This window comes from Magallana gigas, chromosome 5 (assembly GCF_963853765.1).
Source record: "Magallana gigas chromosome 5, xbMagGiga1.1, whole genome shotgun sequence".
In the NCBI taxonomy this organism is placed as follows: domain Eukaryota; kingdom Metazoa; phylum Mollusca; class Bivalvia; order Ostreida; family Ostreidae; genus Magallana; species Magallana gigas.
The window spans coordinates 56,327,586-56,471,764 of NC_088857.1; the positions used below are offsets into that span (position 1 = coordinate 56,327,586).

A 144,179-nucleotide genomic window follows, 5' to 3' on the forward strand; every position below is an offset into this window, starting at 1 on the left:
AAATTTATATTATATGTAGTAAATAAATATCACATAAGATGTTAGCAAAAATTAGATCAGTAGTCTGAGAGAGAGAGAGAGAGAGAGAGAGAGAGAGAGAGCGAGAGAGAGAGAGAGAGAGAGAGAGAGAGAGAGAGAGAGAGAGAGAGAGAGAGAGAGAGAGAGAGAGAGAGAGAGCGTGTGTGTGAAGGTAGAAAAAAAACGAGAACCGAATTTTATCTTGCCAGTGTCCTTCAGATTCCCTATACCTGCAAGTTTTAAGGAGATAATATTCAATATAGTTTATGTTATTTACTGATCAATGTTTATTCAAATATCTAAACATGATAAAAATGTTTTAGATTTGTAAGCTTGTTTCAAATAAAAACGTTCCTTGGCTAATAATATAATGGTAATGTGAAGAACAAAGGAAAGGCTAAAGCAAAACTGAAGTTGTCTGTAGTTGGTTACAAATCTATAGAACGTTAGTCCAACATCTGTAAACAAATCCCCTTGGTGTGCCTATTGGTCACTCTCTAATCGTCTCAAATATCTGCATGATAAAAAAAAATTCCTCCGAAACTGCTTCTGAACAATTTTAAAGTTGCATCTCGTCATTCCGGGAAAGAACATCACGTACGGTTTACTTTCTGGACCTGTTTAAATATTTAGCGAACTTGATAGACTTTTTAGACTTTCATAGGATTAATGTCATAATCCGAAGCTTCAATTTCCTTTAGAAACTTTGATATGCGTACACGACCTGTGTTTGTCCCCTGACTGTCATTTACAAAGAACGTGTGATTCCAGAAATGAACTTTGGAACTTTGGAGATGGCGGTAATTGTCTAATTATTGTCGGCGACTTCCAAGAAATGATCAGTGTTATTGGTTCCCGATATCCTCTCATCCATCAGGAGAGGGAAACACGGACAAGACAAAGAAGGTGTCAGGACCATCAACGGAGAGTAGGAATTAACACACTAGTAGCGGAATCAGAGGGGGAACTTCACTCGCATACTAACTAGTACTTTATATGAAAGGGTGTTTGTCTTAAAGATAAAATAATATATTTCAAGAAAAAAGAATTTTCTGTTTACTCGAAACACCTGTTGATGCTGTTTGAGAAAAAATTGTTAAAAACGTTTATTTTATTCCCAAACTTTCCGTCTGTCTGTTCAAGACAGATAAAAGTGGAACTGTCTGGGATTAGCGGGTTTTAATAATCGGATTAATCGGTGCACGCCGGATTATTTTCCTAGCATTTTAGGGAGCCGCTGACGTTTGGGAGGGAGGAACAGGGCAGCGAGAGCGAGCAGTTACCCGCACAATCGCTCGCTGATTGTTGTTCTATTTCCCTGTTGTAGCTGAGTAGGCAAAGCTCTCTGTATAAGTCTGTCCGGCGGAAAAAAATCTGTCAAAATATAACAGTCGATTCACTCGGGGGTCCGTCATTATGTAGTGGTTCTGGAGTCCGAGGAGTCAGCATTACATCGTGCGCAAAGGAACGGAAAAACAGCAAGATGGAACTGTACTTAGTTCTTTTCCTGGGATTGATCTCAAGGTAAGATTCACAAGGTTTTAATTTATTTTATTTCTTCGTAGAGTTTTGATCGGATATCTTAATTTCAGCAATCATTCCAAGAACTGCCCCGTCTTGAAGCGATCTAAAATTACTCCTTTATTTCAAAAGTCATAAAAATGTTTTAAAACTTGTACAAATGCGTTATGAAGGGTTTTAGTACATGTATATTTTGGGAATAGGATCATGCCTTTCTGATAATTTTTACATGCATGTACAAGTGCAAAAACACCTGCACTAGGCTTATTTCACCGGCGAAACAGAAAAACGCAACATGTTTCCATGTCTAGAAGCTACGGTTGCTGAGGGGAGGTTGTTTGAAGTTGAGAATGCATATATACTAATGGGTCTATGGATATTTTAGGACGACCCTGCGCTAATGTCTTACTCTTTCTATTAATTGCTGCATTCTGTCTCTCATTAAACTCTGCAGGAGCCGAGGAGTTAGAAATATAACACTAATCGCTCATCAAGCACCATTCTAGTGTAACGATGAGTTTCTGACAAGTACCGAGCAATGCTTTCGAGTATATATTTTATTTATTGTTCTACACTATTTGATACATATGTAGCACATAATTTAGTAAGTACTATACTTCTTGGTATTGCGTTCTTAAATTCGCATCGCTCGGTGTGAAGCACTACGTAAGAACTCTGCCTATTTCTATTTGATGCTATCTACAGTTTGGCTCACAAATATCACAGGTTGGAATAGAACGAGCTGGGACAATCAAGACATGCAATAAAACTGTAAATAGCTATCAGACATGGAATCTACGACGTTCCGGCGGTATGGGTGGGGGATGTTCGGGACCGGCGAACCGCAGACCCCCTGTCTCGCGTGCAGAAAAGATTGGCACTCGTTGTTAACACTGAGATCTGGCGGCTCGTGCCAAAATCATCACCCGATGCGGGGGAGGCCAGGTTACGCCATTACCTTCACTAGAGATTAAATGGGGCGTCAGAGAAATTTTATTGTCTTAACAAAGTGTTAATCTTTAACATCATTTCGATGTGTTAATCATTAATATTTTCTAAATAGTCATTGATCTAGTGTTAGTCATTAACATAGTGTTAACATTTTAAATGTTAATAATATTAGCATTGTGATAATTATTGTGTTAACAATGTGTGTGTAAACATCTGTTAAGGTACTTGAGATATCTTGACCTTTCATCCCTTTGACCTCGTATGCTTTAGAACTGTGTAGGACATTGTGTATTTTTTAATTAAGCTACATGTAGGTTGCAGCAAATTATTTCAAACATTAGAACGAGACTCATATCTGTGGCTGTCGGGAATGCTAGGATCTTGACATGACTTAATTTCGGTATATAAGCCGGCATGTGGATATCATGTATAATACGTAGGTTGACACGTGTTGTGTTACGTCCTCAATCCACACGCCCCCCCCCCCCCCCCCCCCCCCCCCCCGTGGACGATGCTCCCTGTACCAGTACAACTCAACATACGGGTCCCTGTTGATTCTGCAGTTACATGTAAGGCGTTGTCAGAAACAAAACGTTAACTGGAATATTTTTTTTAAATAAAATTTCCAATAGCTTTTTCTAAACTTTTAGTTTGAATGGGAGACTTTATTTCATTTTTCATATCAATATTTAAAATTGCAATAAAGTAACGATATACTACCCAAACTTAGATCCTGGAATGCCTAAATCTCATTTAGTGATAGTAGTTCTGAGTTTGTAGGATCAACGTTAAAGCAAGATAGTAAAAATGATCAAATCTAACCCGGACATCGGATCAAACATCACGTATCACGTGACAATTCCTGCAAAAACTCTAGCCTATGGAAGCTTGGACAATATTGGACTTCGTGATATTGTTAATTACCGATCTGGTCGATTTCCTAAATCACTGTGCTTTTATATAATTGAGTGGGGATTGTTTGTGTAGATTTTGGACAATGATCTCCTTGTACAGATCGTGACCCTAATAAAAGTCAATTCCATTAGATCTCCTAATATTTCCTTCCAAAACATTTGTTCTGGAGTGCTATACAAACTAACTTTTTCAACAAACAAATGTCTCTCAGAGAGAGAGAGAGAGAGAGAGAGAGAGAGAGAGAGAGAGAGAGAGCCAATTATAAATATTTTTTTTCAATATTTCTGTCATTATTTCATTTAAAACCAAACAATTTTTTCTCTTCCTCAAATCAATCGACAGCGATAACGCTACCCCCCCCCCCCCCAAAAAAAAATCCCTTAACCATAGAAAACCTAGTCAGTGTTAATCTCTAGTCAGTAACAAACAAATGGTGATCTTCTGCTAGACATTTATAAAAACATACAAATAATTTGTTCTCAGGACGAGGTGAGTCAATAATCGACTTAATCTTCAAAACATTATCCCTTTATCTAAATGTAACACAATTATGACTATTTTACGACGATTGGAATTTTTATTAGAGTTGATGGGTCCGACTGCGTGGAAGACCATGCTGCCAGCAACATTGAGCGTACCGTTAACATCTCAGCACTCAGTAACGGGGGTCTCACATTGTGAAATAAAGTGTCATCATCTCACCGAAACAGCCAATTATACGGAGATAGTGAGATATAGCGCCATCTCACTGAGGCCGGCGGTTATAGCGCCCATGTGCTTCATAGCGAGCCCTATACCGTGGTCTCATGAGCTGGCCTCTGATAACAACAGGCAATAAAAGCACGAGTTTATCTGAAACAAGTTTTAAAGCGAGAGATTTGAGTTTTAACACCAAAGTTCAAAGGCAGCCAACACCTTCAATAAAGTAAAAAAGCTGATATGTACGCTAGCAGAGTTATATTATCAGAATTCAAGTTAATATCCTGTTATTTTAACATGTATGTAACATCATGTATGCGGGTTCTCTTAAATTCTTGAACACCGCCTTGTTCTCACTATTTACAACTTAAGCGAACCCTGAAAAATCCTTGAAACGTTTACATGTACCACTTGTAACTTGTTAGGATTTCTCGCCTTGTGTGTGGAGGTGCTTGGTGTCAACCCGCTACTTTATCCGAATTTGAAACCTTTAGAGTCGCACCATTAAACAAGTCGGGACCTCTCTCGGTTGAAGTGTTTGTGTCTCGGATTTTTTGTGAGGGCTAGTGGCCGTGTAACCCAAACAACTTCCCGAGACGGAGACACCAGATGTGGCTATCATTGCCCGCTTTGTTTACTCAGTTTATCGTACCCCGTCTCCTCACCGTTGCCTCAGCTGACCCCAATTCACACAAAGCTGCTGGTGGTTGGCGTGTGGCATCTCTGTCATTTCTCAGTTTGGAGCTGATCGTAATCATTGTACGGATGTTTGCTATTTTATGCATAAAAAACACTCGACAGAATATTCAGAACATTTTTTTTATTAATAAAAAATAAGTCTTTATGTACATCAAATATTTTTTTCTGATCAAGCGAAAGATCAATTGCAATTTGATTTGACAAAAAAATTGAATTTGATAACGGTATTTATTTACACACTGTGTTAATGTAAACATACATGTGTACATATGTATATGGTTAATTAAGGGGATAAATGAAAGCATGTGTCATGCTTCAGTTAAACATGAAGTAAAGAATAGATATGGTAAGCAAAGGGATTTGATATTGATTTGAAGTTAACGTACATAGGCTTAGAATGAAGGGCTCAACATTTCTGTTTAAACACAAGAAAGGACAGACGGGAATGCTCTTGAGATTCATGTTAAACTACGTTATGAGATAGTTTTACTAAGGAGTACAAACTCGAAATGAATGTATCTCAGGATGAATTGAAGACTCTTGATTATGTTAATGCTGTCAGTTCACTTTAACAAATTAGAGAAGCACTGTGGCTCACTCTCCTTAAACACGTACTACAAATGACATAGATACGGGGATTGAATCGGCCGTTCTGTTCATTGTAGCGCCATCCCTTTACGTTAGCCTCATTCCTATTTCAAAACCTATATCAAGCAGTAAGTGGTTTACCTGTGAATGCAGCCGTCAGAAGAGCACGACCAGGCAATCATTTTCATTATGTGGTTTTATTTGTTTTGTCATTAGCTCACCACACTATCTCTCCAATCGCGTTTTTTATTCTCGGAAAGAAATAGGTTTTTTGGCGGAGGGCCGTAAAATTAACTAAACTTGCAGGGCATGTTTTGATAGATAAAACAATTGCTTATTACATGTAAATCAAAATATCGTGAGGTCTTTGCCGGTAAAACGTTTGAACTCCTTCTGATCTTTACGATTTGGTACATGATGTAAAAAGCGAAGCATTATCTTGGAACTTAATCAGTCAATGTCTAAGTAAACACCTAACAGCCTAAACCGGACGCCTGCGGAATAATCTCCCGGTATATCAACTACTTCATTGCTCGTATCGATCAACTTTTAATCATAATTTTCCCTTCGAGTTTTTATTGAATTATAATTTTCACGGATTCTTATCGGACTGAAAGATTGCTGGAATTTTTATCCTAATAATAAATGAATATTTTTTTAAACTTCTGCTATTGAAAGCAATTTGAGTTGTCGAACTAAAATAAAATCGCTGCAAAATAACAATTCGTTATTTACTTTTTATTATAAAAAGAACGCTAAACCAAGATCAACATGTAAAAATATGACTTTTCTTAATTACATATTTAAAGGCACACGCGCTTTTGTAAACTAAAGCAAACGCGCTTCTGTAAACTAAAAAAACATGTAAATCAATTTTTGTTAAAATTTAGAATAAATACTAGACACGTGTACATATACACTTATTCATCTCATTCTCATGCGCATTGTTTTTCAAAATGTCATGTTTCAATAAAAAACTCAGGAAAAAACAGGTTTTACTGGAAAATGACCGGGAACTTTGACATGGCATTATTTAGAGTCTAAACTTACGTTTTATATTAAAAAAATAATTATGTCTCCGCAAAATGCTTTAGTCAAGATACACAACATTTATATTGTACTTTTAGAATAACAGATTTAGTATTTTTGTTATAATTTGTGGTAATTCATGTTGAAAGTTAACAAAAACGTTCCGAATCCGATGTATCCATTTTTATAAGATTGAAGGTTGGGGATTCTAGCAGTAATTAGAGGCAATAACTGTAATTAGCATGTCTACTTGTTGTTTGAAATTCTAAGAAGATGACGAAGGAAAGTTGCTTCACTTCAATTTAATACCAAGTACATCCAAGAGTGAAACTTGAACTGTGTAAGTAATAGAAATATTTCGGATCATTGAAATAATTCTCGGTAATTACTTAATGAGGCAAATGTTTTAGGAATAAACAAAAGTGAAATAGTTCTAACTAGGATACACCTTTTACTGCCTTTTAATGAAAGAGTAATCATTTCTCACATTACTTACAAACAAAAGGCCTTTGATAAGTATATCACAAAAAAGACAGAGCAATGAATCAATGTGTACGGTCTAAATGAATCTTGCACAGTTCCGCTTCGATATCGGAGTTTTTACCCAAACTAAACCAAACTTTGTATGTTGTAAATGCAGCATTTTACGGCATATCTGTTAAAAGACACGACATTGCCCTAGGCCTGTATGAGCAATATGGATAAACAATGATGCATTCATGACTTCCTTACCACCGCTGTTGTTTATTGGGTAATGATCCAATGTAAATCGGGTCTATTTTGATTTAAACATAAGCTAATGTCTCTGGTTCTGTGAACTGCCATGTATTTACTGTGTATGTATTGTATCATGTCTGCAGCCAATTCAGAGGATCCGAACAATCTTACCATACATTAAATACATGTAAGACAAATTTGTGGTTCATTTTTCTTGGGGTGTATTCTGGATTCGTGAATAAAAATTATTGCCAATTTTGATTAAAAATTGTCGGGAAATTAGTTTAAAATCGTTATCAATGCAAAAAATACATTTTTAATCAAAAGTAAAGTATTCTTATCTTATTTTTAATTCGCACAATATTTAGGGTAATTTTAAGACTAATTTTAAACGGCCTTAAATAATATATATTGCATTTAACTATTACAGCAAAAGTAACACTTTATATGGCATGTTAAAAAACAAACAGAAAATCTACTTAAGTGTATTCGTGATTAATTAGTGTGATTACTTATTGAAAACGTTTATAGAATGAAAAAAAAATAAAATGAGCGTTGAAAGAAAAAATGTTAAAGTTTCATTGATTCAGATGGGGAAAATTGCATAATCCCGGGGATTTTCTGTTAATATGAGTATCAATGAACATGCACTTGTAAATGTCTAGCAAACAGACGATCCTGTATTGTGATCTTTAGGTTAAAGCGTAGGCCCGAGCTGTATAGATTAATAAAACATCACTTCCCAACATGCTCAGGTCTTGTTATACATGACGTATATAGGATGCGCAGTGCGAGTATTTGCAACAACAACAACAACAACCAAAACAACAACAATAACTATCATAACAACAATAACCAGTATCCGTACCATAGACGACAAGTGAAACAACAACATCATCACCTGCATATGGTGTTTTTGTCACTCAGTTAATTTGATACACAAGGGCATGCTCTTCGTATGAACAGTTTCTATGGCGAGGCAATCTACTGACAAACAAGTTGATAAAACAGGACTATAAACAGTTTCGTTTTAAGTCATCTTTTCGTAAGTTCTATGGTCGATACAACGACTTTGTCAGCAAATACAATCTTCCACTGGGTCGCATGCTGACTGACGTTTTTCATACTAATTGTTAGACCATAATTAATCACCTAATTGTCTACGGACTTTTCCGTTTTTCCCCGATTAAGACAAAGAGCACACGGCGGGTGTGACCGGTAGGCAGAGGATGCTCACTCCTCCTAGGCACCTGATTATACCTCTATCTTTTTAGAGGTCCGTGTTGTTCTGCTTTGAATTTGTATTTCGTTTTATGGATTTTTGAGATGGTTGACACTTTGTTATTGTCATTTTTCATAAAAAAGATCAAATATAATTCGCATTATCGTGTTCGAAAATTCAAACCAACCAATAGGAATTAAAGATATTTTTAAACTATAGGTTCTCAGGCACGGCAGGACAACAGAAAAGCTACATCGCTGAATCCGCCAATGTGTTCACAACAGCCTTCCTGAAGTACAACATGCACTTTCGGCCCTACAACGAGTCGTCCAATCCGCTCCTCATCAACGTCCGGTTGGACGTGGTGAAGATTCTGGACGTGAACATCGAGGATTCCCGAATGACATCAATTGTGGACATTCGGAAGGTTAGTGTAGAACCAACCAAAGGGAGACCAACCATTTTTCTCCTTCTTTTTGATAAAATAAAGTAGTAAATAAAAAGTGTATATGTGATCACTGACATAAGAGTTAACATCTGCAAAGGATAGTGATAAATTTATATTTTTTTTGATGTTTTCAGCAATGGGTGGACGGTCGGTTATACTGGTACTCTGACCTCATCAAATACGTCACAGTAAACAGTAGCGAGGTGTGGACACCGGACGTCTACTTCCTCAACATGTAAGTCAACATATTCTATCACAAAGCGGCTTACCGATACAGTATCTTAATCCATTAAACGTCTATTGAATGTTGTTCCGAACCCGGTAAAGCTGATTCATTAGAATTAGAATCTCGGTGGCAAATATAGTACTAGATTTATAATAAAAACATGATATTGTTTAATAATGTACGGACAGGATAGGGATGATATATACGTGGTTTGGTAAATAAAAAATCCTGGTCGGTGCAAACAGAGCCGGGGTATGACTGACAGGATACCACTCCACAGTGTTACCCAATGCTCTGTAATTTCATCCATATGTTACTGATTTTTAAATTCAAAATTCCAATTGATTAGACTAGTGTATCTTTACCATTGTTTAAAAACATTGATGCATTGATATTGTATCTTTTCATTCAGGGAATCTCAGCCGGAAACTCTCATTAACCCGCGGTTCCTGACAATTGAGTCCACCGGAAGGGTTGACTGGTTCCAGCGGATCAAGCTCCTCACCCCCTGTAGCTCGGAGCCCGACAATCCCGGGAATCTGACTTGTCCGGTCACGTTCGGCTCCATGCAGTTCCCCAGTAGTGAACTTGACCTTAACAATATAGAATGTGACTATAACAGTGAAAACAACAAACGGTTTAACGTCACTTCCGTTTATAAAGAGGAAGTGATGGAAGACTTACCCGGCGCGCCTTTTGATATTAGAACGATAAAAAGAGGAAGTTGTGTGGTCAATTTGTTTATTGACATGGAAGCAAGGAAAAAAGAGCAGGAAGCGTCTTACAAATATTCAGCTCAAAGGAGTTCTATGAATTCATCGTCGGTTAATGTTATAGCAAGCGTTTTCGTGACCGTGATGCTTTCTCTTACAAGCATGTTAAGAATTTAGCGTTCCATAAACTTGCCTAGATACATGTATATAAATACTTCATTCAGAACACGGCATGTGAAATAAATAGTTAACTTTGAATAAATATTTTGAAGTTTTCATGGGGACACACTTTAGTACTCACGTTATAGTTGCCTTTCTAGTTTGCGCCGATTATTACTACTGTTTTGACTATAGAACCTATAAATGATTTATGTAATTGATATCGTCCAGTTATAAGCATTTCTTTGTCTCCCAAAATACATGTTCCACTGAAATACCACTTAAAAAAGATTTTTAATTAGATTACTACTTACGGAAAACATCTGTTCTTCCAATGCGTGGAAAAATGGAGTCCAGTCTTTGATGTCTGTTTAAGAAATAATTTTGTCTGCCTTTTGAAACGCTTGCAATTGAAATGATTGAAATCAGCAGATAGTCATTTCGGGGAGGGTCACTCTAACATTAAAAGAATGACTAGATTGGTCATTCTGATATTGCTGATGCTGAAACAAGGCTCTCAGCAATATCTAGGGCACCAAATATCAAACAGATGCTGTTTGACCCTTTACTTTATACCTAAGTGCTAGTACTATTATACCAACAGGCAAACAGTTATAATAAAAGCATTGGTAGAAAGTGTTTATCAACTGTTTTGTTAAATTAAATTAATCTTGAGCAGCTGCCTATTTAACTGTCATCTCTTTTTTAAAAATAATAAAGTACTAATAAATAAAGTGTTGCTTGTTGTCACTTTTAATTTCATACAGAGAGAGAGAGAGAGAGAGAGAGAGAGAGAGAGAGAGAGAGAGAGAGAGAGAGAGAGAGAGATAAAATGCATACATTTAAATATTCAATTATTTTCACAAAAAAAATTGTATGCTTAGATCTATGTATGGTGTAGATAATATTATGACAGTTTACGTGGACTATGATTGATTTAGGAGGAGGAGTAAAATGGTTGTGCTTTGTTTCCTATCTGATTACTTTACTATTAATACTAATTAAACACATGTGTTTGGGGTTTATTTCTTTTTGCAACGCTTGTGATGCTATTAAAAGCAAACATACTAGTATACCTTCCATTAAAAATATGCAGATTCCATGCAATAAGACAAGACTTAATCTGTTTATTATTTTTTTAATTACTAGTAATACCTGATGACACGAATATATACATGTAACATTTAATTAACCTGGCATTTTTCATTAAAGCATTTTGAAGTGTACATTGATTCCAAAGGCACAGGTCGAACTATTATTTAAAACTGTGACCATGTTACATTAAATGTACTATTATCTGCCCATGTTGATTTAAATGGTCATTGGAAATCATGGGTGGCTTTGAATATAAATTGAAAATTAAGTTTCCGATAGCCCGTTCCATTGCAGCGCTATAAAAACAGTGTAGATCAACAATGTATATTGGAAGAGAATGTTAATGACTAAATCATTTAATTGTTATTTAGTGAATATTCTGCATGCTTATTCAGAAAAACCGTGTGTGATTGGGAGTTTAAACCGACGGATTAATCCCGAATCCATTACACAGAGGACTGCTTTTGTGTACATGTATTAAAATTGATCAAGATTTTTAAGCAGATTGTGTCCCAATGTTTTGGATTACTCGGGGGAACATAATCACCAGTGTATCTCGGTGTCGTTTTCGTTGTGTTTTCAGTCTAATCTTTTGGTGGAATAACTGTTTCTTACTGAGGAAATCGAGATCACCAACACTGAGTTTCTGACGGTGTCATTGTCTGTGAAATACAAACAGCCACACTTCTCCAGCAGTCCAGTGGGTGATACTCCGTGATAGAGGCTGGTATAGTGTAGTTTATAAGAGATACTGGACTTGTCAGAGTCACCATGACCGCTCCTTCCGCCCCTATCGGCTGGTCGTCCACCAGAATGAATCTACACTTCAAGCCCGTGACGCCCAAGAAGAGGGAGACCGGAATGTACTACAACCTCCACAAAAACGTCAAAAAGTCCTTCCTCCCCAAAGAGGTCCAGAACATGGAGACCCAGAGCGTGGACCTGGCCAGACGGATTCTCCACCGACAGCGCCAAAAGTCGCTCCGGATCTCCCACGACAAGTACCGCCAGATCGCCTCCCAGGGGTCGTCCAGATTCACCGTCTTGAGTGACGAGACGGGGTTGGGGTCTTCCAATTACGAGGACCTGTCCAGAAGCCTGTATCTTCCTCCCGTCGGGCGCCCCAAACCGAACACACCCATGACCCCTGGGTCACGCTATACCGCCGATGACGTTCGAAGCATTGTCGATAGGCTGTCGACGTACGATCCGTCCAAGGTTCCGGAGTCTCGGGGACAGTTCGTCAAACTCCCCGCGCCCATCGTCTACAAGAAGAAGTACAGCGAGGACGAGGTACAGTCTATCGTGGACAGGTTGTCGGACTATGATCCGTTGAAAGGTCCAGCTGAATCCCGGGGAATCCCCACCATCGTCCGCCGAGTGCCGCGACAGAGCATGGTCCCGCCTCAAAAATGTACGTCTGACGAGGTTGAGGATATCGTGGAGAGACTGTGTAGGGTTCATTTCGATGCACCCCTCAAAGAACCGCGCTATGTCCCCACACCCTATCCCCTGAGTGCCCGATCGTAAACTGTAAAAAGAAGGAAAAAATATTTCGCGGGAAAACTCACAGCTACGGAAAAGATTTGACGGGAAGGGTATTGATGACCATGAACGTCTTGATGTGTTTTGTGGTCTGTGATTCAAATTCGTGACGTCATGGAATTGTATGTAATGCTTGTTTTCGGATTTAGTGATTCCGGTTTTGAATTTCGCAAATCTACAAGATTGGAAAACACAATGGATCATCTGGTTTTGTGCAGGGTCAATAGAGTTCTACGAATAAGCTGTGAATTTTCTCCTTTCGATGACGATGTGTTCTGTGGATTTCCGAGCGGAAGCTCCTCGGTTGTGCCGTTAGTTGACTCTTTATGTTTCTTCATTTTGTGTACAAGCACCGATCTAGTCTTCAACAACGATTGTGGAAAGTGCTGCCTTGGCTATCCACCATTCCAAGAAGCAGATAGAGAAAAGCTCTGTCATACAGCGCCTTATCAACTTAGCTAGCCATGATATTACTGTTAAAAATTACTTTATGACATTTCGCCACCACCGGCATTCTTTCAATATGATTGTATAAAATACGTGTGTATTAAATATTCAGTTTTCTTGTGGTCGTTGCATAGAGTGGAGTGGCCACCTAAGTTTACTTAATTTAAAGCTATATGTATACCCGTTGATTTATCATTGTACTGGGCTTTTTTTCACTTCGTGATATTTACATATTCATCATATTTTGCATATAGAGTGTGTGAAAAGCTACTGCAGTAACACTGCAACACACACACAGGGTACTGAAAAGTTAAAATGACGAGTTTTATTATGACGTCACAAACGTTAAACGCTGTATGACATCTTTTTAGAACCGTTTTAACAAGAGCTTGGACTTTCGGTAGGATGTTTTTATCTAGTTGGCTCATCAAAACAAGCTGTCAAACATTGACCTCCTTTCTTCTTATTCGCTAAGAGAACGTCATTAATATTCTTAAAATTCGGGCATCGAACAGTTCTTTCTCTCAAAGAATGGACAGTTTTTCCGATTTTCTCCTTTACATAGACTGTCAAAACCTTGCTCTGCTGTGTGAAACTGACGCTGTTTCAGCGAAATATACATCCCTGGATGAAGTCGGACGAGTGTTATTGCGTTCGATGTATGCATATCTATTAGCCAATGGCTGGGAAGTTAACTATTAGTAGACCCCGCCTTCATCAAATCAGAGTTTATTAGTCCAAGCTCTCGTTAAAACGGACCTAAACCTTTACAATCCATATAACATTTTATATAATTGGATTGCCATGCACCTAGTAGAACCTCTGTCAGTTATTGTCCAGTATATATCATGCTGTTTACTCTGTCAATCGGGGGTGGGTGGAGTTATAAAACTATATGATGATATAAATTACTAGTAATATGCCTTGCCAGATTTTAATTTCGGGGCCATTTGTTCAATGGTATTTTGATATGAACGGCGTACACTGGGCCCATGCAAAAGCGTTGGCGTCTTTTAATATTATTATACATGTAGTACAGAAACATACCTATATACCTACAAAAAAAACTTCTCGACCATAAGCGTCTCGGTACTGAGTAATTTGATCCAGAACATTTAAACAGCCATTTTATGACTAAATTCATTAAATTCATATCTAAAAACGTTTATTCATGGATTTTTAAAAGTGCAAAGCTTACACCCAATCCCTTCATACTTCTGAAGTGCACAACACTTAGGTGGGGAATGAACAGAAACATAAGGCCACTTTCCACTAAACCCTCGTCCCTGAGTGTGATAGAGAGAGCCCTCGTCCCTGAGTGTGATAGAGAGAGCCCTCGTCCCTGAGTGTGATAGAGAGAACCCTCGTCCCTGAGTGTGATAGAGAGAGCCCTCGTCCCTGAGTGTGATAGAGAGAGCCCTCGTCCCTGAGTGTGATAGAGAGAGCAAGCTGTTTCCATAGTTATCAATAGTTTATTGTCTCTCATGGGAAATGTATCATAAAAATAAAGAAAAAAATATGGACACTACTGGTATATAAAAATATCAGACAACTGATTAACATTATACAAATAAATCAATTATATGGATGAAGGAGAGAGGCTTCCTGTGAATTGATCACACAATACATATATATTGTCAAACTTATCAACAGAACTTAATCTACTGATCTCTTCATTTAATTTGTCCATCATTCCACAGGGACCAAGTCCTTTTTAACTTTAATTTCAATGTTACATTGATATTAATGCTAAAACAGGCTTGGTCCCTGTGCATCATTTGTACAATAACAATTGTCAAAATCACTCAGAATGGATGCAAAGATCTTTAAACAGAAAATCTGTCGATATTATCCAGTTTATTAAAAATTATGACATATCCTCTATAAAAAAACAATTAAAAATGTAGACCAACCAATGAAAGAATGCAGATAATCCAATGACCGATCATACAGCAAGATGAATCAATGATAGAGGATTGGAATGTGAGGTAAAAAACTATATAGGTCTATACAAAGAGAAGTCATTGCATACAAAATATATATACAGATATCATATACAGGATTTGAGTCAATATAAAAGTCGCATGGCTATAAAACTGGTTCCTTACAAACAATGGGATAAACTGGTTCCTTACAAACAATGGCACTGTTTTATACATGTGATATTTATGTATTTACAATGAATGGTGAAGTCATAAAAAAAACATACATACATGCTATCAATCATTCAGGCTTTAGCTGTGGCTCAGGCACCTTAATAATTTTTGCTTTCTGCTTTTTTTTTCATAATTTTCTGATGTAAATCTCTAAAAGAATTCTTTTAAATTTATGCTAATAAAAATTTTACATGAAGGATAACTGATCCTCCAAACATTTCAGAAAAATGATAAATAGGTATACCACTCACACAAAACTGTTTATAAATTCTCTCTTGCATAGTTAAGATAACATACAATGTCTGTTTTGTCTGTGTGTCTCTCAGTATCTCCGGTCAGGATAATCCTGTTTTAACTTCCGCTTGAAATCTCGGGATGCCAGGACGAGAGTTACGGCGGAGAAGAGCGTGAAGAATGCGGATATGATGAAGAATCCATAGGCCCAAGACAGATAATTCTGGTCGGGGCGCGGAACCCACTGACGATCCTCCTTCTTAATTCCAAAGATAATCGCTTGGATAAGGATTAGGACCACTGAAAGAGACAAAGGGAGATTATCGTAACTCTTGGTTAAGAACTAAGATCAGCAAACAAGAGAATGAGAGATATTAAATAACCTTTAAAAAGGGTTTTTACATGGACTTGGTAAATAAGTTCTGATAAAATATGATTTGGTATTTAAATTGAGTGAGTACACAATTCCAGTACATACTCAGATATTCATATGCCCCCCAAAACCAAATAGGATTTTAATTTTTCAAAATCTAGACCTGTCAGACTTCTGCTAATAGTTAATGCTTTACTATGTCCTAGGTTAGAGTTTCCACCACTTTTTAAATCAATTTTCCTAAACGATGCACTTGTCTACAGGTTAAAAAAAGTTGAAGTCAATGTAAGGAATAATGTCCAATATTTCCTCTGTGACAAGTCATCCATAAAAATTCACATGAACAAAATCATTTTTATCAAATGGGAATTTTAAATGAAAAATCTTATCATCATCTTTTTATCTTTAAAAAAGTTCTCAAAACACCCCATCCAGTTTTTCAACATTATGACCCTGCAAGTGCATTTTCCTGTCAATTGCAATGCCCATAGACTAATTAATTGTAGCTCTGTCATTTAACCTGATATGATAGAAGGGGGAGGTAAATGGAGTTCTGGGAATCTATTTTTTATTTCAGGGAATGAATGTAGTTCTGACCCAAATGTATATATTCAAGTTAAATTTTAATCTTTCTTTTAGCCATGAAGGTGCATGAGGGCTTTTGGTGGTTGCTTATAACCGCTGTCTTTGGTGCTAAGCAGATGTGAGTCATTGACTCCCCCAGAATGTAGGTTAACTCCAAATTTCATCAAGTTGCACTAAACAAGTGCCTTGTCTTGGGGTACGTACAACACACAACAATGAGTGATCCAGGCAGGGCTTGAACTAGTGACCTTTGGGTTACTAGCCTATGACCACTGAGACATGTGCTCCATGCAAATGTATTTACATGTCTATATTGAAATATAAAAAAAAGTTAAAAAAAACAGAACCTTGGACTGCGTTCGTTTATGGAGAATTACCCATGTTGGGAGCTTACCTATAAAGAAGTACACAAAGCTGCCACCCATCAGTATGACCTCGTGGAGATATTCCGGGAAATAGTTCAGAACAAGAAGGATGAGGATTATCGTGGTGATGAACTGGAACAGGATACAGGTGCTGGCGATCACCTGACACACGATGAACCACGCTGAAAAGGAGAAAATAAAATAAACACACGATGAACCATGCTGAAAAGGAGAAAATAAAATAAACACCTGATGAACCATGCTGAATTGGTCAAAAATGAAATAATATATAAACACACGATGAACCACGCTGAAAAGGAGAAAATAAAATAAACACACGATGAACCACGCTGAAATGGAGAAAATAAAATATTAGATAAACATTAGATGAACCATGCTGAAACAGAGAAAGGCCTAAGAAAAAAAATTGTTTGTCTCCACTTTCCCGACTGACCCTAGCTTTTACCCCCCCGACTCAAAACTTTTTAAAAGGATTTTTGATGGAAAAACGTTTATTTATGCGATTGGGAAAAAAATTACTCAAAATTTTGGTCACAAAAACGTTTGAAGCAGTTACTCTTCTCACAACAGTGTTACTCAAACGATTTGTTTCAAACTGGCTGTATGTTTCCACGTGTTGTAGATTTTAATAATGCTCTCATCGTTGGCACAGGAAGTATCTGCTATATAATATCATTTTTGTGTTTTCTTAAGACCAGCTTAATAGTAAGGAATGATATTAAAAGTATTTCTCATTTTATAACATTCAGCAGTGTCGGTATCTAACTGGCATGTATGGATACTGCAATATTAAAGGGGAAAAAAAATATTTGAAAAAATAAAAAAAAATTCCTACCGACCGACCCTACTTTTTTTCAGCATGAAAGCGGAAACAAACAGGGTTTGACACTAAGGCACGTCCGACCGATGTTGTCTAGTAAACGATAGGTCCGGTCGGGTTAAATGTCTGTGTACTAGCCCGACTGGTCGTGTGAAAAAAAAAAGTGTGCACATACTTTTTCTCTAATATTCATATCAATAGAAGTAAAAGCACTTTTTCCTAACAGGCTTAAATTCTACAAACCGTAATTTAAGTACAACCCAAGGACTAACCTATAGGATGAAGTGGGGGGAATACTCTCTTTTTGATCGGTAACTTCGCTGGAATTTCCTATGAACGAAAAGCCCAAGTCGCCCTGTACACGGAGTTCATATAATCGTGTAATTTAACCCCAAGGGCAATAAAATGATAATTTTTTAATTCTAAAGACGTCTTCACAAACTCAGTTTATGTTTCTTGTGATTAATTAATCTAGTCTGTCTTATCTTTAGGGGTTTTTATACGGGTGATGCAACCACAAGCTGTACAAAACGATGTTTATTACTTTAAGGCCAGTGTTGATATAACAGTGAATTTGTTGGTAACTTGCAATTAGCTAATAACACTGCCAAATATATGCTAAAATAATCATAAACCCTTTGTTATAATATCTTTTTACAAAATCTAAATCCTCAACATAATGGTTGGGTTGGACTTCCATGTTTCTCTGTTAAGGAGAAGTAAAGTCTCCCTAAAGTTTTGTTGGTCCCTGGTCAACTATTGAATACTTGTATCATTATTAGTACAGTTTGAATAAAATTAAATCTTAAATACTGTTTGAATGATTCATTATTGGTAAAGATAAACCAATACAATTAAACAGAAATAGGTTTTTAATATTTTATGTTTGTCATTTTTAACTTTTAGTTTATTTTTGTCAAAATTGGTCAGGGTTAGTAGTAAAAGAGTCAGGGCTAGTGAAAAATTGTTGAGGTAGCCCGACTGGTCTAGTTATTAAAAAACTTAATGTCAAACCCTGACAAACCATTTTTTTTGTTAGGCCAAAAAAAAAAGATATAAACACACGATGAACCATGCTGAAAAGGAGAAAAAATAATAGATAAACACATGAATCAATTTATATTACACACGATAAACCTTGTTGTAAAGAAGCAGAGAGAATATGATAAAATGAAAAATAATATAAATCAGGATAATACAAGCTGTAAGGGTCTAAGGGAACAACAAGAATCAAATATTGAACAGCTACAAAATTATACAACACAAGATTACCACATTGAAAAAATGCAGAAAAGATCAAATTGCTACAGAAAATCAAATATAATGTTTAGCAATTGTGAGCAAAATAATTGTACAAAAAGCTTCATTGTGAATGTCTGTGTGTATTAACCATACAGATTGCCGAGTATGGCTTAATCATGTTAATTAACCTTTATACAGGAGTGAACAATAGTGTAGTGTAAACGCATTGTATTATTGTATGTGTATTGTTATGCATGACCTCTGACCCTGGTCCACCCCAACCTTACCTGGTCCAACCTACTGGAGCTCCAGTTCTGATTCCGCTGTCTACCACACTACACCTGTTTACCTTGTTTTCCTTATATGTTGTGTCAATTGTCTGTTGTCTCCCACATATTGTCAGGTAAGACACCAGATATTTGTACTATATGTTTTGTAGTTTCTCGGTTACACAACAATTGTGTGCACTTCAATTATTGGTAGAATTCTACGGGGTCGGTTTTACATTTAGATTCTTATTTTATGATTGCATGTGAACGTTTTAAAAAACTGAGCACTTAAACAGGTTGTACGTTATAAATGTCAAAATTCATGCATTAGTTACCTTCAGTACCATAATCTGAGGAAATTCGAGTAAAATACCGGAAGACAAATCATTTTTAAAACATTGAGAGCGTTTAGCTTGCAATTCTCGTGGATATATCACTTGATTAGCATTGGTTAGCATAAAATAAGTATAAAATCTTACGTGGCGAGAGCCATTCCCAAATCACACGATACTGATCGGAGAAGATGTACCAACAACCCTTGTAGCGTTTTCCATTGTAGTCCTTCCAAAACGTGTAATCATTGAAACAGAATTCCCAAAGTCCCGCCTTCACGAAGCGACTGTCTGCTTTAGTGAATGACTCCACCCAGTAAGGACTGGCGAAAGATACCACCATAAAGGTGAAAGCTACTATCGAAAAACCCAAGGCGATCACAGACTTCGCCATCTTGTTTTCAAATCGCCTCCATTAGATCACCTACCTGGAATGTCAACACCTTTGGACGAGTCCAAATTTGAATCGTTGGGGTGAACAACATTACAGGTGTGCTATTGTATAAAAAAATAAAAATTGTAAGTAATGAAAAAAATCGACACATGTCCCTGTATACATTTTTCCGGAAGATCGTGTACATATAAAATGTGTTTTCATTAAACAAATGTATGTAAATTCAATCATAATTATACATACTGCGCTGCGCTTTTCAGGGAGGCAACTCTAGTGCCTAAAGAATATGATTAGAGGGTTGATCCACAGGCACACGACGTTATATATTTTTTTAAAATAAAAATAAATACCCATAACTAATAATACACACGTTATATTTTTTCTCATAATAAAAATAAATACCCCATAACTTGTAAAATATAGTGTATTTATTTTTCATTATGAGAAATATATATAATGCAGGTGTTTGTGGGTTATTCATCTTAAATTACCTGTTTTGAAATTGAAAAAAAAAAAATACTTGATATAAAAAATAGCGAATAAAGAAAAATATACATGCAAGTTAGATGAGAGCATTATGAAAGGCACATAATTTCAGAATTGAATGTGGTACATTTAAATATGACAATTTATTTAGTAGAACTTGCGACATGAATTGTGTGGAAGATGAGATTTATTCAGATTTATCCATGATTACAAAATCAATGTTGTTATATTGACAATTTTTCTCAAATGTTTTAAAATGAAAACTAACTAAAACTGTAGCTTAATAACAATTTTTTTCAATGGTTTTTAATTTCTTCTATAATATTGGTCATTTTTTATTCGCTATATTCTCGAAGACCCAATCAGCAAGAATTTTAGTTTTGTCAACAGTGGGACTTATTAGTACTGTAATATAATTACAATAGTAATAGAAGAGCAGGAAAGAACTAAAGCAGGCTCGAACTCGGGACCCTCTACCGACTGAGCAAAAGGAGTGCTACAGTACATGTAGGAGCGCGGCAGAACTGAGCCTATTATATACACACTACTCTAATTTTATAGTATAACAGTACAAACTACAACCTTACAAAATATAAAATAAATGTTTATAAATGACATAAGTTTTGTCAAATTTAGTTTTGATATATTTTCTCATCAATAATATAAATGGCACGAGGACAATTTATAATATTTAGGAAATGATATACTTAAAAAATATATTTTCACTGGTACAGACATCGTCTCCAGACACGGGTTTTGAGTCCATTCTATATCTACATTTTATTTGTGGAAATAGAATGGACACCAAACCCGTGGCTTCGGACGATGTGGCACAGAATGAAGACGACTTCCGTTTTATTTTGGTCTACATTTCTACATATATCTGTGATGGAGGTGATATATTTAGAGGTAGGAACAATTACAGGGAAACAATTGTCCCCACAGGAAAATCTTGACAAACAAGGAAAGAAACAAAACAAAATTCTATTTCATTTATCATTCACCGGTTATAGCAGCCTAGACGTTTATTATCCGACCACGGAATGGCTTTGTCTACTCTGAACAGATCTTCTCGAGTGTAAGTACACGAAAAATTCAATTTTATCAAATCACTAGATAGTGGCAGATCCAAAATTGTTGATGGGAGCCATTGGGAGGAGGCCGGGGGTCAGGGGCCGCTTTGAGGCCTCAAATGGGTCCAAAGCAAAGTTTCCAGGATTTCGTGTTTTTTTAAAACACAGTTTAAAGCTATTTTAGCTTTACTTGACATAAGATCATTTAATAAGAGCAAAAACTGAATTTCTTTGGTTCTACTAGGCTCTGCTATGATTACAAAAGCATTATGAGCTGCAATTTTGATGTCGGGATATTGACACAAAAATTGGTTTATAAACTTTTGTCAGTCGTATTTTAGTGGGCAAGCTATTTGGAGTCCCGGTTGAAGCAAAATTACATTAATTATTGTCATCCTCTTCAAAATTTGGTTTATTATATTGAAATCTTTCTTAAAGCTGCGTGGTTCGAATTTTTGGTTATTAATCTATACAATTATTTTCTATACAAACCAATTATCTGAAAGAGTTATAGACTTCCACCTATTTACACAGGCACGTAGCTACGGGGGACGGAGGGGGGGGGGGTCTTAAATTTACATAAAAAATTGAATTATCATGGAGTTGCCCCCCCCCCCCCGCCACTTTTATAGGACCATGTTAGAAAATGAATTGGAAATAAGGAAATAAACAGTGAAAATGAAGTTTAAGGTATTAGGATTTTCAGGATTTTGTTAAGAAATATTGAAATATTCAACAGGTGCTTGGAGACAGGACAACCCCCCTCCCCCAATTTTTACCCTCCACTATCCCCAGAGTTATTTTTTCATCATATATCTTTTAAATTATATGTTGATGTATGCTACACTAAATAAATTCAAAATTAAAGGTATATGTGGCGATTTGGAGTAAATCTGATATCTTATTCCCTTAATATATAACGAATGTCTAAGTCGTAATACAATCATACCCGCCTCGTCGTCGGAGGTGAATCTTATAAGAGGCGAAATGCCGCAGTACTATTGTATGTATAGTTTGTTTTGTACAGAAATAGTGTATAACAATTTCTCATTGAAATATGCATGGTTTAATTGACCAGGAAAACTACTGCAATGCTTATTCTGGTACACATACTTAACAAAACTATCGTTCAAAAGCGTACAAAAATTTGATATAAAATCGGATCAAACAACTTAAAAAAATTAATTGATGAAAAATACAGCTAACTTTTAAAGAAGATTTTTTGTACGGGTACAATTTTTTTTTATATTTATATCAAAATAAGTTCACATATTTAATGACTCGTAATGTTGTGCTTACAAAGAGAAAAAACGCAAAATGGCAGCGTTCTTCCAAAATACCAGGGTATACATCATTTGTATTTATCAAAATTATTTTTATCAGTGAGACAGGAATACAGCGTATGTCGGAGTCCGTGTTTGTGGGACTGTGTAAGAAACTGGGGACCTCACAACAGGTGGCTATCAGGAGGGAGACATGGGACATCAGGGAGATGCTGGATAGACGAGTGACACCTAATGATGGACTCATTGAGATGTTGAGTGGAAGTAAAAGGGAAGGTTTCAGACTGAAGGGATCAGATGTGGACCTAATGTACTGGCCAAACAACCACCGAGTGATCATGGACATGTCTCAGTCTGAGTATTACAACACAGCACAAAAAGCCTTGATTCTCTCTGACAGTTCTGAGAGTCCACCAGGATTCACTCTTCTTCTGACACCAATAGGATACAGTAGTAAATTAGTCCAATCAGCAAGTGTCAAAATGAATGACAGACTCTATATCTCTAGTTCTATACACAGAGAATTACTTTGTTCTGCAGTATTTTCTAATTCTACTGTACATGGACCCTGTGGTAGTGGTGCAATTGGAGTACAAGAATATGACACTGCTTACTGTTATGTTTATGACTTTTGGCCTCCATCTGCCTCTTTATGGATAGACAGATGTCACTCGTGGCCTGGCCCAGAAGTTGTCAATGACATTGTCAGAAGTGGGTGTCACTTTGTAGCAATAGGACACCCATTAGGACTCCATGAATATGAAGAATGGAGAATCTCTTTTTCTCAAGCAGAATATAAACTTGTGTACTCAATGAACCACAGTCAGTTTTTGACTTATGGATTGTTGAAACTGTTTTTAAAAGAAGTTATCAATCAACAAACAGAAGAAACTGATAAACTGTTGTGTTCCTATCACATGAAGACAACAGTTTTTTGGGCGATACAACAAAACACACTACTTCACTGGTGTCCACAAAATCTCCTGGCCGGTTTCTGGGTCTGCTTTAAACTCCTCCTTAAATGGGTGTATAAGGGGATCTGTCCCAACTTTTTCATCCCCCAAAACAACATGTTTCTGACAAAGGTCTATGGCTCAGCACAAAACAGATTGTTCCTACAGTTACATGAATTGTACAAGAAAGGTCTGGCCTGTCTGTTACAGAGTTCCTCTATCAGGTCCTACATCATTGATGTCCTGTACCATCCCAGACTTTTTATTTGTGTAGATGAAAAACTAATCTGGCCTGAAATTATCACTGATGTTGCACTTTATTTGGCGATCAAACAAAGCATACGTGATGAGGACTTAACATGTCTCCATCATTGTATGAAATGCCTTATCACAGTACAACATTTAATAGCTTCACCCCTGACAGAGTGTCAAATCATCAAACTACAGACACACACAGCTGACATTTTTAAGAACATTGCATTTATTCTAAAAAACATGCAAATTAATTCAAGTGACAACAAACATACGTATATCGCTGACCAAATGTCCCTCCACATGCTAAAACTAGCAGCCAAGTTTGGGTTTCTTTCAGACATGTTGTACATTGCCATGTATTATTACAAGACATTAAGATACAGGGAAGCTTTATCTGTTATAGAGATGACAAAATTCAAGTTAGCACAGCCATATCTGATGTATTGGAATCATGTAGACATAGAGAGGTATACTGAGGCTGTAGGGGGACAGTCCTGGTCTACAAAGTTGAGACTGGCTTTTGCGGTTGATATAGAACTTTACACTGATATCTATTATATCAGTGAACTAATACCAGAACAACAATCTGCTCGACAGAACAGGGGTGGTGCATTATATATCCCAGTGTTTGTAATGTTACACTTTCTAGAGTTCTTATGTTACAGACACATTGACACATCATTATCACAAGCAGCTCTAGATGAGCTACAGGTCCTGGTCCACCATCATCAGGGACTGTTTATAAGTAATTCACGTAGAGACAACTCCTGGGAGATCCTGGGGATCTGTCAACAGATCACAGGGGACCTCCAGGCTGCTCTTTACTCATACCAACAGTCACTTATCACACAGGATCCATGCAACAAAATAAAAACAGCTACACAGAAAAAAATACGGGACATAATGGGGATAACCGCACAGTAAATAGATACATACAGTTTGATGTTTTTGTTTTGCACAAACACTATTGCGACCATCCATTGGGAATATATTGTAACACATATTACAATATGTATTGTAATACATATTACAATACCCGGTATATTCCCAATGGATGGAAGTTTTTGAAAAGTTTTACAAGATTAGAGTGATTAATTGATTAATTGCTAGGATGAACCGTATTGTCACATGTATTCCTGCTTAGTAGGAATACATCAGAGTTTAGTATGTTAAACAAATTTTTCAACAGTTTCCTTTCAAAAATCTCCCATTTTTACGTTTAATTTGGTACCATAGCCATGGATGAGATCTTCCGGATTTCTGGTTCAAAGAAATTTTAAAATTGGTAAGACTGACCTTTATGAGACAAAACATTGTATAAAGAATGTTGCAGAACAGAACACTATCGATTGTGAGAAATATATTTTTGCTTATTTTCAATAGATTTTTTATGTTTTTTTCAATGTGACAAGATATTGTTGAACTTTTTATTAGTATATATATTGAGCTAATTGCTTTTCTGATCATCTGTTGTCCGTCGTCCATCAGTCTGTGAACATTTTTGACTTCTTTTTCCAGAACTGCTGGGCCATATTTAACCGAACTTGGTACATTAAACACATCCTTATGGGAAGAAAATTACAAATTGTCAAAATAAAGGACCAATTCAAGCTCTTTTCAAAGGGGAGATAATCAGGAAACAGTAAAAATAGGGTGTATGTCTTAAAAAACTCTTCTTCTCAAAAACCACTTCACCAAACAGCCAAAATTAACAGAAAAAACGTACATGTACATATAGTGAAGATTCTAAATTGTGAAAGGGGCTCAAAGTTTAAAATAGAAATATATAGGAAAAATGTTTAAAGATCTTCTTAAGACCTACAGTGTTTCAAAATCTTTTTATCAAGAAATGCATTGCTACGTTTAGTGTTTTTTAATTACTTTGTAAGCATTTTACAATTTTTAGCCACGGTTTGCTGAAAGCATACTAGTATTCCTAGCCATGCAATTTTGCCAGTGTTTATATAAATACATGTAGCACAACTGCAAAATTAAACAAAATACCAAACAACGACAAATAAGAAACTTCCGCTATACCAAAAGTTACAAAAAGACCTTGATTTGTCAAATCTATTGGGAATTTTTGTGAATGAATTTAGCAGTTTTTATTTTTGTTTCTTTTTTAATTACGTTTTAAAAAAAACCAAGACTATGCATTTTGGGCACATATACAATGTGCATGAATTTTCATGAGGCTTGGTATTCGGCTGGACATTAAAGAAATGGGGAACTGATTTTATAATGCTTGTTTCAAAATGCAATGTTCTATCGACAATTTTCTTCTATTTTTAGCCGGGCTCTGCTGAAAGCAGAGTCCTGGCTGTAGGCAGGCAAATCGCCAATGTTAATATAAATAGCACAACTTCAAAAGTAAACAAAAAATGAAACAGCGTCAAAGTAAAAGCTTCCGCTATACCAAATAGTTACACAAAGAGCCACGTTTTGTCAAAAGTGTTGGCATTTTAATTGTTTCTTTTATTTTAATTTCGAGAGAATTGTCTATCTTTTTTAGTTTTCTTATTAATAACTTGTTTTAAAAACAAGACTATGCATTTTGGATACATACAATGCGCATGAATTTTTATGAACTACTTTGTTGCACGTTGAAGTAATGGAGTTTGAATAAATAATGCTTGTTGCAAAATTCAAGGCAGCAACTGTTACTGTTGAACTTTTTTCTAATAGACAGATAGCCTCTTACTTGAGAGAGAGAGAGAGAGAGAGAGAGAGAGAGAGAGAGAGAGAGAGAGAGAGATATTTTCAGTCTTTACCACACACTATGCATCAGACACACCAAAAGAGCCCGGCTTTCAGTACTTCAGTACTTTGATTGTTATTAGCTGCTGACGCGAGAGAGAGAGAGAGAGAGAGAGAGAGAGAGAGAGAGAGAGAGAGAGAGAGAGATTCTCAGTCTTTACTACACAATGAAAAAATGACAAAAACAAACCGTCAACCATTTCAAAAATATGCGTAGTGACACATCAAAAGAGTACTTTGCTAATATCATTAAACACTGTGCCGGATAATTATGACAGTGCCAAGGTGGCATTTTTACACCCGTCTAAGCTGCACATATCAAAAAAATTTAAATAAGTATGCCATATGATAGACCATCGCTTAAAGAGTTTACAACCACCTTTGTTCTCATTGTATGTCACCTAACAGGTGAGATATTTACCTTTCAAAGCTACATTCCTACAGGAAAATAGTTTTTCCCATAGGAAAAACAGTAGGCCTACTCTTCTAGGAAATTTGATTTCTTATCTGTATACAAGAACTTCCTTGTATTCCTTGGAATTTCAATTCCGATAGGATTTGATAAGCGAAAACGACCTGTCTGAGTCAAATTCCTACAGGAAATAGCTTTCTCCTATAGGAATTATAATTCCTATAGGATTTTTAGAAATCCTGTAGGATTGTCAATATTTCCTGTAGGAGAATCGTTTCTCCAATGGTAGTTATCATTTTCCTATGAGATATTAATTTTTGAATATCTTACCTGTCAGGTGAAACACACTAAAAACAATCAAAGTACTGAAAGTACTGAAAAGCGCTAACCTAGCTTGGTTCTATAGGAAATTTACTTTGTGCAAGCTTAGTTAGAAATGAGACTTATCGACATTTATTGAAAGTATCTAATGCCAGAAGGGTCGAAATGGCGTTTAAGTTATACTCATCCAAACTGTATCCTTATTTAATTTAATTGGTTAAGAAAATTTGGTCGAAATTACGTTTCTTTTAAATATACATGTATATTATGATTTATCATATACACTAAAGTTAATTCAAATCAAAGCTGAACACGACTTCTAAATGGACACCTGCCAGAATCATGTTATATAAAAGCCTTTGATTTTGTTACTCTTTATTTCACATCTGTACATGTACCTTGTGTTAAATACGTTTGTTTGACAAATGTCTGCACTTGTATTGTCGTTATACGCGTGCATTTTCTTAATAAAGGTATTGCATTGACCATTATAATTGATGTTCTGAATCTTCTTCTGCATATGTACTGCATTTATCTGGTAAGTTGTTGCGTCTAAGTAACAAATGTAAGCGATGTAAAATATACGTCCACACAGATGAGATCTACTATGCAAACTTAAAGTGTTTAGTTCCTTATATATGTGCTTTGAGGAAAGCGGCAAACACCAAGAACTATATGTGGCTATTTACAAGTCGTTTTGATTTTTCTACATTCCAGCTTCTGTTTATGCACTCACAAGATTATTTTTTTTAAAAGCTAAGAAACTCAGCCACTGGAATATACATTTTAGGTGACAAGAGACTACACACTCTACATGTATAATTAAAATACAAGATATTTTGAATAATTAATATGCAGATGTACTGTGAGTGACATATATTTTTAAAACTTAATAAATCAGCCCGAAGGCTGACTATAATCACTGCGTAGCAGCCCCTGCAGTGATGTACGTAAGCCCTGCACATTAGATTCACAATAGCCCGTGCAGTTATGTGCGTAAACCCATGAAACTGGTTCCCCAACCAGTTTCAATGATGTATATTTCTGCTAATAGGGGCAGTTATTCGATGCACCGGAAGTAGAAGTCTAACGCCAATAAATCGCTGAGCTATGCTTAGCGCTTTAAAAAGTGCTTATATACTCTCTAGACAATGGCCTATCATTTGGTATATATATATATGGACTTTTCCAAAACTGTATCTTAAGCGGGTGCAAAAATGCCACCTTGGCACTGGCATGATTATCCGGCACATTGTTATTAATGCCTTGAGGCTTAGGAATATACGGTTGGTCAAGTTAATGTATCTTAGATCTTAGGATATGATGTCCAATAAAGTAGACTTCTTTTTAAAAATTTTTTTTTTTTTAAAAATGTATTGTCAAATCGTGGAATGTGTGGGAACAACATTTTTCAAGAGTTTCATACAGAAACGGTGCACTATCTTAAATATCAGTCTGAGAACTTTTTTCATCTCATGTGAATGTGAAATATAATTATGATGTATCTTTTATAATAATAATACTTCTGTTTATGACAGTTTATGCATATGTTGGGCCTTTGCCAATTATTGTAATTGTGTTTGTGCCAATAAAATATTTGTATATTTGTATCTGTACCCGTATATTCAATTACACATTTTGAAATAGATCACACTATTATTCAGGAGAGCGATGTTGCCCAAGGGCGTCTTGTTAAAGAAAACTGAATAGATCATGTTTTAAATGTTTATATTTACTTTTGCAAGTCCAATCCACACTGTGCAAAAGTAATTCCCCTTTGCAGGGTCAACCAAAAGGTCCAAAGGGAAAAAACAACTTTTCCCTTCTTTATTCAACCAAATATTTGGGCGTCCTGTGAAGAATTTTCTTAGGGCTTTAATTTATTTTTACAATGTATGGATTGCCTTAATTTGGGGCAATCAAAATTCACAGTGGAAACGGATTTTTAATGTCAAATGACGAAGTTACAACCCTCTAAACTACAAAGGCTACTGTGCGTTTTCACCTTAAGATGGCTGCCAGGGGCCATAACTTTTGTAAAGAGTGGATCGTTCTATAAAATAGCGAAAACGTTCAATTCTGTATAAACTTTTTCGTGACTTCACAATGATCATAGCACGCGCTTATCGCTTGGATTATGTAAACATAAAATCTTGGTAATTTTAACAATTCTGAACAATTAAATTTGCCTTTTTCAAATGTAAATATAAGTAATAAACAGCAATGCTAAAAATTTCACCGGGATATGAAATTGTTTGGTCACGTGATCAAATCTTGTGAAGCATACAGTAGAATGATCCCAGAATTACAGTACTATTTCCAAAACTTCAAATAATTAACCAAAAATGCATATAAAATATTCATACACTTATTTAAATGTTTTACTTTTATACAAATAACCGAAGTACAAAAATGTATTTTATATATTCATGTATACACAACAATGTACAGAAAAGATAAAACTTCTACATAAAAAAGTTGTCAAACTGCATAGTACTATGTTCATGAGAAGTTTTCAGAATACCATTATACCAGTATCTCCCATGTTGAATTTCATCAAAGCATACATTATTTTTTGTGCTAAAAATGGACATCCTGTTCGAATGATTATTAAAGAGAATTTTAATTAGTTTTTTTAAATAAAGCCAGACATTCCAAAATTCAGAAAACTAATGTAGAAATAAGGAAATGTTTAAAATTTTCAATTTTGTATGCAGAGTGAAGTAGGCGTTGTGAATGACTAATGTAATTGTGTTACATAATACACATGTATATACAAACCAGATGATTGGATAGCAATGAATGATCTGTTTACGATGAAACAATGAGATATGATATCATGCAGTGGAATGTATTGTGGAAACTGAGAAAACATCTCTCTAAAAAATACATTGGTATACTGTCCAATAACAGCTAAAGATTTCTCCATCTAAAAGTGATCAGTATAATGTCAGTAATGGCATGCGCTCTCATCAGTAGATGGGTGGGGCTGGTTTGATCATGTGACCAGCATATCTGGGCTTCTCTTCGCTCTTTTTCTGATCGTACCGGACTTGTGCAGCAGAGAAAGCCGCACAGAATCCTCCAAACAGAACCATAAATCCAGACATGACCATCAGACCGAAGGAGAAGGAGAGGTAGTTCTTGTCCGGATTCTGGATCCACTGCCGGTTCACGACGGACATGGTGCCGAAGATCAGGATACAGATCCCGGTCACTACGCCTGTCAACAGAGAAACAAACACTCAAGAAATGATGTGAAGTACCGGTAAGTGATAAATTATTATTATTACTATATGGCCTAGATTAAAATTTTTTGCTTTCAAGAAAAATAGCAGTGAAAAACTGCAAGTAGCACCCCTGGCTGATTTTAAAATCTTGCTTTAATTTTTCAGACAATTGTGAATTACATGAAATTATAATAAATATTTGGTGCTATTTGATACAAAAATAGCAGAATTAGGTATTTGCGTAAAACACAGACTCTAAAGTATGTTTCTAAATGCATGAATATTTGGAAAAATGCATTTAGATTAAGTATTTTACTTCCATCACAGCAGTCTATTAACCAAGAACCTATCTTTATCTTTTATTAGCGTTGACTTCCTTGGAACTTACCGCACACAATGGCCGCCACCCCTACAGACATGAGCGCCCCGAAGCTGTTCCGACCGTGACAGATATTGAGGATGAACAGAATGATCAGAGCGAGGATGACCAGCTCTGCTAACATGGTCAAGGTCATCATCACTTGTATGGACAGGAACCAGGCTAGAAACAAGACAGAGAACCAATCAAATGTAGCAACTCATCATTGGTCAACTAAACCATACTGATACATTCTAGCTGTTAACCAACTTTTATTTTACAATTGACCAGAGATAAACTGGTCCACATGTATCGTCTCATTTTTGCAACCAAAATGTAAAATATCTGAGAATTATATTTATATACCAAGACATCTGAGGTTTGGTTAAAGGCAAGAAGTATTTGTGATGATGAACCTGGAAAAAACATCTTGCACACAAATATAAGGTGATTTACAGTATATAAAATTTCTTTATAGCTGTATGATTGTAAAAAAAATTAGGTGTTCCTGTTTCCAATACATTTTGCTTAATATTTCTATATCCATAAAAGACATGCCTACAAATAAATAATCTTTAATTGGTATATACTGTAGATTCCTTTTTAAAACGTGAAGAATTAATATCTGCCTTAAATTGCCAGACACAACCCTTGCAGATTTTAAAATCTAGGTTTCTTATCTAGACAGTTTTGAACTATATGAAGTTATAACAAAATCAAAGTACTGAAGAACTGACGGGAGTTGATTTTTTTCGATGTTTATTCATTTTAAAATCAATGATATGTTAATTTGCATGACAAGTACATGTAGTTTCTAATTTGAATTACGCACATTTTTATAATATGAATTTCTGGACCTTTTCGACAAGAATGTCGAGAAACCCCCCATACGAATCATGTTAAATAATATTTGAAGATAAAATTAATTCAATCAAACTATGTATCAGTAATAGAAATATTTCCCGAAAATTGTATGGATCCAAGCAATATTGAACTCTAGTTTTGTTCAACCAAACGCTCGGCTGACACCGTAAATCTCCGACAACGAGTGTCGAGTTGAAAGAGACTTTATTCATGAACTCTGGCGTAGGAATACATGATATGACTACAAAAAATATTTAAATTGTTCGTACTATTTAAAATCCGACTATTTTCAAGGTATTTATAAATAAGTTTCCTTGAAAAACAATGCTTTAGCATACATTACATCGATTTTATCAATTATTTTCAAGAACTAGGTCTTGCCAGCAGCAATGATTTGTGCTAAGGTCCAAACACTGTTTCACTTTCGGTTTGTCTGAGTAACTGCATAGGAGAGTTGATTAAAATCAACTCCCAAAAATTGGTGCTCTCAATTTGATATTCTCAATATTTAATAAAGCACAAAGGAATCGTAGCATTAAGTACTCGCATAAGATAAGGAGTTATGCATTTTAAACAAAATGAAACTACCCCTTAAATGATAAAGTTGAGAAAAATTGTTTAAAGATGTCACAATTTTGCTCAATTCACATTAGTATCAGAAAATGTTTTTTCTTTTCAATTTCTAATTTTTTGTTAAAAAGAAGCAATATGTCAACATGGTCAAATAGGAAATCTCAAACTTAAAGAGAGGAATTTATTTTTGGATATACATCGATTTCAACCGATTCTCAAGAAACTTTCGTATATCCATAATACATATAAGTATAAAATGGATTTTGCTGTACAGGTATATGGGACAGTATAAGTGAAATCTGTGAGTCGATCTACATTGTACGTACATGGGTTGATCCAGTGGAAGATTGGTCGGTACTCGTAGGAATAAATCCACCAACAGCCATCGTATATCTTCCCGTTGTAATCATTGAAGTATGTCCAGTGGTTAAAGCATGCCTCCCATAACCCCAACTGTTAAAAATAAAATCAAAATATCAAACTAAGTTTTTCTTTATCAGGTTGGGACCAATCTCCCAAATGGGATATAATAGCCAGTTTGGGATATAATAGCCCAAATGGGATATAAATTTAAAGTGCAAAAAACAATTTTTTTTTTCATTTTAAAATTTTTGATATAAATCCGCATTAATGTGAATCAAATGCAACAACTTTTGGTTAAGAAGTTTTGCTATATGTCTATAGATTGTAAGATTGATCCCCAAGAAGTTGTTGATATACTGAGGGATCAATCTCCGAAATAGTACAGCTACAGAAAAAGTTGTTTACCAAAAGTTGTTGTATTTCATCTATTCTAATGCGGATTCATATCAAAAATTTCAAAATCAAAAACTTTTATATTTTGCACTTTAAATTTATATCCCATTTGGGCTATTATATCCCAAACGGGCTATTATATCCCATTTGGGAGATTGGTCCCAACCTGTTCAGTTAATTAAAAAATATGAGAATTTGGCTCTCCTTATGATCTATTGATCAGCATTTACAGATACCGAGTACAGTTACTCATTACATGAATTACGAAAATATTTGAATTATCAAATCCATGCACGTACATAAACAAAACTGATTTTCATTTCCTGTTTACCTGAGTACACATGTATCTTCACTTACCTTAACAAATCCATTCGTCATTTTGTAGCGATCATCTGCTTCCAGCCAGTTCGGTGTCGCGAAAGAAATAATAAAAAATAAAAAGCCCACCGAAATGAAGCCTAGAGCCGAGAGGAGCAGATACCTAGACCTGTTCCAGGTCGCCATTTTGCCGTTTAGCTACACCGGAAGTTGACAGGTGAAAATTGAAATGGAAGAGTCAACTTTTGTCATGGGGGGGGGGGTCAAGGTAAAATTCAATGTGAGAGAGAGAGAGAGAGAGATGGAGAGAGAGAAAGAGAGAGACAGACGGAATTAAAAGTCGTGAATTTCCAATTCCATCAGTAATTTATATATATCGTTGAGTTGTTCCTGTTTGTACATCGGATAACGTTCAAAGACTCTAAATATTATATTCACATGTCTGTGATAACATTACGTAACTTCATAAAACGTGAGTGATACAAAATAGGCGTGTCTTATAGCATAACCGAAAAACGGTAGGCCTATTGACTGCGGCGCATTGTAATACCTAGCATGTGCTACTTAAAAAATAGTGATTTTAAAATAATGTGTTTTAAAGTGTACAAATTGGAAATAATATAAATATAAGTAATAAGAAATCATTCTTTGAATATTATGAGGTGATGATTTCAGTCGGAGCGTGGTCAAATCTATCATACAGCCCTTCGGGATTTATTGGATTTGACCACGCCCCGGCCGAAATTATCACCTCATAATACTCATGCAAAGATTGATTCCTTATTCCTTACATACATGTAATACAGTATAGACTGCACATACAAGTACATGTGTTGGAGAAACATTTTGAAATATGCAATGAATAGAATAATTTCTATGTAAGCTCTAGACTGTCGATCATATCACGCCAATTTGGCACAAAAATCATTTTGAAAATATACTGTACATGTATGAAGGTCTGACATGTATACTAGTATGTATCTAATGTAATGGTGTATTTAAATGCATTATACGTACCAAAGCTGCGTTGTGAAACTAATTTCGCAGTTTATATAATTCAAATTAAATAGGATTATATGAACTTCAATTTCTTTTTCAAATCAAATGATTATGTCTATAAAATTGTGAAATAATTTTAAAATGTATATATAAACAGCAGATTAAGTAAAAGTTTCAGCTTTTTTATTGACTCTTGTCAGAGACATAAATATGTTGTTTATGTCTTTGCTCTCGTATAATAAGAAATACTAAAATTGAAAATAACACACACAAACATTCTTCAGAGAAATAGTTTTTATCTTTACTCTGAGACAATCATAAAAACATATATAATATGCATGAATTTTTTAACAAGGAAAACATCACATATCAATAATAAAACTGTTGGAGGTAAAACACAACTTGAAAAAAAATAAGAGGATGACATTTCTGATCATGAGACAAATTAAGTAATAAATATTAGCCCCGCCGTCACCAACCTTTTAAAATGACTCGACTCGATACTCGCTGAAAAGAAAAGTGGTATAAATTTGAGGTTAATGAAAGCGGGGCCAAAGCCTTCAATAGTAATTAAAGGGGCATGGTCACGATTTTGGTCAAAAATTAATTTTTCGATTTTGATGTTTACAGTGCTTCAGTAAGTCATTTTAATAAGACAACCAAAATTTGAGTGTCATTTGATGAGACATAAGTGAGTTACAGAGCTTACAATTAAACAAAGCGTTTGTTTACATTTCGAATGTTGAGGTGAAAATTCCAGTTTAAGACCTAACATAAATGTGTTAATCGTTCGGAACCGTTTATTTATGCTTTAAATGAATAATAAGATAGACCAACCAGCTTTAAAAAGATTGTTTACTGGTATATTGAACCTATGTAAACAAAAACAGGGCACGAGCCTTGTTTACATGACGAAGACGAAGAGCCCTATATATTGCTTAAAACTCAACGACTGGCACCCAAATTTCATTTAATCATTAGAAATGCATTCCTAAAGCATTGCAAATAATAAAAACAGAAAAATAAAATTTGGTCAAAATCGTGACCATGCCCCTTTAACAATTTTAAAGCACAAAAAAATATCATAGAAAATGTTAATAGAGCCGTTTGAACAAACACGTGGACTTTGGTCAGTTATTTAACGTAACAAACTCCGATTTCATGAAGGCGGGGTTTACTGCTGTCCAGTCAATGGCTAATAGATAGGAATACATTGAACGCAATGGCAATCGTCCGACTTCACCCAGAGATGCATATTTAATTGAAACAGCGTCATTTTAACTCAACAGAGCAAATCTTGGCGCAACACTTTTCCGATTTTGACAGCCTATGAATATTAATAAGCTTCTCTTAGCGAATTAGAAGAAAGATCGAAGCTATTTGACAGCTTGTTTTTTGGTGTGCACACTATGATAGTAAATGTACATATAGTAACATCCCATAGAAAGTCAAAGCTATTGATAATTTAATAAAATGGTTCTATTGCAGAAAAAAACGACAACGCGGCCGTTTTTTAATGACATCCCTCTACGAATATCTCGATCAATAGCCAATATTTTTAGCATTGTACTGGTCAGTAGGAACCGTCCAGTACACTTTTTGTTTTCTCCTTTCTGAGGAGCAATCAATCAATCCAGTCTTTTGTACATTTATTTTCGGTGTTATTGATTTTTCATTACACCATCTGTTTTATATAACTCATATTTTTTTCATTTTCTTTCATATTTACTACATTCTAACGCAATACGTTTATGCGTTATTTAACTACCTTTGTATATTGTTATTTACCTTTTGTTTTGTCATTGTGCACATACATTTTTTATGCTATTACTTTCACCCCTACGTTTTGTTTATCTCTTTTGTTGAACAATATTTTGTCAATTGTCATATTGAGGTATCGTCATTTTCATTTGAATACCTTCATTCAGCTGTAAGTTTACTACTAGTGGTGTATCTTCCGGTTTTTGGTCTTATTCATTACCCATATACGACACATTATACAGATTGCAGCCATCATTTCCCCCCTATTGTTATCAAACAGTTAATCATTGACAATGGGTAATTCATTAGAACAATACCGTGCTGCAATCGGTAACTTCTATTTTTCATGCAGATGTGTATGCAGAAGTGTTCTGGTCAATTTTTTTGGTTTCTCATTTTTTTCTAAGATCTTTATGTTTCGAAGTATTGGTCTTTTTGCATTAGCTATGAAACACTTAAGCCGTCACATTGTCGTTTATAATTTCTATCTACAATTTTTCATGTTTCTTTTACTTCTCTGCGGTGATATTGAAGTCAACCCGGGACCTATTATGACCAATGTCCTTGACATTTTACATTTGAACATTCGCAGTATTAGAAACAAAGTCGCGAATCTTAGTTAATACTATAGTGCATGATTTTGATATACTTTGTTTTACCGAAACACATCTAGATCGTAATGTTACTAACGAAAGCTTAATGTTAGATGGATTTAACACTATTTATCGCAAGGACAGAAATTGTTTTGGGGGAGGGATAATGATATATTTATCAGATTTATTACGAGCAATAAGGCGTCCTGAATTCGAAACAACATGTAATGAAAGCATATGGATAGAAATTGAAAGCCATACCTGTAGTTATTTTCTATGTTGCGTGTATCGACCCCCAAATTCCGACGGAAATTTTTGGACCAGTCTTTCTTGGAGCATTGAAAAGGTCGGGGAAATCACAGACAATATCATTATAATAGGCGATCTAAATGTTGATTTGTTAAGTATTCCACAAACTCATGTAATTCACGATATTATGTCCAACGGAAACTTTGTTAACAATATCAATGAACCCACTCGTGTCACAAACACTTCGAGCACACTCATTGACCTAGTTTTGTCAACACCGGCTGTAAAGGTACACGAGTCCGGCGTACTTAACATAGACTCGTCCGTTAGACCACAAGGCCATTTATATTTCCTTCTCCATCGACATTGAACTGAATCGTGCATACGAGCGTAATATTTGGGTATATAAAGATGCAGATTTTGAAAAATTAAACTCTCTAATTTCCAACTGCGATTGGGATATTACAATTAACAGCGCTCCAAATATTGATGCGGCAGTTGCACAGTTTACTTCAACATTTATGGCATATGTTCGTGAATGTGTACCCGAAAAAACTATAACCATACGCCCCCGCGATAAACCGTGGTACGACTCGATGCTTCGTAAAACTATGAGAATTAGGGACCGCTTACGAAACAAAGCTTTAAGAACCAATAATGATGCCGACTGGACAAAATTCCGACACGTTCGCAATAAAGTAAATAATATGAAAAAACACGCTATAACTAATTATTATGATAATATTGAATCTGCATTGCATGATAGTAGTAGGAATGGTAAAATATATTGGAAGTTGATGAAAGATTTATTCAAAGTTAAAGCAACAACTGAAATACCCCCATTGCAATTCTTTGAAAATGGACAACCTACATTAGCCTTTTCAGATGTTGAAAAAACAGAAACTTTGAACAAATATTTTTCATCAATTTCAAATATTGAATCTGCGAATCGTTCATTACCAAATTTATACTATATGTGTAATAATTTTTTTTCAGATATTTACATAGAGGTTCAAGAAGTTTTTGACATTATATCAATCTTGCCCGTTAATAAGGCTATTGGCCCTGATAATATTAGTCATAGAATGTTGAAATATACAAAATTTTCCATTTCAAAACCTTTATGTATGCTTTTTAACAAATCACTTGTTGAAAATTCATTTCCAAATTATTGGAAAATAGCTCATGTTCTACCGCTCTTTAAGAAAGATGATCCATCTGTTGCAAGTAACTACAGACCGGTATCCCTGCTAAGCTGTGTCAGCAAAATTATGGAAAGGATAATTTTTAAGCACGTTTATAATTTCTTTCACGAAAATAATTTATTCTATAAATACCAGGCAGGTTTTTTGCCTGGCCATTCCACGGTATTCCAACTATTAGAAACATATCATAGCATTGTCAAAAGTATAGAAGATGGGAAAATGTGTTGTATGATTTTTTGTGATTTGTCTAAAGCTTTTGACAGGGTGTGGCACGAAGCCCTAATTTTTAAACTTCAAACTTATGGTATAAGTGGGCATCTTTTACAATGGTTTAAAAGTTACTTAAGTGATAGAACACAAAGGGTAATGTACAAAAACAAGTTATCATCAACGTTATGTATCAATGCTGGTGTTCCACAAGGGTCAGTATTAGGACCACTTTTATTTCTTATTTACATTAATGATGTAGCAACGAATATGTTATCATTTTGTAGACTTTATGCTGATGATAATTCATTACAGCATTGTGATTTATATACTAAAAACATTGAAATTGTATTGAACCATGATCTGAAAATTCTCAGCGATTGGTCTGACAAGTGGTTATTGAAATTTAATCCGTCTAAAACAAAAGCTGTTTTTTTCACTAAGAAACATGTAGAAGAATTTCCTAAGTTATTTTTTCAAGGGTGTCAACTGGACTATGTTTCAACCCACAGACATCTTGGTTTACTTTTTTCTAATGATTTAAGTTGGTCTCAATATATTAATAATATAGTAAACAGTGCATACAAAAAGTTAGGACTTTTGAAAAAACTTAAGTTTACTCTAGGTAGAACTAATTTATCAAAAATGTATATCACGTTTATTAGACCAGTTCTTGAATATGCGCCTGTAGTATGGGACGGTTGCAATATGTTTGACATGGAGAGATTAGAAAAAGTTCAATTAAGTGCTGCAAGGATTGTTACTGGTTTACCCATTTTAGCATCTACAGATTCTCTCTACACAGAAACTGGCTGGGAATCTCTGGTCAGTCGACGAAATAAGGCTAAATTAATAACCATGTTTAAAATTCATACAAATCAAGTACCTGAGTACTTGAGCAATATTATTCCTCCCGTAACAAAAAATGTCTCAAAATATCACACAAGAAATAGCGAAAATTATAGTGTTCCAATCAGCAGATTAGAACTTTACAAAAAATCTTTTGTACCTGACACCATTCGGAAATGGAATTCTCTCAAATTAGAAGTTAGGGAAGCAACGTCTCTCAACATATTCAAGAAAAACATTACTGAAAGTATTCCTCAACCTCCAAAATATTTTTCATTTGGTAAACGCACTATTAATATTTTACATACCAAGTTGAGACACAACTGTATTTTGAATTATGATCTGTATAGAAGAAACATTATTGAATCACCCAATTGTATTTGTGGTCAAAAGGAGGATATTTATCACTTTTTCTTTGTATGCAAGAATTATGTAAATGCAAGAAACAATCTTTTTGAATTACTTTTTAATAGGCTTGATGAAACAATTTTAATTAACTCACATTTGCTTCTTTGGGGTAGTGACAATTTGTCTTACAATACAAACTGCTTTATTTTTTCAGCAGTTCAAAAGTTCATTAATGAGTCTGGAAGATTTAATAATTAAATTCCTTTTTGCTTTTGCTTTCTATACTGTACATTAACGTTATCTACTATATATTTGCAATTACTTTGTAAATGTATGTCCATGAATTTAATTATTATAAAGTCAATAACTATAAGTAACATGTAATATTACATGTACTATGACAATTGTATATATTGTATGTATTATCATTAGGAGAGGAACTTGTAAGTTGTAAGAACTTGTTTCCGATCCTTTTGTGTTACTTACACAATAAAATATGTTCAAATCAATAGCCAATATACATGTATAAATGTATTTGTAATTTAGCACATACTAACAAATGTCATGCACGAGTAGGAAGATGAAAAACATATTTACATGTACAACATACTAGTTTGTATTTGCTGAACCTTTAAAGACACAAACATAGCCTGGAGATTCTGATCAACAAGCGAATATAAACACCGGTATGCTACAGCTATAGCTTATCACCACTGCTCTGCTGCATGCTCCGCGCGGTAGGGGGCGCAGTTGTACCGTGAATATCATGTGATCCCACCAATCTGTGACAGTGAAATGACACAGCACCATATTGTCCGTCTGCTCACGAACGGTAGGGGATCGCCACTGGTCCGTCACTGTCGTCTCTCCGGAACCTCCTGGCGGCCATGACAGTTGTCACACCGGAAATGATGAAACACAAGATGGCGGGAATCAGGATGAAGAAGGACCAGCCCTGGTTTTGTTTCTCGTTGTTTTCAATCCATCGGAGGTCGTTCAGAGCTTTTGTGTGAAAAACAATCAAACTCACTGCACAGAAAAACGCTGAAAATAAAAGGAGATCGTTTTATTCAGTGCAAATTGAAGCAGAACTGCACTTTGAACAACATTTGCGGCTACTAGTATAAGTATTAGTCAGAACACACACTCGAATACAACCATAGACCAATCCACACTTTACAAAAGTTATGTCCCTTGGCCGCCATCTTTGGGGAAAACCCCATATATTTCTCACAGTAGCCTTTGTAGTTTAGAGGGTTGTAACTTCGCCATTTGATATTAGAAATCTGTTTCCGCTGTGAATTTTTATTGCCCCATTTGGGGCAACCCACACATCAAAGGAATAAATTAAATTCTAAGAGATTTCTTCACAGGACATAGAACAATAGCTGGTTGCATAAAGAAAGGAAAAGTAGTTTTTTCCCTTTTGACCTTTGGGTTGACCCAGCAAAGGGGAACAACTTTTGCAAAGTGTGGATAGGACTATTCAGCTTTTATTTTGTTGTAGAAAAGATGAGTAACCTTTAATACATGTTCAACTGACATACTCAAGCGGAAGTTTGAATTTCAACTAAGACAAACTTACATGACATGTATACATATGATCATATCTATGATCAAAACACGTAAACACTCATCTTGCTTTGGTAAATTTAGGCTGCATTATAAATTTTCTGTAGTTAAAAAGGATGCATTTCCGCCCTTTGGCTTGAACCTACCTGAGATGAAGTTTGCTCCTGCCGTGACCAGTAGCGTTATGTACACGTACTTCTGACGTAACATGTGGAACATGACGATGACGTACACGATGACGACAGAGATCTCGAGCACCAGGGACACGCACATGATTCCCTGCACACCCTGCATCCAGGCTAAAAATAGAAACAAGCTCGTCAACACCCGGATGCTGGGCTCCTAAGTCTACGTGTACATGAAGGAGGATAACCGCTGTGTTAGATGGACTCACACTTCTGTATAGACACTTTGTATTTTTTGTATAATTAACCCTTTACTGGCCATTCTTTGTAAGTAATTGGAACCTCGCCTCCGTTACTCTTCCTGTCATTCTAAATCATTTTTTTGAAGTCACCTAGATTTCTACACTGTCAAAAATGGTTGTTTTGAAACATACACATGCTCAATTATGATTTTATCTTGGCTTTGATAACAAACTACACAGAACTATAAACTCTGTCAAGAGGCACCTGACGTTATACATATATGTATATTTTTTCCGGGATAAAAATATATACCCTATACATATTATAATACACAAATTACACATCGCCATCATCTTGGATTTATCTACAACCAACAACTGAAGTTTTTGCTCGAACTAATGTGACAATTTTAAATAAATCCAAAATGGCGGCGATTGGTAACTTGTGTATTATTTATAGGTAAAGGGTATATATTCTTATATTATAATGAGAAAGATATAATAACGTCGGGTGCCTAGCTGTGACTCTGTCTGACAAACGGACCTTTTGTATGGTATTTGATTCTGGAAAGAAGACCTTCTCAAACTTGTAAATGCTATCAAAGCTTATTTATATCACATATAGTTTGAAGATTTATCATCTAGAACATTCCTTGTTAAATACTAACTCATTGTATAATATTGGTGTTATAAATGTACAAAACATTTAGGGTATAAAAATAGGAGTTTTTTGTCATGTAAAGATCGAAGACCAATCAAATTGTGAGAAAGGACAATGTACTTCTATTAATTAAAATCGTCATAAAAATGTGCTACAATAACTTCTCCCCAGGTTTCTGTTTAGTTGTATCCCCGGGCGAGATAAGAGCTTGTCCCTAATTAATCACAACTCCCCACCACAAACAGCTGATCACATTTGACTGCGGTCCCCGGATACTTACACGGCCAGATCCATTCCCGGATGGCGTCAAAATCCGCGGACAGCATCCAGCGACATCCGTCATAGATGTTCTGTGTGGGGTCCTTGTAATAGCGCCAGTTCCTGAAGCAGGCCTCCCACAGCCCCAGACTCAGGAATCCCTGGTTGTCGTTCGCATTGGGTTCCAACCAATTTCCGGTCCCAAAACTCAGCAGGAAGAAAATGAAGCCGACGGAGCAGATGATCAGAGAGAGAATAACGATCTTGCTGGCCTTCTGTGCCATGACGCTATAATTAGACAGGTGAGACGGAAGGTAAATACAGGAAGGGCGAGTCCAAGCTTACCTGAGCGAGGGGTGTCTGACTTTTATGAAGGAATGTTGTTAATGGACAGTCGTACGTTGGATTAGTATATGCATAAACTTATAAGAGTAAGACCTTTTCAATCAGAAATTAAATGACATTGAATGCATGCCCTTTTTGATTTTTGGCATAGATGTCGGAACCGGGGGGGGGGGGGGGTGGTTAGCCAAACAGTTAGCGCATCAAAAACAACATTCAGTGTACTGTCACCAAGCTGTTTTCATTTATATAGGCTTACATCATGATGAAGTCTATCTACAGGTAACATTCGCGAGAGCGAGATTAACATTTGCATAACTTAACTCTCTAAATATATCTTTATTAAGGTAGTCCGAAACACCGGTGAAAATAATCATTTGAAATATTTTTCAAATACGCAAAAGAAATGGCTTGATATTATGTAAGAGTTATAATTTTAATCGATTATCTAAAAAAATACTATAAACCGTTCCCATAAATTACTCAAGGCAGAAAAAAGTGAGGTACATGAACGTTTTTTGATAATTTTAAAACCTGCATTTGAAAGGTGTTCATCATATCTTCATATGCAATTTGCCTTCTATCATATCAAAATGGGTAACTTGTGTTCCTACCATGTAAGAGACCTGAAGTTTGGACACAACCATCACTGGTGTAAATTTCAAGGTCATATTAATTTAAAGGTCAAATATTATGTCGTTTAGGATTTTTATCAATGTTCACCTCCGTCAAATATACTGTAACCTCAATCAATATTTTGATTTATTTTAATTAGGGGGTCATGACAATCATACTGCTAAATTTCAATCATTCAAATTTGAACCATAAAATTGTTGCAAATTTTCGTTTAAAATTGATTACAAGTGCTATTAGTACCTTATATTACATCAGAAATTACCTTACATTAATTTTTTTGTTGTTGTTGCTTTCCTTAACGTTGCGCAATGATGCGCGTGGTGTCCGAAGAGAACAGGTAGTCAACCATGCATCTATCTGTTTCCCATCCACTTGTTGGACATAAACTCAACAGAGCATGCGCAGATGCCTGTCTCCTTGGGTACGTAACCCCCTGACAAGTTTCTGTGTCTTGTACTCAATCAACAAAGAACAATGCGGCTGTTTTAAAATCTTTATATAGAAATAAAACAAGGTACACCAGTACAAAAAAAACAAAATATTTAAAAGTTCATCTGAAATAATTACAATGGGATGTAAATGGCAACGTTGAGGTGATAATTATGCGTCTATACATATTGTAACAAAGTTTAATGGGAAATTGATAATTATGTAGATGTAAAATATTTTGTAGCAGAACGGTCTCGTTAATACATGCCCAGCATGTATTAAACATCTAGATACGGATGCTGAAACACTAGATGGTAGAATTATATTTCCAGACTTTGACCTGTAAACATGTACATTGTAATTCTTCCAAAAAAGCAAAAATAATTGACAGTATATAAAAATGACCATTTTTCGTTATATTTCAAATATTAAAATGACATGGGACAATATAAAATCTATCATTTGCAATTTGACATAAAAATATTTAGCGCATTTGGAGAGCTAAAATGGAGTTTGATAAGTGTCCCTTTTCGACCGGTAACGGGGTGCGTTCGATTGTGTAGTTTTAGTAGACTGTGGGTTGAGACCGGAGCATGTGCCCGTCATAATTCGGACGCTCCCCATACTTGTCTTCGAGGCGTGCCGTCATGGCCGCCACAAAACCACACATAGAACCAAACAGGGACAGAAATCCGGAAACCGCCACCAAGGCGTAGGACCAGGATAAAAAGTTTTTGTCAGGAAAGTAGATCCACTTAGCTTCCACTTCCGGTTGATCAGATTTGACACCAAACAAAATCAAACAAACTGCCGAAATAATACCTGAAAAAGATCGTTTATTTGCAGGATTATCAAAAGTACTTAAATGAAATGTGTTTACAAACCTATATTATTTTTTCTATACACATGATATTTTAATGAAAATATACAAAGTTAGGTATTGAATATTTACAATTTAAAAAATAATATTTCATATTGAATTAATCCTTACCTCCCACGAGGATCATAATAGAGATGGAGAGGAGCGCCAGGAAGTTTGCCACCCCCGGACACACCCCTAGGAACACCAGCACCCCGATGATTGACCCCACCAGCTGTAGCAGCAGAGAGACGGTCATCATCACCTGGATGGCCACCAGCCACGCTGTAACCACAGAGAGTCAGAGAGTGAATGATACAGGGATAGAAACAATGGCTGATGTATCACAAAAGTAACAATCTAGTGGTAACGTGAGAGTCGTACAGTGAGGCAGGGATGGAAACTATTAACTGATGAAGTATCTCAAGACTTTGATTCAGGTGAATATGTGTGCATATCTTCCAATTATTTCTATGAAGTTTTACTCCTATTTAAACAGGCTTTGGCCATGAAATTTCAATAAATACAAGAGGTCATCAGCTGAATTTGCAAACATAATGATATAGTATTGAGAATTCGTGTAATAACTTACGTGGATTGAGCCATTCTCTGATGGGTTCATACTCGTATGAGAACATCCACCAGCAGCCATTGTACTGTTTTCCGTTGTAACTTGTCTTGTGGGAGAAGTCTTTGAAACAGGCCTCCCAAAGACCGAGCTGAAACGTACAAAACAAATACATACAGTAAATTTATAAAAGCACAATAAGGCTTCAATGTTGAAGAAGTTCACCCCATCCCTCGAATAGTACTAGTAATCTACATACACATTTAAATGCAAAAATGCAAGAACTTTTCAAGATTATAGAGCGTCTGTCTAATTGAATAACTACATGTAAGAGTTGTTTCACATCCTCTCAAGAATATTCAACTTAATTATTCCTGCTTAATTAACAGAGTATGGTGGAGGGCTGCAGGTTTTAAATCAATAAACAAAACAGAGTTATGTTAAAAAGGGTTGTCCTTTTTCGCATTCTATCTAACGATCCACTATAACACTTAAGAGGGTTGATGATATTATTTTGAACAGGTTGGGATTAATCGCCTAAATGGGATATAATTATCAATAGCCCGTTTGGGATTTAATATCCTAAATGGGATATACACTCGAACTACAAAAAAATAGACATTTTTAATTTTGCAAAAATTGCATGCTCCAATGATGCTCGTCTTATTAAGTGGAAAATTGAATACTTAATTAAGTTAGATATTATTGAGAGGACGTAAAATAACCACTTTAACTTAAAGAAACAATACAAAAATGTCGGGGTTTTCTGATTTAGCTCATTAAAATTTCCAAAACAAAACCCGATTTTTATGATTAAATGCTTTTGCATTTCGGGGTAAAGTGAAAGTACAACTATACATTCCAACATAATGACAACTCCCTATTCACAGGTAAACGAATTACTCATCATTTCAATCCTAGGATTCTGATAAAAATTATTTCCCGAATTGAGAAGAAAACTTGAACTTTATACAGTACTGATTAACAATAAGTCGTCCAATACTACATTTAATAGGGATCGCTGTTATCCTTAATCTAAACTTGTCTATAAAACACCTGGGGCCGACATTGTGACACAGTTTTACAGGTACCCTGGTACTTACGCTTTCAAATCCCGACGATGTCCGGTAATTTTTATCCGATTCCAACCAAAAGTGTGTGGAAAATCCGATAACGAAGAACACTAGTCCGATCACATTTAAGATAAGAGAAAACAAGAGTAGCCATTTCACTCGCTTCATGTTTACAGTCAAGTTAAAAATATGTATACTATTTACGACACATTGTTAGTGGGACATTCCATTTATTCAGGTGAGACAGGGGTGATCAGGTTCATGATGAAAGGAAACCGTTCGTAAATTTATTCGACATAAACGTCACCACGGAAATGAAAAAATTAGCCTTCTATAAAAATTTTTGTTATCGTCTCTGTCTTGGTTGAACTTGCGATAAAATTTTCACGAATAAATTGTTACACTAACCTTCATTAAATAAATCTTCACATTGCTCATGAAATTAATTTTATATTTATATACAAAATGTACAAGAAATAATATACTCGTCTAAATGCTTTTATTATAACAATCTTCAAGACGTTTATCCCAACACAAAATCTGACATGAATTCTTTTTCGTTGTTTAAATTATAATTAAGTTAAACTGAATTAAGGGATGCTTGCTATTAATGATAACTTAATTCCTTGAATTTAAGGCATAATTAAAGAATCGTTCTTTTAGTATCACAATGTGATCAAAGACTTTCGAGGTGATCAAATATAAAACATTTCATTTTTATTTTTAATTTATGTTAGATTTGATCATGCGCGACCGTTTGTGACCACCTTATTCAAGAACTAATTCTTATTACCTATATTTATAGAATAATAAATAAATAAAATCGATTTCTAATACCCAACAGACAAGACCCTCGAAAATGTAAATATTAGATGTGATAGCTACAGTGTACTTTATTTTTGAAAATAAAATAAGTTGTCATCTTTTTAAGATGGAGCTACGTCCATTTTTTTTATTGTATTGGTGGAAGTCATCGGATGAAGACTTCAAGTATTAAAGTTTTAGTTTCACCTAATCAACTATTAGAAAATTATTAGATTTTCAAAACCTGCTGAAAAATAAGTCTTCATTTCGGAGATAATAAGATAAAAGCTTCAAGTTGAAAATTGTGAGTATTTATTCCACGTAAGTACAAAACAAATAAATGATTAATAAGTATTAGATCAGTCAATGAAATCTGATACATTTGCACATGTTGTCATAGCAATGCCAAGTCTCGCCATGCTTCTCACAGGGTGGGAGACCGGTACAGTCACTCATCATTGAACACTCTGTAGAATAAAAATAGGTCAAACGGTCAGTCAGAGAGAGAGAGAGAGAGAGAGACAGAGAGAGACAGAGAGAGAGAGACAGAGACAAAGAGAGACAGAGAGAGAGAGAGAGAGAAAGGGGGAGGGGGTGAATAGATGTAAATACAGATTATATTTATCGGAATATCTTAACTTTTACTAGTTAGTTCAAATAAACTGTAGGAGATATTGATGAAGCTTATTTTTTAAATTCCAAAATAGTAGTACTTACTTTGTGATGCGACACACGTGCAGATTCCGTGGACGCACGTGAGGGTGGAGTTGGCGCATGTTTCTAGAGCGCAGTCTCCTGAGTTAAAGCATCGCTCAGAGCAGACCAGGACTGTCGGGAAAAATCACTATTAATTAATCAAATTATGATGGATTACACATAAATTAAAAGCCAAACAAAATCTAACTAGAAGTCAGTTGCGTTAAAACTAATAAAAATCTAATTAAGTTTGGAGTACCAAGCCACAGCTCGGATGTAGAATTAAAGCGGTGACAATACCTTCATAAACGTTAAGTCCATAAAGATTATGAATTTTAATTGATTAATTCTTTTTTTTTTAAATCAACCCCCTCCAAAGAAAGAAAAATCTCCCGACTAATTATAAGAAATGCTTATAAATTCTAATAGATACGAGTTATCGCACTTTGTACGCCCATGTCATAAAAAAACATAATGTGAAATAGGGATACTTTAGTTATGTTTATCAAAAACAATATGTACTTTTAGAAGATCAGTTCGAGAAAAAACCCCACATCCTAATCCCTTTTTTAAAATTTATAATAATTCAATGTGTGTCAATGTATTTTTTTTTTTTTTTATAATGAAGTGATTTATTTAAGTGATCATAATTTGAAAAGAGGGTTTTTGTTGAAACTCTTACAAATTCTTTAGCATACTGTCCTTCCCGATGTATTTCAATTTATCAAATAAGATATACACCATGACTACTTTAGACAATACCATTGGAGAAGGTCCTGTTTGACCAGTTCGGTTTTTTTTTCATTATCACTGTACTTAATTTGCAACATTGCATATTTCTTTTTCCAGTGTTAAACGTTTACTCCAAGTTGCTGAATAACATGTTATGGAGGGAAAAATTAGGGGAAGTAGACCTTCTTCCTGTAATCAGTTAAATCATGAACTGGTAATTGACCTGTATCTTTGGTTACCCCCACCCCACCCCAGTCCCCATCCCCGTTCTTAAAGACGGTCAATAGGATGGTATTTAACCCTCACTGACAGATCAGCTCTGGGATGGCGGTCAGAATACCAAAAGTATATCGTTATTTTCCTCATACTACATGATAGTTCACGATCAAAGAAATATATAGTTTTTAGGCCTTAGACCAAATGCCTTATAAATTATTTATTGTCTACCCAGCCCTCTTAAAAGAAATGAAACATGAAGTGATATAGTGACAGTCATCGACTGAGGAGATTATCTTTCATGAATATAGAATAGAATAGAAAAGAATTTATTTTTCCGAATTAGGGCCTCATGGGGCATGACATATAACAATTATGATTACATTTACTGACAATACAGTACAAATACTGTAGGACAGTTTGGGTAGCAACATTAGGCAATGGTATAATTTTATTTTAAAAATAGATTCAAGAATCAGCAGGTATATGCCTATGCATACATTTACAAAGGAAAAAATAGCTAGAAGTAAGAAGAGCTGATGCTAAAAGACATCGATTGGTCCACTTTTACCTAAAGGAATATTTCAATGTTACATATGATATACAGGTTGATATTCAATAATAGAACAATGAAAATCACACACTGGTAGAGATATAAAATATATCAATTTTTTTTTTTAAAGACTTTATGTATAGATACATGTGCATGGGCCAACAGCAAAGAGCAACACGAGTCGCAGTGCTAAAGGACACATCAAATACATTCTTGCTCAGTGCAATTAATAAATGTACACCACATATAAATGAATAAAATCCTAAATGATGACATTATAGAAGATCTTGGAAAAGAAAAAAAGAAAAAAAATCTTATATACTTGTATTTATAAAAAGTCTGCGCCTGAAATGTTGGGAAACACCCCTTGATATACTACCAGGCCGTCCAAAGTAGTGTAAAATTAATCTAAAAACTTACTGACTGCGAATGCGGCCACTAACAAAGACAAAAGAAACTTCATATCACTGTTGAACGATGGTCAGCGAGTCGATGAATGAAATTAAGCTCATTATATATCCCCAAAACGAGACTGTAATTTTAATGGTCACGATGTTTCCTAATCAGCAGGTCATGTGGCAAGGTCACGTATCTATAAATAGATCTTAGAAGAGAGCACCGAGACCATCATCATCAGAAATTAAACGTAAGCTGATGACAACTAAGTGGGTTATTTTCCATGTCATTATTTAAAATAGAAGAAAAGAGCTAAATGTAATTCTGAATAGTTGCCTTGATGTTGTAATATTTCTTAGTTTGTACTGTCAAGATTTGCTAATTTTTGATTACTACACTTAACAATGAAAATGTTTCGACATGACAGTTTTCTTATATTCCTATCTAACTAATACATCACGACCACAGTTCTCTCCCCTTGTCTAGGCCTAATCCCTTATTACGTCAGCCCTCGGTCCTGAGCCACTACACGCCGCCCTGGACACGATTATCCCCTGCCGCGCTCTCCCCTCACACCCTGCCCCGCTAATCCCTATAAGTAGTGGCTGACCACCGGACAGGTCTCATTCCTGTAGACTCCGGACAAAGAGAATGAGGACTGCCCTACTGATCGCTGTGTGTTGTGTTATTGCAGGTACACCATTCAGCATTATATACCGTATATATGTCAGTTACGTGGGCCACTGTAGCTCTCTAGTTGAAAAAATTCGGATAGACAAACCAGAGAGCTGCAGATCTGCAGAGTTTTATGCAATTCTGACGGTCTTTTGTCGCAAACAGAATGCAATTATTAATATTTTTTTAAAGTCAATATTCTATATGTAAGTAGTATGGAAGCGTTTTAGTGCCACGGTGTGATTCTTTAAAATCCAACTTTAAAATTATATTTAACTTACAGTTTCATCAGTTTTCATTTTATGAAGATTAAAACATGTACATGTATTATATACAGTGTCATGTATCTAATCAAATCAATGTTTTCAGAGTAATATATGTAAAATATGACTGAGTTGTTAATGAAATGTAAGTGTAAGTATGAGCACACGAATGAAATCAAGGACTTGCAATTTGTATATTATTAATTGTCCCTTTATCTACATCTTAAACTTTGATAAAGATAACAAATTAAAAGACATTCGTCTGAAATTGAAAAACATATCGTACATATTAAAAGAAAATTAAAATTGAAATTTCTATGATTAAAGTTGGCAAAAAAAAAATTACAACGTGGCATTAATTTATACGCTTCCATACATATGAATGAAAAGCGTAGCATTTAACATCCTTGAAAATACACGTATGAAAATTATTTCAGCATCTTCTTAATTATGACAATAAATCATTAGATACACTTAAAATCGAAATGCTAATTTAAAACCAAAATATAAATGCATGAATCATCTTATACTCAGTACCTTATAAAGCAGGTCAAAAATGGGCAGGAAGATGTTTTAATTTTTTAAAAGAATGTAACGTGTAGTATATTTAAAAGATCATTCCAACCCATCAAATAGCTATCCACCTTCAAAAGGTCATATCAAAATACGCAATGATCTTAAAATTTTCAACAAAAAGTGAATGAGAGCAATGCATACACATTCATGTATAATTATTCCGGATTTTAGTCTGGCATTTTCACAACGATCCCTATCATTTTAATATGTATTTTTTAACACCCAATCTAAACAATTTGCCTGCCTAAAAAATAATTATCCGTTTCTTATCAGCCTTTGTTGCTGGTGAGAAATGTACCGGAAGTGGTGACTGCGCCCTGGAGAATTGCGCAGACGGCTCCTACATTGCCTGTGTTCAGGGACTGTGCACGTGCGTGAGGGAGAGACGTAAGTATACCCCAGCCGTCACTGACATATAATAGTCGAAGTCCAAAGTACACGGTGTATAAAACATAAAAAGGGGCAAAGTCCAAAGTATCATTTAGTGCATAAAAGTCTTCAACTAACATGTATCTATTCGGACGACACCAACCATTTCCAAATTCATTGAATTTACCTTACAACTTGTTTCATCTCCCTTTGTTTACGTTTAATTCATACCCCGATTGAATTCGATTATTAAATATTTCAAAAGCAAACAATTGCAAAATTCCATAATATGTTTAAATATATGCATGAATATTACCCAAACATATTTGACTGAATGAACTATATTTAATTTTATAGATTGGGTTTTCTACACTGTGTTATGATCTCTGTCCTGACATTATCTATCCCCCTTCCAAGTTAATTAATCGTTTACCTACATGTATAATAGTATCGTTAAGTAGGCGATTAGTTGTTTTTTTTCATAACTACATGTAGATAAGGTCAGTCGTCTATGGTTTCTCTCACTCTGTATGTCTGTCTGTGTGTCTGATTCGTTATTTTCGGGTTCCTGTACAGGTTGCCGGGGACTTCGGGACTGTTACGGACTTCCCGCCTGTCAGGGCGACGCCTCGTGGCACTGCTTCGACAACGTCTGTAAATGTATCGACATCTGAGGCCACATCATTCACAAATCAAATCATTGTAAACCATTGAACAAGTTAATAAAATTTGAACTCTCCTTCCATTTTCTGCTGTCCTTAGTTTTTTGTTGTTTTTTTGTTGTTTTATAAATGAAACTCAATCGGAACTTCTCGGGCCTTTCATCTGTTTTCCGAGCCTGCCGGAAAGGCCCGAGAAGTTGCGATTGAATTAAAACTTTGATGCATAAAATTATGCAATCGGCAATCCTCGGCTGATTCCGCTACGCTCCATACAAATTGTCGAGTGCGCGAGACATCCGAGTAGTTCCGAGTTTAAAATTATGTGGGTGTATTCTTAGAAAATGCGAAATGAAGCGTCTTCCTTACTTGCATGGGTGTTTTATGCTGAACAAGTATCAAGTTGTCCTATTCCCGGATTCTATGGGAATTCTATTTTCATGATGAAAGAATGTGGTTATCAAAAGAAAAAATTCATGTCCCAATGATCATCAGCAAATATTAAATTCAAGACATATGCAGTTCAAAATAGTGGTAACTATTGGTTTTTAAGAATTTTCTAAATTGAATGTTTATCTTATTTGTGCTGCTTTCAATAATTTTCAATTTCACACAGTGAAGAAAAAACTATTTGGCATCTTTGCAAGCCAAGGGTTTACGTACGATCCACTCTGCTTCTTTACTATGATAAATGTAAATTGTTATTTATAATGTACTATCATTTAAATGTAGATATATGTAATGCACTATTATTTAAGGTATTTAAACAATAAGATGCTTTCTTCGGTGATTCATTCGGGATATGAAGGTAGCGACATGTACATTTTTTCTGCAATGATCGCTACCTTCATAACCCGCATTAATCACCAAAGAAAGCATTTTATTTTAACATCTATCTTTTAACTAATTAATAAATTGATTATGAAATGTAAGTAAAATTCACCAAATTATTGTTAAACATAAGTACATAACTTGATGACGTCAGACTTTGAGTCTGACATCATCAAGAATATTTCGTGCAGTCCGTGATTTTTCTTAGGTCGCTGTAGGTTTCGACCAATCGATAAACAGGGCGTGCATATTTCTGTGGAGCTTTGATTTGACTTATACAGTTTCCGTAAGAAATAGAGGGAATAACACTTGGTAGATGTAAATATATTGTTATATTTGATATACTATTATTTAAATGCATTTTGTGTTATTGTTGCATACGCGTTATGTAATGTACTATTTTCCCCTTGCAACTTTTGTATCTTTTTGCGTCTCTTTTAAGAATGCGATGACGTAACACTTTCTAAGATTAATCTATTATAAATATATATTTCGTTAGCCCACATTCTAACTCCCACTCCGATCACTGCCAAGGCCTTAACTACCATTGAGGCAAGTGAGGCAAATGCCTCACTGAAAATTTTGAGATTTATTTCTTTTTATTATGTTAAAAGGCCTTTGAAGTTTCATCTTTTTTTTTAAATTTGTACTGTTAATTAATGAATTATTTCAAGCATTAGTTCCCATTTCCGGAAATCGAACACTCCACTGTAGGTGTGTTTGATCATTTCGTCATTTATGCATAGTGTACAATGACGTAATGAAAATATGGATCTGTGGTTGAAAACAGGATCTTGTAGAAAGTCAAGTGATTCTGTTCCAGAAAAAGGTTGGTGTTGATATTTATGATACCAATGAGTCATCGGAAACCTAGATAGATCAACATGTCATACTTAATACATACATTGTATGTCATTGTGTCCATTAGGTCTAACATATTGCGTAATTAAACTTGGCCTTTAGCATAGGGGTTTAGTTTTCTCCAGGTGTAAAATACTGATCGTATTTTTTATATTCTCAAGAGGTTTGGTGAAACTGGACATAGAAAAATTGGTCAGCTGCAGTTCGATAACCAGTAATAAAAATTATACAAATTTTTTATAACTGGTTATCGAACATCACATAAAACACCATACAATCTGAAAAATAAACACAGAAAAACATTAAAGTATAATCTTTATTTTTGCGAAAACCCAGGAGCTTCCGGGGGGCTTCGCCATCTTGGTCCCCCAACCAGGGCGCTGCCCTGGACCCGCTGGGGTCCGGACCTAGGCGGTCCCCAGACCCCTCGCCTCACTAAAAATATAGGTCTAGTTACGGCCTTGACTGCCACACCCACAGGGGCTCGGTTGTCAGACACTGAAATTTATAACAATTTATTCCCGAATAAAAAAATATACATAAATGGTCATTCAATGTATGTTCTATGGTATCGAAATAAAATCCACCGTTAAAATCGCCATTTATCGTCGTTTTAAAAAATGTGTATCACGTGTACATTTAAAAAAATCCAAGATGGCGAGTGTCGTCCCATTACTTATTTTTAAATGCACTGTACATAGGATACACATTTATTAAAACGTCGATAAAGGGCGATTTTATTTCGATACCATAGAACATATATTGAATGACTATTTATGTATATCTTTTTTTAATTTAAGGAATGAATTCGCGGTTTATAAAGCGTAAACTGCCCCAAACCATTTTATATAGTATAAAACTAATAAATATTGAATTCATTGCTTATAATTTATTTTTTTTTACTCTTCATTGTAGATAAAAACGGTCATTTGACCTTTAAAATGACGTAAAATTGTACAAAATTCAAATGTAACGTCATGCGTATTGATACGTTTTTGACGTTAGTCTTTCTAAGACGTAGGCAACATTCTTTAAACGATATAAAATAATTTTCTAGCCAATCAGAAAACGCGTTACAACCAGAATTAAATTATTCGGGAATAATTGTTATAAATTTCAGTGTCTGACAACCGAGCCCCTGTGATTTGAAGAGCCTTCATCGCAAACCATGGCCAATCTATATCCGATTTACATGCGCTTTTGTTTCAGTTTGTACATTATTTTATCATATCGAAAAATATATGAATATACAGTTAAAATATTCCACCACCAACAACATAATTCCATTGGCACCCCCCCCCCCCTTAAATTTTTTTTTTAAAAAGTGGAAAACAAAACAAAGAATACATTTGTACCGCGTCTCTAATTCGTGTATATTGTACAGTTGAAAACTGCACCCTTAAAGTACAAATGTACTTATTTGCACTTCCTTTGTTTTGTTTAACCCATTCACTAATGAGTGAAGTTTATACCAGCTTTTTCTGGTCAAATCCGGGGTGAACCAAACATGGGTAATCGAATGCTCAGAGCTCTGATCACTGAATGATAGAAAATTAAATAAACAAATAATTTTCAATAAATATTTAAAAAAATAATTTGTGCCAAAATCGGAATGAATAATTAAATCAAATAATTTTTTTTTAGAATTAAGAGCATCTTACTCAGTATATTGGTAGGAGAATCACTTAAATGTATATCCGACATATATCCAATAGCATTATTTCTATCAATCCTAAAATAGTGATAGTTAAGATTTGTTAATTCTATACAACTTACAAATGTATTTAACGTTGATAACAGTAAAATGTTAATTAATTGACGGTAGGGCAAGATAAAGTGTTTTACTTTTACATGTACATGTATTACGTCGTTTCCTAACAGTGACGAATTTTTCCAATAAAGATCAGTTGAACTGAACTTTGTTCTCTTACAGGAAATTATTACGCAGGGAAAACTGCACAAAAATTTTGTCTAAAACGTAATATAACTTTTCCCCGACAAAATAAATTATGCCGCTCTGCGCGCGCACTGCTGGGAAGTTTCCCCGATCGTTTCGTTTCTATAGTAAAGAACGCCGCACATTCACGTGCCGCGTGATATCCTTCATCGATATTTAAAAACACCGGCTTTAGCAGGCTCGATCCATCCTTCGACCACGTGACTTCCCCCAAACCAGATGTAAACAAAGCTCACAGAAACTTTAACTTCCAATGTAAGAAGCAGGAGAAAAATTAAATTTTTGAAAAATGTCAGTTGGATTTATCGGGGCAGGGCGAATGGCCCAGGCTTTGAGCCGAGGTTTTATTTCTAAAGGTAAGTAAATTTATTTTCTGTGAACTAGTACGCATGTATTCCGTTATTCGCCGGTTTCATTCATTATTAGGATCAGCTGATCGAGCGACAGCAGACGTCTCGACCTCACTGGTTTGGTCTGGAGCTCAAACCTTTTAAACACTTTTTTGATGAAATAGAAATAGAGAAGAAAAACTAAAACCTATCTTAATTGTGTTGAATTAATGTTTAATTTAATGTTTTAATTGTTAATTATGCATGTTATACACTATAATAAATTACTTCTTCTTAAATGAACATGAAATATATAAGTGGGATTTCCTCAATATTGAATTTTACTTACTGTCTGAAATGAATTTTAATTAGATTAATTAAGATTGTCAAAGTGTAAATTAAAGAACTGTCTTTAACTTTATTTTTTCTTTTGGGTCTCGGATTAAAATTAAAAAAAATAACCAGTGACGCGGACGGAGAAAAATTGCCCCCCCCCCCCCACACACTTTACTGTCCACTGCGGATATTATCTGACCAGCTGCTAACCAGTTGTCGGTGGTCCCCGAAAGGGGTGGGTGTGGGGTACGTGGTCATTTTTCCCAAACTGGATCCGGGGTTTTTGATTCTCAATAGGAGAAGCCCGCCTGATGTCATGTATACTTCCCACCCTTAGAAAGTACCATAATGTTAAATTATATTGCATTAGTTACCAATTCAGGGTCGATTATTTCGACGGAAAAAAGTTTCCGTTGTTCGTTTTATATAGCTTGTGCTTCGCAGTATTGTGTGGGTTTTCATGAAAAAAAAACCCAGTTGTGGATGGAAAGAGGCGAATGTGGATGGAAAGAGGCGAATAATTACCTGGAGATTTAATATTATAACAGGGTCGTTTCACAGTTCTAAGACAGACTGAGAACCTTGCGATTAAAACTTCTGTAAAATATCGAGATCAACAATAGTCAGGTGTTAAATTGCGATTGAAATAATTTTACGGCTCATGCACTGGTGTCATCGAACAATCGAACCCTTGTTTTCCACTGTCATGTAACAATTTCAAACTCATATTGAATTAAAAAAAAATGATTTTAAAGGCCGTCTAAACGTATGTTAAATTTTGTATTACAGAGTTAACTGTAATATACATGTACTGACCTTGAGTCTTGGAAATTGTATCCGCGGAGGGGAGGGGGGGGGGGTGTTCCACTACCAAGACGGACGATTCCATTTGGAGATACACGCACCTGTATGGAAGTGTTAGAGGTCAATGACGTCTGTGGAATGAGGACAGACTGTCCCGCCAGGCGTCACGTGCAATACTGGGTCAGTGCGGGCCGACTTGTACATTGTAGGTCACTGCCACTGATAGTATGTCAGCGTTACTATGTTGTCTATAACCGAGATTTCTTTTAGACAGTCGAAGAATATCTCCCTTTGTACTTTTAAGGACGCCACACAATACAAGACATTACTAGACCATGCTAGACAGTGGCGTCTGAAGCAAACTGAAAGTGGGGGGGGGGGGTTAGACTTATCAAAAACTGACGAGCCAGAAAAAAGGGTTCTGGTTATGGCTAGTTCTTGCACGGGTGTCGTCAGTTTAAATACTGGGAGAGGGGTGTCGTGAATGCTTTAAATAGTTGAATACAGGGGTTTGTAATATTCTCTTCAAAGTTCGCATCAATTTTTTTACTATAATTTCGACGACCCTATATATAATTTCTATTATACATGATATACAAATATATGTATCTCACTTTATACCCGCCGGTAGGTCAGTATACCCTACATGTATATTATACCGTTATCTCAATATATTTTTCTCACGCTTTGTGTTGTAGGTATTGTAAAGCCCCAGAAGATGATGGCAAGTGACCAATCAGAATCCATACTGGACTTTATGAAGGTATACCCGTAATATTACGGTCGCGTAATGGTGCCACGTTGTGTTTTTCCCCATAAAATTCCAAATTTAAAGATGGAGACATTTTTGTTTTAACTGATTTCTTGTCAATATTCAGCAAGAGCTTTGTAATAAATTTGATCACTCTCGATTGTATTTGATCATAATATTCAAAGAATGATTAAAATATTCATTGGTGAAATGTATTGGACTATATAAAATCCATTCGCAGTGTTATCATAGACAAACACACTAGAAAATGTAATATACAACAGTAAACAAATATTTAACATTAAACATTATAATATCACAGGCAAATTATGCATTAAACTTACATTGTTTCCGTCTGAACAACAAGTTGTCAAATATTTACGCATTGAATCCTTGTTTTTTGAAAGACTGCCACGATGTGTGCATACAAATTGAATAACGCGCGCTAGTGGTGATGTAGGCAATTGATCTCTTGATATTCAACAAGATATGTTCTCTACAGGTGGTTCAAAGGTGATATAAGATAGTTACAGAGATTCGTTGGCGCACATTCACGCATTTTCTTTTTTATAATTTGCTAACAAGTGTTGTTAAAATGTTTTATTACTACTCAATGTAGCTAAAGGTTTAGAAAATTCGGGTGGACGACCAGAGAGCTACAGTTCTGTATGTGTTGTTAGACAGTTGCATTTTACGGATTCGTGTGTCGATCGAGAATTGCCATTTTAACATAAACCGAAACTGCTGCATCAGATCACTTTACGCGGGGCATTTAATAGTGTTCAAAAGAAATACTTCGATTTTTTAAATTATCATCAAACATAGATGTATATATAAACAGATGATTGATATAAAGTGGGTTTTTTTTGGTCACCTACAGAGGCGGCCATCACTAACATCTAGTTATACATAGGTATACTCCAATACATATCTAAACAGAAGAATAATTTGGATGTGGTTTTTATCGTCAACAGAAGCAGGGGGTCTCCACCACCAACTGTAACATTGAGCTGGTGGAGCGATGCGATCTGGTGGTGATGGCCGTCAAGCCCCACCTTGTGGCCGACGTCCTCCAAGAAATCTCCGACTTCTTCACCACCGACAAAATGTTTGTCTCCATAGCAGCCGGAGTCCCTCTGGAGGTCCTGGAAACGGTGAGGGACCAATCTGAAAATATTAAGATTGTGAAAATAAAATGGCCATGTATTTGACAAAATATTTTTATGGCTTAGCGTACCCATTGGTAAAAACCTGAAAAACAATCCATTTCATACGTTGATACGTGCAAAGCAAAAAGTTATAATTTGGTAAGTTCGAACTCCTATTTGAATTTTAAGTATGTGTTTGACATTTTAGAATTTACCCGAGGAGACACGCGTGCTGAGGGCCATGCCCAACACCGCGTGCCTAGTTCACGCGGGGGCCACAGTTATCGCCCCTGGAAAGTTCGTCCGGAACGGAGACGCCTCCCTAGTCCAGAAATTGTTCCAGACGGTGGGTCTGTGTTACGTGGGGACGGAGGATCAGCTGGACGCTGTGACGGGACTCAGCGGCAGCGGCCCCGCTTATGTATGACCTAGTTCTACCGTATTCTGGTCAAAGAACAAATAATGGCTTCTCTTGTATCCGTGACTGTAAGAAACCGATAGTAGTCATTGAGGAGATTTCTTCTTTATTTTTTAGGCGTTTGCAACAATTGAATCTCTGGCTGACGGTGGAGTCAAAATGGGCCTTCCTAGGGACATGGCCACAAAATTAGCCGCCCAGACACTCTTCGTAAGTTGCCTCACCAAGGGTGCTTTATATTATTCCGTCGTGCTTTTAAATAGAAAATGACCCCTTCTTGTTGTTGAAATCTTGCAGTTGTTCTACTACAAAGTAAAAGATTTAATACTAGTAATCGACTTATGTTTCCTATGTTTGCAGGGAGCAGCAAAGATGGTGTTGGAGTCCGGCAAACATCCGGGACAGCTGAAGGACGAGGTGTGCTCCCCCGGGGGCACCACCATCACGGCCATGCACGAGCTGGAGCGCGGGGGGTTCCGAGGGACCATCATGGACGCCGTGGAAGCCTCAGCCCTCAAGGCCAAGGAGATGGGGGAGTTGGAAGTACAGAAACAAGAGGAGAGAACTCAGGAGATGGAGAACGAACAAGCTAATGAGGAGCAGAAGAGTGAGGAGAAGATGGAGAAGGTGGAGAAGAAGGTCAAGATGTCTTCGCCGCAGTGAAGCTTCTGATGGGTAGGTTCCGGGTTCCGTTATCGGTTGGATTTTTACTGATGCGGGGACTGTGTCACCCAGGTGTGTGATATATGTGACCACTTAAATGTTGTATCAGAAGACCAAGCCAATCTTGTTTCATCTCACTTTACATAATTTATCATTGATGACATTGGCATAGTTGCAATTTTTTAAAATTAAATATTTATAATCATAATTGTTGTATGATGAGAGACAGTCGAAGCTGCGGAACGTTGGAAGAAGCCTATCTACCGTGTCATATTGAACATATTAAGACATTGTTGTAAGCACATTTTTTAAAGATCGAATTTAAGTTATATGAAAAATCAAAACATTTTTTCTGGATTAAATCAATACTTCCGGTTTGTGATGCGACACTGTCTGACAGTGTTGAGGAATATCCCGAGTGCAATACAATACTGCCAATGTCTACACACGGTCTACACGTACAACGCAACCATTTCTCGGAATGAATCCGAATCATCTGTTTCCAGGAATGCTGGGAGCTACGAGTTGTGTAATAGTCTTGAATTAGGACTGCCATATTAAAACAGCAATTATTACTTTTTATCCAAAGAGAAGCGGAGTAACCGTTCCTTATTCTACATTTGTGCCAGACTTTAAGTACCATGTGCATCAATCAAATGCTCATGAAATGAACCGATCTGATTTTTTTTAACCGAGTGAAGGAACTGCCGAGATCTTGCTAGTCAATATCTGTCGATGTGTCCTTTGACGAGTGTGTTTCGAAGTTTCAAAATGTGATAATCATATCTACAGCAATTCGACATTTTTGGTTACTGTAGGTAACCATCTATATTATTATTATTTTTTTTTTTACAATTTTGATTTAAAGACACTTGTCTTAGTTTAGAGTTTATTTTGTAAATGCCTTGTTTATTCTGTGTTTTGAATTATTATAATTATATTAAATGTTCTACTGTTGAAGTGTTCAAGCTATGAAAGGTTTTGTTTTGAATTTAATGCTAACATTCGGGAACCCCCCGCATAATGATCTCATCCGGCACCCGCCGTCTGGTTCCGTCGGAAGTTGGGGGTTTTCAAAAATGAAAATTCTAGTGAAAAAAAAACTCCACACGAAGAAAATAAACACATCATGTTGTATCGAAGGTATAACATTTAGGCTCCCATAAATTATTTATAAATACATCATGTTGTACTGAAGGTGTAGCAATGATCCCATAAATTACATATATATTATGAACAGTACGAAGTTGTAACAATGATCCCAAGAATTACATATATATAATGTTGTACAGAAGGTGTAGCAAGGATTCCATAAATTACATATATATTATGAACAGTACGAAGTTGTAACAATGATCCCAAGAATTACATATATATAATGTTGCACAGAAGGTGTAGCAAGGATTCCATAAATTACATATATGTAATGGGATGGGAGAAATAATGACGGACCAGACCGGGAATCGAACCTGGGCCCCCTAAATCTCTAGCCAGGTGCTTTACCAACAGAGCTATCTGGCACCGGTATTCCAACCGTTCTGTACATTAATGTGACGGCCAAACCCCAATGAAAATTCTAGTGAAATACGAAGAGATAAACACATCATGTTGTATCGAAAGTATAGCATTAAGGCTCCCATAAATTACTTATACATTATGTTGTACTGAAGGTGTAGCAATGTTCCCATAAATTACAGCAACATCAGGTACAGCAGGAGGTGTAGCAATGATCCCTTATATTGCATATGCATCATGTATAGTAGAAATGTGAAGCAATGATCCCATAAATCAAATATGCATCGTGTTGTACAGAAAGTGAAGCAATGATCCCAAGAATTACATATAAATTATGTTGTACAGAAGGTGTAGCAATGATTCCATAAAATACATATACATAATGTTGTACAGAAGGTGTATTAAGTTTTCGTCAATTACATACACATCATTTTGTACTGAAGATGAAGCAAAGATCCTATAAATTAATCTACATCATGTTAGACAGAAGGTATACCAATGATCCCATCAATTATTTTTGTAAAATTTAAATCATGTTTTATTGGTGTGACATATCTTTATAATTTAGATTTGGTTTCATATATTACATATGCTATACATCGTGTTGTACAGAAGGTGTAGAAATGGCTCCATAAATTACATTTAAACCATGCTGTACATAAAGCGTAGCAATGATCCCATAAATAACACATACATCAATAATGTTAGAACTTTAATTATATCTACCATACAGTTGTTTAAGTTGACATCGCATCCTTAAAGTCATAAAACGCATTTATTCAAAATGTCTCCACCAGCTGTTCATAGATTTTACTTAGACGTAATCCCATGGTAACAAAAGAGACATATCAAGAGACAGAGGCCGCTGGATGGATAGATAATTTGATATGCAATGTTCATTTCAATTTTTGTGAAAGTTAAAAGGCAGATAATACTTGGTTTGGAGAAAAATTCACAGTACCACTTAATAATATTTATTTATACATGTATTTTGGTTCCATTGGTTATTTTAAAAAAGTGAGAAAAACTATATGAATTATCGTTATTGTAAAATAATAACGTGGTATTGGGATAAAACCATTTCTTTCATATACATGTAAGTAATTAAATATGATTTCACATCTGTGCACTCTCCCCATCCCCTTAGATCCGCGCATGTGGTTAAGAATATGGTCTTTACATGACCACACAAAGCGACAGTCTAAAGTCTAACATTGGAAAGGCTTGCCTTGCTGTAGGAAATATCTAAGATCAATCTAACCCAGGCTCATTCTGCGGATTGGACAGACAATGCAGGGGGGGGGGGGGGGTCACAACAACGGTAGTATTAAAACACCCCTGCGATTGTGTTCGGAATGTTTTCTTTATCGTTGCTAAGTATATAAAAAATCCAGAGGTGCTCGAATGAAAGTTCACGAGACTTCACCGAGATTTGTGCAGTTCCTGTGAAATTTCGAGCGTAAGTATATGTGTTCGGATAATATTCTCAAAATACGTAAGTACAGGCCTGGGGGCCATAAAAGTTAGACGAGTTCACTTTTGATCTACGTCTCACTACAACAACGGTAGTATAAGAACACCCCTGCGAATGTGTTCGGAATGTTTTCTTTATCGTTGCTAAGTATATAAAACATCCAGAGGTGCTCGAATGAAAGTTCACGAGACTTCACCGAGATTTGTGCAGTTCCTGTGAAATTTCGAGCGGAAGTATATGTGTTCGGATAATATTCTCAAAATACGTGAGTACAGGCCTGGGGGCCATTAAAGTTAGACGAGCTCACTTTTGATCTAAGTCTCACTACAACAACGGTAGTATTAAAACACCCCTGCGAATGTGTTCGGAATGTTTTCTTTATCGTTGCTAAGTATATAAAACATCCAGAGGTGCTCGAATGAAAGTTCACGAGACTTCACCGAGATTTGTGCAGTTCCTGTGAAATTTCGAGCGGAAGTATATGTGTTCGGATAATATTCTCAAAATACGTAAGTAATGGTCGTTTTTCATATCATAACCTACTTAGATTTATGTTAAAATATTAAAATCTTTTAAGATGTATGTTTTATTTCACCATCTAGCGGTTATTTAGATTCAACGATGATATATTTAGAACAGAGTTATCGTTCGTGTTTAACCACGTGTAGAGTGATTGAAAATATAAGCATTGGGTTGCTTAATAAAATCATAGCTATGTTTGATGCTTGTTTTGTGCAATACCATGTTTTGAAAAAAAATAATGGGTGGCTGTTTTGCATAAAGACTTAGTATATCGAGCCATTTTAAAGGAACATTCTGCATAAAATATTACAGACTGTTTTACTATTGATGCTATTACTAGGTCAGGCGCGGATCGAAAATAAATGCTTAGGGGGATCTCTACTAAGCATGTTAATTGTTGCAACAGCAGCAAAAAGGCTATTTTTTGTATCGTCACATTTATTTCTAGAACACATTTTATCCACCAATTAATGAAGATAAAGTTTAAAATCAATAAACCTCTAGATTTTATATTTGACTACAGGTACCTAGATTCCATGAAATAGACTATAAACACGAGGCACGATTTTTACTGCGAAACTGAAAGCGTCAAATAAAAACACGTGGTCTAAAATTTAAATGACAATAACATTCGCAGGGGTGTAAAGTTACTAGAAAAGAGGAAAGGATATCATACACAAATCAGGGGCGGTTCAAATCGACAACCGAGCCCCTCTAAGAAAACATTATTGGATGAAGTTCTTTATTAATGTCAATCATTGAAAAGTTAAGTATATATATTTACATTCACTTTCCTTTCTCCTATTAAATTGCATTGATAGATTTGAGTGATATTTACGCATAACACAGAAGACCCAATCACCAAATCTGGTGCGTATGAATACATTCAGTCATCCTTCAGAGCATGACTGACTCTCCTCCCGACTTCAAACCGGATCACGACCTGATATTATACTTGGGCTGATTAATATTTCATGGTTAAATATTTTTTTAAAGATTTAAATGAATTCATTGATTAATTTCTTAGCATACCAAAAATAAATTTGGTATACTAAATACCAGATAGATAAAACTGTGTTATTAGAATTAAAAACGTTGTGCACTATTTTTGTCAGCTCAAGTCGGCTGTTCGATTCTAATGGCTCTTTCGATCCGTTAGTTATGCATTACTCGTTGAATAAGGCCGAGATTTTTTGAAATAAATCATATTTGCGGAAAGAGAACAACTGTTAAAAAACGTAAATATAAGCATTGAATCACTATTTTTTGAAAGATGTGGTCTCATAACTGCAACGGTGTGTGCAAACCAATTTTCATAACGCGCTAGCGCGCGTTATTCAATTTGTTTGCACACACCGTTGCAGTTATGAGACCACATCTTTCAAAAAATAATGATTCAATGCTTAAATAACAACAATTACACATGATACGTAATCTATGAATCACAGAAACTATACATGCAATGTTTTAATGGAGGCCCAAACGGGCTTTAGGAAAGGATATAGTACGGTAGACAATGTATTACTTTTAGATTTTTTGTGCAAATTTATGATTTCTAGCAAGAAAAAAACTTTATTGTGCGTTCATAGACTTCAAACAAGCTTTTGACACGGTATGGAGATCGGGTTTATGGACCAAATTAATAAACAATGGTGAAGATGGTAAATGTCTTAGATTTATAAAGTCTATGTACAAAGGAATCAAATCAATGATTAGTATTGGACAAGACACTTCAGAATTTTTCATGTGTAATATGGGTGTTAGACAAGGTGAGAATTTATCACCATTTCTCTTTTCTTTGTATATTAACGATTTAGAAATTTACCTTGTACAAAATGGTATAAAAGGAGTTTCTAGCCTCAGCGAGAAATTGGAAACTGAGATGCATACCATGTTAAAACTTTTTATTCTTTTTTACGCTGATGACACTGTTATATTTTCTGAGAACCCAGACGATTTACAAATATCACTGAACTTTTTTTCTGAATATTGTGATCTGTGGAAACTCCAGGTAAACATTGAAAAGACTAAAGTATTAATCTTTTCCAAAGGTCGTGTTACAAAAAGAATTTTTTTATACAGAGATGTACCTCTTGAAATTGTGAATGAGTTTAAGTATCTTGGTGTTATTATGTCTCGTAGTGGATCTTTTAAAAGTACGAAAAAACATTTAACTGAGCAAGCCTTAAAAGCTTTGTATGGAGTATTTAGAAAAATAAGATATTTTGATTTACCAATCGACTGTCAATTTGATCTGTTTAATAGTGTTATTAGCCCAATCTTATTTTATGGTTATTAAGTGTGGGGCTACGAAAACAGATATTTTAGAGAAAGTTCATTAAAAATTTCTGATATTTGTTCTGCATATTAAGTCCAGTACCCCAAATTGCATGGTTTATGGGGAAACTGGACGATACCCTTTGATTATTTTTATCAAGGTACGAATAATAACTTATTAGGCTAAACTTTTATTGGCACATGATTGTAAGCTTACGCATATAATGTATCGCTATTTTTGTAAATGTTTTTCTGAGGGTTCGTTTATGCACCCATGGTTGAAATATGTTAGAGATATTCTTAACTCATGTGGTCTTTCCTATGTCTGGATTAATCAAAGTTTCTCTAGTATCAACTGGCTAAAATCTATTGTTAAAGAGACACTCATAAATCAGTTTTTACAAGATTGGTACAGGAGTGTAGAAAATTCACCCAAATGTTTTAATTACAGAATCTTTAAGAAAAGATTTGGACACGAAATGTATCTTACGATACTTCCAAATGATCTAAGATTCATATATACAAAATTTAGAACCTGTAATCATAAATTACCTATTGAAACTGGGAGATGGAATAACATATAAAGATGTCATAGAATTTGTTCATTATGTAATAAAAACACTTTGGGTGACGAATATCACTATGGTATGGAATGCCAGGCATTTCCTTTATTCCGCAACAAATTAATTGAAGAAAAATATTCAACAAATGTTAACACTTATAAATTTGGGAACCTTATGAATACCAGTGACATTGATTCATTAAAAAAAACTGTCCATATTTATTAAAAAAATATTAGCTCGATTTATTTAACTCTGTACTCTTCCTAACTTGACTCTGTATTTGTACATTTGTAAATATTTTTGTTTTTTGTAACTCATGTACCATTGATATGGTTTGAGCGAAATAAAACATTCATACACAATGGCGATGCAAATTAATCTAAAACAGGTAAGTACTGTCACCGAAATATTTGGGTATGTACAAGTAATTAATTGAAGTACCCCGCGTTGCGTGTTTTTCGGAAATTGAAGTATTGCTATGGAATAGACAAAACAACAAAGAATGACATTACCCGACAGCAGTCATCAACAGCAATATGAATAAATTATCAATGTATACAAAACATGACCTTAGCTATAATGTGCGCTTACCCCACATGTGTGTTAAGATGGAATAACACACATGGAAAAAGTCACTCGAATTAACAGTAAATTATTTAATTATGAAAGATATAATGATAATTAAACTGTACATATGGCAAATAAGCAAAATATTTGCAGTTTAGGAATAAGAAATGAATATCTAAAAATTTCAATTCACTAACAACAAAAGCCCCTGCAGATCTAGAATTCGAACTCGGGATGTACATATATATATACGGGTCACAAGCCCGTTTATCCACTCGGCTATGGAGTAAGATACATGCTGCGTTCGATAAAATCGTTTTAATAAAACGAAATCCCGTTTCGATCAAAGGTTAGCCATTTGTGATGATGTCTTATTCCACCTTAAATATTGAATTGTGTTTTGTTAATTAAAAGCAATATATTAAATTGAACACTAAGGTTAAAATAGTAAAAAATAATGGTAAAAGATATAGAAAAAAAATTTATTCATAGACATTACAGTTAAAAATATTTCTATATTCTTTTGACTGTTTGCTGGTAGATTACCTGTTGTCAACATTGGTAACCAAATGCTGTCACTTGAAACCATTTCGGTGACCGAACAATTCCATATAGGCGTCGGAACCACGGGTTTTTGGCAAAGTAGGACCTAACCATCAGGCACATAGCACCAGGGAGGGGTCAGCCCCCTCTACTTTTTCTCGCGCAGTAGACACACACATTTTTTCTTAAATTATGTTTGAAACATTGAAGTATCAAGAAGCTGCATGCCGCCTCCCGCCTCCCACATTTTCGGTAGAATATAAGGAATTGAAATGAATATAAGGAAATATATTAATAACAGTGATATTAAAAATTTCAGTTACAGGTAAACTACCCCTCCCCCCACCCAGGATTAGGAATTTCATTAATTTTTGGACTTTTTTTTTTTTGCTTGTCAAGATTTCTGATGATGATTAATTCAGCCCCCCCCCCCCCCCCCCTTTTGCCTCCGACTCCACTGAATTCCGTGAACTCCGAATTCCTAAAGAGTGTAAACATAGTTTTTCTGCATTTCGAATAATAAAATTGTACTCCATTTTTATAATTTATCGTACGAAATAGGCGGTTATGGTTCGGGAGGTCAAGCCCCTCCCCCTTCTCCACGTTACTTTCATTTCGTCCAACTTCCGGGACAAGGTCGTTACAGCTAGCTGCGCAGCTGCATAGGGATTTGTAGTCGTATAAATAACAAACGATAATGGCCAGAACAGAAGATCAGAGGTTCACCGTCAGTGAGAGTATGACCATTGGATTTATTGGAGCTGGCCGAATGGCGCAAGCCATGAGTCGAGGCTTTATCTCAAAAGGTGAGGACATTTTATTTTAAGGTCAACCCGAGTTATCAGCGGTAAAGGGAAATCACTCTAATATAAACCTTCGGCAAAACTTGCATCATCATCATCAGAATATGTACACAATTTGAAAACTTAACAAAGCAATTGATTTTCTAGCTGACATGACATAAAAATGATTGATAAATTGCCATGCTTTAGTCAGGTATCCTTGAAATAGCAGCTCTAATATTTTTCGGTTGTCTAACGTTAATTTATAGAAATCGTTGATTAATGAAATTACCATATTTTTCATTTTTTCATGTCAAAGTATTTCATTTTTTCAATCACAGAATAAAGCTTGTGTTTATCAGTGAGAGTATTCAGTATTTCATCACAACATGAACATGATTAATTATTGGAAATCTAAAACTTATTGCTGCAACAACAACAAAAAATCAGAAAACTTCAAGAAAAAATTGAATTACAATTTCATTCATATATATCATGTATTTTATAACCACATATTATTTTTGCATTTGTCAAAAAAAATATAATAAATTATTCAAGAATTAAAACATTTTGTACCGATATCTGTTGAATATATTGAAAGTACCCTCCCCCATTTAGCCTCTTTTAAGCTAAAGAAGGATGATGCAATTCAGACTGCCTGCCTGAGTGATTGATTTCTTTACAATAGGGAAGAAGGTCTGTTAAATGTCAAGGTCACACTAAAACCATGCTTCCATCTCATGTTATAGATTTTCATTAGGTATATATATATATATGTTTGTAAACATAGTATTGCATCACTTAGCAGTCAATGTTTGTATTTGTGTGTGTGTGTGTGGAGAGAGAGAGAGAGAGAGAGAGAGAGAGAGAGAGAGAGAGAGAGAGATGCATAATACTTTCTGCATTGATCTGCTACAATATCTTTGCTGAGAGCTCTAGAACATAATAGATACCCAAAAACCATTTCTATAATAATGAAAGGATTCAAGTTTTTAATTCTTAAAGGTTTATTTTGATATGAATTTTTAAAAAAAGATTTTTGATCAACTAAAACCTAAATATTTTTTCCTATTTTCTTCAGGAGTTGTCAAGCCACACAAGATAATGGCCAGTGATACCGTCCCACAGATGTTAGACTGTATCAAAGTAAGTGTGCAATCTGAAGAGCCAAGAATGCCGTTTCCAGGTGGAGGCGGCGAATTTCTTAGTTTTTGTAATGGCGCCATTTTCTGACATTTTTCTGGCATGTAAAATAATAAAACCATTTTTAAAAAAAGCAGGGAAAACGTCAGATATTTTCGAATAATGTACAAGGATCACTAGCAAAGTAAACTACACGTGTCATTGATCACTTATTTGTACATTGCTTTTGGATCTGTCATTAACATTTACTAGAATTACTGAATAAAGATTTGAATTTATTTGACTCAAAGACCATTATCAAAATGAGAATTTCAGGTTGATGCAAGATCAAAATAATTTTGACAGTAAATAAACTTGTCATCATGTGATGTTTTTTGTAGGAACAAGGTGTCAGAATCTCCAGAAGTAACCTTGAGATCGTTGAAAACAGTGACCTAATTATCATAGCCGTCAAACCTCACGTGGTGTCCCCGATTCTACAAGAGGTGTCTAGTAAAGTGACGCGCGAGAAGCTTTTTCTGTCCATAGCAGCAGGAGTCACGCTGGAAACACTGGAAAAAGTAAGCTGTCTCCCTGGCTGCTGATATCTGGAGTCACAGTCTGTTAGTCACAATTCGTTAGTGGTCACTATTCATTAGTGGTCACAATTTGTCAGTGGTTTATTGTCTTTAAATATTTATTTAATATGACATACAGCTGTAAGCAGGATTACTTGCTGTATGTTAATGTTTGAAACTTTGAATCATTAAAATTGGTGAGGACCAATTTTCATGGGATTGCTTAAATTTTACAGGTTTGTGGGGATCTAATTTTGTGTGTCATCTTATATCTGAAAAGGAAATATGACTTTATATCCCTGATTTATTAATTCATGGAGAATGTTACTCGTGGTTGAGAGGAACCCATGATTTCCTCGAAAATTGAGCCCCACAAAATCTAATGATTCCACGGTATTTCATTATACAGAATCTTTCGTCATACACATGTGACCCATGCTACACCTACATGTAACGTTTCTACTTGTATTCTAACCTTGTTGTTTTTTATTCAGAATCTTCCGTCACAAACACGAGTGATCCGTGCCATGCCTAACACCCCCGCCCTGGTACAGACGGGGGCCACGGTTATCGCCCCGGGGTCTTCAGTGCTTCAGGGAGACAGGGAGCTCATCCAGGGGCTGTTCCGGACCATTGGTATCTGTGAGGTGGGGACAGAAGAACAGCTGGACGCGGTCACGGGGCTGAGTGGGAGCGGCCCCGCCTATGTGAGTGACCAGTCACACTAAATATAGCAGTCATTGGGTGAAACTTTAGTGAACTTTATCAATTGAAAGTAGAAATTAATAGCTAAGTAGATTAGTAAGTCATATCTAGTAACCAATTATATTAACTATAATTTGAGACAGTAGGGCTAGTACCGGTAAGGTGGCGGTATCCATTGAGTATAACTTTAGTTTAATATGTCATGTAAAAGAGGATAAAAAAGTTCAATGCCTCTGACTATTGGCTAAAGCTAGGGGTCATGGAGGGAACTTAATAAGAACAGTATACATTAAATGTTTATCATTCAAAAGTAAAGGTAGTGCTAAAAAGCTTAGTGACCCTAGCTAAAGGCATTGGATGAAACTACATGTATCTTATGTGAATGTAGGACTTTTGGTAATATGCATGGTTATATAACATAAAAATGTTTAAATAGGTTAAAATTGTACAAATTTTCTCATCAGTAACAATAATTACAGTTTGATATGTTGCAGAAAATTGTCCTACTCCTACATTCATTTTTTGAAATCCGGTTCCCTGAACAAGGCTAACATCAAATCAGATCTTCTATGTAAATAAAAATTCTTGTTTACAGTTGGTTACATGAATTTGCTATGATAACAATGTCTAAACAGTTTCCTCTTATTTGTGTAGAATTATTGTGGTACTTTGTTACTTAATCTTTACCTTTGAAGTGACCAGACACACTGTAAATATAAAGTTCTCTGAACAAATATTTGCATACTACATGCTCTAGCAGCTGGTAAATATGTGAGACTCTAAACAAGTCATTTATTTACCATAAAGAGGTCTCAACAGGCAACAAGATACTAAGGTCATAGAAATGATTGTACACAAATGCATGTATATAAGTGAGAAAGATTTCCATATTTGAAAACAAAAACATAAAAAGAGGAAAACAGAGATGATAATGAAGATTCCTTATATTACAAAGGTACTTCATTTCATGAATCAACGGTTTTGCATCAAATTGTGAGGATGAGGATATGAAATTATGAATGCTAAATTTTTTTTATCATAGTTACATTTAGTTGCATTTGTCAAAATAAAATGGAAGTTTAAAATCTCAAGATGTGTATTTGCGATTTTACATAGATATTAATTTCTTGCTTTGAATTAGGAAATCTACAGTATATTTCTATATGCCACTGTTGATCATTACATATCCTGTACTAATCATACTCATTGTTTGTTTAGGGTTTCCTGGCGATTGAATCTCTGGCTGATGGGGGTGTTAAGATGGGACTACCTCGTGACCTCGCCCAAAAGCTGGCCGCTCAGACATTACTGGTGAGTGCTCACTTCGGGAATCGTTTACAAAACTAGGATGTCCTACAAGACGAAGTAGAAATATCCCCAAAATATTTATAAAAACAGAAAAGATTATGAAGGAAGAAATGTAGTAGTATTTTACCCATAATATCTACAAAATACCAGGAAACAGTGATGTCTAATGAGAGGTAATCCTTACTACTTTACCCAGTCTACAACCATCACATTCAGATATCAGAAAACGATGATGTCGAAGAAACTTTTGAGAGTTACCCAATTAATTAATAACTTTGTGACAATGGATATAATAACTTAGTTGATGTTTTACAAAGCAACATACATGTACATGCTTCTAAAACATTTGAAAATTTAATAGTATACAGTGACAAAGATATTTTAACTTAAAAATGTTTCATTGAGAGAAATCATTTACCGGTATTAAATCCTCATCATTTGTTTGTACAGGGGGCTGCAAAAATGGTGCTTGAATCAGGGAAACACCCGGGACAACTCAAGGACGAAGTGTGTTCACCAGGGGGCACCACTATAGCTGCCATACACAAATTGGAAGAGACCGGCTTCCGATCGTCGTTAATTACAGCAGTAGAGACCGCCACAAACCGAGCGAAGGAACTCGGAGTTATAGAGAGCCAGAAACAGCAGACCGTGTTACTACGGGAACAGCCAAATGTAGAAAGCAGCAGTAGTCAGCCCCTGAGGGTCACACAGTGAGGGGAGGGGATTTCAAAGACCATCCCCAGCATTCCTGCCCTCTCCAAGCTCTGTACTGGTATATATCTGATTGAGAGCTTGGTGCGACTACGCCAAAATATAATTTGTGGGGTTATTTTTGTTCATTTTTGTTTTGAATAATTATTTATGTCACAAGAATTTTCAGAAGATTATTTGAATTATCAAAATTTTTATCATCACTCATACATATATTATTTTTCATCATCAATAAATTGCATTCATACTTTAAAAAGAAGGATTGCTAACACCAGATACTCTGTCACATAATCCAGGCAATGAATTGCATATGAAAATAGAACAGTTATAACGTTATTTGATTTTGGAAGTGTACAAATATGTGTTTAACGTAGTTACAGAAACTACACTCAGGGTACGACTTTATGATTTTAAATGTAATGAACATTTAAGAATTTGTTCCTTGTTTAAATGTTGGTCTTGTGTTCAGAGGTCTGTTGCTGATTTATGGTTGTAACTTTTGATTTGAACATATTTTATTGTATATATATATATATACATATATATGATACATTTACATATCCAAATGGTTAGGACAAAAGTTCTGACAACTTATGAGGTCTTTACCATTGTAACTTTTGTCAGACTTTCATGTACTGTGGAATCATTAGAATTCGTGGTGGCTCAATTTTCGTGGTATTCGTGGATATCCATCTCCCACAAATTTAAATCCTCCACGAAAACATATTTTGAAAGTTTTTTTTTTTTACTGAAACTGAAAACCGACGCTTCCACGAAATTACATCCCCATGATCCAGCAAAAAACCCACAATCCACGAAAATTGGCGCCCACTAATTTAAATGATTCCACAGTATGCTGAATCCGTAGGTGGATTCTAAGTCTGTTCTGTTTTTGTTTGCATTTACAAAAATAATTGGCAACATGTATACCAGGTCTATTTTTTACGTCTGGTACATGATGTCAGACAAGTGTGTGCTACACTCTAAAATTTAAACACAATAGCTGTGAATGTAATAATTAGTGAATGTAATAATTAGTGCTAGCATACATTTGATGATTGTTAAGTGCGAATCAGCATAATGTTAATTATTACATGTATTTGTTTTCAAGTCCCAAGGCATTAAATGAATGTGTGAATCTCTATTGAAAGCAATGAAATGGCACTGACAACCTCTGTTGTATGTGAACAAATATTATCAGGCATGTATTTGTATTAATTAAGTTTTATATAATATATTAAATGTACTGTCCAGAAAAAGAAAGAGTTTAATTTCAATACAAGTTTTAAGTAGATATTTGTAAACAGATGTGAATACATTGTATTATATGTCATTGATTGCAACTTGTTGCAATGCAGGTCATCTCTGTATGAACTTTATCCTGGGCAGAGTTTGCCACCACAAACTACCAAGACAAAGTCAAAGGAACTTATATCTCAGTCTAATAACCAAAAAATTAATAAAGTTTTTGAAATTGAAATGCACATGTTTTTATTATGAGAGGTCTTGTGTGTACATAAACACCTATTTAACAAAAAACAAAAAAAAACAACCCAAGATTGAGTGGTAACAGTTTAAAATCGATGCTGCTATACATAATTTGGTTGGATATTGGATAAAATTTTGTGGTCAGTACCAACAAAGGTTTTAATGTAAGATTTAATTATCATTTATGAGGGATAACAACAGCTGTATTTTTGTATGAGGGGGTAACACAGAATGGCACTTTATAATCCATAGCGGTGTCCTTTGTTTACAGATAGTGTGGAAGAATCATTGATAGCATGATTGAATTTGTCATGGCTACCACAATGAATTAAAAAAAAATAGTGTGGTGTGGAAGAATCATTGATAGCATGATTGAATTTGTCATGGCTACCACAATAAATTAAAAGAATATATATATAATTTTGATTTTGAGTTTGCCAATTAGGTATCGTATCGACATTTTCAAAAAGTTGGTGACTTGCAGAAAATTAACCTTAAACCACCACTTTGCTCAGATGGTGTAACACTTGCCTTGTATGAGGAGGCATAGGTAATAAAAACTAGATTATATTTGTCAATGTGTGGCTCTCAACATTAGAAACAATCCTCCTTGGGAAAAGACTTACAACCAAGATTCCATATCAAAGATGGGTCTGTCATAATGAGGAATTCCTGCTGTTCAGTGAAATTAAGACTTGAGCCAAAATCGAGATTTATATCCCTTCAAAACCACTTGTCACATTTGAAGGCAAGTGGATTAAAATCTCATTTAGAATTACATGGTCACAATATCTTGAACTCACACGTTTGAAATTTTTACAACCGACGAAGAGAAAATTTATCAAACTGAAAAAAACCCCCACTACAAACAGTTCAATTTATTCAAGATTTAAATAAATTCCTGAATTGTCCTAATAAACTAGTGTCTGCGTGTAGCTGCGCTTCCTGTAGCTTCTGTTGTCTTTGTTCCTCTTTCATTTTCTTCCTCTCAGCCAGTTTCTCTTTCATTGCTTCGTTCTTCTCATGGTAAGTATCATATCTCCCTGTCAATCTGTAGTGCTTTCTCCTTTGAAGATAGATTTCCTTACATTCCTCTTGAAATTTTGGATCACTGTTCCTACAATAATATTGCAATGGAATTTGTTAGGGAGAAAACATTTCTAGTGCACAAACATACAAAATTAAACTGATCACAATATTTTTGTATATCTTGCAAAGCCATTTTTCCTACTATCTATTTAAACTTCCTGAATAGAGGACAAAAATAGGGGCATCTGATAGGTAATTTGTTAATTAACAATGTATAAGTTGCAATTACCAGTATAATATACAGAATTGTCTGATTTAATTAATTCATGTTCCATTTCCCATGTCATTTTTTTGTACTTTACATGTACAACCAAACCCTAATCATTATAAAATGATAGCTAGTTTTAGTGATGGTGTAAATTTTAAATGAAATTTGGAAGAATGGGCAACTTTAGACTGTTTAGACTGATATAAATAGGTAAATGTTTTGAGAATGTGACTGGCTCCTTTTCCGTGCATTATCATCCAACATAAAAATCTTTATGTTACGAGAACTTACAAGTCTGTTACGAGTACTTACAAGTCAGTCAGACATTTGTTGTATATCCTGCTCTCCGTCTTACATCTCCATGGAAACAATACATAATGTTCATCAGAACATACCATAAAATCTGTGAAAGAAAAAAATTGTGTCAGAATTCAATATTTTAAATGTATTGAAATGACCATCTTTCATTTTAAGTTTTCGTGGTTATTAAATGAAGGTATACATCTTTAGTTTCTTTAGTAATACAATGTAGTTTATATGACACTTTTTATACCCCCGCAAACGAAGTTTAGGGGGGTATATTGGTTTCACCCTGTCCGTCTGTCTGTCCGTCCGTCTGTCTGTAGACGCAACTTTGTCCCCCCTATAGAATTTTTTATTACTGCATGGAACAGTTTGAAAATTTATACATATGTTGAACACCATCTGAAGATGTGCACCTGCAATTTTTTTTTTTTTAAGATCAGACAAGATTTAATGATTTTATGACAGTTTTCATTTTCCTTATTCTATATATTGTACACTGATGTTGAAAAGTAAGGGAGGTAATCCTTACAGATTTTATTAATTAATTAATAGTATTAAAACACTGTAAAATATTTTTATATAAATACATCCAGATGGAGATTTTTGGTCTTTATGTCTTAATTAATAAAAAAAATTATTTTTTATAAGTATTCTTTCAACTGACAATGCAAAGTTTTTGTTTGTCAATGATAAATTCTTAGGAGCTAATAAGAACATCAAAGACAAGTGTGGCTGAATTCATTTGTCCCAAGGGAGCCATTATCTGAGCCATGGTTCAAATGGCGCATGTGTTTAGGGAAAATTGATAATCTGTATAATGGGTGATGGTTTTGGGGCTATTTTAAAACTGTTTCATGTAAACTAAAAGTTTCTATCATTATAAGGAAATAAATAATATCATTATTAATAAAGAAGTTAAACTATTTTTAGAAGTTGTTTAAATTTATTAGTCAACTAAATTGATGAAGTGACCCAATTGGGTATTAATTTAAATGAAATTCAAAATCACTGATATGATTGTAGTGTTTTGGCAATTTTAAAATTGTTTGTAATATTAAATTTTCTTTTTTTCATTTTTTTACATAGTATGGTAATTATGGTAATGTTTTGGGAGTTTAATAAATTTAACAAGCTCATCAAAGAAAATCATAGTCCTATGGGATCAATTTTCTGATATGGAGTTCCATTGTGCCATAGGAGAAAGTAAGGAAAATTTGAAACAACTAATTGCATCTGTCAAGACTCCTAATAGAAAGATATTGAAAAGTTTTATCAACAGAAGAGCATTGCTTGGCTACCAGTATTTCCATTTACTGCAAAGGGAGGGGTTATTGTCATTTTGTTGGTTTTTCTTTAAATCGATTAAATAAAAAAAAATATCATCAGATACATACATTTGTTAATGTATTACTTTTAAAAATATGTATTTACAGTGAAATTCTGACAATTTTGATTTTAATTTTTCTTTCTTAACAATTTTTTTTTTTACAATTCTAGAATTAACTTTTTTTGTATGTGTTCCAAACCTTTATTATTCAATTCAATTATTTGTCCCATTTGAAATTACCCTTGCGGGGGTATTAGTCCCATTAGGACAGTTCTAGTTTACATTTGCATGCAAGTGTAACAGATTGGGGAATGATCACAAATAGACTCAGATCCAATACACTTACGTATAAACCATCTCAGTTAAAGGGTTAACCCACTAACTAGCGCTAGAAGGAATATGGCAGAGTTAGTACATGAGTACACACTATCACACAAGAAATATTTCTTGTTTTGTAGTAAAAGAAGCAATATTTCTATTCCAGCAAACCCAACTTTGACAAATGACAATTGTTTCGAATGTACAGAAATACATTTAAACTTACTGTCAAACTGTATACAAATTTTTCCACAATAAAGGCATACTTTATACAAATTATACTGTTGTAACAGAATGGAAAAAATAATGACCAGAGTAAACCCAGCTCCCCTTAATCTCTAGTCAGATGCTCTACTATAACTGAGCTATGAGTATCTGGTACTGGCGATTCATCCAGTCTATCCCTCATCATCGTCATATTCCTCCCCTGTTTTAAATGATTTTCCACATTGTAAATACCATGCCAGGTTCTTTCCCCTGGCAGGAGTTAAATTTTCAGTTTCAGGGGTTGGTCACAACACCAAATTTAAGTGATGGAAGAAATATGAGGGATCAGACCTGGATTCGAACCCAGACCCCCCTGAATCTGCAATCAGGTTCTTCACCAGCTATAACTACATGTAATACTATCTGGTGCCAACAATCAAACCACTCTGACTGTCACCAATGATCACACCAGTAGATGAACAAGTATATGATTTGACATTACATTTATATCAAGTTACCATGGATTACAACTCGTTATATTTGACATTTTATCTTTTTTACCTAACAGCTCTTTCTCACAGATGATGCGACCTCGCTCCCTCATGACATTTCCAACCAGCGTGTCTTCCTCCACAATTCGTAGAGTCCTGTCTTCAGGGTCACCTGAAACAATCAATGGTAGGTATTACTGCGAATCTCTTACCATGTGGATGCACATCGACATTTAACTTTGTTATGAAAACCTATTTATTGAATTTCAACTTGTTTCACTCTGGCTACATAATTTGTCAATAATACCTAGTCCATTAATTTTTGCATTTTGTAATGCAAACCTATTTATTGCATTTCAACTTGTTTCACTTTGGCTATATATTTTTTCAGTAATACCTAGTCCTTGAGGACCCCCTGCCATATGATGTGGTAGAAGTAATACCTAGTCCTTGAGGACCCCCTGCCATATGATGTAATACCTAGTCCTTGAGGACCCCCTGCCATATGATGTGGTAGAAGTAATACCTAGTCCTTGAGGACCCCCTGCCATATGATGTAATACCTAGTCCTTGAGGACCCCCTGCCATATGATGTGGTAGAAGTAATACCTAGTCCTTGAGGACCCCCTGCCATGTGATGTGGTAGAACTGTTTTAACCCTGCGCACATTCTCTTCTGTTTTCTCTGTGTTGTTATTCTTCTCCGATTCCGACGTGCTCATGTTGACACTCTACTTTCACTTTCAAGGTTATAGTTACCCCCTATATCATTATGCATTATCGAGTCTTTTGGAGTATAAAGAATATTGAAAGGATATTTTTTCTTTATTAAATTTGTCTTTATATACATTGTTTAAAAACTTTAAGGAGAATTTCATATAAAACAACGATATATGTTTTTGTTTGTTTATTATTTTTAATGCTGTATCTTGCATAAGTCGCGATTAAGAAAAATACGTGTACGCGTGTGGACTACCTTACAGTCTTTCCAAATAATAAGAAAATAAAATCAAAACTGAGAAAATAAACCAACTAAGGAAAAGTGATTTACAAAATTCCATGTGAGAACTATTTAGAGAGTGTCCCCTCGTGGGCCCCACTTTCCCCAAAACGTAAACAAAGAGCCGGTGCCCAAGTCAGTGTAAAGTAGAACAGGGCCCAAAGGTCAGTAGAGTCTATATTATTAACAAGATATAAAAAATATCATATAACGATATCATTTCAGTTTTTATAACCCTTATAATTTGAACTTGCACACATATCATTAATTAGATCCACCTGAAGATTAATGGCATCTAACCTCGCCTTCTCACATTCCAATAGCCTGATGGCTACCAGTGTAGACTTATATTTGAAATGTACCGCATTGAACTAAATTGATTTGATATGACAGTGGTGATTGGTCTGCCTCCAAAAGTTGCACGCACCGTTGTATGTGTGTGTGTGTGTGGGGGGGGGAGGGGGGGGGGGAGTATTATGTTAAATTCATACGATTACAGGTGTTGCATCAAAGTACACATAAATGTCTTTACAGGACCCCAGGGGCTATAACAACATGACGGAAACTTCTTTAGAATAAGGGCGAATGGTTGAGCATTTAAAACTCTCTATAGCTAAGTGTTCTGTATTGCAGTTAATTTTAGTTTCATTAATATAATCAATGATTTTGGGAAAAAAACGTTAACACATAAATGCAATTTAAGCAGATGTTTAATCTTTTATTAGCTAAAAAAATAATAATTATACATGTATTAAAAAACAATCAAAAATCAATTCCAGGGGCGTAGCTTGAGATAATATTCTAGTGAGGCAAATTTATTGCGGCAGTGGGTCTGGGGGCCGCCTGAGGCCCCCAGCGGGTCCAGGGCAGAGCCCTAGTGGGAGGTTCAGGGGGCGAAGCCCCCCTACGAAAAATGAATTTGGGAGTTTTAGAATGTGAAAAAACCCATTGTCCGGAACGAAGTTTTGTTATTTAACATTTCAGACCAGCATCTACTCACAGTATTGTACATGTATGAACTCTTGTACATAGCAGGGATTTACCTTCCCCCCAGAAAATATTGAAGCATATAAAGATCAATTGTCGATATTACAAGATTTTTATAATTATTATTCACGATATGGTCACATTGTAGTAGCTGGTGACTTTAATGCAAGTTGTTTGGAGTTAGACATCGGAAGATGCAATTTGTACAAATCAAGGGGGCTTAAAAATTTTATAAAAGAAAACCATCTTAATCATATGTTAAGGAATGATAAAGCGCCCAAATGTAATAACACATTTACGAGTACAGAAACGATGTTAGATTATGTATTCTCAGATGCGCATATGTACATGTCACTCAGTTCTTATGAAATCCTTGCCGAAGGGACGTTCTCAAGCAAGTCTGACCACCTTCCCGTTTTGGCTGTGTACAATATACTTTTAGCAATCAACATCATCTCATTGAATTTACTAACAAAACTCCAGCATGGCACAAAATATCAAATGAATCCAAGCAAATTTATGAAAGAGAGGTCACTCACCAGTTAGATGATATAATAGGGAATAATGTACTAGAGACCCACCCCGAAATTAACGAATTTTGTATGGCATTCGTTAAATGTAAAACAGCAAGTGCGAATACTGTCGTTCCCAGGTCTAAATTTAACCCCCACTGTAAGCCTTACTGGACAGGGGAGGTCAAAGAAGCTCATGCCCAAGAACGGAGAATGAGAGGCATTTGGGAGGGAAGGGAGACCCAGCAGGATGCATCACGCATAAGCGCGCGAAAAGGCGTTTTCGTAAATGCCAGTCACTAGCATTGGAGCAGTATATCAAGAAAACCTATACTGACATAGATAACGCAGCCGGCTGCGACACGCGATTGTTTTGGAAACTGATAAGCAAACAACGACCCCGCAAAAGCAGGGTGTATCCGGAAATTCAGTACGGCGGTATAACTGCAAATATCTCTCAAAGTGTGTCTGATTTATTTGGAACGTACTTTGAAAATGTATATACCCCTCAAAATAATAGTATTTATGACGAAGAAAATTTTCTGAGCATAAATAAATTATATGACGACGTTAAATCTTATAACGAATGCGACAAACGTCTCAAGTACGAAGTTTCCGAATCGGAAGTAGACCAAGTCGTTAACTAAAGCGCCGGGAATTGATGGTATTCAAGAATTTAAGAACATTTAAAATATGGGGGCAATAAAGTCATCTTTTACTTATGCAAATTGTTCAATGAGATTATCAAATGCGGGGCGATACCCAGTGAGTGGAAAAAATGTATTGTTGTCCCAATATATAAAGGAGAAAATAAAACAAAAAACTCTCCCGATAGCTACCGACCAGTATCATTATTGTCGTGTCTGTTAAGGTTTTTGAAAAAATACTGCACAATAGAATTTCGGACGTAATAACTAGCAAAATTAGGTTCCCAAACCCCCAGCAGCAAGGGTTTCAGAAGGATTTGAGTTGCATTACCGCAGGTTTTAATTTACAAGAGACTATATGTCATTACAATGACCACGGTAGTTCTGTATATGTGGCATTTTTAGATTGTAAAAAAGCTTATGACACAGTTTGGAGAAAAGCGCCCATGTTTAGACTTTACAAATTGTGATTGAGGGGTAAGATATGGAAAATAATAGACGATTGTCATATCAATAATGAAAGCACAGTAGCTGTAAATGGCACAATTTCTGAATGGTTTAAAATTAGACAAGGTGTTCGTCAAGAAGGTGTATGAAAATGTAAGCAGTAACTTTGGTGTGTACAATGTAAAATCAACAAACCCAGCATTAGCCGACGATATTGCATGTTTAAGTTTAAGTCCGGCGGGCTTACAAAAAATGCAAAACGTTGCATATAGATATTCATGTTTATGGCGCTTTTTCTTTAATGCACAAAAATCTAGCGTTGTTAGGTTTGGTAAAGGAAGGCCCCCAACGCAGCATGCCTGGAAATTAGGAGAGGAGGACATCTCAAATCAACGATAGCTACAAACATTTACACCACTGCGAATGTTATTGTCATTTAAATTTTAGACCACGGGGTTTTATTTGACCCTTTCAGTTTCGCAGTAAAAATCGTGCCTCGTGTTCATAGTCTATTTTATAGAATCTAGGTACTTGTTGTCAAATATAAATTCTAGACGTATATTGATTTTAAACTTAATTTTCATTAATTGGTGGATACAATGTATTCTAGAAATAAATGTGACAATACAAAAAATAGTTTTTTTTCTACTGTTGCAAAAATTAACATGCGTAGTAGAGATCCCCGCATGGAATTAATTTTCGATCCGCGCCTGACCTAGTAATAACATCAATAGCGAAAGAGATTATACTATTTTATGCAGAATGTTCCTTGAAAATGCCTCGATATACTAAGTTTTTATGCAAAACATTCACCGATTATTTTTTTTAAACATAGTATTGCACACCACAAGCATCAAACATGGCTATGATTTTATTTAGCAACCCACTGTTTACATTTTCAACAACTTTACACGTGGTTGAACACGAACGATACATGTAACTCTGTTCTGAATATCATCGTTAAATTTAAATAACCGCTAGACGGTGAAATAAGAAATACATCTTAAAAAGATTTTGATGTTTTAACATTAATCAAAGTAGGATATGATATAAAAATTGACCAGTACTTACGTATTTTGAGAATATTATCCGAACACTTATACTTCCGCTCGAAATTTCACAGGAACTAAACAAATCTCGGTGAAGTCTCATGAACTTTCATTTGAGCACCTCTGGGTTTATTACATACTTAGCAACGATAAAGAAAACATTCCGAACACATTCGCAGGGGTGATTTAGGTATTATCCAACACTCTCAATTCATGTCTGGTGAGCGAACAACGGAAGGCTGTAACAAAGGCAGGAAAGCATACTTCGCAATACGGAACGACCTATCTCATGATACGAACCCTCTAACTCTTGTTAGACTCTACCAAAAAATAGTATTACCTACTGTATTGTATGGATGTGAACTGTGGAACAATTTAAAGCAAACAGATTTACAAGTTCAAACAAATTTCAACATTTCGTGATAAAAGACATCCAAGGTCTGAAAATTTCATCAAGGTCAGATATGTGTGAGAGTATGCTTGGACTGCATCCCATCGTTTCGGAAATAGATAAAAGAAAATTAGCCTTTTTTTGAAAACTGTGCAAGCTTGATATTAACTGTCTGGCAAAAAATATTTTCTTACTTAGATTATGTGACCTTTTACAGGACGGCGTCAAACCATTTTCCGGATTTCTTAAGGATATTTACGAAATTAGCCAAATATAATTTACTTCAACATTTACAATTGTTCCTTGAAGCTGGTAAATTCCCTGAAAAAAAAAGGATTGGAAAGTTATGGTTAAACAGTCGATTCATAATCACCATACTGATGAATAGAGAAGTCGCACGGAAAATGATCCAGACTTCCGAATGTTTAAAGTTTTTCACAATACAGTCTCTCCTATCAGACTCTGGAAATTTGAATTTTCATTTGATGAAGTTCCATTTATTAACTAATAAATTTATTAGTTAATTAATTAATAATTAACCAATTAATCATTTATTAGCTAAACTCTGGACCATTCCACCCGTGTAGATAGACCAAAACTGCAGAATATGTCAATGCACTTACAGCAACCAGTTTCAGCATGCTGTATTGGGGTGTCCATCCACAGCTTTTGTTAGGGATTCTTTTTATAACAGTTTAATCAATAATTTTGATGTCCATTTATATGTAGAGCTTTCACAGCTAAGAGAGGGCGTTTTATACTACATTTTGCTCGGGGAATTTGAACCCACAACATTATTAGATAAAGAAAGCAAGAAAGAATTTATCTGCATTTGCGCAAAATTTGTATGCAAGGCATCAGCATGCTACAATAGATCTCTGTTATTTTTAGAGCATATGTAACAATTTATAAATATTTTCCTTATTATATATGTATGTATTTACATTTTCCAGTGTCTATGCCTGTGATAACACTACGTATCGATTTTGTACTATATAACTCATAAAGCCAAATTGAGGTGCCAGCGGGGTCTGCTTATTCATATTTAAACATATAATCGAACGATGGTTTAAAATTATATAAATATAAGTAATAAGGAATCATTCTTTGAATATTATAATTTATAACATGAAATCTCCGCAAGGGGGAAATAAAGACTGAATAAATGAAAGATCAATTGATTTTTTTTAAGAAACAAAATTCCATGGCCACGCAAAGTCACAGATTTTCTTCATACTTTACAATTTGAAAGACTTTGATAAGTAAAAAAAAAGCCCAACACCATTTATTTTTTGCGATGTGGTCCAGTTTCCATGGTAACAGAGGGTAAAATGACATTTGAAAACATATTGTAAGTAATGTGCACAACTTGTTTTTTTTAAATAAGGTTGCATATATTATTGAACAAAATTGCCATTTTTCAAGAAAAAGAAATTTAAAACATTTATGAAGAAACACATTTTTAAAAGTGTTTTCATGGCAACTAAAGAGAAATTTCAAAATATGATTTCTTCATTTAATTTGAATAAAAAAGATGAAAAATGCAAAGCTTGATTTTTTGGTACTCTTTATTACGGTTGCGCGAATTAGATTTTCAAAATAAAGATTGAGGACCGTTGTTATGGTAACAAGCTGAAAAAAATATTTTTTTAGAATTGCCAAATGAACTTTTTTTTACTTTGCAAAATTGAGTTTCCCTTCAACACGTGTTTATTTATCATATGTGAACGTTTGGAAACTCAGCTGGTTATTTGTTCATGTATACATTTTACACAATGTATTTATTTTAAAAACTTATTTATAATGATTGATGTGTATAGGTACAATTCGCCATTATGGGCGACGTGGAAGCGTACGAGTTCTCGGTGGATTTCCAGACAGCGGCCAATAGGGAGCTGTCCTTTCTCCAGGAGGTTGACCAATACCCGCTTCTCTATGAGGGTCCGATTCTCAAATACGCTATCTTCAGGTACATACTTTATAAGATCAACTTGAATTGATGAAAGTAAATTATTTTGACGTAAGGGTTTGAAAAAAGAAATAATGATTTTTTGTGATGGAGAAAAAAGAATCGATATATATAATACTAAATGAATTTAAAATTATAATTTATAGAAAAAAGACTTTGTAATGTAATGAAGTAAAAAAAATGATTAAAAGGGTTTTAAATTAACATGTACATGCATGCAAGATTACATGTAACAAAGTTGTCATATTGTTTTATAATAACGTTCACCCTGTAAGCCTTTATCATTTATTTCGGTCACTACCAAACGAAAAAAAAATATGATAATATTTTTAGTCTCACTCATCTAAAGTCTGTATATTTGGCGCGTATTTTCTTGAATTATTCGATATTTATAAATACCTCTTGATTCAGACGATGTTCATTCAAGAGTATGAAAAAATCCCAGGTTTCCTTTTTGAAACACCCCTTCTAGTTTGTCAGGTTTCAATACACGGCTAAAAATAAAAAGTCTACGGGGAGTTTGCATTGCATCAACGATAAATAAGTCCGGATGAAAATGTTGAAAAATTGTGCGAGGTATTCCGAATGGAGAAAAGATGTCAACATTCCACATTATGAATCTGTTTTTTTTACGAGGAAAAAATGATAATGTGTGAATGAAGTTATCTTGGAAATTTTCCCTTTCATTGATTTCAATTTCACTTCTTTTATGTTTTTGTATTTTTATCAGAAATCATCCAAATGTGCACCATTAATATCTTGGGACAGACTATAATATAATTACTAGTTATAGTCTTTGTCTAGAAAATGCCTAATATATTTTTTGACAGGAAAGAATGGATTTGTGGACATGCAGGTTTAGAGAAATGTTTTACCAGGGGTTTCGGTATTCCTTTAAACAACCATTTTCCCTATCAACCGACTTAATTGTTTGAGACTGGAAATAGGAGGCACACCTTTTATTCATTTATGCTTATATAACAAGCTGTCATTTTGCTAATTTTGAATTTTCTGGGTGGATGTAAAATAAAACAACAAGACAAACCCTGAATTAACAGACAGAGGGATTTGACATACCCATAAGTTGGATAATACGTTATTATTTTTATTTACAGATACGAGACTCTGTGGCTACCACTCGCCGCCGAACACCGGGGCTTGACCCTCACCGCTCCTCTGGACATCGCGTGGGTGTGGCACTGCCACCTGCTATCCCCCGTGTGTTACGTCAGGGACTGTGTGGGGGTCTGTAACTCAGAAATAGACCACAGTCTCACGCCCAACCTCAACCGCACTGACACGGAGAAACTGTGGAAACGGAGGTACCCGGATGTTGACTTCGTAATCAACCTCATGGAGAGCAGCATTAAGCCGCCATCGTACGATTCTCGTTTTGAATACGATTTGGAGGCTGCAGCAGGAAGGCAGAGACTTTTCTACTATCAAGTTTCCTTGCCTCATTATAAAGACGAAAAGTTTATAGAAAACGCCATTAAGCGATACAAACAGTTTCTAACTGTGAAGCGACTGAATCCCGATTCTTTTGTAGTTCCCTGTTATGATGTCGACCTAATCTGGCATTCGCATCAAGTCCACCCGGCAGCTTACAAGAAAGACACTGAATCACTCCTCGGAAAACTCTTCAATCACGACGATTCGGTAAACGACAGGACCGACGGCTCCAAGCTGGTGGAGTCCGACAAGGAGACAAGGATGTTATGGCGGGAAACATTTGGAACAAACTTCTCAGAATTTGGCGCCATGTACAGAGGGAAGCCGGCCAATGGTCGTCTGTTTCCTGTTTCCAGTGACGTGATTGACAAACACAGTGCAAAAATTGTACAGCTACAACTGGAAAAAGCAGAAATCCTGGATTACACCTCAGCTCTGAAAGTTCACCAACTCAAAATCAATGCAGTATTCAGAAATGGGATGGACATAGAGCTCCTAAAGCTGAAGAAGCCGGTAGGGGGCGCCTGGGGGACACAGTCTCATCACATCCCCATGTACGACATCGACACGGAGATGATTGAATTCATCAGTGTAGAACTCTTCAAATACGGAAAACTTGGTAAGCTGGGGGGTAAAACTTTACTGGGAGCGGGAAGGATATCGTGCCGAGATCTGTTGGAGGGTAGTACAGGTGGTAAAGGTAGTTATTTCACGGTCAACTCTACCGTGCATTTATCCAATGGCGAGTCCATGGCGCTACAACACGCGATCACCGTCTCTGATACCAAAGGCTGCAACTTAAAGCTGGAACCCGGCCACTTTGAGTTGGCGGTCATTCCCGAGGACAACGAGGCCTTGTGGGGACCCGTCCCCCTACCACGTCTTCCAGAGGGAGTGGAGCACAGTTGTTCAGTGGCCACCCACAGGTAACAAAATATCTCACTGTAATGTTGAAATGAATTACTTTATACAGGGAAATATTCGCTCCGTTTTATTTTCGTCCCTTTCGCCCTCGTTTTCAGCGGGCGAATTTAAAACCAGGCGAATTTCAATGTTTTAAATCATCTCTCTTCAAACAAAAACTCTGTCTGGGCTAATTCAAGACGGGGGAAACTGATTGCCAGTGTAAAAGGGCGAAAATTACACAGGGCGAAAATAACCCTCTGTACAGTATTTGTTTTTTGTTGTTATCATATTGACTACTGTTTCATTGCCGCGTTACGCCCCACACCCATTCGATATATTTCCATGATTAATGTTCGTCCTTGCTGTCAATCATGATGGACAAATATTTTGAATGATTATCTTTTTTTTTATCAGAATTAGGAATGCGGTTGGTGAAGTGATGTTTACTGCCCGCGTGATACACAGCTTGCCGCTGATGACGTCAGTCGTTCACGTGTTTTATCACGATTTGTTGAGTGTCGTCTGCCACCTGTTAGGTCCGGATACCCTGCCTACACCGGCACAGGTTTGTGATAAACGTTTCATTGAGTCTTATAGTAAGTCCCTGCATAGGTTCCCAAATTACGCTTTTTTGTTCATGAAAACCATGAAAGTTAAGTAGGTTTCTCTTCGCTGCACAGGTCAATTCTTCCGTCGAAAATCCTCCAATTACCCTGTCCCAGCAAGATGGCGAGCGGGCGATGATCATCAAGAACAACGATGGTGACTGGGCCGTGTTGATAGGGCGCTGGACCGGCGTCAGAAAGGGCAAACCCGGGGTCAGAGGTAACAACAGTTATTGACAGTGATTCAGATTAGCCTCCCACTCTATATACAGTGATATCTTGTAAATCATCATTATTGTTGATTTTGTTATTGTTAGCAACAAAACACACTGCTGGACGTGCCCCTATTCGTGGAAGCCCCGGTCATTTGGAGGTGACGATGTACAGATTACCGACCGGTGAGCGGTCAACTCTTCGCCTGGACAGCGAGCCGTTCCGTTACTATGATTTTACCGTCAAGTTCCACGGATTTGTCGCCGAACTTTCCAAATGCACGATCAACATCTCCCCGAATGAAGGCGCAGAAAATCTGGCCCTGGCGTTCTGTGTTAGCGTGTTACAAGTACTCTGTCAACCAAGACCACCCAACTTTGAACCACTCAAGGAAACCACCTCAGACACGCCCTCTTACGTCAGCCAAAGGAAGGAATTCCCCACGGACAAGCTTGCCATGGTGATGGCGTTTGGATTCATGGTATCCACTCCTGCCAATTATATGTTACGAAAACAATTCAAGAAGAAGAAAGAAGAGAAGGAAAGGTCCTCTCATATTGCTCCCGCCTGCGGGGGCGGGTTGGACAGTGAACCCATGCATCTGCACCCCATTGACGAAGCTCACGTGTACGACGATGACGACGACAACGACGACTATGAGATGGAAGGCTGGGAGGCGGCCTTCTTCTGTGTCAAAGACGAGGATCTAGAGGACCTACACAATGAGGAGGGCGACGAAAACACCGACGGCGGGGACGGAGATCAAGATGGCTGTGGGGGGTGCGGCGGATGCGGAGGGGGTGAGGGTGCATGGGATGGGGGAGGAGGAGGGTGGGAGGGGGACACAGGGGGAAATGGAGGGGACAGCGGGGGTGACGGTGGGGGTTATTCTGGAGGGGATAGCGGGGGAGGGGATGATGGGGGTGGGGGATGGGGAGGGGATAGCGGGGGTGGGGATGATGGGGGATTTGGAGGTGACAGCGGGGGCGGCGATGGAGGAGGTGACGGTGGGGGTTGTGGGGGAGGATGCGGTGGTTGTGGGGGGTGAGGCATGGTCTGAATAATTGGGAATTTTTCACTTGATACTTCACTTGAAGGGGTGCTAATTGGTTAACGTAATGGAGTTAACACGATCAAAACAGCATTAACAGTAGTCCTTTTAATAATAATTTTGTTATATTTGATGTCTACCTCCCTTCGGATATACATTTTTTTTATTGATTTACACAACTTATGTTTTATAATATATGTAGATCACCACCGCAGAGTTTGTGACCAGACTTACTAGTGCGATGTGTTGAAATCTGTAAAACTAAATCCTTTTTAGAGTAGCTTTAGCTCTGAATACAACAGAAGCGATCTGATTCGAAAGCTTATGATTAAAGTGACATCGAATAGAGGAGGAAAAAATTGTTCGCGAACTCAATCCACTGCATACAATAACTAGTGCAATTCATATTCATAGACGTTGTAAAATTTGAGTGGAAAACATTTGAAATTCAAATTTAGAAATATTTGCTTTCAAATGTAATTGATGTATTTTAGATCTGCTTATGTTTTTTTTTATCAAATTATCTATTTAACCAAAAAACAAAACACGTTTTAGATTCCATAATTTATTTTTCACTTGTTAACGGAGACTGAATTTCTGTGATCTGTATGCGATTTTTTGAAGAAATAATTAAATGTATAATGGTAAACTGCTTTTAAAATGTTATCGTAATTTGATATTTCAATTTCATTATTAATTTAATTTTTTTTTTTTTTTTTTTTTTTTTTTTTTTTATTGGGTTTTTCATTTCACAACACATGTACATATGTAACATAATACTGATTGTAACATTTTTATAAACATATTACATAGTCTTTATACTATTTCTACTTAATAGTACAGTTTTGTATATTTCATATGAAGTGAAGCTGGTTTTGAGAGAGAGAGAGAGAGAGAGAGAGAGAGAGAGAGAGAGAGAGAGATAGAGATTATGCAGGTGGATTACAATACAAGTATAGACTATGCTATACTGGAAACAAATGAAATGATATGAGGGTTCACATCGATCAAAAAAAACAAACTTATCTCTATAACTACAATTTTTCACAGATATTCTGCCAGTGGCTTTCGTATTCCTTATAATTACATCTTTTCAACAGCAAATATTTTTCAGTTAAGATTCTTTCTGTTATGACCTTTTTCAAGGCATGTATATTTGGTGTCGGATTACTTTTATATTTACATGAAAAAATATATTGCTTCACAATAAGAGCTATCAGGTTAAAAAATTTATAACTTTCTTTATTTTTGTATTTTCCAAAAAGAACTGATTGAATATCAGATGTAATCGAGATTTCAAACTGTGTAAAAATCCACTCTTCAACATCACACCACAATTCTTTTACTATATTACATTCATAAAATAAATGACCAATACTTTCTTCATCTTTTTTACAAAAGGTGCAAACAGCAGATTCTGCTTTTTTTATATTAAAAAGATATTTATTAAAATTAATTTAATTTTAAGTCGGACATTTTAATATTTATTATTAGCACACTAAATACATTATTACAATCATCATATTTTGGGAGTTTGATTTTTAAATACTTAAAAACCACCAAAAAATTTCTCATAAAATCTGGTGAAAAATGGATTGATTGTTATTCAGAAAACAAGTATCGATCGTGTTACAGTATTTTAGAGGGTATAACACTAGTTTCTACATATTGTTACTCTGATCCTGATATTCTCCACACCGACTCATTATGTTACACATGTATTCATGTTTATCATATACCTGGTACTGGTCATTAGTATACACGTGCAATATGTTTTTCAATATATTAGCTTTCATTGCCATGTTTTTTATATTAAACCTAATCTTCAATGCTTATCGACAGTTTTTGTTTTTGTTTTATATATGTAGAAACATTACCTCTCTTTTCGAAGATTCTTTATGAAAACAAACTACATGTAATGTTCCATTAAAACTCGACTTTTTATTTAAGATATGGTATACACCATCACCATCTCTAGATCTTATTTGAAAGAAAAATGGTTTGCTACTAAAGAAGTAAAATTTATTCGCTAAAAGATATGAATTCCTAAGGAATGGAATCTGAAAGGAAACTTACGAAATTCCAGTGAAAAATTTGTTTCATTACAAGGTTGCAGAAGATGGAAGTTTCTCTTGCTTTAATTTTGAAATAGAGAATATTGCTTCATCTCGAGCGACAGCCCCTTCTGCTAAATATCAAACGACGACGATTTGGTAAAGTCCGACATCTCTGACAGTTCCCCGAACACACATAAAAAGGAATGGACACAAATGACTTTCGTAGATACGGAAAAAAAATCTATAAATCTTTTTTAGAAAAACAAATTTTATTCCTTTTTTGAATTTTAGTTAAACTCTTTGATTTTACATATATTATATAAACAACATCACATTGTTGTTTTGATCTCGGCCTTAAGATTAGCCCTTCGGGCTTGGACAGAAACCAATCGCTCAGGCTGATTCCAGGGCAGAGATCAACACAACATTGTGATGTTCATTATGTAGCAGCCCCAAACTGCAGAAGAAGGAAAAACGTCAAACTTCAGTAAGAAAATGACCGGAGTTTGCACTTCTCTTCTTCATTGTATCGGAACTATCCATCTTTGTTTTACATCAGATAGGAACTCGGGAGCTATATTTGCTTCAATACACCATTTTAGACAGGTATTCATAATTTGACATGCAAGTTATTTATCATTTATATATTTGTAACTAAATCTATCTTTCACGTGAATGATTCTATTTTTTGGATAATAATTATTATAAAAATATTAACATTGGATTATTTCCTAAAGTTATGATATCTTTGTCAAAAATCAGTATGGATGAAATATGCCCGCCTTTTATTTGTCGACGTATGTGGATTTTTTGCCATTTGTGATTTAGATTTCGTAAAGATTGGTACAAAAGTTATGTCATGTCTCGCTCAAGAATATAGAAAACAACAGACAATTTTCAATGTACAAGAAGTCGGTTTATTTTTAATATTATGATTAGTCAGAAAAATCATCAGAATCTGTTTGGCATTCGTATGCATCTTAGCACTAACAACGTAATTACACTGATGGCGAGAGTACTCAAGATACCAAATGACGCCACAGTTGTAGGCGCAACATCCAACAGTGCTGGCGCCAGATTTACACTGACAGTACTAGTACCAACCACACACACTGTTGGTAGTGTACTTTACCCACAGGTTGTAAATGGTACTGTTTCAATGTCTAGATTGAATTCTTGTATGAATTAATCCAGATTCAATTTCAGACACGTCTATGTGGTACTGGCTGTTTTCAGTGTGCTCTATGACGTAGGGATTTGCTTGTCGAACTTGATAGACAGCAACTGTTAACTCTCTCACTTCATCCTCTCTAAGGACAGGGAAGTCAACAACAACATCATTGACATCAATTCTTTTCCATGATTTGGAATTAGCTCTAAATGCGTATGTGTCTTTTGTACTCGATTGTTTCAGAGCAATTGAGTTTTCTCGAGATTCTATTAACATTTTATAACCAAGACTAAAATGACCATTGTCGCTGGTTTCAAGTGGCGGTCTGTATTTATTAATCATACACTGCACACACTGCACACAAAATCCCTTACGTACGGAATTTGACTTAGGAGCCACATTGTTAAGATATAGCCATTTCTTCATCCCTCCGTTAGCTGCCTCAACAACCCACCGTTTTGGTCACCAACGTGACGTATTGGATTCTTTCGTTTTATGTTGTTTTCTAGTTTTAGGTAGAAATGACGGCATTTCTATTTGGAAGCCACATTCTTGAAGAAATCGCATCGAGTCCATAAAACCTCTGTCAACGATCAAAACAACTGCTCTTTTAAAAAACCAATGAAATTGCCGGCGTTTGTTTTCACAATGCGAGATAGAATGGAGGCGTCATTATAGCGACCGTTGGCAAGGAATGGACCTACCGCATCTACGATGTATCCTCTAGATCTGTTGCTGTAATAACGAAACGCTTGACTAAGGGTAGGTTTTTATGTACTGAGTATGTAAGACGTTTGAATTTGTAGGACGAACTTTTCTGTATGTAAATATATGTCCCATCTAAAACCAGTATAACGGTGTCGGAAATTGGATCAGTAAAGAGTTGTTTAGAAATGTCTGGGTGTGATGGTCAACGATGCTTTTCCCAGAAGTGTGATTGAAGCCAAGATTCATAGGAACAAAATCTTTCATCATTGCAATACGCGCGGTTCTTACAATTTCAGACACCTGACGTCTGCTACGCACGCCACAGAGATTAGCAAGAATTCTATTTGACAGACCTGATTTCAGTTTGAACAGAAATATGCCGATCGCATTTTTACTGATCTACATTTTGTGTTTCGCAGCGAAGTTATATTTGATGTCAAATCAAAAAAACTTTCCCTTTGAAATTCCTATCAAAATGTTATAGTCTTCAACATGTAAATGTTCAAAATCAAGATTGAGATTTGACAAATTGTGTGCATAATGCTCTTGTCTTGATTTTTGAAAGTAAGTCGGATACCACATTTGATGTGAGGAGAGACGTCATATTCCTGAAAGAGGACATATCAATTTCTTGTTTGTGGTTCAGTGTTTTTACTTATAAATGTTTTGGACTACATTTACATCCTACAGGCACAAGCAAACGAAACAAAACAATTGAATCAATTCTGGCCCCTAAGGTTTGTCTTAGAGCTACAAAATACACTCTTATTTTGTGATTTTCCCGCAGAAAAAAGGAATTGACATTAAAATAGTAGTAGTTTTTGGTCTGTTCTGTACCTCTTTAATTTAGCGGTTCTGTGTGACATGTTTTCTCTTTAATTTTATTTATTGTAAATATCAATATTAAATAAAATTAATATTCAAGTTGATAAAGGAACTACATTAATCTATGAGAAAGCATTGTCAAATGATTAAATAAAGTACGGAAAAAAGTTTCGGCCAGACTAGGATTCGAACCGTCGACGATATAATCTCAGAGTAATTTCACACCGCTTTATCCACTACACTACATCAGGGCATGATAATATAATGTCAGTATATATAGTTACTATTGCTGTAAATGGACTTAGAAATTTTGCATACAAAAAGTTAATTTTTCACTTAAAGTGGGTCTTTTTTTTTACTTTTGAAAATGAAAGTTTTTTGATTAACCATTTCAATACAGTAATGAAAAAAATGGAGAGTTGACCCATTCATTTCCTAAAAAATAGTTTTTTTTATTTCTTTTATATATATTTTATCTGTTTTGTTGGTACATGGACACTTCAAGTCAAAGTGTAGGAAACGTTTTTAATATTCAAAAGAAATTGATGGTTAATATGATAAATATGGAAGCTTTTTAAATGAAAATTGGAACATATTTAAACATTTTTAAAACAAATCAACCGTCGCTGTATGGGCATTCTACTCGCCTTATTCACCCATCTTCTTTATAATAAACCCGTTGTTCAAAATTAGGTCGTGTATAGATAGCGACACAAATACATGTACACACAACTGACTTTTCCCTGTAAGTTCGCGCCAATGAATATTTATTGAAGTCGGGAACAGTTTGATACACCTATCATATCAAGTTACGCTTAAGATGGTCAGCTTAATACGCATTATTTCATTTTATTCAGACGTTCCCTCCACTAAAGAATTTTGTTTAGAACATTTTGAACAATCGAAAATTTTACAGTAGATACAAAAAAAAAAACCTGTATTCAAGTCTTGGAGTGTTGCAGGTAGATAGATGTTTGCTAAAAGATAAAGGAAATGCCAATTTAGATTCTTCAACACTCGGAAACAGATTGTGTTCTGTTATTTTTGATATCGCCAACCCCTGCTGCTAAATAACTCTCACGTGGTTGGCTAATTTAGTCCATGTTTAGCCAATGCACGCAATTTTGTTTTTGGATTTGCAATTCATTTTAGAACTAGCATTTAAAATCAATACGTTCTTATAATTATATAAAATCATTTAACGAGGGCAGGTTTTTTTTCCTTTTGATGTCTGGATTCCAGAATATTAATAGATATTTACATAATTTTATAATTAGATACCGTATATTTTCGTTGTTTTTTTTTGTTTCTCGTACGTGCCTAGAAATAACAAGTAAATAAACTTATGTAATACCTCCAGTTCATAGCAATACAAATGATGCTCAGCTGGGAGACACACTTTCAGTGACTTTGATATGTATGGAATCTAGCTCTTCAGTGTTAGTGTTTAACAAGTACTCTCTGGAAACCAAGACCAACCAACTTTGAACTACTCAAGGATACTTCCTCAGACACGACCTCATACAAGAGTCATGGGGAGGAATCCCCCACGGACCAGCTTTTGAGTTCTGGATCCACTCCTTCCAATTATGTGTTTCGGAAACAATTCAAAAAAGAAAGAAGAGAAGGAAATGTCCTCTCTTATTGCTCCCGCCTGCGGGGGCGGCTTACACAGTGAACCGTCTAAATTGTAAAAAAAATCCCAATTACTTCCTTTACAATGTAATTGATGCATTCTATATTTGCTTAAATTTATTTAAATTATGAAAAAATGATAATAACAAACCGTCAACTCTCTTTAATCACAGAACAAACCATGGTTTAGATTCCATGAGGGAATGACATTGTTATTCAATTTTTAACATAATAATTAAATAGACTGAATTACTGTAAACTGGCTGCAATTTTTTGAAAGAAATAATTAAAATGGTGTCTTAATAAACATTGTACTTGCTGACAAGGTCATTGTAAAAATCGAGGTTCTTGATATTCTTGTCCTAACAACTTATTTGTTAGAAGTTTTCCTCGTATAAGAAATTGTTCGCAGGTAGGGCATGCTTTTGCATAGCGAATAAGCTGAGAGACATAAACCTAATAAGCAGGTGATTGTGGTATATTACTACATAAGTAAGGGAAGTTGACGATGAAAAATTAAAATTATCACGTTTATCATATAGTTTTGTTATTAGGTTACCATAAACGTTTCTTCTAATTGTAATTGTGATTTTATATTTTAATTTCATGATTAATATTTGTTCAAATCAGATCTTATCATTCGTAGCAGATTCAATACATTATTATTAACATCCTACTTTTCGGTTGGGGTACTTAAAATGCTTTATTTAAGAAAAGAACTCAATGTCTATCCAAGTTATACGAGTATAACCTGGGTTGGGGCAGTTTACGCTTTATAATCCGCGAAGCTTAATTTAAAATATATACATTTTAACATTTCTAATCTTTCTATTTATCGGTTTACCCCACATTGCTCATTTTAGAAAACTTGTGAGTTTTATTCAATAGCCATAATACAGTTTTACTTTAACTCTCAACACAATATAGGTTGAGTAATAATTTTTTTTTCAAATATGCACATATCGTTTCGAGGTTATAGACATTTAGATCCCAATTGATTCGTGTCGATGGTTCCTGCAAACTTGCAATCTTGTGCGCCCAATATCTTAAGTTAAAAAAATTGAACTTCTTAAGAATTGAAAAAAAACCGGTACATGTAGATTACCAAATGGAATCAATCCTTGAAATATCCCGTATATATCTTAGCTTTTTTTACATGGCAGTTTCAAAGTTTTTAAAATGATTATTTTTTATCTAGAAACATGGATCCCAAAGACATCTTTTAAATCCATAGCGGTCACGATGCAAAAAGACAAGTTTTATTTGTTTCTCTTTTTTATTGTGACCCTTGTTGAGATCCGATTAATCTTAAATTGTAGCACATTAAATAACATTTGTAAGAATCACATGTAAAGAAAGTATTTAATCATCACATTTTATAAACTGTTGTATACAGTTTCAAGAAGTATCACGTAACAAGTGTAAACGTACATCTTGGACTCCACCATTGTTGTTCATCTTTTTAGGAATATCAAGTGAACCCTGTTTCTTTTCATTTTGTCTGTAACGGATAATTTTGATGATCTCTTCAATTGGAGGCGCAAAGACAGCGTACAACGTACCGATGACAAGAACGATAAACAGGAACAACATCCAATAATACAACTGGTCCGCTGTCCACTCTTCGAATGAAAGCATTACTCCTGGAACCAAGACAACTTGAATCAAGACACAGACGACAGCGCATATATATGACATTTTGCGAGCTCTCTGGAAAATCAACTCCATGTCGCCTACAGTGACATTTCGTTCCTCTGGAAGTTCCCCGAGCTCTTCTGTGAACAGGTTCTTCCAAGAGTTGATGGGATTGTCGATCAGGATCATCTTTGTCCATTCTCTTTGCTCATCAACATTACTTTGTATGTTATGTGTTGCTAGGGACACTGTAACAGTAACGATGGTGCTAACCATAATTCCTGCAATACAAGCCGCCAGGAGACTGTAGTCAGAGGAAGTTGTCGTGAAAAAGTCTCCTAGTCCTTCGTCATAGGCCAATTCCGCCACAACTAGCAGACCAACAATAGAAGCCAACAATCCGAAGATGGCACCTGATAAAAGTATTATTCATAAATTCTGTTTAATGTGTTAAGCATCTTGATATAAATGCAGTTCGGGCAATACATTTATTTTTACCAATAAGCTTCAACATTTACTCACCCGATATCAACCCTTTGGATGTACATTTTGCCCACGTGAACGCCAAAACGAGAGGAGTAATGAAAGGAGTTAACAACGTTTCGAAAACAAAGAAAACCCAGGTCAAGTTGAGATTTAGGTAACATAGAATGATACCGTATGGAAGTAGAGCTAGGGCGATCCACATAATGCTCCGACTTTTGTACTGTTTCAACATGTCCTCGTAATGTCGATATTTGCCATGAGTAGGACACGTGTACTGAATCTGATGGCTTAATAGCCCTGTTAAGGACAACTCTATGTCGTCGTTGCATTCATTGCACACCGATGAGTGAATGCATTTGCATGCAATAACCTTCTCTTCTCCTTCTGAATTTTTCTTGTTTCCACATAACGGACAGGTTGAGGGTTCCAGATTTTCTCTGAAATAGAAGAAGATATATTACAGTTAGTTATATCTAAGAAGTCTAGTTTTGCATCATTATTGTTTAAAACAAGTAGTGCGTATGCTATGCTACCACAGTAAATAAAGACAAGTATGTTTATTACTGGAAGTTTTAAGTATTGCAAATGTTATGATACCACCGAGAGTAGAAACGTGTTTATTTATGTTAACAATACACTGTCAATAACCTGAAAGGACCAATGTAGGTTTTGTAAATATCGTAGACAAGGATGGAAGATATGGCCATGACTTCTCCTGATCCGGTGGCCATCAGCGCCATGAAAACGATCATCAGAAGGAGATAGGACCCGGATGCTCCAAGGACTTTTTCCATCACAATAGTTGTGATGAATCCTGGAAGAGTGTAACGTGTTTTGGATTTATTGAAATGCATTGAAAAACGGAAATTGACAGATAATGCCGGTATATATTGTTTCATGTGAAAAAAGTAATAAACCAACTGGATTTTGAATGTGGATTTATTTTATACATGTTTTTTAACGTCTGCAATATTCAGAGTATTTTTAACAAAGAATCGCAACCAGTTCATTGACTTACCGTTATTCATATCTAATTCCGATAAAAGATATGAACCATTTTGGTAACTCATTGATAGGTATGAAAGAAAGGTTGGTAGGGCCAAAGCATTTGGGATGGAGAAATATAAAAACGAGGCTATGAAGAACCCGATGACACCCTGTTCAGGTTTAGCCGCTATTCTACTCTGCCACATTGCCTGATCACAGCAGTTCAAAGCAAGGACCATGAAGAATGCTACGATACCATAAATCATTCCAGAGACTGTCCGAAATGTCAGAAGGGAGCTAGCAGCGTTTGTTGAGGGTCCCTGCACACATTTTACAGTTTCATATAATATATTGATGTTTGTTAAATTTCTAACGGAGTCCGAAAGATCTTCTGCTGGGAAAAGGAAATGCCACAAATATACGGTAAGCGCGATGAACATCAGACACGTGTTGAAGTAGGAGATGTAGAAAGCTGCCCCCAGTCCGCCTATGTAACAATACGAGCCAAACAAGGAAATCAGAATTATGACCGACAACTCTTTAGAAATTCCTGGAACTGCGCCCTCTAGTACGTAATATCCGGTCATTATCATGGCTGTCAAAGTGATGATGTTGGTGACTATAGCTATACAGCAGTAAACAATGTGTGCAGATTTCCCAAAGCGTGCCAAAATTGCCTACAAATTACAAGTAAATGATAATAAGAAGTGTCACCAATTGTTTTGTTTTCCTTTTAAATCAACCAAATAATGAAAAAAGTTGCATTGCCTGAGGGTATGTCTTAGCACCAGGAGCTTTAGTCTTGAAACTTAGCGTCAGACATGGAAACACTGCTATTATCATTGCTAGGCCAATCACGTAGTAGTAGATAGTACCAGCCCCAGACTAAAGAACAAGGAAGATCGTTAAACTTCAGCAGTAAGATGATAAATTGGAATCTACGGTTTCAAGCAATCATTGTGATGGATAACTTAATGTATAATTTCGTAAAGTTGTTTATTTCTGAGGTAAAAAAAACTCGAGCATTACAATAGTTGCGATGACGGATGTCTGCACGAGGTCCACAGGCCAGAGAACCTGGGAGGCGACCGTGACAGCGGTGAGGCTCGTAGTGACCCGTCCTCCTGCGTCAAACACAGTGTCCAGTCGGTGCTGGTCCTTGAAGACATAACGGTGGATGGCATTGTGGATCAATGCTACGATGATGGAAAGTCCACCGAACCCGACCACTATAAACAGGGTGGCATCTAGAGTGGATATCGATCCCGATGATTGACTGAAACCAAAAATATCATTGCCGTTAATTTGGCACGAATTTGATTCCCATACATGTTTATTGTTAAATAATGTACATGCTGAAGTGAAATTATCCTCTTGTTATCATGCAGTACTGTCTATAACTCTTCAAAAGAAACACTCTATATATTTAAAAGGGATGCAGTAGTCATACCAACTTTTTTGAAACACACTGTGGTTTCATTCTTTTCTTCTAATCCTTGTACGTAGGTAAATGGAATGAGAAATCTTATATCTAATACTCATTTCTATTATATAGACAGAAAAAAGGTGTATGGTTACATTATTTTTCTTTTTGAAAAATAATGTGACTGAAATCTTTTTTTTTTATATTGAAAGAAAGAAAAGATATGTATAATGTAGATTTTTTTCTACTTAAGAGGAGTATTAAAAATGTTGGTGACGGTAGCAGAATATGTATCGGCACAATACAACTTTGTTTTGAATCAGATAGGAACCTTGCAGCAAAATTGTTTATCACAATGCGACATTTAAATGGTTATTCAGAATTTTACATCCATGTACCTTTGATAAAAGTGAATTATTTAACAATTTGTAACTGAATTTATCTTTCAAGTATATGATTTTTTTCTGGATAGTAATCAGTATAAATAATTTTACAATATTTTATTTCCCAAAGTTCTAATATCTGGTGATATCTGTATCCGTCATAAATAGTATCGATGTAAATTTTTTATTGTCTACTTATTAGTCCCCTACCGGTTTTCACCGGAGGGGACTATAGCTTTCCTCTGCGTCCGTCAGTCCGTCTGTCTGTCCGTCCGTCTGTCTGTCTGTCCCACTTCAGTTTTCCAAACTTTTTTTCTTTACGCGTTTGAGAAATAATATGAAATTTGCTGAACAGCTTCAAAATCTCAAACTACAGATCAAGTTTACACTTTTGTAGCGTCTGGTTGACATATTTTCGAGAAAATTAATTGTTTATATTCAAATTTTTTAATGTTCGGGTTCGATATTCTGCATAACAGTGCATTGTTTTCACAATTTCAACAAACCGGTAGGGGACGTGTTTTGCTCAAGCAATACTCTCAGAATGCCTGTTTGTTATAGGTTTTAGGCCATTTGGCAAAAAAAAAAGAAGAAATTTACAGAAACATTTTGAGGTTAATTAAAATTATCTTAAACTATCAAATACCAACAAAAATGAAATATATAATGAGTTTCTCATCTATTTTTGAAGAAAAAGTGTTTTTAATTCCGGATAAGGTTCTATATAATCCCATGGATCAAACCTTATAAAGTGTAATGACTGCTGGGAATGTTATCCTTATAAAGAAAGTCGACAGAACGTTGGCGCGTGATATAAAAAATTAACGATGAAACAATACAGCAACACATCATCGCTGTCGCACCATCGCGTCATCGCTGTCGCGCCATAGCCTCATCGCTATCTCACCACCACGTTATCGCTTTCATACCATCGCGTCATCGCGCAATCGCTTAATTGTGCCATTGCACCATCGTCATTGCATTGTCGCGCCATCTTATTATCATCTTTTATCATGAGTTTCGCGTTATCGAACTATCGCTTCATCGCCATTAAACTATTGCTTCATCGTCATCGCACCATCGCATATCGATGCAAAATCGATAGTGCAATGATCGATGCGATAGTAAACTACATGGCCCTCTCCGGATTCCATAATTTTATGATGAACTTGTTTTAAAATTAGGTCCTTTAGACGTCGACTCTACTGACTTTTCACCGTAGGGTTGCGTCCATGAATATTGATTTGAATCGGGAGAGTTTAATACACCTGTTTATCAATTCGTTACGCTAAAGATAGTCAGCTTAATTTGCATTATGCCGTTTTATTTAATAGACGCCTGCGCCACTAGAAAATAACTGTTTAGAACGTTCCGAACAATTGAACGTTTTAAATTAGATATGAAGGCAACCTGTAGTAAACTTACAGTGTTGCGGGTAGATGAATTTCTGTTGATGATGTCTCTGTTTGGCAAATGCACGCAATTTATGTAATAACAATTTAAAATTGGCTTCAAAAGTTAGCATTTTTTAAAAATACAATAATTACTTTTTGACAAATTTGTTTAGAGGGAATTTTTTTTCATTTGATGTCTAAATTCCAAAATATAGAGACTGTGTATTTTTGTGTGTTTTTTTTTATATTGATTGTCTTTCGTGCAACAGAAAAGTTTTAAATGAAAAAAAACAGTACATGTATACATTATTAGGAACAGCATTTCATTTGCAGCTTTCGAAAATATTTAAACCAACTTTGATGGAGAAAAAATATTTAATAAATCCTATTTCAAATCATTTAGTGCCACCACATCATAATCCCAACCAAAATATAAACCGATTGCTAAAGCTGCTTATCGGATTTTTCGGTCATTACAGTATGAAATCATTTTTCAAACAAGCCAGTTATCTTAGAAAGTTATAGACATTCACCTTTATACGCCAGCAGAATCGATTTCCTTTCAAAGTTAGAAATATTCAAAGTAAAAAGAAATTATTTCTTTATTGAATTACTAAAACAACAACAACAACAAAAACCAAAAAACAAAACAAACAAAAACACCCCCCCCCCCAAAAAAAACCCCAAAAACCAAAAAAAAAACCCCACCAAACCAACCAATCAAATCAACGCAAATGTATCATGGGTATGTTCAGAAAGAAAACCATTTCGTTTCCTGTCCCGATTAATTGTGTTTATTTAACTCGCACATTATGCATCGATTGTAAACAAAACTTCAGATAGATTATTAACAATACTTGGAACTGTCTTGTTTTAAACAAGATATAAACAACATGTCAAAGAGTTCACTTGGATATGAACTTGGTTGGTTACGTGATCATATCCTGTAAAGCACGAAGAGCCTCTCAGAAGATTTAATCACGTACCGACCAAATTCATATCCCGGTCAATCTTTCAGATTTATTAAAATTCCCATGTTCTCATTTTCACAATTATCTAACCGTCAAATGATAAGCGTTAATCAATGTGACGTCATGGAAAAGTTTATACAGAATTGAACTTTTCTAGCTATTCTATAGGTTTATATATTTGGAAATATATTTGGATATGTAAATTTACAGAATTGAACGTTTTCTCTAAAATTGTAATTTTTCATATAAGGAACCGTATTTGCAAATGTAAAAATAATTGTATAAACTGAAAAAAGGATCATGAGCCACATGAAACGGTTTTAATGAACCAGTTTGTTAATGTGCACTCACCGTAAGCTGTCCGTGGGATAGCCTAGCTTCACTTTGCATGATTCGTTCATACCACTTTCTGAACAGTTGCTTCTTCGAGGATCCTCAGTAAGATTGGTATGCAGAACTCGAATGGAGACACATAGTTATGCAAATAATGGTAGGACACAATTTATTTGACTTTAAAATGTATGGAATCCGGATAGAGTCATGTGGTTCATGTTTGCATCGATGATGCTATAGCGATGGAGCGATGATAAGATAGCGTGGTGACGATGATGCGAGGGCAAAACAATACAATGCAATGAACGCGATGATACGGCAAAGCGATGACGCCATGGTACGATATCGATGACACGAAGGTGCCATAGCGACTGCGCTTAACAAAATTTTCACGGTGACAACCAAAGATAAAGATTTAATCAAATACGGATCTGCAAAAAAAAGAAAAAGATATTGACTTAAATTAAAACGGTAACGAGTAAAAACCGCTAAGCAATTACTAAAATGTTTTCCGAATTCAATTTAAAAAATTGCATATATTGTTACTGCGGACAAAACATGGGTTAACTGTTTCGAAGCAGTAAGAACCATCTAGAACAAAATTTGGCTAACTAGACACGGTAGAAGGCATGTAGTAGCCAAAAGAGTCATAAACACAAAAAGGTTATTATCATGTTATAGTATGGCAGTGCAAATTTCAGTGCCATAGGGCATTACCGAGATGATATACTATGCAAACTCCAAAAATATAATCCTAAACGACGCTGTCAGAATTTAGGCTTAGTTTACTTTATGTTAATGCCATCACATACATCTTAGCTTTGAAGTCGGAAAAAGACAAAGCCAAACCCCCATAATCTCCAGATCTAGCCCCTTTCATTTTTTTAAGTTTAAAGTTCTTATCCAATCATTGTAACGCTTGACTCAGCCACCAGTCAGTGCCCTAGAGGTCTACCTAAATCAGCGTACCGTGACACAGTTCAGAAATTGATTCAGGGGCGAAATTATGTACTTTAAACCGCAGAGAATACTTTAAAAAGTTTACTTGGATATGAACTTGGTTGGTCACGTGATCAAATCCTGTGAAGCCAAAAGGACTTTTCAGAAGATTTGATCATGTACCAATCATGTTCATATTTTGGTGAACTTTTTAACATTGCTGTTTTTTGTTTAATTTATATATGTTGACATCTGAGAGTAACAAACCGTCCAGAATCATTAATAAAACCATAAATTTACGTTTACATTGTTGCAACCATCAAGCGATAAGCGCATGCGGTTATCATTGTGACGTCACGAAAACGTTCATTCAGAATTTAACGTTCTCGTTATTCTAAAGAATCAAATCAGGAAGCAAATATAGGGGTGTGAAGTTAAAAATACCGCACAATACACATTACATATCTAACAAATCACCTAATGCAGCAGTTTCGTCAAATTCACACGTAAGCTTTGGATTCATGGGAGTGTTTGCGGTTGGTTTTAGCAAGAGTCAAACCACATTTTGAAATTTAATTTAAAAAAAATATTCAAATAAACTTTCTAAACATTCTTTTTTTACACTTTTCTTTTCTAAAAAATGAAACAATATTGCAATCGCATTGTCATATGAAAAGTGTTTGGGTCACTTTTTAGTTGTGCCTTGACTGGGATGAAGCGCTATCAAAAGAGAACATAAACAAAATACATATAAACATTTCTACTTTAAACAAAGTGACATATTTGAAACCAAATGAATAGAATATCAGACCGGATGTGAAAACCATCTAACCAGAAAAATCTTTAAAAGAGAAGAATGGTGGCTATACATCTCCTTTTATAAAACTCTGCATGTACAGTTTAGATTTAACGTACACAATATACATTATGACATTGCTAAAATGTTGATTTAATATACTTTAATTTAAATTCAAAAGGATATCATGTACAAAATAATTACATGAAAATTGTTTTTGATTTAAAAAATGAATTTGATAATTCCTCTATTGATCGACGAATCAAATAAAATGACTGAATTGTTTTCAGCAGTGATCGTTAAATTCATAACCCGCATGAATTATCCAAAAAAGCATATTATTGTTGATATTAATTTTACTTCTTTCTTTTAACACATTAAAAACTGATTGTAACAAGAGGCCCGGGGGCCACATTGCTCACCTGAGCAACAGTAGCCTTAACTCTGATCAAATTAGCAACTCAGTATTAAAATCAAAATATCTTGACGACTAAGTACAGTAGAATTTAAAATCTACCAATTTTTATTCACATATTTTTTTGGTTAATATCAAGCCCCTGTCTGCAATCGTTGCAGAAAAAATTACATAACCTGCTAACGCTGGTTATGTATTTTTCTGCAATGTCGCCACCTTTATATCCCGAATGAATCACCAAAGAAAGCATTTTATTGTTTGAATAAATAAACTGTACAAACCCTCGTTATTTTTTTTGTCCTAATAAAACCAGTTACCAAAACAACCTTCTTCCACTCCTGGTACCATGCGCGTGTTTCTTATCTTTGATGATCAATTTAAAAATTTTAATTAGACTTCTTTCATTGATGGATCAAATATCAGACCAAATAACTAATTTTTAATAGATAAGTTATTATCGTAATATTCAAAGTAATAATATAACAGCTTTTTGTCATCAACCGCCATATAGTGCCTATAATGGATAACAAAAATAAGTTTTTAACATATTTGGAAACTTAACGTTAAAACTAGAAAAGACCCAGCAGGATTCAAATTTTTGCAGACAAGTTGTTAACGATCTGATCTAATCTATGCTACGATGTTATTTATCATAATTCTGGGGGAAAATATTAAATTTCTACTTAAGTGTTTATTTTGCTTTGGAGTACGTGACAATATGCAGGCGTTCCATACCACATTCAAGCTGAAATTTGTGCTTTACATGGTTAGTTAACTAATTTATATAATAGTGCAAGGGATTTCAAATACTTGTAAAGTTTCTGTCATTTTAAAAGTTATTTTTTCATTTTCAGACTTACACTATGTAGCTGACCCTTCATTGACCCTGTGACATTTATATTAAATTTGTATTAGGAAATGTATATAGAGAGTTAACATGTTTATATGAGTTATAATAGGGAGGAAAGGGGAGGGATCTTAACCCTCCCCATCCCCAAGGTTTGTGGATTAGATACATTTCAGAATGAAGTCATGAACTTTATTCTTCATCAAATCTTCTACCCTATCATGACAAACCAGTAATAGAAAAAAGTTAATGAGTGTACTTTAATTTTGCGTAAATTACTCTATTTGTCAAGATATATATATATTGTATTTACGTGGATACAGATTGAACAAGATTTATAACTCATGAAATTATGAATGCATTTTTATTCTGATTGTTAACAATATAAATGTATAATTATATATACATATATATATAAGATGTAATATTTAACACAATATGTCCATCAATTTCAGAATTGCAAATCGGTTATTATGTATTTTCAGATAATCGTTTTGAAAATATAGACATTTTTAAATATGATATATTATCAATATATTTTTTTTTAAGTTTTCAAGATGGATTGTCTTAAAAATGCTGTACATAAAAATGTGATCAACAAAAAATGATAAAAGTTTTACAAGAACTTGATTTGGCAGTTGAAAAAATCTTTTGGGTCATAATTATCTACCTAATTTTGACAAATGAAGTTTTGTATAATTGAAATTTGCTAAACACCCTATTTCTGAGTTTGGGGCCAAAATAAGTCTGGTATGAATTAACTCCTTACTATTGTTATTGATTGTCAAACTGTGTTGACCATGCAGGGTAAATTTTTATTGTGTAGACGTCTTTTGTAAATTGTCATTCTGTTTAATTCTGCTGATCGTCAAGATACATACACCTGTTCCCGGGGTCATTCCAACCCCAATGATCAAGTCTCTTGAAAACCATTGCATCCTATATATTTTTTGTTCCTAACGTTTTAAGATGCATAAAATGTTAAGTAGTGGATTTTTAAAAAATGCTTGAGTTTTTGATATACAACATCTATGTAGTTTTGGAATAGGTCTTTTTCCACCAATCTGTCGTGCCCCATTGTTAGCAGACCTATTTTTGAATTCATGAGAAGCAGTATTGCCAATTAACAATTGTTACTTCCATACTTACGTCAACTCATCATATCTCAGTGAACTTGAAATAAAAGATACCACAGAGTCTGCGCCATCTGTATCATATTTGGATATTTTACAAGAAAATGACATTGATTGTAACCTAAAGCAAGAGGCTGATGGGCCACATCGCTCATCTGAGCAACAATGGCTTTATATGGGCGCTCAAAGAATATTGTGCCATATGGCCCCTCTGTAGAATAACAAAAAATAAATATCAAAGTTTACACTTAGATATTTTGCATATACTTAATCTTGGACATATTTATCTTTACAGAATACAATGGATTACCTAAAATAAGATCAATTGCAATATATGTGATTAAATTTCCGGGAGGGGTTCACGGTTAACTTCCAATTCCCTATATTTAGCCCCCCAATCACTATACAAAGCGATCAAATTACATGAGAGCATAAAGGTACATTTTCTCCCTCAACTTCTTACTTTTTATTAAATTTTGTTTAAAAATTTCCGATATGTGAAAAAAGAAAAATGTACCCCAATGCGCTCAATTCTCAAATTAAAAACATTCAATAATTTCATTGGTTTTCTCCATTATAAATGATTGTCGTTTCGTTGGCGTAAATTCATTTTGTATGACGTTCATAACCCTTACTCACTTGACTGAAGAATAAACTTAACTGAAAAATGTTGGCACATGATATGTTAAAGAGCTATAACTGTAATCAATGTACTGACAGGCATATCGCTATATTGTATTAAGGTCCACCAATTTTTCATCTTTAAAAAAAAAAACCAATCAAATGGCTATAAACAAAGATGATTTTCTGCTGCAATAATTTTTTTAGGAACATTAATAATGCTTTTATCCTCATAATACTAACTATGGAAACTGCTTAAAAAACGTCGTTTTTATTTACTTGTATTTGGAAAAACTATCAAAATTGGTGTAGATTTTATATAATTCATCGTTTAAGAAGGGACACTAGAAAGTATTTATAGCATATCATCCTTTTAGGGAGACATTTCTAATGATCAACCAAAATTTCAGCGTCAATCGAAGAATTATAAGAATAAACAAAACTTGGTTTTAGCCATATTTTTTTCACTTGAGTTTATTACATTCAACTTTAGATTTTTAAACTTGGTATTTCCTATCTAGCATTTAAAATATAAACGAACTAAAGCATGACTTCTGCTCTGTGTACAGCATAGCATTGTGCGCAGAGATCTTGCTTATAACTCGAAGCTTGAGATACGGTTAGTAATTAGAAAATTATTACCAATTAGAACATTTAAACAAAGATAACATGCACTAATAGAAAAAAGAACACACTTTATTTTTCATCATATACATACCTATATATTTCTAGCAGCGAAAATAATCTCTGTTTAGACTGAAAATGCCGAGCATCTTCACAATACACGTAGCATTAATCAACCGTTACGTAGAGATCGTACCGAATTACTAATAAAATGAAAAGTATTTTATGATATGCTGTTAGTGCATCAGATTTGGCTCATTATGTGCAGGTAAACAATCAGCTGTCCGACTTGCCGAAGTCTATTTTTGATTTGATAGGTAAAAATTCCAAAATACAGGCTATAGTTCCCCTGAAGTTAAAAGGCATAATTAACGAAAATGAAACGATCAAAACAAGCTAAAACCACCGTCACAAGTGAAAATGTCAACACATTGAAACATTTAACCTCAATCTAGTTCACAAAATCGGCACCGATATATTTTGCATGTTTCAAAGATTCCCATCTCATATACATTGTTGCACACCAAGCAAATTCATCTTTACCAGTTTGACACGTTTATCATGCGTCCAACATGACTACTTCAATGAAAGACACTGGTTTTCGATATTTGACCCCCCCCCCATTCTCTCTTTATTATTCTTTTTGTAAATTACTCAAATTTTAAACAGATTTAGCCCATTCTAATAGATCATTAGACAATTATGAAAAGTGTAAATGTAATGTTTCTTTGAATTTAAATAAAATACCCTTAATTTTAGTTACAGTTTAAGGAGGGATAGACGTTAATTATCTGCTTCTTTTTGACTACCAGGATAAAATTAAATTTTTTAAAACCTTATTGGACATATATAGGACAGCCCTCATTATATCTTACCATCAACAATTTTAGCGCTGATTTTGGTGTAATAATTCATAAAACGCACGAAGCTTTAAAACATAGTAGGGGTCGGTCGACATTTGTGATTTTATATAGTAAATCGAGGACGGGCATTCATTTCATCGCCTTTGTTCACTGTCAGCCCAACTGAGTACAAACTTGTGGAGTAGACAAAAGATGCATAATTCATTTAGAAAACACATGTGGAAATAACAGTTAGTACAAAGTTAGGCTGGTAACTCTAAAAAGGTAAAATGTATGAAATTTTCAAGATTTTTCCTTCAGCAAGCAAAGATAATACCTGCGTGACTATGTTGAATCACGTATGGAATATTTTTTTCAAAAAGTCCCGTAGGTTCTACCCAGATAGACGTTTGTCAAATGTGCTCACTGTAAAATATGACACGTTTTAGATCGCTTTCTATCGACTTTAAGTGGTCAGGAATGTTTGTTTGATCACTATGCTAATATGAAACTTCAAAACTAATTCGATTTTTTCCAGACATAATATAACACATAAATTATTATTCAGCAAACGCGCCAATTGATCCACCAACAGAATAATGTCGATGTAATGTCTACTCTCTCTGATTTAAAAAGGACATAATTCAAATAGGTTTGGTGAATTTTTGTTTGATTTAGATTATATAAAATGAATGTTAATTTTGGTGAAGGTAAGCGTACGTTTAAATCAGAAGTTTTCATCAGTGCTTAAATATTACAGAAAAAAGTAAATTGTTGATATTTTCTACATAAAAATGGCACTAAAAAAAGGGCCTATTCTCTAAAGCTTAAGTGCACTCGCTTTATGTTTCTCAAACAACTTTAAATAGGTTTATTTTAAAAAAAAAATAACAACACTTTTATTGTTCTTGTAACCAATCAAGCGCCAAAGTGTTAAATTCTCGATTTAATGACTTAAATCGAGATTCCCTTTCTGCTCTCATAGACAACTTTGAGGCACATTGAGGAATCATAAAAATCAGTATGCCCCTTCAACACTTAAAATTTTAGAATCAATGTATCATCACTGGAGAATTTGTCCATAATTTCCTTTTTAAATTTTTATCTGATTTTATCAATGTGAAACTTTACTTTTTAGAACATTATCAAACGGAGACGAGTTCAACTAGTGTAGCTGAGTATGCGCAAGCAGTGGCTGTGGCCTGCTCAAATATACTTTAACTACAAGATCAGCACGTCTTTCATTCATTGTATTTTTAAAAATAGTTGCCTGACAACCACCAAGTATGTCAAAAAAATACATAAGTACCAATTTCAACCATACAGTCATGAAGCGAAGATAATTCTTAAAATTAAATTATTCAAGATTTCGCCCAATTTTTATCCCCTTGCGCAACTTGTTGCGAAAGGGATATATCATCGCTGCTGTGCGTGTGTATGTGTTACACTTGGAAGCAAGTCAAAGAAAACCTTTGCACGGGAATTTATCAAACTTCGTATACCTATTTGGCATGGTACATGAAAAAGGACAAAGCCTGGTAGTTTTCAAGTCAATTAATTGAGTACTTTTTAATATATCGTTAAAATAACACAATTTTAAACAGAAATCTTATGTACGATTTGACAATAACTATTTCCGCTTCACTTCTTTGAAACCAAAGTGAAAGTAAGCAGTTCAAATCAGTAACTTGATATTTTTTGGATTTAGATCTAGTACAGGTACAGAAAACGTAGTTTTTTAAGTAATGGAGGGTTAGTAGAATGTGGTCTTCTCATTTACATTTACATAACTATATATTCCTAAATAATGCATCCTCACACAATAACTCATGTCGCGAGGGGATGCTCCGCTTAACGGTTAAATATTGTTTTGTATCATTTTTTGGAAGATGATTTTATTTAAAACTTGATCTTGATTATGTGCAGTTCTGGATATAATAAAAATGTATACAAAATATTTAAAATATAATAATAACAATAACAAAACAAGAGGCATACAGACCTTGATGGTCACCCGAGTACCAGAGACCTAAGACTGACTTGTCAGACGGTCTCATGTTTAGCATTTATAGCCTCATTGAATCCTAGTAAAGAGCGAGGAATTAGGGCGTTTAATTTCACATTTGTGGTAGAAGGCTATATGAATTTCATAAACATGCATTCAGTTTATTGCATCCCCCGCATACCCTGTGTTGTGATAACCGTAACCCTTTTAAATATCAATACACTTTAACTATGTGGCCATATTGGACAATTCAAAGACCCGACCTCCTGACGCAGGGGTCATAAATTTCAAATTGTTTTGCTGGGCCTTCATGAACACAAGATCTATACTACTACATTAAAATAATACGATGGTTAATAAAAAAATACGAAGACAATGTGGCTATCTATCATATATTTTTCATGTAAGTCATACTTAACAGATTAATCTGTGCACCAACACTTCTGTTATTGATATGCAAAGTTTTAGTCCATTTTATGAAACGGTATTTTTGTTACCCCTTTTTAAAAACAACATGTTTTGTCACCACGGCGCACGATCACGTTCAAAACATGACGTCAAGATTAAATACGCACAGTTTATAGATATACCCCTTCTTTATATCACGCTTAGTGTCGTGTGCCTTTTTTCTTACAATTTAAAATGGCACTAAACCACTTAACATCTTATTTGCACACATTTGTCGAGAATCATAAGTTAATTCTTTAAAGTTTTCATTTTCTAACCTTGTATCTCTTAGTTTACAGTAAAGATAACCCTGAACGTCGTTTGACATTACTTATTTTATAACCAAATATTTACAGATATTGAACTCTTTCTGACTGATTATATTCAAAATACAATAACCACCACCCCAACAAAATTTATTACAGTTTAACGCAAACTTGCAAATAATTGTTGACTTATTTTTTGTATCATTGAGCATTTTCACAGCTTGTATCGGCTTTTTCCTGAGTTAAATCTATTCTGTTTGTACTTCTTGTTGCGCCATACCGTCCGGCGACGTCGATGTTTTTAGTCAATTCTAAAGAGGACTATCTGTCTTTAGTTACTAATATCTGTTAGACAATAAACAATATATCCCGTCATTATTTGGTACATAGAATACTATGACTATACTTTATTTGAGGTTTCAATATTATTTGGTTTTAAGCCCATATTTATAGAGATATTACTTTCAACATTAAATTGTTTATTGTTGACATAACACAAATATTGACCGTGCGCCGTGACCTCATTTTTGCAGGATTAGATTCTAAATCATTCTTAGAAATAAAGGATTTTATTAACTTTTTTTCTTGCAAATTGTTTGAAACTATTGCTAAATTATGTCTACCAAATTTAGTAATGATATGACGTTAAGTAAGATAGCTATGACAAAAGTCTTTTTCGTATTTTTTGATTGACCCTCTTACACTCGAATTTTTGGGCTTTAATACCGAGAAATCGGAAGTATAGTCTTTTGTTTTTTAATATTTTTCTCATCATTGGTACTTGGAAATTACCAATTTGTTTTTATTTTTTCTCAATCAGGCTCTTCTAATTAATAATCAACGAAAATTCGTTTAAAAAAATCCGGAAATCGTCTAAATTTTTTCGGATTTTACAATCTTGCGCATGCGCATTACATTCACCCTAAATCACGGGATGCTCTTTAGTTTATGTTTCCACAATGTCACATTTGCATGGATAAACTTAAAAACGATAATACAAATAGGTGTAAATTTTCATTAAAAATTTGCTATATATCCTATTCATGAAAGAAAATATGGAAGATAACTCTAACTCAGTGCGTTTAATATGAAAAATTCCGAGAGTTCTGAATGTTAACATGCTGTGCTATTTTGATGTATTTATTTCGTAAATGCCCGACATAATATGCAATGCCAACCCCTGCACGCACGGGTCAATGTCTAGTTTATAAATAAAGCATAAATCCCACCACTGTGAAAAGATCTTTTAGATGGTTTCATAAACATCATAACAGAAGATTTTGTAATATCTGATACAATTTTACTATATTGCCATATTAGTACCACGCTAGGGCCTGAACCCCTGACTAAGGAATAATGAGTTTTTAAAAAAAGGGCCCCATGCATTTTTTTTCTTAAATTTAAATGGGAGGGGAGGAGAAGAATTCTCTAAGATTTAATTCATTCTTATTATATTTAATTCGCCCCGCCAAAGACATGAATACACAGGAACCATGAATTTCTCAATGTTGGTAAAAAACTTTGTTTATATTATATCCATGCTTTTAATTTATTTTTCAACATGAGTTGAAAAAGTTGGAAAAATGATTTTTTTAAACTTAATATATTTATACTACAAGGCTTTTTTGCCCACCTAAGAGCCTGAACCCCTGATATAGGAGTCATGAATGTCACATTTTTAGACGAAGGCTTAGGGGACACCATCACCATGCATTTGTTCATTTTTTGACTCTGTATGAGAGTAGAAAATAATTTTGAAAAATAGTATTCCTCTTATTCTAGAGATACTTCAAACTAGAAATGGCCACAATTGGTCTTGTGGTTTTCAAAACGATGTTAAAATGTAGAATATTTAATGGACGACACACGAACCACAACGACGGATAAAGACCAATGGCAAAAGGTAGCCTGTATAACTCGGTGACCTAAACAGCACATTAAAAATTAAAACATTTTGCCCATTTGTTAAAACCTCCTATACAATCTTCATAAGTGTTACGCATAATAACGTGAAACATTCATCATAAGAAACAAAAGGATTTAGAGATCGTAGTCAATCATTTGAAATAAAAAATATAATGCAAAGAAACAAATCTGGAATGTAGAGAATGAAGTATTCAGAAGCCACGCATCACAGATGTGAACATATATTGTCATTATTGTGCGTCTTTTGAGCAATGTCGTATGGACTCTTTTTCTTTTCATTTTGTCTGTAGCGGATAATTTTGATGATTTCTTCGATGGGAGGTGCAAAGACAGCATACAACGTACCAATGACAAGAGCGACAAACAGGAACAACATCCAATTATACAGCTGGTCCACTGTCCATTCTTCGAATGAAAGCATTACTCCTGGAACCAAGACAATCTGAATCAATGCGCAGACGGCAGCGCAGATATACGCCATTTTGCGAGCTTTTTGGAAAATTAACTCCATTTGGCCGACAGTGACGTTTCTTTCCTCTGGAAATTCCCCGAGCTCTTCTGTGAACAGGTTCTTCCAAGAGTTGATGGGATTGTCGATCAGGATCATCTTTGTCCATTCTCTTTGCTCATCAACATTACTTTGTATGTTATGTGTTGCTAGGGACACTGTAACGGTAACAATGGTACTAACTGTAATTCCTGCAATACAAGCCGCCAGGAGACTGTAGTCAGAGGAAGTTGTCGTGAAAAAGTCTCTTAGTCCTTCGTCATAAGCCAATTCCGCCACAACAAGCAGACCAACAATAGAAGCCAGCAGTCCGAAGATTGCACCTGATTAAAGTATAACGTATGCATCTTACTTGCTGTGCAATTTGTTGAGCATATTGTTATCAATACAATTGAGAATATATATTAAGTTTTATAACAATAAGCGTTAACATTCACTCACCCGATATCAAACCTTTGGATGTACATTTTGCCCACGTGAACGCCAAAACAAGAGGAGTAATGAAAGGAGTTAACAACGTCTCGAAGACAAAGAAAACCCATGTCAAGTTGAGATTTAGGTAACATAGAATGATACCGTATGGAAGTAGAGCTAGGGCGATCCACATAATGCTCCGACTTTTGTACTGTTTCAACATGTCCTCGTAATGTCGATATTTGCCATGAGTAGGACACTTGTACTGAATCTGATGGCTTAATAGCCCTGTTAAGGACAACTCTATGTCATCTGTACATTTAGAACATTCTGACGAGTGAATGCATTTGCAGGTGATAATGTTGTCGTCTTCTTCTGGATTTTTCTTGTGTCCACATAGAGGACATATTGAGGGTTCCAGATTTTCCCTAAAAAATAAAATACATTTTAGTCTATTTATATCTTGTTTATGGCAAATAAATATGACAAGCTTTGCAAAAAAGTGTCAAAAGTATTGTAAATGTTATGATACCACCGAGAGTAGAGACATGTTTATTTATATTAAAATAGAAATCTTTACAATGCACTGTCAATAACCTAAAGGGACCAATGTAAGTTTTGTAAATATCGTAAACAAGGATGGAAGATATGGCCATGATTTCTCCTGATCCGGTGGCCATCAGCGCCATAAAAACGATCATCAGAAGGAGATAGGACCCGGATGCTCCAAGAACTTTATCCATTACCATTGTCGTGATAAACCCTGTAAAAGATTACTTAGATTGATTGAACAACACTGGAAAAAAAGCAAACGATGTTATTCTTTAGAATTTCTTACAAAAACGGTAAAATTATTATTCCTGGAGGAGACGGCACGGCCCAAGGGCTGTGATAACCAAATTTCGCGACATTGAAACGAAAGTCAAAGTAATCAAGAACGTTCTTTCACATTCAGTTTGACATTCGGGTTCAATGATTAGTGTTTGTTTATACGCAAGGAAGGCATGCGAGATTGGCCGAAAGTGGTTTATCTTTACAATTAAATTATGCAGTTTCTGGATGCATCTAGTATTGGTTAGTGAATGTGTAAACTGTATTTAAAGTTTTGATAATTCGGTTTGATTTAATTTGCCTCTTAACCTCTAAACTTGGAAATGATTGACTCTTTAAAAATAGCTATCGTAAATTATTAGGGGATAGCTACTTTATCAAGACGCCAATGTGTTCTAAATGTTTAATAATCAAAATGTTACTTTATTATGTGATTTCAAAATACACATTTATTCTCAAATTCGAACGATATGTTATAGCCAGGTCGGGTAATAAATGCCTAAGTAACTCTTACAGATCAAATTCAAGAGGTATCTAATTTTAACAACAATTTCCATAACAGTTTATGAAGTAAAACGACGACGGAGAAACTTGATTGTATTAGACCTAACTACAGCAGATAATAAGGTTACTCTTATGATTTATGACCCAAACACTGATAATCCCGATTTTTATGAGAATATGCGTGAAACATTTTATAAACTTGGAGATTTTAATCTTGCACTGAATTATTTTATTGATACAACGAATGACTATACAGTAAACAACGCAAAAGCAAGAGAAAGAATATCAAAAGTCACAGATGACCTACATCTTTTGGACTATTTTAAAATTTGAACCTTAATAAAAGGCTAATTTTGTAGAATATTACTCAATTTGACCTGGTTTGATTTTTTCATTCTGTTGTTACTGCAGAACTAAAATTCAATACTTGGGACTTGGACACGATTTAAGATTTATTTTCATTTTCTATCTATAAAATGGTTAACTGGTGCATTTTAAATAATTGACCAAAATATATAATGTTAAAGTCAAGTTACAAACGAGAAACAGAGGTAAGAAATGTTTTTTATGGAAACAAAGCTCGAGTCTTATAGTTGTTTACAAAAAATGTAAGGTAGAGAATTACCATTTCTTAGACAAAATGACATGCAAAATCAATTTAAACTAAGTTTTAGAGATTGGGTTTTGGTCAGACCAACTTTCTATTGAGAGAGGATGCAGGTAAGAAGACCCTGTCGGTCACCTTATTTATTTCTTCTTTGTGCTGAGATTATATCATTTTTAATAAGGGAAAATAATGATATAAAGGGCATTGTGATACTTGACAAGGAACATGTTATAAAATGCTGTGCAGCTGACACATCTCTAGTTCTTGATTGCACATCTTATTTACTATTTACAGCTTTGGATACTTTAGACTATTGTTTCAAAAATTCCTTGGTTAAATGGCTACAAAGCAAAAAAAGTTTTGATAAGATCAAAAACATGTTCAAATCAGTTAAATCATATCGATATTTAACTAATTGGGTATCTATTTTTCTGTCGATTTAAATTTACAGACTTAACTACTCTTTTCAAATTTAAAATATAAAACATATGATTGAAGAGTAGAAATGAAGAAGCGACATTTGACTGTGTGACTGTAGTGAGGTCTTTTGATATATATATGCAATTTTCTTATTTTTTCCTTTTCTATCCAGATGTTTGGTTTTTGGAATTATAACTATTATTAGTTTTTGTGGCTTTTAAAGTTTCTCTTTTTTTCAATAAAAATTTTAAGTAGTCACTTCCAATTAGGTTAATGTAAGTGTGTAAGAAAGTGTGAATGAAATAATATAAAAATTTTGCTGCATTTATATAATACGGTTTGGAGGGTAAAATAATGATAATAATACTTATAATATTAATCATTAAAAACAATAAACCACAACTAGTTCATTGACATACCGTTATTCATATCTAATTCCGTTAAAAGATATGAACCATTTTGGTAACTCATTGATAGGTATGAAAGAAAGGTTGGTAGGGCCAAAGCATTTGGGATGGAGAAATATAAAAACGAGGCTATGAAGAACCCGATGACACCCTGTTCCGGTTTGGCCGCTATTCTACTCTGCCACATTGCCTGGTCACAACAGTTTAAAGCAAGGACCATGAAGAATGCCACGACACCATAAATCACACCAGAGACTGTCCGAAATGTCAGAAGGGAACTAGCAGCGTTTGTTGAGGGTCCCTGCACACATGTCACAGATTCATGTAATATATTGATGTCAGTTAAGTTTTTGATTTTGTCTGGAAGATCTTCTGCTGGGAAAAGAAATTGCCACATATATACAGTAAGTCCGATAAACATAAGGCAAGTGTTGAAGTAGGAGATGTAGAAAGCTGCCCCCAGTCCGCCTATGTAACAATAGGAACCAAACAAGGAGATCAGAATTATGACCGACAACTCTTTTGAAATTCCTGGAACTACACCCTCTAGTACGTAATATCCGGTCATTATCATGGCGGTCAAAGTGATGATGTTGGTGGCTATAGCTATACAGCAGTAGACAATGTGAGCAGATTTCCCAAAGCGTGCATAAATTGCCTAGAAATACATGTAAACATTTGCTGATTATATGTCTGAATAATAGATTTTCCCCACAGAAATAATTAATTGTTAATTTAATAATAAACAAATTATGAAATCTTTCTTTACCTGGGGGTATGTTTTGGCTCCAGGAGCTTTAGTCTTGAAACTTAACGTCAGGCACGGGAACACTGCTATTATCATTGCTAGGCCGATTACGTAGTAGTAGATAGTACCAGCCCCAGACTGCAGGGAAAAAAACAATAAATTAAAATAATAAACTGGCTGTATAAGTTTTATCCTAACATATTGTTGATATAATAAATGATATGCATCACCATAAATCATTTCTTTTTATTGATATGTCTGAATTAAATGACAAGCATTACAATAGTTGCGATGACGGATGTCTGCACGAGGTCCATCGGCCAGAGAACCTGGGAGGCGACCGTGACAGCGGTGAGGCTCGTGGTGACCCGTCCTCCCGCGTCAAACACCGTGTCCAGTCGGTGCTGGTCCTTGAAGACGTAACGGTGGATGGCATTGTGGATCAATGCTACGATGATGGAGAGTCCACCGAACCCGACCACTATATACAGGGTGGCATCTAGAGTGGATATTGATCCCGATGATTGTCTGGAAGCAAAATATATCATTGTTGATACTCTCACACCAAATGGATTCATATAATGTACTGTTAGATAGTGTACGTGCTAATGTTGTCTGAAAATATAAATTAATGCTGATTCTATAACTTGAAATAAAGTCGTTAGGTTATGTATATACTGAAATTATAAATAATTTGGAGTTGACTGTTTGATGGGGAAAGTACAGAGGAATGCAAAGAATAGATATGACCTTTACTTCTGCCTCGACTCAACATCGACTCTGCAGATGATGTTAGTTTGTTTAGCCATACCCAAACGCACACGCAAGAAAAAAACTGAAAAGGTAGATTCTGAAGGAGACAAATTTTGGCTTAAGATCGACCACAATAAATTGATGATTATGAGGATTAACAAATTAGATATAAAGTACAAGAAACTAGAAGAAATCGAAACCTTTAACTACCTTGGAAGTGTCACCAACAAGAATAGTGACAATAGAGAAAGATTAACATAAGGATTGGCAAAGCAGCATCAGCTTCCAAAAAACTTAACATCTGGAAATAAAGAAAAATAGATCAAGCTGTCGAAAGCATTGAAAGATCTGTGCTTCTAAATATTGAAGAGAGGTGGAGATTAAATAAAACATTAGGGAGCAGACTATGTGGATTCGAATAAAAGATGTGTGAAACGGCTATTGGAAATTAAGTTGCAAGACCGGATAAAAATAAAGAAGAAGCAGATGGAACAGGAACAGCTGATATCAACACTGTAAAAAAAGAGAGAAGATGGGGGTACTTTAGCCACGTGTCAATACTAAACAAGGAAAACATCACGTAAGATAAATGAAATGGACCCCACCCGGGAAATAAAAGGAATACCAAATGGCATGTGGAGAAAGAACATCAAAATAGAGATGAAGAGTACGTGATACAACTGGAATATCATCACCAAGATCCCCAACAACACGAGTGAAGTGAGAATAACACCACCAGGATCCCCAACAACACGAGTGGATGGAGAATAACATCACCAGGATTCCAAACAACACTATAGTGGATGGAAAATAACATCACCATGATCCCAAGCAACACGCGTGGGTGGAGAATAACATGACCAGGATCCCCAACAACACGAGTAGATGGAGAATAACATCACCAGGATTCCCAACAACACTATAGTGGATGGAAAATAACATCACAGGATACCCAACAACTCGAGTGGATGGAGAATAACATCACCATGATCCCCAGCAACACGCGTGGGTGGAGAATAACATGACCAGGATCCCCAACAACACGAGTGGATGGAGAATAACATGGCCAGGATCCCCAACAACACGAGTGGATGGAGAATAACATCACCAGGATACCCAACAACTCGAGTGGATGGAAATAACATCACCAGGATCCCCAACAACACGAGTGGATGGAGAATAACATGGCCAGGATCCCCAACTACACTATAGTGGATGGAAAATAACATCACCAGGATTCCCAACAATACGCGTGGGTGGAGAATAACATGACCAGGATCCCCAACAACTCAAGTGGATGGAAAATAACATCACCAGGATTCCCAACAACACTATAGTGTATTGAAAATAACATCACCAGGATCCCCAACAACTCGAGTGGATGGAAAATAACATCACCAGGATCCCCAACAACACGAGTGGATGGAGAATAACATCACCAGGATCCCTAACAACTCGAGTGGATGGAGAATAACATCACCAGGATTCCCAACAACACTATAGTGGATGGAAAATAACATCACCAGGATTTTCAACAACACGCGTGGGTGGAGAATAACATGACCAGGATCCCCAACAACTCGAGTGGATGGAAAATAACATCACCAGGATTCCCAACAACACTATAGTGGATAGAAAATAACATCACCAGGATACCCAACAACTCGAGTGGATGGAGAATAACATGACCAGGATCCCCAACAACTCGAGTGGATGGATAATAACATCACCAGGATCCCCAACAACACGAGTGGATGGAGAGAGTTTACTACTGCTTATCTGCTGAAATGCATGAAGAGGATAATAAAATGAATGGAAGCTTTTAGTAGGTAAATAATTAAATGATCTAAATGAAGCAATTGATGTTAATTCATATTTTACCAAACTATATCATTTTGCAAAATAACTGACCAATGGAAAAAAAAATGTCAAAATCATCAATTATAAATCACCTTAAGAAATCTGTATTCAGTCAGAAATATACATAATACTTTTATCCCTAGGACTATTTAGTGATACATTTCTTAAATAAAGCGATGATCTTCATAAAATCATGTAAAATTCTCAGACCATCTGAACCTTTTTTTTTTTTTTTTTTTTTTTTTTTTTTTTTACATCAAATCATCAATATGTGCTTTTTCCTTTACAGTGTATTAAAAGTGCAATATAATGAATTTGGCTGAAAAGGTTTAATAAATTGGAGGTTTATTAATCACGGTCAGTCGGAACAGCAACAAAGAAGTTGTCATGGATATCTGTATTCTCACATACACAAGGTGTCTTTAAAATGAACTCAACAGAAAAGTAGAGGCAAACATGAGGTAATATGAATAAGTAATATGTCTTACCGGTTTAGTTTCATGATCTAATTTAACGACATGTACATTAAGAATTGGTCAAATTCAGAACAACAAAGCAAACAAATTTGATAAACAAAACATTAAAAAAAAAAATAACAAAAAAATATAGATAAAGATAAACCAAAATAATACCTAACAAACACCCCCCCTCCCCCCCCCCCAAAAAAAAAAAACCACTACTCACCGAAAAAGCACTAAAACTAAAACTAAATTTACTGTGCAGAAAGCTACTTTTGACATTGGAATAACGGTGTTTTATTTCATTCTACTCGCGACATTAGGGCACCTTAAACGTGTATTAAAAATATTTAAAGATGTAATATTTTCGTATCAATTAAATGTGTTAAAGCCGATATTTAACATAGCTCCTCTGCTAAAAAAACTTCGCTTAATTACGACTTATGTAAATAATAAAGCCCCCCCCCCCAAAAAAAAAAAACACTCTGAAAATTTATGTAAATTTTTTACCTGAAAATAAAACCACCATTAAGGGTATCAACACAGCAAACAGTAGTAATTTAGACACATTGAACTCGAGACGTTCATGTATTCCTTCGTTTATAACGCTGAGTAAAGTTTTATAACATGTATCACTAATGCAACCAATATATTCATTCAAATATATTGATGATGAATACATTTTATCTAATGTTTCGATGACAGGTTCTACTTCCCTATAATTGTAGGTAACACTTTAGATAGAGCTTACATGGAGAAAAATGGAAGTTAAAAAATGACTACCAAAATAAGCAGATTCATAAATAAAATACTTTATCACATTTTCATTCTTTCATAATTTTTTCTCTGTTCATCTGAAAAACCATAACGAATATGTTTTATAGTGAATTTGTATTCTCATTTTAAATTTGCATTTACCAATCCAGCCAGAATCGGTTATCTGTATACATTTAAGAGTGGAAAAATAGACATGAATACTACTCTGTACAGTTAAAGACATGTGCTAATCGCTGTTTTATATATCAGAGGTTTTCAATCGTAAACCTGTTTACCTTAGTTTTTTTCTGTTCAAGTTCAACAAGTTTCAAAACTCCATCGACTAAATAAAAGGACACTATTTAAACATTTTAAGACGAAACACAACAACAAAGACGACACTTAATACATATGTGTGATTCAAATGTAAATAAAAAACTCAGCAGTCCACGACAATATTAGTCACCACGACGCTTTTTTGCCTTTTATACTATTCCCTTTCGTCAGCACTTTTTGATGATTTGAAATAAAATTTCTTTATTCATTTAGTAAATAGGAAAAATGATTGGATTGAAAAACCATCGTCGTTAGTCCTATATGGTATCTCCAAAACACGATTTTTTGTCAACATTGTCGACATCGCAGTGTTGGCCGACATCGAGTCGACATTGTGTTGACATCATATTAGCATTTGCAGCTTACCCCTATGTCCTGTTCACATCGTCGATATTGTTTACATCGCAATATTGACCAACATCGACTCAACATTATGTCTACATTGTGCGCCTTCTTTCTTGTTCTCGACATCGCGATATATTGACAATGGCAACAATGTAAAATCGATTCAAAATCTATATTATGATGTTATGTATCAATATTGTATACATGGCGATGACGACAACATTGAAAAAGATAAATATATATTGGACATGAATTAAGTCTTATTTCAAATTTTTGAAAACATATGAATGAACTAGAGGTACTGTGAGCATGCTCACAATTGATACCCCCCGCTAAGAAAATCATAACTCATGTATTTTTTCTATTATAGAAAACATTGGATGAATCTAATTCACTGTCCATTTTCTATATATACATAACAATTGCTCTATCTTTTAATAAAACTGTTAATGCTAATATGAGTACACAAACCAATTTCTATTCTTTAAATTCCATTTTAGTTCAAGTTAACTGTTAATGCATGAGGACATTTGCATCCTTATGTTAACAAACATGACTCGAATCAAACAAAATTCCACATGTCAAGCAGCTATTTAATATAAACATTTTGAATTATAAGTATACTGAGCCCGATTTTTTTTTAAAACAATGACCTTGAACTTCCTCAATTGACCTTGGGTCAAGGTCATGACACACCTTCAGACTATATGCAATCTTAATGTGAATTAAGAACTTCCAATATTTGTCCATTAAAAAGATATGGACTGGACATGAATTTTGTACTTTTTCTGCCAGTGACCTTGGCCTTGCCCAAATGACCTTGGGACAAGGACATGACACACCTTTAGGTCATAAGCAATCTTTGTGTGAAGTAAGAACTTCCAATGTTTCTCCATAAGAAAGATATGGACCGGACACGAATTTTGATTTTTTTATGCCAGTGACCTTGACTTTGCCCAAATGACCTTGGGTTAAGGTCATGACACACCCTTAGGTCATAAGTCATCTTTGTGTGAAGTTAGAACTTCCAATGTTTCTCCATTAAAAAGATATGGACCGGACACGAATTTTGAACTTTTTCTGCCAGTGACCTTGACCTTGCCCGAATGACCTTGGGTCAAGGTCATGACACATCCTTAGGTCATAAGCAATATTTGTGTGAAGTAAGAACTTCCAATGTTTCTCCATTAAAAAGATATGGACCGGACACGAATTTTGAACTTTTTCTCCCAGTGACCTTGACTTTACACAAATGACCTTGGGTCAAGATCATGACACACCCTTAGGTCATAAGCAATATTTGTGTGAAGTAAGGACTTCCAATGATTCTCCATAAGAAAGATATGGACCGGACACGAATTGAACAGACAGACGGACAGACGGACGGACGGACGGACGGACGGACGGACGGACGGACGGACAAGGTGATTCCTATATACCCCCCCAAACTTCGTTTGCGGGGGGTATAATAATTAAAATAGAAACATAGATTCTTGACTAAGTACTTAAAAAGGTTCACTCCTAAGGTTTTGGGTAACCATTTTGGGTCACCTCTAGTCTGAAACTTCCGCATCACATATTAATGTTAGTAGTATATATATTTTTTAACAATGCCAAATAAACTACATTGAACAAAATTGTTTTTAAACAATTTAATTTTTACAGAGTTTAATAAGTGACTATATTTTTTATGGCGGAAGGTTTTCAAGAAGGAAATGAACAATTTTCATAACTAACTAGTTTAAGAATACTGTACATGTTATTTAGCCTTATAACATCTAGAACATCTAGATGGTTTGTGTATAACGATATGTTCATGATGTTAAAAAAAACCCAATTAAACAATATTTTGAGATTTCTATGGATATATTTTAGCATATTTAGCTTATATTTCATAGACGTTAAGAAAAAATTAACTCCAACTTTGGGCTAAAATTAGCTTATTTAATGCTATATCTTAATTGTTTTTTGAAATGTGACCCCTACTTGTTTTACTTTTAAATGAGACATTAAATGTATGTTTATCTGTATGCAAAGTTCTGGAAAGATGAAATTACTATAATTTTTCTTATTTGCGTTATAATTTGATTACTCCAAAATTTTGTAACATATGTTGTTGTGTTCATTATGTACTGGCTTTGAAGCCACCAGTAAAGCAAGAAGTTTCACTTAGATTTTACTTTTATAGTCACTACATGTGTTCAACTTCATACTGTATAAAAATCATAACTAAATAATAGTTCAAACTATAAATACTTTAAATACTAAAAATAAAACATTTTAGGTCCCCATCTTTATATTCTAGAGGTTTTCGGATGATTGACATTACTATTATTTCAGGTGCCAACCTCCTTAAGGCAATCGAAAAACAATAATATCCATTAAACGTCTACAACCGATAGAAGGGCGATATAGCCGTGGCCATTTTTAGTTTAAATTTACCTCCTTTAGATGACAAGCTCCGTATAAAGACAACGGAAGTGTTTAACCTGAAAAAGCTATTTGGATTTTTTCTGTAGTAAAATGTAGTTTGTACACATCTATCAAATTCAACGTTGAAGGCGGATCTGATAGGTGATATGTTGACAATCGAGACATCTTTACATAAAAATAATAAATGAGATCATAAAACGCCACGATTCAAATTGAATGCGACAGTTTTAATAAACAATTGTGATACATATTATAAATGACCTTGTGTACACTCACCGGGAACTCTCCGTAGGATAGCCCAGCTCCACCTTGCACGACCCGTTCATAGCAGTAGCTTCTTCTTTGGCTTTCTTAGTACTTTCGGTATATAGTGATACGTTGAAACTCTGAATAGAGACACATCTACTTATGTTTATGCTGACCTCAATGTGACATACAATTTCATTGGCTGTTTATAAAATAAAAGCATATATAAATTTGTTCACGACAACTGGCAAATTAATGTGCGATTTTTTTTTAGAATGCCCGTCGGGTGATGAGTGTAGAGATTTTTAAAGCATATTGACAAGGCGAATAACTCCGTCAAAACAAAATATACCCTACGCTTCTTTGGTTGTCCAATTTTAGTTGAATTGACAAAGTGGCCTAGTAAAGATATTTCAATATTGATTGTGTCAACGGAACTCAGTAACTACATGAAACATACACTCAATTTAAAGGAGATTTCTATCATTCTAAACATCTTCTAATAGCGGCCTTTAGAAATTGCCCCAGAACGTGTTGACATACCGGGTTGTGGTATGTTCTTACTCATTACTTACGAAATGTGTCAGTGAGGATAAAAAAGTGTACGAGATTTAAAGGGGCATGGTTACGATTTTGGTCTAATTCTGTTTTACTGTTTTTATTCTTTACAATGCTTTAGGAATGCACGTTTAATGATCAAATGGAATTTAAGAATCAGTCGCTAAGTTATAAGCAACATACAGAGCTTACCATTCTTTGTCACGTAAACAAGGCTCATGCCCTTTTTTGTTTACATAGGTTCAATTTACCCTTAAAAATCATTTTCATGCTGATTTGTCTATCTTTTTATTTATTTTAATTATAAATGAACATTTCCTAACCTTTAACATATTCATTTTAGGTATGAAACTGGATTTTCACTTCAACATTCAAAATGCAAACAAAAGCTTTGTTTACAAAGCAAAGAATTATAATGCTCTGTTACTCTCTTATAACTGAACGAACGACATTCAAATTTTGGTGGCCTTTTAAAAATGCATTATTGAAGCATTATTAAAAATAAAATCGTAAAATACTTTTTGCCTAAAATCGTGACCATGCCCCTTTCATTACATTATGATTTTCATGATACCTACGGATTTACATGTTTACGTATGTTAGTTACGCATACAAATATTATGTGTTTATTTCTAGGTTTATTTTCTTTTCAGTTTGTAAAAAATGCACCGACCCGTAGATTTGATTATTTAATACATGAGTAAAATTTGTTAATTTCATTGTGACCAGTAACACGGCGATATTAGATGAACCTCCATACGGCTGAGACGTTCTCAATAAAATGATTTCTGTTTAGAAGTCTGCGGATTCTGTAGGGTAAATGTATACTTAAAGGAAATAGACACATGGCGGACAATTCCTTTTGATGAGTCGTGTTCAGCATGAGCAGTTGATGACTGGAAAACAACCCAGTCTGATACCCAACAGACTAATCTTCTCTACCACCTCTAATACAAAACCTCAGCGACGACATTTGAACATTTCAGAAGGTCAAGTTAAAGTTAAATCCTTCTGCGTGTCATAAAGGCACAACAGGCCTGTGCTTATCCCCCGTTTCCGTGATGCTAAGCGAATGAGTCATGGACACATCAGTTTATTGCAGGTTAACTCTCAGTGTAAACCGGTACCCATTTTCAGCTGGGTGAAGACAAAAGATAAAGTGCCTTGTTTAATTGCACAGCACACAATATCAAGTGACCAAAGCGGGGTTTGAACCAGCAACTTTGCAGTTACTGGCCTATCGCATATGACCACGAAGTCATCTGTTCCACTTGCAATATAGGTAACACGATAGTTATCTCTTGCATGCAATTATGCAGAGAGATATTGATTATAATTATAAAGATTTTTTTTCGTTATTATGACAAAGCAATTTCGTAATATTAACTAAAACATTCAACAAATTATGACTTATTTAAGATAAATTCTCTAATTAGTTTTAATTAATTGAAAGGTGATTTCATAATAACTATATTTTTCTAGGATTTTACTCCTAAGGAATGTTCGCCTTTCATGCAAATTAAAATTCTTTTAGGTAACTAACTACACCTTGAAATCTCAAATCAGCAGAGAAGTACTTTCTCATGATAGATTAGATGATGTATTAAAAGCATACAAGTGAAATCGGCGAAAATAATATTCAATTTTTGATAAAGGTAATGATTTTTACAAATTAAACTCCATAAATATCAACAGAGGGCCTAGGCGGATTCGAACTCATGTTTACAAATATGAAACTTCAGCCACTTAGCTATTGTAATAAACTAATGTACAACCAATTGATACAAAAAGTTTAACTAAATATATAAATTGCCCTCTTGTGACCTATGGTTTTAAAAGGTTTGAGTAGTGATGTAGTAAGTTAACTAAATAATACCATATGTAGTAAAAGTGAGAAATATAAATACGAATTTGCATAGAAATTAATTACGCTTATTGTATTTTCTATTTGAAAAAGAAAATTTGTTTTAAGCGGATAACGAAATTACGAATGATTTCAATGGATTCATAAATCCTTTTCCAAATACTAGACTATTATTGAATTAAAATTCAATCTTAAACCTACTTGAATTGCGTTAAATAATATATCAAAAAAAATTATTGTACTTCAATAAGGTGACCATGAAGCCCTACAATTCAGATGGATCAAAGCAGTTGGTTCATTCAACTAATGTTAATGAACTCACCGGAAATTCTCTGTCTGATAGATCAGCTCCTCATTGCATTATCTGTTCCTTCAGTTGTTATTTAATATCTATGTACCTTGTTACGCATGGTATATATTGAAAACACTGAAGTATGCACCAAAACACTTACAGGCATATATATAGACATGACAAAGTCGAATGATAACGTTTAATTTTCATTGGCTTAAAAATTGTAAAAAAATATATGAGCAAATAATATAGCTGTCTAGGACAAATATCAAATTACTGAACTGTGAATATTATATTTATGTATTATGTCCTAATTGTAAATCTCTAGGAGACATAAGACCATTTTAACCATTTAGAAAAATGACAAGATTTAAATGACTACAAATATTAGCTTTCGGGAAATATTGCAATTCTAATATACTTTTCAGACACACTTGAACACGACTGTTGCCAAAGCTATATGAGTTAATGTAAAAGTAGAACAAGGTACCGGTGTAAGCAGAATAATGACCCCCTTAGATCCTTTTGCCCGTAGAATAATTGTAATTTTCATAACAATGATCACACTCTACGTGAAGAAAAGTGACCTCTGTAGAATAATCACTCCCTTAGAAATTGAATTTTTTCTTGTTATTCGTGATGAAGTCTTTATTACAATACAATATTACAATAATGTAATTTTTATTGCAGTTAGCAGGTAGTAACAGAAATAATAATTCATATTCAAACAAACTGAATGATCAATCTATAAAAATACCTTGTTCCCGGTGAAAATATTTTTTCCGTTTCATTTTAAATATACACAAAATTTCACATAAAATAAATTAGACCGAATGTTTGTTTCTGTTTTGTGAATTCATACTTCAAAAAAGATTTTTTATCTATCCATTAAATAAAACATTTCTTTGTCGAGGAACATTGAATCGAAATATCAACAGGGCTCGATGGTCATTTTCCTATTTAGACTATTTAGATCTCCTAAGAAGAACAACTCTGTATAAAGATATAGGAAACATAAATTTTAAAGCTAAAATTTAAGTTTAAGGTAGATCTGAGGCTTAATTACTTGACCACCTGGCCTCCTTAAAAACTCCGTGTAAGGAAACACATTATACTTCAGTCTGTTCCTACACAGTGATCAAAGATGTACTGCATTTACTTTTACATAAAATTGCTATCTGAATTTTTTTGGTACGTAAAGAATAAAATCTTGAATGTAAACTCCATATATTTACATTATCCAGTGTCTTTGTCTGTGATAACACTACGTATTGATTTTGTACTATATAACCCATAATACAAATGACGCCAAATTGAGGCGCCGGCGGGGTTTGCTTATTTATATTTAAAGATTTAATCGTACGATGGCCTAAAATTATATAAATATAAGTAATAAGGAATCATTCTTTGAATATTATGAGGTGATAATTTCGGTCGGGGCGTGATCAAATCTATCATAAAGCCTATCGGGCTTTATTGGATTTGATCACGCCCTGACCAAAATTATCACCTCATAATGCCCAAAGAATGATTCCTTATTCCTTATGTAAATGCATTTTTATAAACGGTCTTAGAAATCATTTTTTAAAAATGTATTACTATTGTCAGGTACTCTACACACAATTGCTCTGAAATGATATAGTTCTATTCATGATAAACATATTCAAATACAACATAACAACAAATGTTTAGAAAACGGATGCATATTTAATACGTGGAAGAAAACAAAAGCAACGAAAAATGATTTTTTGAAAACTTACTTTCCTCATGAAATGTAAATAAGAAATATTCATTTTTTCTACGCCTCCTGCCGCGAGGGTTTTTCACGAAAATATATGTCGTTTTTCGATTGAAAATTTTTAAACAATTAATATTGTTATATATTATTATAATGATTTTATTACTTTCAAAGTCATTGTTCGTCAATTAACACAAAACCTCCTCTGAGAGAGATTGTTAATTATTCATTGTGCATGAATGTGTTTTTCTTTTATAAGTTACGAAATTGTTATCAACCAATTGCATATAATTCTGATCGTACTTGTGTAGACCTTTGATATTTGTTGTGATTTTTTTTTTTTGCAGTTTGGGTTAAAAAATCTAAAACCTCAAGTCAGTAAGAAAAAATATAAGCTCCCTAAGGGTCTGAACTCGCGGCGTATGGATCTTAAGCCCGACACTTTGTCCACTCGGCTATGGAGTGAGTTATCTGCTGTATCAATAAACCCTTTTAATAAAATGAAATGTCGTTTCGCCAAGAGGTCAGCCATTTTGTGATGATGTGTCATACTATCTTAATAGCTTGTTTGCAAGCAACTTGAGCAGTATTTACTACAATGTCCATTTTATTGCCAAGTTCCACCTACCATTAATCATTCATATCACGTTTTGGATAGCACTTTCATATTCCTTAGATTTCTCAGTATGTATTGTTGAAACTGCAAGATGTAAACTCTGAACCTCTAATGGAGACGTTCTATTCTGATGCGTTTATGGTGATTTTGTTGCGATAGTGGCAATAATAAGGGCACATTAACAATGTGCCGACAAAAATTGCCTTATAAACATTTTTTTTATAAAACACTTCCAGGGTACATGTACAATTAGATCTTTCTGGTAAAATTGACAGGACGGATATTCATAATTCTTTCACAGCGAATTGGCGCTCTCACGGTATTTAATCATATAAAAAAGTTTAATATTTGCAGACTTTTTATCTATATAATTTCATACTTTTCTTAGAATCTATTTATTGACCTTTCCCTCGAAAAAATATATCCTCCCTCTCGCATTACATTGAATGGTCATTTTAAAATTTCGATTAAAATGTTAAGCGAAAATGATTTGACAGCGGGTTAGTGTTGATTTTTTTGGTGAATTATGGATGCAATAATGTTTAAAATGTAGAAATAGTAGGTCTGTTCCGAAAATTCAGGGAAACTGGAGTCGAAACATTGGTCGAAGTGTAAACCGTCTTTGGTTCCGACATTTACACGTTTTCCAGAATCAAAATATGAGGACTTGCGAAGAGAAGTGGATGTAGGCTATGCCTGTCCACTTCTCAAAAGAGAATATACAGGAGCGCTGAAAGATAACGCGAACGAATTAATTTGCTGACTAGAGTTTGCTGTTAATTAAGTCGACTAGTAAGATAATCCGTAATCGTAATGAAGGTTTAAAGAAGAGACAGGCTCTGTAAATAAACACATAAATATTCACAAAAGTGTAAAAACTCATAGGAGTTATATAAAGAAAATAAAATGAAGAAACAAAAAACCAATTAAAAATTTCAAAATACAAAGAAAGCAAAAAGAACCGGTACAGATTAAACCGATTAAGGAACGAGCTAATAAGTTGAATAATTAACGTGAATGATAGTTTGTACATGGAACCAAAAAGATGATGATAGTGATATTGCTAAGAAAGAGATGAGGTTGCCTAGTTAATGTTCATTTTAGTCAAGTCACTTAATTAATTTATTCATGCCGTCAGTCTATGCATCCAAAAATGTTCTTTGTTTTCTCTCTCTGCATATGTCCAGTCTTGGTTGTGATCAATTACAAAAAACAACATGTCCTCCCATTTGTGACCATCTAAGTTAAAGCTGACATGAAATCATAAAAACATTTGGTCACCCTATTAGTTTCGATCGCTCCTCTACTGCCACTGGGGTATAGATACCGGTGTCGTATAATTTAAGGTCCGTCCCGTAAAATGGTCCGGGTGGACCTTTAATGTTAACATTTAGGGTCCGACTTTCTCCTTTAAGAAAAGGTCCTACCTGTAGTTACTTATTGCAATTTATCTTTTGTTTGTGACGTGGTGAATGGCGGACGTGTTCGCTGAGCTCAAATCAAGAATCCGGGTAGTGGCACATAGAGACGCTTTATGAGGAGCAAAAACAGACAAACAGACATTGGGAAGTGTATGTACTAGTATCGTGACTTCTTGTGTCTTGATATTCAGTAGTTTTATAGCACAGCGTTTATCTACATGACTATATATCATAGTCCCTGAATAGTCGCTGAACCGTAACATTACTTGAAATAAACAAAGGTATTCGCACCTGATTGTATATGGCACATGTTACAAAGGCTAAGAGTAGAAACACAAACAAAAACAAAAACGAAATTGAAATTGGCAAACGTAGGCGGTCTGATAGAAGTTCTGCTGGAACAGAAAGTGAATTATCACCAAAAAGAACGCAAGAATTGCATGACCAACATAACACACATACACAGAGTACCTGTATTACTAGTCAAAATGTCACGGTTGGCTCCACTGGCGAAATGATAGCCGGTTCAAATGAAATTCTAAATGCTAGACCCGAATTAGCTATGATGCACCAAACACCCAACCAAATGACAAACACACAGGTACCAGAAGATGCACCAATCCATAGCCCTAATCTTCAGCAACACCCTCATTTTGGTGTACCGTCAGGATTCCCCCAGTTTCAAGCCCCTGTGCCCACTGTTCAGAACATTCTAGTGGATATCCACAACAAATTATCAAAGTTAAACTGCTTAGATGAAATTCTTAATGAACTTGGCAATCTTGAAACTAGATTCGCTCATATGGAGCAAACAGTTGATTATCTAACAGAGGAAGTTGCCAAATGCAAAACAAAATCTGATATTGAAAACACAACAAGCAATATCAAAGCAGATCTAGCCAAAACAAAAGACGATTTGCTTGATTTACAGACCAGAACTATGAGAGATAATTTAGTATTTTTCAATATTCCCGAGAAACCAAATGAAACCAAATGAAAAACCAGAAGAAACAGAGCAAATCCTATATGAATTTATCGAACATGACATTCAGAAAGAAGGTATATAATATGTGATAAAATTGCTATGATACACATCGTATTGGTGCAGAAATATATTTGTAAACTTCCTAGCAATTATCTTTAGATTGCTGTCTGAGAGCCTTTAAGGCACCATTTTAATTTGTTTTACTACTTCACATTTCAAAACCTCACAAAATTAGATGCATTTCTTTGCATAAAAAATTAAAGAATGATTTATAAAGGGAAAATAAAGAAAAATTATGACATTCTTTAATCGGAGCTAGTGATAAATGAAAAAAATTATCAGTCAAATAATCTCCACATCATTCGAGCTTTACGTTAAATGAGACTTTCACATGAATAGCATTCGGAGACATTTGCACTTTGCAGATCACCAAATACACAACACTGTAGGATTGATAAGAGGGTGGCTCCAAAAGAAGTGTCACAGTTGCAATAAAATCATGAAAACTCGAAAATTTCGAACTGTATTATATTTACATATATTTATTTAGATCTGAAAATTTTAGTGCAAAAAGATATTTATTTCTGAAGACAACATATATAGAGCGTTAGGTAAGGACAGTCGTCGCACACATGCGACTTTGTTTATGTATTCCTGACGTTTTGTTTTAAAGTAATGGTCCATACCCCACTAGATAAATGAAATGCGTACAGAATTTTTTTTTCATATTTTTTCAAACGGTCCATCGGCATTATAAAAGCTAGGGCCGCTGCTAAACATAGAACCGATTGCGGAAAATGGCGCTTTTCTCATACATAAAGAATATAAGCCTAAGCCTGAAATTTGACTTTCACAAATGCATTTTTTGACATATCCTATGTAAAATAAAGGAATTAATATTTCAAAACAAAAAATTTTATGTTACACTTGCTTATTTATCAAAAAGTATATAAATCTGCATACAAGTTAGATAAAATGAATAAATTTTCAAAGAGAATTTAAGCTCTTATAATTTTATTTACGTACAGAGTTCTCTTCAATAACTTGTCTGTCAGTTCTGGTCGTAACCAGAAGCAAGCAAAATTGTACTTATGTTACTCTCCTTGTTAAGCTCATTATATATGTTAAATTAACTTATTGACTTATTAATCAAATATGTATATGCTACATACAAAAAAAATAGATACCTACTCCAAAATTTCCAAAATGTTTGTATTAGAAGCAAACAATTTTTTATAAGAAAGATTAGATAAAAATATGAAATTACTTACTTGAAAAACTTTAAATATTTTCAAAATTAGGGATATCGTTTTTATTTTGCTCATATTAATGAAATGTAATCTATCCTTAATTATCATGATAAAATTATCAAAACAAAAACAAAGAATAAATATAAAACAAACAACAAACAGAACAAATGTTTTGCCTTTTTATCAAATCCTAAAGTAAGAGATAGAAATGCATTGAATTCCCTTGAAAAGATATTTCTTTCAACAACAATAATTTATAAGATCTATTTATGGGTTTTTTTGGTATCTACACTTGTATATCCTAACTTTTCTCTCAATTTTCTTTGACACTATTAAAATGAAAACTAATGTTTAGGGTATATCTGAGTGATTCGAGACAGTTTGTGCAATTTACATGTACAAATATTTTAAACAAAAATTAACTAGCTAGTATCGTTTTTTCTGTACATATGTCAAATTCCGTATGTTATTCTTTTTAAAGGAGCATGGTCACGATTTTAATTTAATGTATACAATACATGTACTTCATGAAGGCAATTTTGATAGGCAGCCAAAATCGAGTGCCATTCGTTAAGTTATCAGCGATTTACTGAGCTTACAATTCTTTGCGATATAAACAAATATTTAGTTTACATTCTTAATGTCGAAGACCTAAAATGAATTTGTTAAATATTAGAAACTTTTTTTTGTTAAAAAGAATATTAAGAAGATAGAATAAGCCATACTTATCCAAAAAAGTTGCTTTTTAGTGCTCAAATTAATCAAATATTACACATGAATATTTAGTTATGGAGAGAGACACATCATCATGATGGAAACACCAGGAGAGAGAGAGGAGAGAGAGAGAGAGAGGGGGAGAGAGAGAGAGCATATCATGTAGTGGTTCGGGCTGGGTGGTTGAGTTGATTATGGGTCCTGATTCTAATATGTTAATCAAAGTAACAGAAATTATAAAAATACATGTATAATTAAAAAGATAAATTGATTGGTATCCTTCACTTTGGGACTTAAAATTGAATTAAAATTAAAACTCTCGAAATTAAAAAGATAGAAATGAAATGTATACCCCGGACCTTTTATGTTAGGCGGACCTCTTCTTACACGGGCCGGACCCTTTTATAGCAAAGGCGGACCTTAAATGTTAAAATTAAAGGTCCGGCCGGACCATTTTACGGGGCGGACCTTTAATTATACGACACCGGTCGAGAGAGTTATGGTCGGTTGCTTTCTTATCAAGGCATTCAGATTGCACGGACCTCTAAATTCATAAACTACACATTGAAGTAAAATGTTTGAAATAAAGAATAAAGAAAACAACAATCAATTAAATGCAAAATATTTTTATCCTTTGAAAGAATTTTTAAGGTACTAGTATCCGTATTATTTTGCTGTCTTACTTCACATGCACATCAAACACGCGTGTCGTGCATAACGTCTGCATCATTTTGATGGTAGGTAAAGAATGTTGAAATTTTTTAATGACAGTCAAATAGACTAGGAATAAATTCAGAAACTTTGAAATATAGTATATGATTGTAATTTTTTCAGCTGCTAAAAAATAATCACTGTACTCTGACCTAAGGGATTGAACCAGGTATAATGCCCAAAACTGTCTCCTTAGCATCTTCCATTCATAATGCGTAATTTATTTTGTATATAAAGTTCAAGCAACTCTTTCCCTCGTGTGTCTAATACAGTATTATGACTCCGTCTCACTCGTAATGTTATCTACAGAATATGAATCAAGCAAATAAAAGTATTTTGGGGTGTCATCAGTAAAAAAAATCTAATTTATCTGCAGTATGAGCAATAAAATCACCACAAATCAAGTCATCACCTTTTTCATTGTAATACAGAAGGCCTTTTTTAAATTAATCCCAATAAGTTATATGGTAAATGTCTAGTACATGTAGAGTTGGCAGGGACATATATAAAGCACATAAGAAGAGGTCTGATTGTAAATGGAAATGATTCTTGTCAAATTTTAAACACTGTTAATCTTTATATATATATATATATATATATATATATATATATATATATATATATATATATATATATATATATATATATATATATATATATGTAGTTGGTAGCAGTTTAATTCTTTCTTTTATATAATACCGTCCATTTGACGATACATCTCTACATACAGACAAATTGTTCAAAAACACAAGGGTTCTATATCCAATATGAGTCTCTGCTGATATAACTATATCTTGCTCTTGTATTTCTTTGATTAAAAAATGATCATCTAGTGTGTTCGTGCCATTAGCATTTAAACCACTTATATTCCAATTACAAAACCTTGTTGGGTTTTTGTAAATTTTATGACACTGGTACGAAAAGATAAAGGTATAAAAAAATTGAAAAAAAAAACACCAACAAAACAATAAAAAAATAAAATTTTACAAAATGTTCACACAACTTTAACCTTAAGTGTTCATCGGTCATTCTGTGGATAAGAAGATAAACATAAAATGTAGCATAATAAGGGTTTGATCTGGAATTCTATCTTTAATAATAAAATCCTTCCTCCTCTGTTTCTACCGTTACCGGAGAATGAATGTCTTCAATAGAAGTTTTAATGCTGAATGGTTCTCCTCCGTTGTACTTTTTGGAGGTTGACATATTCTGGTTGATTGATGTCAAAAGACGAAAGGAGTGTGTTTTTCAGGTGTGCTGCCAACATTGAAGTTTCCTGGTCCGTTAAATGGTACCTGTTCGATTTGAGAATTTAGTTACTTCTGCACCACAGATTTGTATTTCACAAATCAACACTCCTTTCGAGAATTGGTGAGATATTTCCTCTTCCATCAAGAATTTCAGAGTTAATTCTGTAGAAACAGTTTCATTCTTCATTGTCCATTCTTACGGTTGTAATAGAAACTCTGGGCTTTGTATTGTTCCATTTCGTTGAGATGAGGTTGGTGATTTTTTCAACATTTCCTAGGCACTGTTCAAGAGCGCCTTTATATCGGTGGCTAATGTATGTAGTAAAATAACGTCAGGTCTGGTATTACTCATTTCAAGTTTGGATGTTGCTTCATTTAGTGAGTATGCCTTATCTTTATTAACATTTACGTACTGTGATATTTTTTTGGTCTTTTTCCTCTGATGTTGAAAGTTCCCATTCATAATACTGTGAGTTTTCTAGGTTCCTGATTACTGGTAGTTTTTTTCAGTATGGACTAGATTTCGTGCATGTCAGATTAATGTCATCTGTGGCCGCTTCTTTCTGACTGAAACTGCCAAAACTGCTCGGAATTGGGATCAAGAGAGGTTCTCTTGAAAATCATCTTCCCAAGTCAGAACAAGAGATCACAAAAGTTTAAAAATGAGTACTCTCACTAGATGGCGTAATCGTTAACCCGCATATGTATTGTCTTTTCGGTCAAGGGTTTATATAGAGCGGAGCGGATCAGAAACCCTTGACTTGGGAAGATGCTTGAAATTGGGAGTCGCATTTATCTGTTAACAATTTGCAGTCTGTCACCTTTGACAAAGCTTTTCTCGAAACTTTTCATTATCATCAGTGTGTAATCTTATAGTTGCCTCTAGTATAATATGGATGGATTCTCTTCATTCAATTAGTTTCTAGTTGAGATTGTAGTTTTTATATTTCTATACAGGGTTAGGGCTAGTTTTCTCAAATGTCATTGTTTGTAATGAGGTGTTGGCTGTTTGTAACTGTTTAATATGGTGTTTAAAATAAACAACATCAATCAACCAGACTTGATATTGAATTATTAGGACCCGACACTCTAAACCACACCTGATTGTTGCATCATGATAATATTGAAAAAATACATGTAGTTATAATGGTAGTTGTAGAGTGTTTCGGCGGTTAAGTAAGCCTCATCAGGGGTCCAGATTTAATGTATCTACTGCAAGCGAGATTTTATCAAAAGATCTCCGATATTTTTGTGTTTGCTGTATGCAATGATAGGTTCCGTGTCAAATAACTGTTTGCAAGTTGAGTCCGTCTTCAAAATGTTCCAGTACTTTAATAAACGTTTTTTTAATCCTTTGACGCGGAGGTTGAATTGTGTAACCATGACGTGTGGATGCTTGAGTTTAATTTTTTCCTCTGTTTTACTCAGTAAGAGTTGCCTTTCTTTTCCTGAGATTTCGTCAATGATCGGATTTATTTCCTTTTCAGAGTAACCCCTCTTTAATAAGTGCCCTTTGAAGTCCTCTAAAGTTATATTGAGGGTGGATGGATCGTTTGTGTTTCTTGAATGCCTGATACATTCTCCTTTGATGAAACCTTTAAATACTGATGCGTTGTGAGCGCTATTTCTATGAAGGTATTGAAAATTATTCGTTGGTTTGATAAAGGATTTGATATCCAGTTTTTGACATTTGCTAAATCTTAGGCCTTTGTAGACCGTTGTATCAAGAAAATCCACGGATGTTTGAGAAATTTCAAATGTGAATTTAAGATGCCTGTGACAGTTGTTACTGATGTCAAAAAACTTAAGGATTTCTTCTTTCGATCCATCAAAAATGATAAATCCATCATCTCTAAATCTTCCGTGAAATAGTATTTTGTTAGAATACTGAAATTGAGATTCTATGTATCGAGTAATTTCGTACATTCTCATATCCGAAATTTCTGGCGAAGGTATTGCACCCATGCTACATCCTATAATTTGCTTGTAGTATTTCCCGTCAAATTCGAAGTAATTGTTTTCTAATACGCATCTGAGCAGGAAAATTAAATCTCCGACATCTGGATGCTGTATGTCTAAATTGCTCTTATTAGCGTTGGTGTACGCATGTTTAACAGCGTTAAGTAGTTCTTCAAATTCCATGTTTGTATACATACTGGTTACATCATAAGTGATCAGTAGCGCATCAGTAGGGAGTTGTAAAGATTCGATCTTATTGATAAAATCAGTTGTATCCTTGATATAGGTTGATTGTTTTTGTACAATTGGGATAAGAAAGTAATCACAATATGCCCCAATTTTTCTTGTTGGTGTATTGCATTGAGCAATAATTGGCCGTCCGGGGGGTAGCCGTCTGATGCTACATAGGTCATTAAGGAGGGCATTTCGGACGTTGTCCTGAATTTTGTGTATTTTTGGGAGCAGGTAGAAATTACCGCATTCAAGCAGCGGCTTTTGTTCCTTAAGAAATCGTAGAGTATCTTTATCTATGGAGCCCCTTGCGTGCATTTCAATAATTCTCTTTTGAATTAGGTCGTGCAAGTGTTGTAAGTCAGGTTTTTCTACTTGCAAGTAATGTTTTGAAAGTAATTGACGCTCCGCCTCAGAGATATACTGATCTCTGTCCATTATAACTATAGTATTACTTTTGTCAGCTTTTTTTATGACAATATTGGAATTGTTCTTTAGCGAAGAGAGTGCGTTTCTTTCACTATTTACCAGATTATCTCTGAGTGTTTTGGTTGTGATAGACGACAATTCTAATTTCGTTTTGTCAATGTATTGTTCGAGCTCATTACAAGTTGTAGGGGGTTGATACCCCGACGATTTTCTAAATGGGTGAAGTTTTGAAACCGCACCGGTATCAAAGTGATATTTGCATCTTAATTTTCTTGCAAACTCATCAAAATCTTTCAAAATACGCCTCTTTATATTCTTCTGTTTTGGTGATGGAATAAATTTGAGCCCTTTGGCAAGTAATGAGTATTCGTTGTCATTGAGCTTATGTCTGGATAGGTTTAAGACAAATTTGCGTGCCTCTGCTAAATCTTGACATGATTTGTCAATTTTGAGGTTTGCAGCGTAAGGCTTGATTCGTTGTTTTGATTTAGATTCTTTTTTCCGCCTATTAAAACGTCTTGCCATTTTAATAGAGGAGTTCACTGCCGAGTTCGTAATAATATTGAAGCTGTAACTTAAGTTCCGCCTATCACACGTTTTAACGTTGTAATAGAGGACTGTCCGTGATTAAGTGAAACAACCCGTCTAAGTATCAGAGTGTGATAAGTTAGAGGGTTTTGATAGTTTTACTTAAGCACGAAGCTACACAAATTTTATATAATAAAATGGAGTGTCACGTGATCAATGACACGCCTTCCAAGTGTGACATTAAATGAATAAATCAGCAAAAAAGAGGGTATACAAGAAAAGTTAAGTTGCAATATATTTAATAAAATAAACTATAACAACACAATTTTCAATCTCACTTTATGTACTGTAAATGTCCAATAGTTAATACGGTTTGTTGCGCTGTGTCTGATAACGATGGCCTTTGTAATTTACCGAGTAATGGCGGCGCTGATAGTTTTGTCTACGGTCCTGTCCGGGTTTTCCTTGGGATGGCCGGTAACCGTCCTGTTCCCGTGGTTTGTCAGTTGCAGTTGGAATGGAGTGTAGTCTGTCCCGAAAGTCCTGCAGATCCTTCAGACTTGATATTGATATTATTAGTTTAAAATAAACAACATCAATCAACCAGACTTGATATGTTTAAAATAAACAACATCAATCAACCAGACTTGATATTGAGTGTTTAAAATAAACAACATCAATCAACCAGACTTGATATTGAATTATTAGGACCCAATGGGTCCTAATAATTCAATATCAAGTCTGGTTGATTGATGTTGTTTATTTTAAACAAATTGAATTATTAGGACACATGAATATTTAGTTATGGAGAGAGACACATCATCATGATGGAAACACCAGGAGAGAGAGAGGAGAGAGAGAGGGGGAGAGAGAGAGAGCATATCATGTAATGGTTCGGGCTGGGTGGTTGAGTTGATTATGGGTCCTGATTCTAATATGTTAATCAAAGTAACAGAAATTATAAAAATACATGTATAATTAAAAAGATAAATTGATTGGTATCCTTCACTTTGGGACTTAAAATTGAATTAAAATTAAAACTCTCGAAATTAAAAAGATAGAAATGAAATGTATACCCCGGACCTTTTATGTTAGGCGGACCTCTTCTTACACGGGCCGGACCCTTTTATAGCAAAGGCGGACCTTAAATGTTAAAATTAAAGGTCCGGCCGGACCATTTTACGGGGCGGACCTTTAATTATACGACACCGGTCGAGAGAGTTATGGTCGGTTGCTTTCTGATCAAGGCATTCAGATTGCACGGACCTCTAAATTCATAAACTACACATTGAAGTAAAATGTTTGAAATAAAGAATAAAGAAAACAACAATCAATTAAATGCAAAATATTTTTATCCTTTGAAAGAATTTTTAAGGTACTAGTATCCGTATTATTTTGCTGTCTTACTTCACATGCACATCAAACACGCGTGTCGTGCATAACGTCTGCATCATTTTGATGGTAGGTAAAGAATGTTGAAATTTTTTAATGACAGTCAAATAGACTAGGAATAAATTCAGAAACTTTGAAATATAGTATATGATTGTAATTTTTTCAGCTGCTAAAAAATAATCACTGTACTCTGACCTAAGGGATTGAACCAGGTATAATGCCCAAAACTGTCTCCTTAGCATCTTCCATTCATAATGCGTAATTTATTTTGTATATAAAGTTCAAGCAACTCTTTCCCTCGTGTGTCTAATACAGTATTATGACTCCGTCTCACTCGTAATGTTATCTACAGAATATGAATCAAGCAAATAAAAGTATTTTGGGGTGTCATCAGTAAAAAAAATCTAATTTATCTGCAGTATGAGCAATAAAATCACCACAAATCAAGTCATCACCTTTTTCATTGTAATACAGAAGGCCTTTTTTTAATTAATCCCAATAAGTTATATGGTAAATGTCTAGTACACGTAGAGTTGGCAGGGACATATATAAAGCACATAAGAAGAGGTCTGATTGTAAATGGAAATGATTCTTGTCAAATTTTAAACACTGTTACTCTTTATATATATATATATATATATATATATATATATATATATATATATATATATATATATATGTATATATATGTATATATATATATATATATATATATATATATATATATATATATATATATATATATATATATATATATGTATGTAGTTGGTAGCAGTTTAATTCTTTCTTTTATATAATACCGTCCATTTGACGATACATCTCTACATACAGACAAATTGTTCAAAAACACAAGGGTACTATATCCAATATGAGTCTCTGCTGATATAACTATATCTTGCTCTTGTATTTCTTTGATTAAAAAATGATCATCTAGTGTGTTCGTGCCATTAGCATTTAAACCACTTATATTCCAATTACAAAACCTTGTTGGGTTTTTGTAAATTTTATGACACTGGTACGAAAAGATAAAGGTATAAAAAAATTAAAAAAAAAAAACACACCAACAAAACAATAAAAAAATAAAATTTTACAAAATGTTCACACAACTTTAACCTTAAGTGTTAATCGGTCATTCTGTGGATAAGAAGATAAACATAAAATGTAGCATAATAAGGGTTTGATCTGGAATTCTATCTTTAATAATAAAATCCTTCCTCCTCTGTTTCTACCGTTACCGGAGAATGAATGTCTTCAATAGAAGTTTTAATGCTGAATGGTTCTCCTCCGTTGTACTTTTTGGAGGTTGACATATTCTGGTTGATTGATGTCAAAAGACGAAAGGAGTGTGTTTTTCAGGTGTGCTGCCAACATTGAAGTTTCCTGGTCCGTTAAATGGTACCTGTTCGATTTGAGAATTTAGTTACTTCTGCACCACAGATTTGTATTTCACAAATCAACACTCCTTTCGAGAATTGGTGAGATATTTCCTCTTCCATCAAGAATTTCAGAGTTAATTCTGTAGAAACAGTTTCATTCTTCATTGTCCATTCTTACGGTTGTAATAGAAACTCTGGGCTTTGTATTGTTCCATTTCGTTGAGATGAGGTTGGTGATTTTTTCAACATTTCCTAGGCACTGTTCAAGAGCGCCTTTATATCGGTGGCTAATGTATGTAGTAAAATAACGTCAGGTCTGGTATTACTCATTTCAAGTTTGGATGTTGCTTCATTTAGTGAGTATGCCTTATCTTTATTAACATTTACGTACTGTGATATTTTTTTGGTCTTTTTCCTCTGATGTTGAAAGTTCCCATTCATAATACTGTGAGTTTTCTAGGTTCCTGATTACTGGTAGTTTTTTTCAGTATGGACTAGATTTCGTGCATGTCAGATTAATGTCATCTGTGGCCGCTTCTTTCTGACTGAAACTGCCAAAACTGCTCGAGAATTGGGATCAAGAGAGGTTCTCTTGAAAATCAT

General features: G+C 34.8%; 13 protein-coding genes and 1 non-coding gene across 15 annotated transcripts; 6 read left to right on the forward strand and 8 right to left on the reverse strand.

The window, feature by feature from the left end:
* The first annotated feature begins 793 nt into the window (after positions 1 to 793).
* LOC105331108 (neuronal acetylcholine receptor subunit alpha-2) lies at positions 794 to 10,640 on the forward strand. Its single transcript, XM_011433163.4, has 4 exons — positions 794 to 1,542; positions 8,579 to 8,786; positions 8,942 to 9,042; positions 9,446 to 10,640. Exons 1-4 carry the CDS (start codon positions 1,502 to 1,504, stop codon positions 9,921 to 9,923), a joined length of 828 nt encoding a protein of 275 aa, XP_011431465.2. The 5' UTR covers positions 794 to 1,501; the 3' UTR covers positions 9,924 to 10,640.
* Positions 10,641 to 14,817: 4,177 nt separating this feature from the next.
* Positions 14,818 to 19,840, reverse strand: LOC105331109 (uncharacterized). Its single transcript, XM_066083751.1, has 3 exons — positions 19,537 to 19,840; positions 16,735 to 16,887; positions 14,818 to 15,682 (listed from the first exon to the last, which is right to left on the reverse strand). The coding sequence occupies exons 1-3, from the start codon at positions 19,781 to 19,783 to the stop codon at positions 15,471 to 15,473; spliced, it is 612 nt and encodes a 203-aa protein (XP_065939823.1). The 5' UTR covers positions 19,784 to 19,840; the 3' UTR covers positions 14,818 to 15,470.
* A 1,337-nt stretch (positions 19,841 to 21,177) lies between these two features.
* LOC117686581 (uncharacterized) lies at positions 21,178 to 26,620 on the forward strand. The gene is made up of 2 exons (XM_034461782.2): positions 21,178 to 21,347; positions 22,726 to 26,620. The coding sequence occupies exons 1-2, from the start codon at positions 21,313 to 21,315 to the stop codon at positions 24,755 to 24,757; spliced, it is 2,067 nt and encodes a 688-aa protein (XP_034317673.2). The 5' UTR covers positions 21,178 to 21,312; the 3' UTR covers positions 24,758 to 26,620.
* Positions 26,621 to 29,690: 3,070 nt separating this feature from the next.
* Positions 29,691 to 33,642, reverse strand: LOC105331110 (uncharacterized). Its single transcript, XM_011433166.4, has 4 exons — positions 33,462 to 33,642; positions 32,675 to 32,801; positions 30,942 to 31,094; positions 29,691 to 30,546 (listed from the first exon to the last, which is right to left on the reverse strand). The coding sequence occupies exons 1-4, from the start codon at positions 33,606 to 33,608 to the stop codon at positions 30,296 to 30,298; spliced, it is 678 nt and encodes a 225-aa protein (XP_011431468.3). The 5' UTR covers positions 33,609 to 33,642; the 3' UTR covers positions 29,691 to 30,295.
* Positions 33,643 to 40,142: 6,500 nt separating this feature from the next.
* LOC105342143 (uncharacterized) lies at positions 40,143 to 42,864 on the reverse strand. Its single transcript, XM_011449002.4, has 3 exons — positions 42,514 to 42,864; positions 41,352 to 41,504; positions 40,143 to 40,677 (listed from the first exon to the last, which is right to left on the reverse strand). Exons 1-3 carry the CDS (start codon positions 42,773 to 42,775, stop codon positions 40,457 to 40,459), a joined length of 636 nt encoding a protein of 211 aa, XP_011447304.3. The 5' UTR covers positions 42,776 to 42,864; the 3' UTR covers positions 40,143 to 40,456.
* A 1,083-nt stretch (positions 42,865 to 43,947) lies between these two features.
* Positions 43,948 to 46,645, reverse strand: LOC105331111 (uncharacterized). Its single transcript, XM_034461817.2, has 4 exons — positions 46,429 to 46,645; positions 45,350 to 45,476; positions 44,890 to 45,042; positions 43,948 to 44,720 (listed from the first exon to the last, which is right to left on the reverse strand). Exons 1-4 carry the CDS (start codon positions 46,564 to 46,566, stop codon positions 44,464 to 44,466), a joined length of 675 nt encoding a protein of 224 aa, XP_034317708.2. The 5' UTR covers positions 46,567 to 46,645; the 3' UTR covers positions 43,948 to 44,463.
* Positions 46,646 to 47,497: 852 nt separating this feature from the next.
* LOC105331113 (uncharacterized) lies at positions 47,498 to 49,979 on the reverse strand. The gene is made up of 3 exons (XR_010713809.1): positions 49,820 to 49,979; positions 47,920 to 48,030; positions 47,498 to 47,669 (listed from the first exon to the last, which is right to left on the reverse strand). It is a non-coding gene; the product is annotated as an uncharacterized protein (transcript).
* A 348-nt stretch (positions 49,980 to 50,327) lies between these two features.
* LOC105331114 (serine protease inhibitor Cvsi-2) lies at positions 50,328 to 52,417 on the forward strand. The gene is made up of 3 exons (XM_011433169.4): positions 50,328 to 50,489; positions 51,583 to 51,696; positions 52,255 to 52,417. Exons 1-3 carry the CDS (start codon positions 50,447 to 50,449, stop codon positions 52,350 to 52,352), a joined length of 255 nt encoding a protein of 84 aa, XP_011431471.1. The 5' UTR covers positions 50,328 to 50,446; the 3' UTR covers positions 52,353 to 52,417.
* A 3,729-nt stretch (positions 52,418 to 56,146) lies between these two features.
* Positions 56,147 to 61,412, forward strand: LOC105331115 (pyrroline-5-carboxylate reductase 3). Its single transcript, XM_011433170.4, has 6 exons — positions 56,147 to 56,342; positions 58,154 to 58,218; positions 59,181 to 59,360; positions 59,563 to 59,775; positions 59,890 to 59,982; positions 60,133 to 61,412. Exons 1-6 carry the CDS (start codon positions 56,276 to 56,278, stop codon positions 60,433 to 60,435), a joined length of 921 nt encoding a protein of 306 aa, XP_011431472.3. The 5' UTR covers positions 56,147 to 56,275; the 3' UTR covers positions 60,436 to 61,412.
* A 7,096-nt stretch (positions 61,413 to 68,508) lies between these two features.
* Positions 68,509 to 74,585, forward strand: LOC105345505 (pyrroline-5-carboxylate reductase 2). The gene is made up of 6 exons (XM_011453647.4): positions 68,509 to 68,702; positions 69,760 to 69,824; positions 70,202 to 70,381; positions 70,873 to 71,085; positions 72,302 to 72,394; positions 72,842 to 74,585. Exons 1-6 carry the CDS (start codon positions 68,594 to 68,596, stop codon positions 73,106 to 73,108), a joined length of 927 nt encoding a protein of 308 aa, XP_011451949.3. The 5' UTR covers positions 68,509 to 68,593; the 3' UTR covers positions 73,109 to 74,585.
* Positions 74,586 to 75,456: 871 nt separating this feature from the next.
* Positions 75,457 to 79,317, reverse strand: LOC105345516 (COX assembly mitochondrial protein homolog). Of its 2 annotated transcripts, none has more exons than XM_011453659.4 (4): positions 79,149 to 79,317; positions 78,610 to 78,711; positions 76,203 to 76,293; positions 75,457 to 75,710 (listed from the first exon to the last, which is right to left on the reverse strand). In XM_011453659.4, exons 1-4 carry the CDS (start codon positions 79,258 to 79,260, stop codon positions 75,476 to 75,478), a joined length of 540 nt encoding a protein of 179 aa, XP_011451961.3. In that variant the 5' UTR covers positions 79,261 to 79,317; the 3' UTR covers positions 75,457 to 75,475. The 2 variants fall into 2 exon arrangements, with proteins under 2 accessions (XP_011451961.3, XP_065939825.1); XM_066083753.1 differs by lacking the exon at positions 79,149 to 79,317 and adding an exon at positions 78,937 to 79,045.
* A 226-nt stretch (positions 79,318 to 79,543) lies between these two features.
* LOC105345523 (uncharacterized) lies at positions 79,544 to 89,764 on the forward strand. Its single transcript, XM_034443198.2, has 6 exons — positions 79,544 to 79,702; positions 85,392 to 85,540; positions 86,656 to 87,918; positions 88,313 to 88,463; positions 88,579 to 88,723; positions 88,821 to 89,764. Exons 2-6 carry the CDS (start codon positions 85,407 to 85,409, stop codon positions 89,762 to 89,764), a joined length of 2,637 nt encoding a protein of 878 aa, XP_034299089.2. The 5' UTR covers positions 79,544 to 79,702; positions 85,392 to 85,406.
* Positions 89,765 to 97,430: 7,666 nt separating this feature from the next.
* LOC105345499 (uncharacterized) lies at positions 97,431 to 104,081 on the reverse strand. The gene is made up of 7 exons (XM_066083754.1): positions 103,794 to 104,081; positions 100,301 to 100,547; positions 100,040 to 100,156; positions 99,303 to 99,948; positions 98,933 to 99,098; positions 98,321 to 98,721; positions 97,431 to 98,211 (listed from the first exon to the last, which is right to left on the reverse strand). The coding sequence occupies exons 1-7, from the start codon at positions 103,841 to 103,843 to the stop codon at positions 97,562 to 97,564; spliced, it is 2,277 nt and encodes a 758-aa protein (XP_065939826.1). The 5' UTR covers positions 103,844 to 104,081; the 3' UTR covers positions 97,431 to 97,561.
* Positions 104,082 to 114,071: 9,990 nt separating this feature from the next.
* LOC105345491 (uncharacterized) lies at positions 114,072 to 126,420 on the reverse strand. The gene is made up of 7 exons (XM_020074163.3): positions 126,293 to 126,420; positions 119,357 to 119,603; positions 119,097 to 119,213; positions 118,340 to 118,985; positions 116,156 to 116,321; positions 115,586 to 115,986; positions 114,072 to 115,467 (listed from the first exon to the last, which is right to left on the reverse strand). Exons 1-7 carry the CDS (start codon positions 126,340 to 126,342, stop codon positions 114,842 to 114,844), a joined length of 2,253 nt encoding a protein of 750 aa, XP_019929722.3. The 5' UTR covers positions 126,343 to 126,420; the 3' UTR covers positions 114,072 to 114,841.
* Between the last annotated feature and the right edge of the window lie 17,759 nt (positions 126,421 to 144,179).

Bases quoted from the DNA above. Each gene is read 5' to 3' on its own strand.
- LOC105331110 (XM_011433166.4), bottom strand. From the start codon at position 33,608: ATGGCGACCTGGAACAGGTCTAGGTATCTGCTCCTCTCGGCTCTAGGC. The intron at 32,802-33,461 runs GTAAGTGAAGAT...TATTTTTAACAG, and splicing joins TGACGAATGGATTTGTTAAG to TTGGGGTTATGGGAGGCATG. The intron at 31,095-32,674 runs GTACGTACAATG...TCTTGTTTCTAG, and splicing joins CTTCCACTGGATCAACCCAT to CCTGGTTCCTGTCCATACAA.
- LOC105345505 (XM_011453647.4), top strand. From the start codon at position 68,594: ATGGCCAGAACAGAAGATCAGAGGTTCACCGTCAGTGAGAGTATGACC. The intron at 71,086-72,301 runs GTGAGTGACCAG...TTGTTTGTTTAG, and splicing joins GTGGGAGCGGCCCCGCCTAT to GGTTTCCTGGCGATTGAATC. The intron at 72,395-72,841 runs GTGAGTGCTCAC...TTGTTTGTACAG, and splicing joins TGGCCGCTCAGACATTACTG to GGGGCTGCAAAAATGGTGCT.
- LOC117686581 (XM_034461782.2), top strand. From the start codon at position 21,313: ATGGCTTTGTCTACTCTGAACAGATCTTCTCGAGT. The intron at 21,348-22,725 runs GTAAGTACACGA...TATTTTTATCAG, and splicing joins CTGAACAGATCTTCTCGAGT to TGAGACAGGAATACAGCGTA.
- LOC105345523 (XM_034443198.2), top strand. From the start codon at position 85,407: ATGGGCGACGTGGAAGCGTACGAGTTCTCGGTGGATTTCCAGACAGCG. The intron at 87,919-88,312 runs GTAACAAAATAT...TTTTTTTATCAG, and splicing joins TGTTCAGTGGCCACCCACAG to AATTAGGAATGCGGTTGGTG. The intron at 88,724-88,820 runs GTAACAACAGTT...TGTTATTGTTAG, and splicing joins GGGCAAACCCGGGGTCAGAG to CAACAAAACACACTGCTGGA.
- LOC105331111 (XM_034461817.2), bottom strand. From the start codon at position 46,566: ATGAAGCGAGTGAAATGGCTACTCTTGTTTTCTCTTATCTTAAATGTG. The intron at 45,477-46,428 runs GTAAGTACCAGG...TGTACGTTTCAG, and splicing joins CATCGTCGGGATTTGAAAGC to CTCGGTCTTTGGGAGGCCTG. The intron at 44,721-44,889 runs GTAAGGATTAAT...GATCTTTTTCAG, and splicing joins TATTATGATCCTCGTGGGAG to GTATTATTTCGGCAGTTTGT.
- LOC105345499 (XM_066083754.1), bottom strand. From the start codon at position 103,843: ATGAACGAATCATGCAAAGTGAAGCTAGGCTATCCCACGGACAGCTTA. The intron at 100,548-103,793 runs GTGAGTGCACAT...TTTTGGTTTCAG, and splicing joins TATCCCACGGACAGCTTACG to TCAATCATCGGGATCGATAT. The intron at 99,099-99,302 runs GTAAGTCAATGA...ACACTCTTCCAG, and splicing joins GGAATTAGATATGAATAACG to GATTCATCACAACTATTGTG.
- LOC105331108 (XM_011433163.4), top strand. From the start codon at position 1,502: ATGGAACTGTACTTAGTTCTTTTCCTGGGATTGATCTCAAG. The intron at 1,543-8,578 runs GTAAGATTCACA...TTTAAACTATAG, and splicing joins TTCCTGGGATTGATCTCAAG to GTTCTCAGGCACGGCAGGAC. The intron at 9,043-9,445 runs GTAAGTCAACAT...CTTTTCATTCAG, and splicing joins GACGTCTACTTCCTCAACAT to GGAATCTCAGCCGGAAACTC.
- LOC105345516 (XM_011453659.4), bottom strand. From the start codon at position 79,260: ATGAGCACGTCGGAATCGGAGAAGAATAACAACACAGAGAAAACAGAA. The intron at 76,294-78,609 runs GTAAAAAAGATA...TTTCTTTCACAG, and splicing joins CTGTGAGAAAGAGCTGTTAG to ATTTTATGGTATGTTCTGAT. The intron at 75,711-76,202 runs GTAAGTACTCGT...ATATTATTGTAG, and splicing joins AACAAATGTCTGACTGACTT to GAACAGTGATCCAAAATTTC.
- LOC105345491 (XM_020074163.3), bottom strand. From the start codon at position 126,342: ATGAACGGGTCGTGCAAGGTGGAGCTGGGCTATCCTACGGAGAGTTCC. The intron at 119,604-126,292 runs GTGAGTGTACAC...TTTTGCTTCCAG, and splicing joins TATCCTACGGAGAGTTCCCG to ACAATCATCGGGATCAATAT. The intron at 118,986-119,096 runs GTAAAGAAAGAT...ATGTATTTCTAG, and splicing joins GAGCCAAAACATACCCCCAG to GCAATTTATGCACGCTTTGG.
- LOC105342143 (XM_011449002.4), bottom strand. From the start codon at position 42,775: ATGGCACAGAAGGCCAGCAAGATCGTTATTCTCTCTCTGATCATCTGC. The intron at 41,505-42,513 runs GTAAGTATCCGG...TTCTATTTTTAG, and splicing joins CCGGGAATGGATCTGGCCGT to CCTGGATGCAGGGTGTGCAG. The intron at 40,678-41,351 runs GTAGGTTCAAGC...TTTTATTTTCAG, and splicing joins AGGAGCAAACTTCATCTCAG to CGTTTTTCTGTGCAGTGAGT.
- LOC105331115 (XM_011433170.4), top strand. From the start codon at position 56,276: ATGTCAGTTGGATTTATCGGGGCAGGGCGAATGGCCCAGGCTTTGAGC. The intron at 58,219-59,180 runs GTATACCCGTAA...TATCGTCAACAG, and splicing joins CCATACTGGACTTTATGAAG to AAGCAGGGGGTCTCCACCAC. The intron at 59,361-59,562 runs GTGAGGGACCAA...TTGACATTTTAG, and splicing joins CTCTGGAGGTCCTGGAAACG to AATTTACCCGAGGAGACACG.
- LOC105331114 (XM_011433169.4), top strand. From the start codon at position 50,447: ATGAGGACTGCCCTACTGATCGCTGTGTGTTGTGTTATTGCAG. The intron at 50,490-51,582 runs GTACACCATTCA...GTTTCTTATCAG, and splicing joins TGTGTGTTGTGTTATTGCAG to CCTTTGTTGCTGGTGAGAAA. The intron at 51,697-52,254 runs GTAAGTATACCC...GTTCCTGTACAG, and splicing joins CACGTGCGTGAGGGAGAGAC to GTTGCCGGGGACTTCGGGAC.
- LOC105331109 (XM_066083751.1), bottom strand. From the start codon at position 19,783: ATGGCGAAGTCTGTGATCGCCTTGGGTTTTTCGATAGTAGCTTTCACC. The intron at 16,888-19,536 runs GTAAGATTTTAT...TCTCCTTTTCAG, and splicing joins TTGGGAATGGCTCTCGCCAC to CGTGGTTCATCGTGTGTCAG. The intron at 15,683-16,734 runs GTAAGCTCCCAA...TGTCTCTTTCAG, and splicing joins CTTTGTGTACTTCTTTATAG to TGGTCCTAATCCTTATCCAA.